The sequence below is a fragment of the Scyliorhinus canicula genome, chromosome 9 (assembly GCF_902713615.1).
Source record: "Scyliorhinus canicula chromosome 9, sScyCan1.1, whole genome shotgun sequence".
Classification (NCBI taxonomy): Eukaryota; Metazoa; Chordata; class Chondrichthyes; order Carcharhiniformes; family Scyliorhinidae; genus Scyliorhinus; species Scyliorhinus canicula.
This window is the reverse complement of record NC_052154.1, coordinates 181,223,762-181,358,714: the sequence shown is the minus strand read 5'-3', so window position 1 is coordinate 181,358,714 and position 134,953 is coordinate 181,223,762. Positions and strand designations below refer to the sequence as shown.

The following is a 134,953-nucleotide window of genomic DNA, read 5'->3' as shown; positions in this document are numbered from 1 at the left end:
CTCTTTATGTATACCTGACCAATCGTTTTTTATATTGACACAAGACCAGGCACAGACACAAGACCAGTCCCCCATTACAAATTTACATTTTGGGTGTAGTAGAGATATGGCAAACTCCATCTTATGTCTTAAACCTGGTGCAATTTGCAAACAATGTAGAATTTTTAGTTGAATCTCCTTGGCTCTATTACAGACAGAGATTTTATTTGCATCCTCCCAGCTATTGCAAAGAACAACAGGGATGGAGGGCATCTTGACTGGTTCACCACTGATGACTAAAATCGTTAGGTTTATAACGGATAGTGAGAACTGCTATAAGTGGGTCCTCATAAAGCACCTGTGTCCATTTAATAAAAGCCCCCCCCCGACCAAATTTATCTAACGTGTAAAATAAACAGTTCCACCCCACCCAATCAAATGCTTTCTCTGCGACTATTGAAAGTGCCAAGCTGTCTATCGCCTGCATTTGAGAAACCTGAATGATATTTAATAATCTTCTGACATTGTCACATGAATGACAGCCTTTCATGATCCCAGTCTGATCCACCTTGAAAATTAAAGAGAAATTTTGACTCTATGCAACGTCAGGTTTTTTAAGAAGGTAATTTAGGGGCAGCACGGTGGCACAGTGGTTAGCATTGTCGCCTACGGCGCTGAGGACCCGGGTTCGAATCCCAGCCCTGGGTCACTGTCCGTGTGGAGTTTGCACATTCTCCCCGTGTCTGCATGGGTTTCGCCCCCACAACCCGAAAGATGTGCAGGATAGGTGGATTGGCCACACTAAATTGCCCCTTAATTGGAAAAAATAATTGGGTACACTAAATTTATAAAAAAGGTAATTTAAGGTGATAATAAAGATCAATCAATCAATCAATTTCAGATCTACATTTAAATCCACATTGAATGGGCAACACAGTAACATAAGGGTTAGCACTATGGCTTCACAGCGCCAGAGTCCCAGATTCGATGCCTGGTTTGGGTCACTGTCTGTGCGGAGTCTGCATGTTCTCCCCGGGGATTCTTCCGGGTGCTCCAGTTTCCTCCCACAAGTCCCGAAAGAATTCTCCCTCTGTCTACCCGAATAGGTGCCGTAATGTGGCGACTAGGGGCTTTTCACAGTAACTTCATTGCAGTGTTAATGTAAGGCTACTTGTGACAATAAAGATTATTATAAAGTGAGACTGGCCTATAGAAGGCACAGTCTTCTGGATTTTTGCCTGTCTTCGAAATTAAAGAAATATGTGTTTCCCAAAGGACTGAGGTAACTCAAAGGTTCTCTTCGCACATCTTTGAATTCCTTATAAAATTCACTTTCAAAACCATCAAGTCGCAGAGCTTTACCAGATTGAAGACCTTTCAATGCAACTAATACTTCCTCTTTCAAAATGGAGGCATTTAAGGTCGGCCTTTAGTCCTCAGAAATTGTTGGGAGTTCCGAAAATTGCTTCACATGCATCTTCAGACTAATTTGTTTTATGTAAATTGCCTTAAAATACATTTAAATACCTTATTAATGTCCTCAGTTTTATCGAAAAAATACTCCGAGAGTCTACATTCATATTTGCAAGAAGAGGGATCTACTAAGTTTCCAACCAAATTCATATAGTTTTTTGTTTTGCAAATTTTATACTCCTTTTTAGCGCAGAATTAACAAGGAATCCAATGCTGTTTGGACTGCATTAATTTCTTTCAACACTAAATGTCTAGGATTTCTGCTTCAGCCAGTTTTATTTCTAGCTGCTGATGTCGCTCAATCATTTTACGTTTTCAGTCGATCGTTTACGAGATGACCAATCCTCTTGCAAAAGCCTTACAGGTCCCCTTCAGGATTGAGGGGTTGACTTCAGAAACAGAATTGATTGAATAAAAAAGGTAAAATTCGGATTTAAAATAATAAAATAATCCGGACAAATGTGAGGTAATGCATTTTGGAAGGTCTAATGCAGGTAGGGAATATACAGTGAATGGTAGAACCCTCAAGAGTATTGACAGTCAGGGAGATCTAGGTGTACAGGTCCACAGGTCACTGAAAGGGGCGACACAGGTGGAGAAGATAGTCAAGAAGGCATACGGCATGCTTGCCTTCATTGGCCGGGGCATTGAGTATAAAAATTGGCAACTCATGTTGCAGTTGTATTGAACCTTGGTTAGGTCACACTTGGAGTGTAGTGTTCAATTCTGGTCGGCACACTCCCAGAAGGATGTGGAGGCTTCAGAGAGGGTGCAGAAGAGATTTACCAGGATGTTGCCTGGTATGGAGGGCATTTGCTATGAGGAGCTGTTGAATAAACTCGGTTTGTTCTCACTGGAATGACAGAGGTTGAGGGGCGATCTGATAGAGGTCTACAAAATTATGAGGGCCATAGACAGAGTCGATAGTCAGAGGCTTTTTCCCAGGGTAGAGAGATCAGTTACTAGGGGGCATAGGTTTAAGGTGCGAGGGGCAAGGTTTAGAGGAGATGTACAAGGCAAGTTTTTTTACACAGAGGGTAGTGGGTGCCTGGAACTCGCTGCCGGAGGAGGTGTTAGAAGCAGGGACGATCGTGACGTTTAAGGGACATCTTGAGAAATACATGAATAGAGGGATACAGACTCCGGAAGAGAAGATTTGTTTAGATGGGCAGCATGGTCGGCACAGGCTTGGAGGATCGAAGGGCCTCTTCCTGTGCTGTACTCTTCTTTGTTCTTGTTCTTTTGTAAAATTACGGTCTCTAAGCATTATATTTACAATCTAGATAATGGGAAAGTATCATCCCCATCCCCCAACCCTGAGTGAAAATTCCACAAAGACAGGTGTATGATAAGGCGGCACGGTGGCACAGTGGTTAACATTGCTGGCTCACAGCAACAGGGTCCCTGGTTCAATTCCGGCCTCAGGAGTTTGCACTTTCTTCCCGTGTCTACGTGGGTTCCCTCCGGGTGCTTTGGTTTTCTCCCACAGCCCAAAGATGTGCAGGTTAGGTGGATTGGCCGTGCTAAATTGCCCTCAAGTGTCCAAAAAGGGTAGGTGGGTCTCCGGGGTTACAGGGATAAGGTGGAGAGGTGGGCTTAAGTAGAGTGTTCTTTCCGAGGGCCGGTGTAGATTCGATGGGCTGAATTGTCTCCTCCTGCACTGTAAATTCTATGATAAGAGGTCACAATACTACTTGTGGAGCAAGAAACCACAGAATGTAATTTTATTTTTGGCATAAAGAAAATCAATTCTGGTATTACAGTGGTCTGTGTGTGTGTGTGTGTGTGTGTGTGTGTTTGGGGGTGGGGGTGGGGGGATAAGAGAAGAATGGGAACTCTTTGTCCTTCGGATGTAATATTCTCCAAACAGCCAAATATTGCAATTCATCGCACACAAACGTTAGTTCCTTCGCCTGTTGAGTCGGTGGATTCTGAGTTATCAGAAACCCGTCAATCAAACGTTTAGGTGGCAGTTGAAGTACTCTCTCATTAAAAAAAACCTTGTTGACACTAATTCAACAAAATCCATAAAGACTAGGGGCAGCACAGTGGCGCAGCGGGTTAGCCCTGTTGCCTCACGGCGCCGAGGTCCCAGGTTCAATCCCGGCTCTGGGTCACTGTCCATGTGGAGTTTTCACATTCTCCCCGTGTTTGCGTGTGTTTCGCCCTCACAACCCAATGATGGGTAGGTGGATTGGCCACGCTAAATTGCCCCTTAATTGGAAAAAAATGTAAAAATGTAAAAAATTTTAAAAAAAAATCCATCAAGACTTTAGCTATAAAAATCAGGAGAGCAATTTGGAGAGCCTAAACATTCGTTATCGAAATACTTTCCCATGCAGTATTCCTTTGATAATCACATATCTCTTCCCCTAACCCCACCTTTATCCTTCACACAGTTCTCACATCTAAATATAATCAAAATCGTGACTCCTCGACTACCAGTTGAAAATAAGGCACAATCCACTTGCCCGACCCATTTTCACTTCAATTTCAGATGTTATTTGCTGCCTAAATAAGTCTCTTGTATCAAGACTATACCCACTTTATCCTTCCTGAGAAAAGGCAGAACCTTTTTTTTTAATAGGATTTTGCATTCCCTGGACATTCCACGAGCAGATTTACCATGTAGCAAATGCCATTACCGATTCAGTAGAAAATAATACAGGATTTCGATAAAAAGATGGCCAGACATTGCTTTTCCCCTCCTATTTGGGTATGCAGCATAACACATCTTCCATATCCCTAGTTACACAGGAACACCAGTGACATATTACATAAATAATCATTTTCTCTTTTTTTCCAATTAAGGGGCAATTTAGCGCGGCCAATCCACCTACCCTGCACATCTTTTGGGTTGTGGGGTGAGACCCACGCAGACACGGGGAGAATGTGCAAACTCTACACGGACAGTGACCGGGGGCCGGGATCAAACCCGTGTCCTCGGCGGCGTGCCCTCATAATTTTCTAACAAGCTAAACTTGTCCGCACCTTTATAAGAGCACCAGTTACCAATTAACGATCTTTTAATCCTGAAATAAAAAGAACCCACAAGGATTATTTTAAACAACAGAACAATCTTAAACAATTAACTAAGATTGTTTTCCTCTCCGAATGTTTGACTAAACAAACATACATTCCATATTTATTTTTATTTTTTAATAATAAATGTAGAGCACCAAATTCATTTTTTCCAATTAAGGGGCAACTTAGCGTGGCCAATCCACCTACCCTGCACATCTTTGGGTTGTGGGAGCGAAACCCACGCAAACACGGGGAGAAAGTGAAAACTCCACACGGACAGTGACCCAGAGCCGGGATCGACCCGGGGACCTCGGCGCTGTGAGGCATCAGTGCTATCCACTGTGCCACCGTGCTGCCCCCATTCCGTATTTATAACAAGCCTCTCTCTTCAAGGAACAAAAATCAAAACGTAATATAAAAAAAAAGAACCAAACATCGTCTCTGTAATCTGACCACACTTATTAAGACTTAAATCACTTGTCAATCTCCCAGCCATGGCACCATCCATTTTTAACATGCGAGTAGGCAACAAAACATAGAAAATAGGAGCAGGAGGCCATTTAGTTCATCTGTACAAAGTTATAAGTAAGTATATTTTTAAAAGCAACTTTTCGAAAACAGCCTTAATATCGCACCACCAGTAAAGCGTATTGCTGGACTAAAAAAAACATGAAGAATATTGTTCACCAAAATTATGTACGGGTCCCAGCATTTCTTAAGAACAATACGCCCTGCAGTGCTCAGTTACTAGACCATCCTTGTCGGAATGGTAAGTACAAGTATAAAATAAGAGAGTATAATAAAAAGGGATAACGTCCAAACTTAACAGTCAACTGCAATCTGTCAATAATGTCATTCAGCTGAAGAACCTGAATTATTGTCTTCCACTGAGTTCACTAAAGCCATGGCTTTAGACGGGGTATCAAATGTTTTTGTCGAGTTGTTGAATGTCACCTTCAGTGTGGCCAGATACAGTGGAGCATACATTGCTCTGATGGCCATCCTACATCTTCTAACTTTGTCAAAGCCCTTGCATCTTTGTTCTTTCGCCACTGAAAAATCTTGATATAAAGAGAACTTGATCCATCACAGAATAAGGTCCCACTTTGAGCTGCTGCCATCACTTTTTGGAGATCTTTGAAGTTGTGGAAACTCATAATTTTTGATTGGGTTCGTTGGCTGTCCCTGGGCCTCAAAGTAAATAAGCGATATGCCCTTTCCAGTTTAATTCCATAAGACATAGGAGCAGAATTAGGCCACTTGGCCCATTGAAACTGCTCCGCCGTTCAATTATGGCTGATATTTTCTCATCCCCATTTTCCTGCCTTCTCCCATAAGCCCTGATCCCCTTATTCACCCCATAACCCCTGATCCCCTTATTAATCAAGAACCTATCTATCTCTGTCTCAAAGACACTCAGTGATGTGGCCGCCACAGCCTTCTGCGGCAAAGAGTCCCACAGATTCACCACCCTCTGGCTGAAGAAATTCCTCATCTGTTTTAAAGGATCGTCCCTTTAGACTGAGGTGGTGTCCTCTGGTTCTAATTTTTCTTACAAGTGGAAACATCCTCTCCACGTCCACTCTATCCAGGCCTTGCAGTATCTTGTAAGTTTCAATAAGGCCCCTTCTCATCCTTCTAAACTCCAATGAGTACAGAACCAAAGTCCTCAAACATTCCTCATGCAACAAGTTCTTCATTCCAGGGATCATTTTTGTGAACCTCCTCTGGAGCCTTTCCAAGGCCAGCATATCCTTCCTTAGATACGGGAGCCAAAACTGCTCACAATACTCCAAATGGGGTCTGACCAGAGCCTTAAAAAGCCTCAGAATTGCATCCCTGGTCTTGTATTCTAACCCTCAACATGAAAGCTAACATTGCATTTGCCTTCTTAACTGCTGACTGAACCTGCACATTAACCTTAAGAGAATCGTGAACAGGACTCCCAAGTCCCTTTGTGCTTCTGATTTCCTAAGTATTTCCCCATTTAGAAAATAGTCTATGCCTAAATTCCTCCTTCCAAAGTGCATAACTTCACACTTTTTTCCACGTTGTATTTCATTTGCCACTTCATTGGCCACTCTCCTAGCTTGTCCACGTCCTTCTGCAGCCCCCTTGCTTCCTCAATATTACCTGTCCCTCTACAAATCTTTGCATCATGTGCAAACGTAGCAACAGTGCCTTCAGTTCCTTCTTCCAGATCATTAAGGTATATTATAAAAAGTTCTGGTCCCAAAACAGACTGCTGAGGCACACCACTAGTCACCGGTTGCCATCCTGAAAAAGACCCATTTATCCCCACTCTGTGCCTTCTGCCAGTCAGCCAATCCTCTATCCATGCCAGGATCTTACCCTTAACACCATGGGCTCTTAACTTATTTAACAGTCTCCTATGCAGCACCTTGTCAAAGGCCTTCTTGAAATCTAAATAAATCATGTCCACTGGTTCTCCTTTGTCTAACTTCCTTGTTACCTTCTCAAAGAACTCCAACAGATTTGTCAGACACGACCTCCCTTTGACAAAGCCGTGCTGACTCAGTCCTATTTTACCATGTGCTTCCAAGTACTTTGCGATCTCATCTTTAATAACAGACTCTAAAATCTTACCAATGACCGAAGTCAGGCTAACCGGCTTATAATTTCCCATCTTCTGCCTCCCTCCCTTCTTAAACAGTGGTGTTATATTAGCCACTTTCCAGTCCTCTGGAACCCTTCCTGCCTCCAGTGATTCCTGAAAGATCATCACTGATGCCTCCACAATTTCCTCAGCTATCTCTTTTAGGACCCTGGGGTGTCGTCCATCCGGTCCAGGTGACTTATCCACCTTCAGACTTTTCAGTTCCCCCAGAACCTTCTCCTTAGTAATGGTCACTGCACTCACCTCTGCCCCCTGGAGCTCTGGCATCCCACTGGTGTCTTCCACCATGAAGACTTATGCAAAGTAACTATTCAGTTTGTCTGCCATTTCTTTGTTTCCTATTATTACTTCTCCAGCCACATTTTTCAGTGGTCCAATGTCTATTTTTGCCTCTCTCTTACCTTTTACATATTGAAAAAAATTTGTCGTATCTTCCTTTATATTATTAGCTAGCTTGCACTCATACTTCATCTTCTCCCCCCGCCCCCTTAGTGCTTTTTTAGTTGTCCTCTGCTCACTTTTAAAGGCTTCCCAATCCTCTGGTTTCCCACTAATCCGTGCCACTTTGTATGCTTTTTCTTTAGCCTTTATGCTGTCCTTGACATCTTGTCAGCCATGGATGCCTTGTCCTCCCTTTAGCATGTTTCCTCCTCCTTGGGATGAATTGCTGTTGTGCCTCCCTAATAATCCCCCAAAACTCTTCCCATTGTTGTTCCACTGTCTTCCCTGCTAGGCTCCTTTTCCAATCAACTCTGGCCAGCTCCTCCCTCATGTCTTTGGAGTTACCCTTATTTAATTGTGATATTTTATCATCTGATTGCAGCTTCTCGCTCTCAAACTGCAGGGTAAATTCTATCATATTGTGGTCACTGCTCCCCAAGGGTTCCTTGCACCTTAAGTTCCTTTATCAAGTCTGCCTCATTACACAGTTCTACGTTGAGCAAGCATGGCACCCAGGTCTCAATTAACTGGATACTTCACCTCAGATCCCTCTGGTAAGCAGACAACCCGAACATTTTTCCTCTGGCCTTGGTTCGCTAAATCATCGACGTTCCCGACATTGTGAGTAGCTGCTTTTTGATAAGACTGTAAAAGGGTCTCGAACGCGGAAGTTGCATTTTCCACAATAAGAATTCCCTCCTCAGCTTCATCAAGCTTTTTACCAGTATTCTGCAGTTCTCTAGCATGAGCACTGATGTTTTGCACTAATAGATTGAGTTTCTCATCCGTGAATTTGATGATATTAGTAGCAATCAGTTGTAATTCCTTTCAAAGTGCCAGCACAAGAGTTGACTCAGTCACCGAGTTGCCATATTGATGAACCAATTCCTCTCCAGCTGCCTCTGGCTAATCTTTCCTGTCATTGATTTTCTTGTATTTCTCGCATTATCAGTAGAGTTCGACTAAAAATCCTCCAGGGGTTCACTGGTATCAGGAGTTTCCCCTCCAGATTTAACGGAGTCTGAAGTGCATGAAAGGAATTCCAACAGAGTAACTTCAGAGCGCACAGGAAATGAAGCTATTCCTGCACCGCACCATGGCACCCCCAGGGTTGAAACTTTAACAACGTTCGGCTTTTATGGAAATTGAAACTCAAGAACAAAGAGCAGTGAAGTTCAGGAATCCAAGGGAGGGTGAAAGCTAAGCCTCTGGTATCAGTGTAAATGAGGGAAGTGCTCTGAATAACATTTGTAGAGAGATGAGCAGCATGGTGGATTGAGAGTTGCAGCAGTTTGAGGAGCTGATCCAACCCAACCCAGTGATGGAGCAGTTTTGAAGTTTGAGTAGAGAAGAGATAACTCTGCAACCACTGACAGATTGCAATGCAGAAGGAACTTTCACAGTCCGCAGTATATTGCTGCATCAGAGGGACAGAGACCCTAAAGGCAAGGGAACTTTATTGACTGCTCTCTTTCAAAAGAGGAGGTCAAACACATGGCTTTGTCAGGTTAGCGGGATATCCAATAGTTGAGGACATTATCGATGCATATATGTGGCTCTGCAGGCTCCACATATCAACAGAGATGTACCTCAACCACCAGGGAGCTGCCATTCCATGAATGAATGGACGGTATACGACTTTATTTTAAAAAAAAATGTTGATGGGATGTAGGCGTCGCTGGCTGGGCCAGCATTTACTGCACATTCCTGAGGGTATTTAAGAGTTAACCACATCACTGTGGGTCTGGAGTCACAGGTAGGCCAGACCAGGTAAGGATAACAGATTTCCTTCCCTGAAGGACATTAGTGCCTACGGCGCTGAGGACCTGGGTTCAATCCTGGCCCCAGGTCACTGTCTGTGTGGAGTTTGCACATTCCCCCCGTGGCTGCATGGGTTTCACACCCACAACCCAAAGATGTGCAGCGTAGGTGGATTGGCCACGCCAACTTGCCCCTTAATTGGAAAGAAAGAGAATTGTGTTCTCTAAAAACTTTTAAAAAAAACGATATTAGTGAACCAGATGGGTTTTTACGACAATTGACAATGGTTTTTCAATGTCACCTTTAGACTTAAAAAATGTTTTTTCCAATAGAGGGGCAATTCAGTGTGGCCAATCTACCTACTCTGCACATCTTTGGATTGTGGGGGTTGAGACCCACGCAAACATGGGGAGAATATGCAAACCTCACACGGACAGTGACCTGGGGCTGGGATTGAACTGGGGTCCTTGGCGCTGTGAGGCAGCAGTGCTAACTACTGCACCACCGTGCTGCCCAACTTTAGGTTTTTAATTCCAGATTTTTAAAAAAAATTGAATTCAAATTTCACCATCTGCCCTGGCGGAATTCGAAACTGGGTCCCCAGAGCATGACTCTGGGTCCTTAGATTACTAGCCCAGCGACAATACCACTATATCACTGCCTCCCCTACATCCTGGCAGCAATCATGACGTAACTGTAAGTCATACCCGCCACCACAGTGAACCAGATTCTGGCTGCAGGATAACAAGAAATACTCAGATCAAAACATGATTCACAGCTCCTCTCCACCACCTAACCATACAGGACAGAAATACTGCAACCAAACCATCGGCATCATGAAACATGGCGATCTTCTAAGTTCTCCACAACCTTGCCCTCATGAGGTCTCAGCAATTGTCACCAGGCCTCGGCAGGGCATCGCAGGAGAAAGGGAGGAGACATCCAGGTATTTTCCACTCCAGCCGAGCTCTCCATGAGCGGACACTCGGATTCCAGTCTTCCTAAACATCTCATCCCATTACTGTTGCTCCATAATTCCCCACTTTTCAATTCAGCTGCCATGCACTTTTACAGTACCCTTTTGGTCAAAATTCTGAAATAGAAGCCACCACCACAAAAAATTACTCCACAACAAAACACATGAAACGGAACCACTCAGACCCTTCCAATTACCTGCCTTGTCTTTGTCTGGTCGAGCAGTCCTACAGTGATAGCATGACGGCTGCAAAATGATTGCTGCTTTTGTCGGTGTAGGGGAAGAGAGAGACTCTGTGGATGACCATGCAGGATGATCCCGAGCAGCATCAAGGGTTGAGTTTTGGATTTTTTCATTCATTCTTGTGGTGGGCCTTGCTAGAGAGGCGAGCATTTCTTTCCCTCAAGGTGACGGTGAGCTGCTTTCTTGAACCGTTGCAGTCCATGTGTTGCCGGCACACACACAGTGCTGTTAGGGATAAGATTCAGGATTTTGACCCAGCAACAGTAAATGAATGGAACCTCCTCAGCTGGTGCTACAGCAGTCCGGGCTGGCTGAAAGGCAGATTACTAGGGTCGCTGAAGGGTCACTCTGGTCAAGTGGCAATGCTGAGAGAGCATGAATACTATGGTCCCGAGAGGGGACCATGTGTTCATGCACCACCAAGCACTCTCATTTCCCAAGTCAGCCTGGAAGCTATTAACACCAATAATGTCCATTACGAATTCCTTTGTCCAAATCTATAATGGAAATTGCAACATTGCTATCAGAAATCTTCAATTGCAGAATTATAACTTGAGTATTTCCAGGTTCAATTCCCCGCTTGGGTCACTGTCTGTGTGGAGTCTGCACGTTCTCCCTGTGTCTGCGTGAGTTTCCTCCCACAAGTCCTGAAACTTGTTAGGTGAATTGGACATTCTGAATTCTCCCTCTGTGTACCCGACCAGGCGCCGGAGTGTGGCAACTAGGGGATTTTCATAGTAACTTAATTGCATGTACATGTTGGAAAAATTGCATAGGGTGGCAGGCAGCCAGCAGAGAAAATCCCAAGGTCTGGCAGACGTGGGTTACTGTCCAGGTGTGGAGCATTCTCAGAGGGCTGTATTGATTGTACATCCTAATCTGGAACCATGGTTGCATGATTTGGGGAGTAGTAGTGGAAGATATCATTGTCTACAAATAGTAAGGAGAGGTTTCCAGGTGTGAAAGTGCTTGGGAGGGAAAGGGTCCCTGGATCTAGAATAAAGGTGGGCACAATAGTATGTTAACATTTGGACTGGAGCAGATTTAGGAGAACGCAACTCAGCCTGAAACCAATTAACTGAAAAATATGCAGTTCCTGTACTATAACTGCACACTGCATATTCTTGCTGTGCTTAAACCCAGTTTCACATTGGTCTAAATGGATTGGCCAAGACTTACTGTTTACACCAGATGGCCAGAAAGTGTGGTTGAAGCAGAAGGCTGTTGGCCAACAGCTTGAGGCAGTTTGGGGAGGGTCGAAGCTGGAAATGGATCACGGTAATAGTTGCGGGGAACCTATCTGGGGCTTGAAAAGAGGAATAAATGTCAGATTTTCCCCGTTAGATTGTCAATTTTTCAAGTTCACTCAGAACTTTTATTTCTCCTTCGGTTTGTTTTTTGAAAAAAAAACAAATTTCCTCTGCTGCTGTTGTCCGCTTTTCTCTTCCTTCCTCCGTGGCTTTCAGCAAGGTACTGGCCAATGCTGCAGCACAGTGCAGAGGAACTCCCTGTTGGTTATTTTTGGTATCGTTATCAAAATAAACACTTCAAAAAAACAAACTGGACTGAGATATCGCTAGAAAGTGTAAGGAGAGCAGGCTGACTTCACCAAGTTGAGCAGCCCTGGAGAGTGAAGTGCTCCCTTCATTGGACATGCAAAGTGTAAATGTTCAGAAGTGTTATGGAAGTATACATGTGACAAAATAAAGTTAAATTCTTGATATTAACATGCTGCACACTTAGCAACGTTTGAGTGGCCCCCAATCTTGGGAAAATGCAACAGTACAAAAGGAATTCTGCTTCTGATATCAAGTCCCCAGCAGTTGTTTTGATTTTTATTCCGGAGTGTGATGCGAATTATCCAGAGTAGAAATACATCTGCAGAATCCTTGAAGAGTTGGTTATTTGGACAAGAAATTACATTTCAAGTTGATCACAAAACAGGATATCACGAAATGCACAGTAATCATTAGCTACTCTGAAAGTTTTGTGAAACTTAGAATAATTTCCAAGCTATACACCAACTTGATCAGAGCAATTATATTTAAATGATCACTAGTCCATCACCTGTGCTGTTACAGCAAGTTTAGTCTTCAGGTGAAGTAGGGTAAAATGGGACTCCATATAATTCAGTCCCCATTTTTAAAATCAGACATTTAGTTCTTACTTTATATATTTTGATTTCATACTTGGTGAAATAAAGTGGGCAGCAATTTGGAACAATTTGCTTTACACTGCAGAAGAAACTGTGATGCAAAGTATGGTATTATGTCGCCACAACTATCAAGGTGGCATATTTACAGAAGGACATATTTCCACCGGCAGTTTCTATTCTCAATGTGGATCAGGAAATTATAATGGCAAAAATGGACAAATGTGACCAGTAGCATTTTGCAGACAGAAGTGCGTGCAGACACATGGCTAATATATTAAAGATATATGGATAGTTTATTTTTGTACATCGAAAATTCAATTGCACATTGCATAGAAGATTAAACTCCACACAATATGAAACCCTGTGGAACCATGGACAACAGCGTTTTATGTTCTCCTTTTAATTCTGACAATTTCCTTTTACTACAGGCTTTAAAACTGCAAAGATCAAAAACTATTTTTTTATCCAAGACATAGCAAACTATAAATAATTTACATTTGTTTGATATTCTGTTCCCATTTGGCTCAGTGGAATGAACTTCTAAAGTCTTAAAACTAATATCAACTCTAAAAATTAATTAAAAAAATAAACATACCTTCATTGATTTTCTGAGTCCACTTCATGCTATTATTTTGCAACTACTAACCCTTCCTGAGTAACTGCTTATTTTGGGGAACACATACTTTGGGTTGGCTAATTGGAATAGGCATTGACTTTATTGGTGTAAAACAGATGACATTGAGCTGACAGCCTTTACATTTCTCACCTAATTATTATCCTGAGAATGTTTTTTAGATTCTACGACTAGCAGAAACAATCTCTCAGCACCCACCCTATCAAGCCTCTACAGAATTTTCTATGTTTTAATGTGATATAGAATAGATGCCTAGAACCAACAAGCACAAACCAGACAAACATAACATTAAATGGACAAATTAAGAGAAAACCAAAGAGGAAAAATTACCACAAATAACTGCAGGAAAAAAAATGAAAGGTGTTTACTGGGAATACATGAACATGCAGCAATACATGAAAAAAAATGATCAGAAAGCTAAGGGAGCGCTGGGAGAGAAATATAGCTGCAGAGGACAAATGTGACCATAACATATTTTAGGATGGGAGCAGAAAGCCTGTAAAGCAGGCAAAATATGAGAACCATAAGGAATGCCAACAGGCTGGAAAAGAATAAGCACAGGGTGATTAACATTCTGAATGATCATTCCGTTAATTAACCACAAGGGAATATGTTACCAATATTCCATACTGAAAATCTCCCAGCAAAACTAACGATTGTGATATATAGGAAATCAAAGTACAGGACAAACTGAAGTGCTTCAACAGCAGCAAATCTCCAGGGACCGCTCTCTCGGGCAAATGCAATCCAAAAGACAAAGATTTTTTAAAACAATTATAAATTTAGAGTACCCAATTCTTTTTTTTCCAATTAAGTGGCAGCTTAGCGTGGCCAATCCCCCTACCAGGCACATCTTTAGGTTGTGGGGGTGAGACCCACAGACACGGGGAGGATGTGCAAACTCCACACAGACAGTGACCCAGGGCCGGGATTGAACCTGGCTTCTCAGCACTGTGAGGCAGCAGTGCGAACCACTGTGCCACCATGCTGCCCCTAAACAGGGAGATTTTTGGGGTATTGATAATTACCCTGGGCTCACTGGATGTTGAAGAGATGCCTGCAGATTGGAAACAGGCCAAATTCAAAAACGGTGACAACTAGACGTGCGCAGCTGCAGTTCCCTTAGTTTTAGTTCAGTTTTGTAAAATTGAAGATTAGCAGTAATAGAGTAGAACAGCAGTTAACATGGAATCGGTACGAGAACATTTTTGTCTGCTTAGGCTTCATGATATCTTCGAAGAAGTTGCATTCCAGGAAAGACTAGAAATTACCAAAAGGCCTTGCGTGAAAGGCTATTTTGTCCAGCTCAAAACTGTGGGGATTCAGGAAAAATTGCCTAAGTGTAGAAAACAATGGGTATTTGAATAATGTGAGAGGCAGGGTTGTGGTAGGTTAAGTAGAGTGCTTTTTGGCATCAGAGTTGGGCTGGAACGATGAGCTTTTCTCATTTACACAATACATTTTGATTCAGGAACGGAAAGTAAATTGGCAAAATTTTCAAATGAAACCAAGTTCGTGGGACTTTGAAATCAAAAGAGGCAGCTTCGGAGTTACGGAATTTAGTTAAATGAATGGGGCAGAAAAGTTGGGTGTTTGAAATTTAATGCAGTCAAGATATTGTATACAGGAAAGAGGGGCAATAATTCATGAATAGTGCTGAAACAAGTTAAGGATGATGTTATTGAGCTACTGGCAGTCTTAATAGTGAACATGTCCAACAAGTACAGAGCAATCAATGAATCCAATAGGACACTGAACTAAGTAGCCACAACGTTAGAACACGCCATCATGGAAAATCAAACTATAGTTCCCTGGACTCATCACACCTTGAATACTGTCTTCAGTGTGTTACTGAGACTCAAGGTGACATTCAAATATTTTCATAAATCCAGAGTCACTGCCCTCTACTCCTCCAGAAACAAGTCTGTTTTTCTTTGCAGGTGCCAGGACTACATTTAGAGAAATCACAGACATGAACATGTCCTAATCTTGTTTACTATATCAATATGTGACAATGCTTTCAATAACTGGCATTAAGTAGTCTGATGACAGTGGCAACTTACCCAAGTGACAAAGAACATACATCTTTTCAGAAACCATGAAGATTCATGTCTATGCAAGAGAAAAATGTGTTTCTGCTCCACAGTAAAGGCATAGCCAGTAGGCACTACTTTGTTCTGCTCATCCATGTCCCTCTTCATTGCTATCCCTTTTAATAATATGCCATCCAAGAGAAGACAGGGAGATTTTATTAAAAAATTATAAATTTAGAGTACCCAATTCTTTTTTTCCAATTAAGGGGCAATTTGGCATGGCCAATCCACCTACGAGGCACATCTTTGGGTTGTGGGGGTGAAACCCACAGACATGGGGAGGATGTGCAAACTCCACACGGACAGTGACCCAGCATGGTAGCACAGTGGTTAGTACTGTTGCTTCACAGCTCCAGTGTCCCAGGTCCGATTCCGGCTTGGGTCACTGTCTATGCAGAGTCTGCACATTCTCCCCGTGACTGCGTGGGTTTAATCCAAGTGCCCAGGTTTCCTGATTTTGCAGTTTAGGTGGATTGGCTATGCTAAATTGGCCCCTTAGTGTCCAAAAAGGTTAGGTGGGGTTACGGGGATAGGGTGGAGTAGGGTGCTCTTTCCAAGGGCTGGTGCAGACTCAATGGGCCGAATGGCCTCCTTCTGCACTGTAGATTCTATGATTCAGGTACTGTGAGTACTGATCAAGGTTTAATCGAAGGCAGTGTGGGAGGGTAGCTTTATGTACCGGAATGAAGCTTTTAAAATAAATACCTCCTGCAAGGAACTCTACTTCCATTAAAATTGCCATTTTATGACTTAAGATTTTAACTCAAATAATTTTGTGAATGACCAGATTTGAGGTCAAGTTGCAGATAGGAAAGATGTACGCAGTACTTATCTAAATGAACATGATAATTTTGAATTTTCAGGAAGATGCTGAAGCCACACTGAAGTACTCAGCCAGGCACTGGAGATTCATGGAGATTTAATGCTAAGAAAAAAATTGAATAGTTTTTCAGATAAATGTGTTCAATTTCCTTTATAATTAAAAATTACTGGTTTTTTTTGGTTGCATAATATGACATTCAAAATAACTTATTGGCTAAGGGGTGAGCTAATTGTCTTATATGATCAAAATGACAATAATATTGGATTTAACTTTGCAATTATATAAATGAGATTCAGACTTCATGAACTGACTTGTACCACGGAGTTGGATATTTCACTCATGTAAATATCAGAATGACTGTAAGCAAGTTTAAGAGACGCTGCACGTTATATGGGGATAGATGCCAGTTCGTAAGAAAAATGAGAGCAATTTTTGACTTGTATTTGTCTTAAAGGCGGTTTACAGTATATTCCTGGTCTACCTTGACATTTCCTCACGATTTCTTATTCCATAATTTGCCAGCCGACGATATTTCCAAATGAGCGGAAGTAATGAAAGTAGAAGGGGGAAAACAAAAACATTTAATGCAAGGCAACAAAATAAGTAGGAATGAGACACATACTAATTCCTGATGAGATGTACAGTCAATATATTTTGGGAAACAACAAAGGGAACCATTTGTTCTTCAATGTTTTTGATACAGGTCCAAATATGCACTCCCACCTTTTGATAACACATCTTGACACACCTATCCTTATGATTGGAAAAGAATTGCCCTCCCCACGTACAATGTGCACAATTTGAAACCCGACAGCTGGTACGCAGATGAACATCTGATTTTGTCACTCATCTAGTGTCAGTGTCTAAATTTTGATTGAATATTTCACTATTGAGCAACAATTTGTTAGGAACCTACACTAAATATTACATTTCCTGGATATGCCAGATTACAAATTCCTGTCACTCACCATCCAAGGTGATCTCAATACTCTTGCATATTTTTAAAAAACGGTTTATCAATGCAACCAGATCAAAAATAATAAGCCTATAAAAATACTTAAATCTTTTCAATAGTTGTTTCAGTTAAATTCTTGAAGACCTGATAAGGTTGACAAGGTAGTTTATATCTTTCATCAGTTTACTAATTGATTATAGGTGCACAATACAAAAATACTCAGCATGCACCATTACTGTACAAAACATTTTATTCCAAAAGGATGGTGCAACGCTTACATTTCCTTCCACTGAAAGAAAATGAGGCGGTGGACAATTAACCTTGTTGCATTTCTAAACAGAAGCTGCAATGACATTGATAAAGTAGCCAATTACTACAAAAAGCCTTCTCTCGATATACAAGGAGAGCCCTATAAAAAGGCCACATGCAGTTACAGCTTTTCTAAATAAAATTTGAACAGCATGTTTCACCTACAGCCTAGAAATAGCATGTATTACAACTTCCAACTTCTGAGTTTGCATTTATTTAATCCAAGTGTTGAAATGAAACCTTTCTGTGCAATAAGACAACTTGAACCTTTCACATGTTGCTGAAAATGGTCTGGCACTGTTATATTGCAAGCCAAAGGCTAAATAAAGAAAGAAAAAGGTTCCACTGCATAATTTACAAAAGGAAAATCATCTTTCCCCTCAAATACCTTCTTTATAGGTACTCCATTAAGTAGCTTCCACACAAAAAAAAGTTGTACACTGACTGGATTTTAGAAAATGAATACGAAAATATTATTCATGCAGATATCCAGATAAAGTATTCATTCACCTCCCAACAGCAAGCTTCCAAAATACAGCTTATATTCCACAAGTCTGCACTATGGTAAATTTAAAATCCCGGTAATTAAGCAACAATAGTTAAAGGGCTGTGCATTACTCATATTCACTGGCAACTGGTACTGAAGAATCAACATACATATATTTGGACGTTACTTCAGGATCATTTGTTTTACTACTTCGATTTTCGTTCATTGTCAAATTCCGACATTAACATTTTAACGTTTCCACTGTGGCCTTCCACATCACAATGCGCACAGAAAAAGGAACTTTGCCAAATTTCTACGTTGCTGTTTCACCAATCCACGATAGCAATTGCCTCAAATTGACAGTTTTTGCCCCAGTTTAGATATGGCGCATTTAATGCTGGACTCACCATAACACAAATGGAAGTTTCACAGCAGGTTTTCTGCAAGATCATGATACAGTGACACATGACAACTTGCAGTTTATTTGCTATCATACTGGTGTTTGTGGTATCCCTGTTTCGATAACTGGAACCATTAAAAATGTATAGCAATTCCCACAAGCTAAAACTAATCCAGAACTGAAGTGGGATATTGTTACTTCATGCATTTGAAGGCTACAGTGGAAATACATTAGTAAGGCAGAATCAGCCTACTGCTGGATGGAGGTTTCTTTGCAAGACTGCAATTAAACAGCATATAATTTGTTTTAGATAGATTTAGTATTCAGCCCAACAGCGCATACGATCTTCATGCTCAATTTAAAATGTAGATAATGATCAGCGAAAACATTAACACATGAACGTTGCTAATTATTGGGGCAGAGGGATAAAAGAACTGAGGAATTAGCAGGGCATAGCTCAGAAAACTTACCTCATGACTGTCGACTTCCGACATCAAAATGAAGCCCATTGTCCAATGCAGTGGCACAATGAGGTAATATTTGATATCACAAGATTATTGGCCATGCAGATAGGCAATGAAGTGGGGGTCAAAGCACAAATGCAGACAAAGCTTTGGAATCAAGCAAATCATTTTTTTTTAACTACAAGTACTCTTTTGAATACAGTACTTCAGTACTATAGCACAGTTAATCGACACAGATCATAAAAATGCAACAGGTTACATAAATACTGCACAGCACTAAGAAATTTTATCACAGCTTTATGTCCAACAATAGGGATAGTGCCATTAATTTGCTGAAGGACACATGTTGAACTGAGGTTGGGTTTCATCTGCCTAACTTCAGAAAGGAGGGAAGCCTGACCCCCCCCAACCCCCTCCGAGTCTCAGACTGCACATTCATACACCACTACCTAAGTGTATTTCTAGCCACAATTTCCACACAATTAAATCCACCAATCTCAATTGGGTAGCTGTGCACCACTGGGAAATGGCAAAATATCATCCAGTGAGTGAAATGGAGAGAAAAAGATTGTTAGTAATAAGTTGCCATTTCTTGAAGGACATTGCTACTATCCAGTCTAGGCACCTATTGAAGGGAATTAAAATGTCACGCATTTTAATAAGGGAAGTATGAAACCCAAAACGTGGGCAAGTGCCAGTGCTGCAAGAATCTCCTCATGAACAGTGATGATACTTCTTCTAGTGGCACGTTTTTGTTTGAAATAATGCAACTGGCATTAGGGGAACCCAGAGTGCCTCGAAACTTGACATACTGGCCGTAGATCACAAAAGGACGAGTTTTAAATGTTGTCCCGAATGCAAGTTTTACGTCACATTTGTGGGAAACAGTCAGTTGGTTAATGTGTATCAAATGGGAGCTGCTCACAAACCTGACAGTATTCTAATTTTACCATGGTGCTTTGCGAAGATGGATTTTGGAATGTCAATTGCTGCGCGCTTCGTTTTGAAAATTTCTCCCAGCCTACAATTATTATAAAATGTCGGAACAGCAGTATAAAACAAAGAAAAGGAAATAAAAAGCACATTTTGGAACAAGAGTGTGGGTTTGGAAAACAGCTTCACATTCCCACATATAAACATAGGTTGAAATGTACAAAGGTATCTTCTAGAAATTAGGTTTGCTTAAATACAGAATTCTCCGTTGAAGGCTCCTAGCAGTTCCTGCAGGTGCTCTGTAACGATCCCAAGATTATAATACACAGCAACTACTGCACAATGGACAATGGTGAAGGAGCCTTTAGGTTTAATAGAGGCGCCCCCTGCTACGATTTCCTCGTCCGCCCCAACCTCGACCTCTGCCTCCACGGAAACCTCCTCGTTGTTCTATAAAGAAAAAAATATATGCTGAATGTGTTTTCTTGCATAGCATAATCGTAATTTTAAGGACGTTGTTAAGGTATGGAAATTGCTGATAATACTGAATTATGCAGGCATCTACTTGCAATACAAGTTTAAAATTCCACACTATAAAACTTGGCTGTGCAATCAAAGATTTCACTATCCAGTCTATGAAGCACTTTCTTTTCCAAATGAAACAGCTGTGGTAATCAAAACACAAAACATCAACAGTGTGTTACTCCCTGCTCCTTCCTCTCTTCCCAAGTTATTTTTGCCCTTTAGTTGGGACATGAATCAAGTGAGGATATACAACTCAAACCCAAACACTTTGACCCAGTTACCAAGTGGTGGGTGAGCATGAGGCAGTGATGTCTTCCCCTGCCACAATGATGGAACAGTTAATAGTCTTGTGGAGGGAATTTTCTTCACAGCACCACTGCTAAATTGAGAAACTTGGCTTACAAACAAACCTGTATTCCGCCATCGGTGCTATTCACCCTATTACATCACCATAGCAAAACTAAACTGCCAGGATTTCCAATTTGTTTTACATAGCTTACCATATGCGAAGTTACCAAGATTACTGCTGTATTTGCCACTGGGTGGATTGTAAATCTGCCTGGTATCCCGTTTTTGTGCTGGAGATTGTTTCTTGGGAGGGGATGAAGTGTTTTCCTCAGCCATGCGCTTTTGCCTATTGACATCAAATAGATTAATTAACCTTGAAGTATCTATTAACTAAAGTTACTCAACTACATAAATATATGAGGTTAAGGCAGAAATTACGAAGTGCTTTATTATCACAGTCACAGGTCTTAACTTTTGGGTTACCTGCAGCTGTAGGGAAATTCATGCTCTTATCAACTCATATTGTGCAATTCAAAACACATTAATAAAGCTACACAAAAGAATATTGTTGACCTTATTCTAATAACACTAACTTAAACTAATACAATTCTATTATAAAGATTTCATGCATAAGCTCGTGTCAATGGAGTGTCACATTTCAAAGTGAATGCAGGGTACAGAGTAGTGGTTGGTTGATGGAACTACTTTTAACATGCTGCCTCCTTCACATCAGAAATTAGGGCGCAATCCAACAGCCATTCTGCGCTTGAAAAGCAGCTCGCCACGGCGCAGTGTGGCTAATAGAAGTCAGGAGGTGCAGCTCCCGGGATAGATCCTGCTCGCAATACCTCGCTAGATCCAAAGCAATCTCGCAAGACGCTGCAATGTGAATCTCGTCTGTTGTGGGCGGGATTACCTTTTGGCAAATCTGCATACTAGAATGAGACAGCTGGTCTCACTCTAATGTGCAGATTCCCGATGCACCAGAGGCTTTGGGATTCATCCACTTCACCTCGGGAACCTCAGGCGAGTGCCATTCATCATTGGTCCCCACAAATGGGGACCAGATGGAACAGCACTCGTGGGGGTCTCCCAGGGGTTCGGAGGCCCCCCCAGCTGCATACCCTTTGGGCATGGCATCCTGGCATTGCTGGGGCCACCTTGGCTGTGCCACCTAGGTTCCAGCCTGGCACTGCCAAGGTGCAAAGCTGCATTTTCTGCACATGTTATTGGGCCAGGGACACTACCATAGTGCATTTGGGGAGGGGGGAGGGGGGAGGGGGGAGGGGGGGGGGGGGGGTCATGGGCCGCTTCAGGGGCTCCCCAGTATACTAAACGGGGCTACGTGTGGCATCAGCTGTGCACCCTTCGCTGCGGCCCCTTATACAAGTGAGTGCTGGGAAAAATGTGGCTAAACATGTTCTCTATGGGACTTTATTCCCAGTTAGTTGATTTGCGCCCTAAATGTAGAGCAAATGAAAATCACTTCCATTTAGTAGGCAATGAATGTCGGAAAAGCTGCCACCAAAGCACAGTGTTACTCTTCCACCAACATTGTAATCTGGTACTAATATGTACTACACATTCTCATTTGAAGAAAAATGATAAAAGTAACATTCCTCAAACAAATTACACAATGCTGAAACAGAATGATTGCAAACCTGTTCAAAACTAATTGCAAAGTTACAAAAGTCTGCAACTGGTTGGGTCCTAAAGGACATTGCTGCTAGATTGGGACTGCGGCAGGTGGTGAGGGAACCAACAGGAGGTAAAAATGTGAACTCATCCTCACCAATCTGCCTGCCGCAGATGCACCTGTCCATGATAATATCGGTAAGAGTGACTGCCACACAGTCCTTGTGGAGGTAATGCCTGGTATTCATATTGAGGATACCATCCATTGTGCTGAGTGTCACTACCGCCGTAATAAATGGGATAGACTTCAAACAGATCCAGCAATTCAAGGCTGGACACCAGCTGTGGGCCATCAGCAGCAGCAAAATTGTATTCGATCACAATCCGGAACCTCATGGCTCAGCATATCCCCCACTCTTCCATTACCGCCAAGCCAGAGGATGAACCCTCATTCAATGAAGAGTGCAGGAGGGCATGCCGGGAGCAACACCAGGTATACCGAAAGATGAGGTGTCAACCTGGTAAAGCTGCAACACAGGACTACTTGTACGCCAAACAACACAAGCAGCAAATAATAGACAGAGCGAAGCAATTCCTCAACTATCGGATCAGATCCAAGCTCTGCAGTCCTGACACAGCCAGTTGCGAATGGTGGTGGACAATTAAACAACTCACTGTAGGAGGAGCCTGAATGATGGGGGAGCCCAGCACATACGTGTAAAAGACATAGCTGAGGCATTTGCAACAATCTTCAGCTAGAAGTGTCAAGTGGGGTGATCCATCTTGGCCTTCTGTGGAGTCCCCAGTATCACAGATGTCAGTCTTCAGCCAATTCGATTCACTCCATGTGATATCAAGAAAACCTAAAAGCATTGGATACTGGAGAGGCTTTGGGCCCTGGCAATATTCTGCCAACAGTACTGAAGACTCATGCGCTAGAAGTTGCAGCGCTACTAACAAAGGTTTTCCAGTCCAGCTACGACATGGCATCTGTCCAGCAATGTGGAAAATTGCCCAGGTATGTCCTGTGCACAACAAGAAACAAGAAAATCCAACAGAGCCAATTACCGCCCCACCAGTCTATACTCGTTATTCAGCAAAGTGATGGAAGGGGTCATCAACAGTGCTATCAAGCTGCACTTCCTCAGCAATAACCTGCTCACTGACACTCAGTTTAGGTACGGCCAAGGTCACTCAGCTTCTGATCTCACTGCAGTCTCGGTTCAAACATAGACAAAAGAGCTTTACTCCAGAGGTGAGAGGAGTGATTGCCCTTGACATCATGACCACATTTAACAAAGTACATCAAGGAGCCCAAGCAAAACTGGAGTCAATGGGAATCAGGGAGAAAACTCTCTGCTGGCAGTCATAGCTGGCACAAAGGCAGGTGGTTGTGGTGATCGGAGATCAATGGTCTCAGCTCGAGGACATCACTGCAAGAGTTCCTCAGGGTAGTGTCCAAGGCCCAACCATCTCCAGCTGCTTCATCAATGACATTCCTTCCATCATAAGGTCAGAAGGGAAAACGTTCGCTGATGTCTGTACAAGGTTCAGCACTATCCAGATACTGAAGCATGCCATGTCCAAATGCAGCAAGACCTGGACAAATTCAGGTTTGGGCTGACAAGTAATATTCGTACCACATAAGCCAAGCAATGACCATTTCCAACAAGAGAGGGTCTAACCATCACAACTGACATTCAATGGTATTTCCATCACTGATTCCCCCGCTTTCTATCCTGGGGGGGGGGGTTATCTTTGATCAGAAACTGAACTGAACTAGCCATATAAATACTGTGGCTACAAGAGCAGGTCAAAGGTTGGGAATTCTCCAGCAAGTAACTCACCTCCTAACTCCCCAAAGCCTGGCCACTAGTCAGGAATATGATAGAATACTCCCCACTTGCTTGGAAGACTGCAGCTCCAACAACACTCAAGAAGCTCGACACCATCAAGGATAAAGCAGCGTGCTTGGTTCCTTCCACAATCACTCCCTCCACCACTGATTAACAGATGCAGCAATGTGCACCATCCACAAGATGCACTGGAACCACAAAGGTTCATTAGACAGCTTCTTCCAAACGACATAGCTAACATTTGGAAGGACAAGGGCAGCAGATACATGAGACCACCACCTGGAAGCGCCCCTCCAAGTCACTTACAATCTTGACTTGGAAATATATTGCCATTCCTTTACTGTCGCCGAGTCAAAATCCTGGAATTCTTTCCCTAACAGCACTTGTTGGTGCAACCTCAGGAGCTGTAGTGGTTCAAGAAGGCAGCTCATCACCATCCTCTCAATGGCAGTCAGGGATGGGTAATAAATGTTGGCCTTGTCAGTGACGCTCACATGCCGTAAATGAATAGAAAAACACAAATTTGCCAGCACAAGGTCTCCTTTTTTGGAGGCTGGGCCTTGAATCCATTGCTGTTGCCATAGTTCATGCATAAGAATCGCAATAACTGAGGCAGGGGCTTTTTGGGGAGAAGGGAGAACACAAAGCTTAGGAGGAGTAGGCCATTCCTCCAAACCTGCACATCTGTAGACTGTGGGAGGAAACCGGAGCACACGGAGGAAACACGCACACCTGGGGAGAAAATGCAAACTCCACACAGAGAAAGTCGGAATTGAACCCGGGTCCCTGGCACTGTGAGGCAGCCGTGCTAACCACTGCGCCACCGTGCCGCACTCTTGTCTCCGAGTCAGAAAGTTGTGGGTTCAAGTTCCACTCCATGACTTGTGCACAAAATTCAAGGCTGACACTGGTGCACTGGTGATGTATGTTGCGCTGTTGGAAGTGCCGTCTTTCAAATGAGATATTAAACCAAGGCTGCAACCGCTTTCTCGGAAGGACATAAATTATCCCATGTTTAAAGAGGGAGGGAAGTTGTCCCAGGTGTTCCGGCCCAGATATCTCACCCAGTTGACATCACAATGACAGATTAATTGGTCACTTTTTCATTGATGTTTGTGGAAGCTTGCTGTGTGTTTCATTGTTTTCTGCAACGGTGACTACACTTCAAAAGTACTTCAAAGGTTGGGACATCTTGAGGGCATGAAAGACGTTATATAAATGCAAATTTTTATTTCCATTTTGCAGTGAAGATGAAAACAGTGGTCATATTTAGGATGCACCAGGCATGGTCAGCATCTAGGAATTTCACATCAGTTCCTAACTTCCCATGAGCCTGCTCAAAGGGGATAAAATTAAACACAGATTTGGGTTATCCAGTACTTTTCTTCCCATAAGCTCTCCGCACTCAGATCTTTAGTTTTCTTGCTAATTAACTATTAAGACTTTCCAGTTCTAAGGTAAACGATATAAAACCACATAAAAACGGAAATTCTGAAGCCTGTGTCTGTGCTGAAAATCGGTCAAATGACAAATTAAAAAGGTTTGAAAACAAGTTTAAAATTCCCACCAGCTGGCCATAACAGGAAATCCACAAAATCACATGAGCTCCAATTTCCATAGTTGACTTATCCCACTTTTAACACATTGACTTTTTATTCAAAACAATAGATACTAAAAACTCATTGCTGTGAGCAACAAAAGCATAAATTTACTTCATATTGCACCATAAAAACTTTATTCCCTATCCTTTGATTGATCTTTCAAAAACAACTCCGTGTCTTCAACCAAGTGTGAAAACGAGAATCAGAAAATTTTGACAATCAGTGGCTGCAGTTGACTCATTGCACCTGGGTTGGCTGACTCCATTTGTTCTGCTCCTTTCCTCAAATTCTTTGAAACTGTAGTTTTCCCACAAGTTCTAACATCTCCCTTTGTACCTTTGGTAATAATGTATGCCTTTAGTTGCCAATGAGTCAACCAGCGGAAAGAACCTGCCCCTATTAAATTCTAACACCTGCGTTACCTGCTCATACCCTCTGTCCTCCAAAACAAATCTCTTCTCCCCACAGCAAAACTCTGCTGTGCTCTCCCCATGGTGCCCTAGAGACTACTTAACCATTGATTTATCATTTATCACTTAGATCCCATTTATATAATATAGAATCCCACATGTTAATATCAATAACTACGGTAACTCATTCCAGTTATTGGGATCAGGCCTCAGCAGCAATGTGATTTTTTTTCTCAATCTTGAGCTATTGTCGCAATTTTTTCGCTTTAGCTCATCAGTGAAAAATGAAAACGGCCTACAATATTAGAAGATATAATGATAACCTTACCCTCCTTCAACCTTCTGTACGGGCTTCCAAGAAAGGGTGACTGTGCTTTTATAAGAGGGAGGATTGTGGAACAGATCCTAACCAACAAAAATAAATTTGCAGGTTATAAAATGCCGTTTTCGGTCCAGGTTACAGCACCCAAGTCTCTGTCATAACTTATCTGGCTAACTGTACAAAGGTATATGTTTTAAGGTATTAAGTAACAGTGCTTAAAGATCTCCATCTATACTAGACAGGCATTCGTACATGCCAGTCCAATACTGTAGCTTCGCTGCTTAATTTTGATACTTATTGGAATTGCACAATACAACATTTTAAACAGTTCCAAGTTTTGTAGCTAACTACGATAGCATATAGCTTTAGCTGCACAGAATTCCAAAATAACAAATAGTTGCCCTTTGTGCAATAAATACTGAAAATGATTACCTTGATGAGAACATTAATGTTATTGGTTATCTTCAATGCAACAACTTTAATTTTGTTCTGTGGGAAAAGAAACAGCACCAAGTGTAAAATAAAAATTTTCATTGGATATATATTACAAAATATTTGGCTGAAAACGTCACAATTCTGCCAAGAAACACTTTTCTAGTGACTCTACTGTTAAATTATCCAAGCCAGGGTTTCCCAAACTGGACAGGGGTCCAGTTAAAAGGAAAACTCCTTCCAGGTTGACCAATCGGCGGTGATTATTTCATTTTGTTGGCTACTGTAAGGCGCACTAGTCAGCCTATCAGCAGTCAATGAACTGAGAAGCAGGTCTCAGATTAGACGAGCTGGTGATACTTTAATATAAACTCAGGTAAGTGGGAGGCTGGGGCTGAGGGGCGTAAGCTACGGGGTCCAGAATGAGAGCGAGAGATGGGGCGAGCGGACGAGAGGCAAGTGGGCAATGAGTGGGTGCGAGGGTGGTGAGTGGGTGTGTCTGTCAGAAATGTATATCTAGCTCTCTAGCAGTAGCCTGGGTGACACGGTAGCACAGTGGTTAGCACTGCTACTTCACAGCGACAGGGTCTCAGGTTCGATTCCCGGCTTGGGTCACTGCCTGTGTGGAGTCTGCACATTCTCCCCGTGTCTGCGTGGGTTTGCCCCGGGTGTTCCGCTTTCCTCTCACAATTCACAAAAGACGTGCTTTTAGGTAATTTGGACATTCTGAATTCTCCCTCAGTGTACCTGAACAGCCGCCGGAATGTGGCGACTCGGGGCTTTTCATGATAACTTAATTGCAGTGTTAATGTAAGCCTACAATAAAGATTATTAGTCCCAGTTTTAAATAAATTTGTGCACAATTGATCAGCATCACTCCTCCCGTCAAAAATGACAAAAAGGTAAGACTTGGAAGTATTTGTTCTGCAACAGATCATTTTAATTATAATAAACATATAACTATAAAACACAGAAACATCTTTTAAGTTTGGTTTTGTATGTTTGTACCTGTTGTGCAATAATGGTCATTTTTTGTGTTTTAATTCTTCAATATAATAACAAAGTTTCAATCTGTACTCTTGGGATGTCAAAAGGGCCCCGTCGATGGAAAAGCTTGGGAAACCCTACTCTAAGCTGATCCCAGCTCTCTCATTATTTAAGTCTGAAAGAGCAATATACTGGAATACATACCTCATCTGTTTTCAAAGCTTCACCTGTTTTTCCTTGTAGAGCAAGGCGTAGTTGTCTGATGTAAACTTGCAAACCTCTTGCAAAATACTGCAATCTGAACATAAAAATCACACACTTTAAATCTGAGGTTTGTGGGAGATGATTCTTTCTGATCTGATGATCCAGATAATTCTTTTAGCTATCAGATCAAAATTTAAACCGAGCTTTTCTGCCTTAACGAAGTGGACTGCAAATGACTTACATTGCAGAATGGGCATGTGACCATCAACAGAGACTACATTTTGGTGTGGAAAGTTGGGAAGTCATATATTATTTCTAAATGGGAATACAACTCATTACCATTTACAACACAGCTCGAAAGGCTACAACAAAAGCAAACTGAGTACCAGGGTTTATTGAGAGGGATACAACTGAGAAGTAGAGAAGTTATGCTAAACCTGCATTAAACCTTGGTTAGGCTCCACTTGGACCAAGTACACTGGTCACCGTATTAAAAAGTGCATAGAGCTGGTGGAGATGTTGTAAAAGAGATTGACAAGGATGATATTAAAGACGTAAGGCTGTACCTATCAGGAGAGAATGAAGAGACTGAGACTCTTTCCCCTTAACAAACGATGGCTGAGGATTGACCTCAGTGGCTTTAAAATTATGAAACGCTTTGATAGAATAGCAAAACAAAGAGTTTGCTTTCACTTATGCGGGAGAACTTAAATGTAGTCCATCAATACCAAAAGCAACACAAAAAAATCAAATAGGAAATTCAGCAAATCTTTTACCCTCAGTGTGATGAGGATGGGCAGCTCTCTCCCTCATGGAGAGGTCGAGGTGAACAACAGAGATACATTTGAGGGGAGGCTAGATAAACATATGCAGGAGATGGGAATAGAGGCAAGTTACATAAGGAAAGTCAAGAGAAGGCTCAAGTGGAACATAAACACTGGTACAGACTGGTTGCTCTGAACGGTCTGTTTCCTGCCTGTATATTCTATGATGTGGAGATGCCGGCGTTGGACTGGGGTGAGCACAGTAAGAAGTCTTACAACACCAGGTTAAAGTCCAACAGGTTTGTTTCAAACACGAGCTTTCGGAGCACGGCTCCTTCTTCAGGTGAATGGAAAGGCTTGTTCCAGAAATGTTTATATAGACACAGTCAGAGATGCCCCGGAATGCGAGCACCTGCAGGCAATCAAATCATCAAAGATGCAGAGAGAGAGGTAACTCCAGGTTAAAGAGGTGTGAATTGTCCCAAGCCAGTTCAGTCGGTAGGCCTCTGCAAGTCCAGGCTTGTTCGTCCAGGCTACATTCGGCCCCCACCAACAAGCCTGGACTTGCAGAGGCCTACCGACTGAACTGGCTTGGGACAATTCACACCTCTTTAACCTGGAGTTACCTCTCTCTCTGCATCTTTGATGATTTGATTGCCTGCAGGTGCTCGCATTCCGGGGCATCTCTGACTGTGTCTATATAAACATTTCTGGAACAAGCCTTTCCATTCACCTGAAGAAGGAGCCGTGCTCCGAAAGCTCGTGTTTGAAACAAACCTGTTGGACTTTAACCTGGTGTTGTAAGACTTCTTACTGTATATTCTATGTAATTAGCTGCACCTTGCTGAACAGTTGCATGCCAAATAAATTCAGGTAATAAGCCGATTTTGAGACAGCATGGCCCTGAACTACCTCAATCTATAAATGGTTCAATTGATACTAAACTGAAAATTTCCGACATGTTGCAAGGATGGCGGGTGTGGGATTACGGCAAAAATAGAAGACGCACAACTCTGTACAGTGAATTCTAAAACTGTTTTGACTAGAAATTGAATGATAGGCTGCCGGGCATGAAACATAATTTGCATTTATTAGCGTCTTTCATGTAGCGTTAGGATCCGGGATGAGAATCTGATTATTTGCAATTTGTAAAACTGTAAGGGTACTGCACCAGAGGAGTGATAACTCTGACCAATGGGTACCTTTTATAGTAAAACAAACTTTAAATTTAAACACAGAATTAACCATATTAATAACAGAGAAATGGTTTACAGTTATAACAGTTCTTAAGTGAAAGAACTGTAACTTACTTCCTAAACCTGCCACTATATTCCAATTAAGCAAACCAACATATACCACTCATGAATAAAGTTAACAGCCAGGTTTCTACTTGCTTTTCTCTGGGCAGAATTTTTAGAAAGACTACCTTTCAGCGCCAAAACTGAAACTCTTCTCGGATTAAAATGCTAGACAGAACTAACTTTTTCAAATAGAACTGGCTCCTCCCCAGAATTACATTACCTGCACTGAAAGCATATGGTATTCTGCCGTCTCCTCCCACAAGATGTCCCATGACTTAGCCAGGACCAAACACAATATCCCTCAAATCATCTACACACAACTTCCTTTAAATGTAACCAATGTTCCATTAACTAGCTAGCTGTAAACAAGTAAATGGTTCTCAAATCTATAAGCAGAAAACGTCATTTGCAAAATCTTCTGCACTGTAAATTCTATGAAATTAATGATTACCTCACTTTTATGACCACTTAATCATAGCTTTAGCAGTCATACTTTCTGTGGGCATCTTAACCCAGGTTTTAATAATATTACTGCAAAAAATATAAAATATGACAATTTCTTACATTCATCACAGTAGCAATCATCTCAAGGGGCTTCATGGACAGATGCAAGAAATATGGAAGCAAGGAACATGAAAGGAAGGGTGGATAAAAACATAATCAAACAGTTGGGTCTTGAAGTTTTTTTAAAAAACAAGTAGAGATTTAGAAAGGGAATTCCAAAAATGTATGACCAAAGCAACCAATGGTGGTGCAGATGGAGAGAATGGGCCAGAAGAAACTTCAGAGATCGTGTATCAAAGGCCACAAACTCAAGTTGAAGCATCAATTCCGGTGGGTGATGTGCCACTGCTACTTTGAATTCTACCAATCCGAATTCGTGGGGCTGGTCTGTTTTTGGATTGGAGATACCAAGCTTGCTGGTAGTTGTTATCGGTAGCCTGTCCTCTCTCTGGTTTGAAATTCCTACTGCTCTGCAGCACCATCGTCCCATGGCCCTGCTCACTTAATTTGCACGCTCCTGTCCCTCTCGCTAGACCTCAACACCCACATGATCACTCTGGAGCGTTCTCATTTTTGGAAAATGCAGAACCGACCTCACACCTCAGTCAACTGCCATTTAATTAACCGACCATCCCTGGAGCAGATCTTTCTGATTATAATCGTAGAATGATACAGCATATGAGAGCATCCAGCCTAATGTACATTCGCCAACTCTTTGGTAGAACTATCTAACAATTCCCACTCACCCCCCTTTCTCGATAGCCTGAAACTGTCCTCTTCAAGTATTTATACAATTTCATTTTGCAAGTTACTGTTGAAGCTGCCTCGAACATCCTGCAGAAGAAATACCTCCATATGCCATCTCTGGTCCTTTTGGTAACTGACTTAAGTCTGTGTCTTGTGGCTACTGGTCTTTGTGTCAGGTTTTCCTTATTTACTCCATCAAACCATTCATAATTTTGAAGTATCAAATTGCTTATTCTTATCTGCTCGAAGGAGAACAACCGCAGCTTCTCCAGTTTCTCTACATAGATAAATACAGTTATAATCACCAGCAATTATATCTATGCTTACCATCAGCTATCTGGAACTTGAACTACCTTCCTCATTAGATTTAAGAAAATGACTTTCAGTCAAATAAAAAAATGTCAAATGACTAGAGAAGAGGAACACTTTCAAGTTTGTTTACTAATACAGATTAGAAGAGAAACAGTTTTTAATAGAAGATTGTGAATGAGCAACATTCGTCCCACCTGATTTTGAAGTCCTTCAGTCGATCTGCATTGAGTTTTGCTGTGAGGAAATCAGGAAGCTTCTTTCCAAGTTGATGAAAGCCGAATAACAGACATTCAACATAACTAAACTGTAGTTTGGGCTCCTCATTGCTTGTGTTTTCACCATTTTCTGCTTCTTCCAGAGGCAATGGCATATACTCCTAAGTTGTTCAGAAATTCAAGATTAATTTTAAGACACAGCTTTTCATGTTATTGTTGATCAGCATTTGTAAGATTTGCACATAATTTGTAATTATTTGAAACAATGCAAAGTAAAAATTATGAAAAGAACAAATAATGTGATCTGCAAAATATGTTCGCATACTGCTGAAAAAAGGAACCAGGCTATTAAAGCTTCTTGTGTACTCATCAGGATTGCTTGCAAGAAATTACTAACGGTAGTGGGGGAACAACAATGTATACTGCATGAGATGAGTGCTAATTGCTTGGCAAGTAGACTTTGATTGTGGAGGCACTGCCATGGAGAATGTAGCATGGAACAGTTAGCTGCCTAACTTTGTTAAAATTTAAACTGGGCAGTTGGACCTCGATTGGTCAAGACGTTGCCCTGGGGAATGAAACAGGCAATGACTGTTCCATAAGTGTGTGTTTAGTTTAAAAAAGGCGCAATGTGTGGACATGTTTCCTCTGTCTGCAAAGGACAGGACCCTGTGTGTAGGAATATGTGCAGCTTCTGGCATGCATTAGTGAGGCATATTGCGATTATGTATTCCAGAGGAAGTTGCATGCTTACCAGCAATTTTTCAAATAACTGTTTCAAGTTACTTTCTAACTTTTCCATATCACCACAGAAAGGTGTCATTTCTCCCAGCAACTTTAAAACCTGCAAAGTTAAAATACAGAGCTTTCAAACACTATTAAAAACATTTCAACGTGCTAACACTGAAGCACAGTTAAATAATCATAGCTGCAAGGGGTTTTGTAGTAGACTAGCTTTGAAACTAATCTGTGAATTTAGGTCAACATTTTGAGGAACTATATCCAAAGATCTTCTTGGATGCACTCTAAAAGAAAGCGGTGATAAATCGTACATGTTCACCATTGCCCAGTAGTTCTCAAATCAGGAATTTTCAGCGAGGCTGACACTTAGCTCACAAGAGACAGAATCCTAAAAAAGCTTGATATTTTCACTGTGCACCACTGGTACCAATGAAATTTCCAAATGTTGCTTCATTAAAAAAATTGCATTTTTATCTCAACTACTACTCAAATTAAGGCACCCAGGGTTTAAGGGGTCAATTTGGAATCCGTACCTTAATCAAACAATGATGCAACTGGAAAATCACATTGATTTAAAAGCAATTAAACGAATACAGGAATTCCCCATTTTAAGTGGTAGCTATGTGCCTGACACCATAACTTCAATTGAAACTTCTTATACTGAAGCACGTTTTCCCAATGATGGGTATTCAATATCAGGAGATGCATTGTCAGTCCAAGATATCCAGACCTAATATGATATTTAAAGATGACATGACCAAAGCACAAGGTAAATAAAACTTTGACATTCCCAGTGATGTGGTTAAAAAGAAACCTAAGGAGAACGCATTACAAAGTTCTAGGGGTGCACATCTTCAAAAATCTGTCCTGATCCACCCACGTCGACTCTACCACCAAGAAAGCACAATAGCGCCTATACTTCCTCAGGAAACTAAGGAAATTCGGCATGTCCACATTAACCCTTACCAACTTTTACAGATGCACCATAGAAAGCACCCTACCTGGCTGCATCACAGCCTGGTATGGCAACTGCTCAGCCCAGGACCGCAAGAAACATAAGAGAGTCATGAACACCACCCAGTCCATCACACGAACCTGCCTCCCATCCATTGACTCCATCTACGCTTCCCACTGCCTGGGGAAAGTGGGCAGCATAGTCAAAGACCCCTCCCACCCGGCTTACACACTCTTCTAACTTCTTCCATCGGGCCGGAGATACAGAAGTTTGGGAACACGCACGAACAGATTCAAGAACAGCTTCTTCCCCGCTGTTACCAGACTCCTAAATGACGCTCTTATGGACTGACCTCATTAACACAACACCCTGTATGCTTCATCCGATGCCCGTGCTTATGTAGTTACATTGTATACCTTGTGTTGCCCTATTATGTGTTTTCTTTTCTTCCCATGTACTTAATGATCGGTTGAGCGGCTCGCAGAAAAATACTTTTCACAGTACCTCGGTACACGTGACAATAAACAAATCCAATCCATTTGGTTCTTCCTGATTACTCTGAACTTAAGCTACAAATTACATTCCCAAAATATTTTCAGAGATTGATTTTCCCTGTACTTTCACGTTAATTTGCACCACCCCTTAAAATGACCAATTTGTGTATTAATTCCACCTCCCCCTTTGCATGTCCCGTTATTGGACATTTTCTCAGCTACGGCCCTCTTCTTCTTCCCAGCTGGTACCGGTGCAGACAGTAATTACAAACATTTCACACAGTTCCCAACTACTTCATAACAGGATAGGTACAACTTAAAACAAATACAAAGTAGGGTGGCACGGTGGTGCAGTGGTTAGCACTGCTGCCTCAGGGCACTGAGGATCCTGGTTCAATCCCAATTCCGGGACATTGGAAGTTGCATGTTCTCCCAGTGTCTGCATGGATCTTACCCCCACAACCAAACAAGACGTGCAGAATAGATGAATTGGCCATGCTAAATTGCCCCTTAATTGGAACAGTAAAGAATTGGATACTCTAAATTTATAAAGAGAATAAATACACGGTAGTATTTTTTTAACGACTTAGTAACAAAACTATTCTTTTGGGACTACTTAAAATAGGGAACGGCTGTACCTAACTGATTTTTACGTTGAATACGGAGGTAGCATATATAAAGACAATTTAGTCCTTAACAAATGTAACAAAAATTTGACAGGGAACCTTGTATTTTGATTGAACAAGTCAAATGATCAAAGCTACTTATTTTGCAAAAACAATAAATCAAGCTGCTCTACCCTTTACCTCCAATTGTATGTCAAGTCCTTCCACTGGACTAGTGAGGGAGCTTAGGTTAGGTAGCACTTGCTCGCAAAAGTAGGTGACAAACCTGGTTGAATGCACATTTTTCTGAAAAGTAAGCACAAGTAAAACTGAATGTACACAGCACAGGTAAAAATGATCACTTCTCGACAAATTTTTTCATCAGTCAAAAGTCCAACACCTGTAACTTCCTCAGAGTGGCAATCTGGTGGATTGATTCAGAAAGGCAGTTCCCACTGTTGTCCTTATTGCTTTCGTTTCACTCAAACTCTCTTCTCAGCATTCTGGCAAAACATCTGCCAGCCATAAATATTTGATCATCTTCTACATGTGTATGGGCAATACTCAGATTTGCCTCTCAAACACCAATCTTTAACTCCATAAGTGCCACTGTCTGGGTTTTTAGTCAACATTAGGTTGTGGATTAGCAAGAACCTTCTCCAATTAAGACCTGACCACATGTGTTCCTTTCAGTTTGAAAGAGATTTGGCATTATGGTCTGAAATCCATTGGCCCGACCTGGCTACTGCTCAGGCTAAAAATTCTTCAAGAATGTAACTAGTAGTTAATATGGGGGGACCACTGGCTGTGGTTTACTTGGACTTTCAGAAGGCTGTATTCTAAGTCCCCCATAGGTAAAGCGCATGGATTGGGGGTAGTGTATTGCAATGGATAGAACATTGGTTGGCAGACAAGAAACAAAGTGTATAAGGCAAAGTGTCTTTTTTCGAACGTCAGGCAGTGAACAGTGAGGTACTGCAAGGATCAGAACTCGGACCCCAGCTATTCACAATATATATTAATGATTTAGATTTTCAGATGACAAAAAGCTGGGTGGGAGTACTCAGAGATGCTTTAGTGTGATTTGGACATGCTGAGTGAGTGGGCAAATGCATGGCAGATGCAGTATAATGCTGTTAAATGTGAGGTTATCCACTTTGGTAGCAAAAACAAGGCGGCAGATTATTATCTGAATGGCTATAAATTGAGAGAGGAGAAAGTGCAACGAGACTTGGGTGTCCTTGTACTCCATTCACTGACGGTAAGCATGCAGGTGCAGCAGGCAATAAAAGTGGCTAATAATATGTTGCCCTTCAGAACGATTGGATTAGAGTACAGGAGCAAGGATTGGATTGGATTGGCTTTATTGTCACGTGAACAGAGGTACAGTGAAAAGTATTGTTCCCGTACAGTCCAGACAGATCATTCCATACATGAAAATTAAATAGGACATACATAAATACATAACGCAAATACATAGGCACAGGCATTGGGTGAAGTATGTGGAGTGCTGTACTACTCAGTAGAGAAGATGTGTGAAGAGATCAGATCAGTCCATAAGGGAGTCATTCAGGAGTCTGGTAACAGCGGGGAAGAAGCTGTTTTTGAACTTGTTTGTGCGTGTTCTCATACTTTTGTATCTCCTGCCCGATGGAAGAAGTTGGAAGAGTGAATAAACCGGGTGTGATGGGTCTTTGATTATGCTGCACGCTTTCCCAAGGAAGCGGGACGAGTAGACAAGAGTCCATGGATGGGAGGTGGGTTTGCGTGATGGACTGGGCTGGGCTCATGACTCTGAAGTTTCTTACGGTCTTCGGCCGAGCAGTTGCCTTACCCAGCTGTGATGCAGTCAGATAGGCTTATTTCTATGGTGCATCTGTTAAAATTGGTAAGAGTCAATGTGGACATGTCGAATTTCCTTAGTTTCCTGAGGACGTATAGGCGCTGTTGTGCTTTCTTGGCCGTAGCGTCAATGTGGGTGGACCAGGACAGATTGTTGGTGATGTGCACACCTAGGAATTTGAAGCTGTCAACTATCTCCACCTCAGCACCATTGATTCAGACAGGGGCGTGTACGATACTTTGCTTCCTAAAGTCAATGACCAGCTCTTTAGTTTTGCTGATATTGAGGGAGAGACTTTTGTCGTTACACCACTCCACTCGGTTCTCTATCTGAAATATGGCGTGCCGTTTTGGTCTCCTTATCTGAGGAAGGACGTTCTTGCTATAGAGGGAGTGCAGCGTTAGTTTACTACACTAATTCCTGGGATTACATGACTGACAAATGAGGAGAGGTTGAATCGGTTAGGATTATTTTCACTGGATTTCAGAAGAATGAAGGGGAATCTCATAGACACGTATAAAATTCTAGTAGGACGAGATAGGGTAGATGCAGGAAGGATGTTCCCGATGGTAGGGGAATCCAGAACCAGGGGGTCACAGTCTCGGGATACGGGGTAGACCATTTTGGAATGAGATGAGGAGAAATCTCTTCACTCAGAGTGGCGAGCCTGTGGAATTCGCTACCACAGATAGTAGTTGAGACCAAAACATTATATATTTTCACGAAGAAATTAGATATAGCTCTTGGGTCGAAAAGGATAAAAGGATATGGGAGAGGGAAGAAAGAGTGGGACCATGCTATTGAGTTGGATGATGAGCCATTACCATAAGACCATACCGTAAGACATAGGAGCAGAATTAAGCCATTCGTCCCATCACGTCTGCTCTGCCATTCAATCATGGCTGATATTTTTCTCATCCCCATTCTTCTGCCTTTTCTCCATATCCCCTGATCCCCTTATCAATCAAGAACCTATCTATCTCTGTTGAAAGAAACTCAGTGATAACGAATGGCAGAGCAGGCTCGAATGGCCAACACCTGCTCCTATTTTCTATGTAAACCTAGCATTTCCCATTGTTGAACTTCAAACCCCCCCAAATACCAAGTCCATCACCCCCCCACTTGGCTCCCCCCAATTCCATAGTAGGTTCCAAACTCATTCCTATTACAGTTCATCCCTATCCTGTTCAATGCTCCTTTCGACAACCTGGCCTCTCCCTACTTGAATGTCTGGCTTATCAAATAAGCCCTAAAGGTATGTATACTCTAAAGTAAATCCGACATTTCACAATCATCCTCAATATCCTGAGCACTTCAAGAGCAGTATGAAATATTCTAATTGACATTTTAAAGCAGCTGATGAACACGATTAAACTTTAACTACTGAAGCATCAGGTCACATGGACCATGAATCAAATTATAAGATTATTAAAATCTACATTAGCTATACAAGGCCCATTTCTTTAAAAAAGAGAACGAAGGATCTGTCCACCTTCAAACAGCCATTCATTATCACGGAGTGACTTGAAGACAGAGACAGATAGGTAAAAATCCAACTGTGAATTTGCAGGCTTCTTCCAATTGCACGGCTAAGGGAGTGGTCACACTTCTGAGGGCAAGACAGTAATTAACTCGGGTTAGAAATAATGAAATACGTTGAAATAAAATTTAGCCATACCGAGAAAAGTGGAACTGCCTGTCTTGTGCACTGTAGTAGTCTGTCGACAGAATCGGGATCCGCAGGATTGAATACCTGCTCCAAATCTGCTTGTTCAGCAACCAACTCGACCAGTTGTTGCCGACCACTGACTGTCTGAAGGTTCTTCAGGCCAGACAGAATCTTCATGAACAATACAAACTCCTCTCCTGTCACATCATCCAGTACCTGAAATAAAAATAAATGCATATATATATATATATATGGAATAAATGCTGCTCATTACAAACTACATTTCTGTAGTAAAAACTTTGGGGGAGGGGCCAGACTGGTTCAAAATTGCAGATTTGAATTTTGATTTCCTAGGTTTGATCCGAGCCCTTTTTTGAGTTTTAAAAAAAATTTAGAGTAGCCAATTCATTTTTTCCAATTAAGGGGCAATTTAGCATGGCCAATCCACCTAGCGTTCACATCTTTGGGGTTGTGGGCGCGAAACCCACGCAAACACGGGGAGAATGTGCAAACTCCACACGGACAGTGACCCAGAGCTGGGATCGAACCTGGGACCTCAACGCCGTGAGGCAACAGGGCTAACCCACTGCGCCCTTTTTTGAGTTTTATATGGTCCAAATTAAAACTGAAAACCCAACAACTTGAATAAAGTTATTTTGCTTTTGTTTCTAAAGTAGTGAATCAACAAGCATACTTTGGTCTGATTTTCTTTCTGAGTGTTGGGTTTCAAAATCAAAGCTGCAGTAATTTGTAAAACATATAAGGTCAATACTAAACGTTTTCAGTATTCAACCACTTGGGCATTTTTGGTTTGAGCTAGCTGAACACCTTCGCACTGCAAGCTCACACAGTGCATATCAGGCTTGATGGAAGAAATGATCTTTCACTGCTCCATTTATACTAACAAAAAACAGAATGCTGCGATCCCGCTCCAAGTTGAGTTCTGCAAATGGGTACCGAAGTACACTCACTGCGTGGCAGTGGAATTTGCTGGTAGCATTTCTATTGTTGGAAAATAAAATGCTACCATTGATTCCTCCTAATATTAGAAACTTAAATATGCTCCGCATCACACCAATTGAGATTATACTGCATCTCAAGCTAAACTGAAGCAGCGGAATATAATTTATTTTGGGTCATCTCATGCCTTCTACAAAGTGCCAAGCTTGTTCAGTTAAGAGCTGGAAATTTTAAGACAAGAAATAGGAGCAGGATGCAGGCCATTCGGCCCATCATGCCGGCTCTATCATTCCATTAAATTATCATAAGACATAGGAGCAGAGTTAGGCCACTCGGCCCATCGAGTCTGCTCCGCCATTCAATCATGGCTGATCTGATTGTGGCTGTAACGCCACTTTCCTCCTTGTCGTCTATAACCCTCTCCACCCAGGTCAGTATATTATCCATGAAATTCAATAACTAGAATAAGCTACGAGTCAAGGTTACCGACCTGAAACATTAATTCAGTTTCTCCCTCGCCAGGTGCTGCCTGACCTGCTGAGTATTTCCAGTTCCAAGTTTATGTTTTACTTTCAGATTTCCAGCATTTTCCTTATTTTGCATTTGTATTTGCACAACTAGAATTCTGGGCTAGGAAATTTGCAGAATAGTTCCTGCTGCACTGTCATAGCTTTGCCAGAAGTGTGACAGAAAATCTGTTTACATGCACAAATAGGGGCTGGTTTAGCACAGGGCTAAATTGCTGGCTTTTAAAGCAGACCAAGGCAGGCCAGCAGCACAGTTCAATTCCCGTACCAGCCTCCCCAAACAGGCGCCAGAATGTGGCAACTAAAGGCTTTTCACAGTAAGTTCATTTGAAGCCTACTTGTAACAATAAGCGATTTTCATTTCATCTGGAGTTAAGGCTACAGTTAGGCAACAAAGTGGGATCAGATGAAAGGAATTTCCCAATCTTTGTGATCAGATCTCAGTGCAAATCTGACTCAACCATTACAATAGCTAATTTTTAGACAGCATTTTCCCCAAATACATCAGTTGGAAGAGCAAGAGGCAGTTGGACTCAAATGCACAAAATAGTGCTACCATTGTCAAATGTCTAAAGGAAAAACAAGCTATTTTTAAAATGGAAATTGGGAAAAAAAGATGATTGGCTGGGTGGGTGGAACTAGGGCTTTGATATGCTGATTAGCCGAGCAACACTGTCAACAAATGTCTAACCAGGGCAGCACGGTGGCACAGTGGTTAGCACAGCTGCCTCACAGCACCGAGGTCCCAGGTTCGATCCCAGCTCTGGGTCACTGTCCGTGTGGAGTTTGCACATTCTCCCCGTGTTTGCGTGGGTTTCGTTCCCACTACCCAAAAGATGCGCAGGGTAGGTGGATCGGCCATGCTAAATTGCCCCTTAATTGGAAAAAATTAATTGGGTTCTCTAAATTTATTTTGAAAAAACAAATGTCTACCAAGACAAGTTGGTAACAATGGGACATGGAGTGTTGTCAAAAGTTAAAATAGAAGTTGTAAACGTTGTAAAAGAGAAGATGGGGTGAATTTCACATTTACATTCTAAATTAAATGAAATGAAAATCGCTTATTGTCACGAGTAGGCTTCAATTAAGTTACTGTGAAAAGCCCCTAGTCACCACATTCCGGCGCCTGTACGGGGAGGCTGGTACAGGAATTGAACTGTGCTGCTGGCCTGCCTTGGTCTGCTTTAAAAGTCAGCGATTTAGCCCAGTGTGCTAAAGGTGAGCTCATGCAATAAAGGTCATTTAGGGAGACTTCTGAGATAGTTAGTTCAGATCAGGGAAAGTCAAAAGGAAAAACAATATATTGAGCTTTGACAAAGGGTCATCTGGACTCGAAACGTTAGCTCTTTTCATTGCTTACAGATACTGCCAGACCGGCTGAGATTTTCCAGCATTTTGTCTTTTGGGAACAAATATCAGGGCCAAGTTCGTGCTATGCAAGGGAGCTGTTTGAGACAGCAGCCCAAACAGCAGGAAGTTGCGTCCACTCCCAACAAAACAGGAGAAAGCCTGTTTTGAGAGGCCAATTGACTCTATCCCAAATCGGAAGCAACACTATAAGTAACTATTGATGGATTTTGCTTATGGTTTTAAAACCAGTGGGATATTGGTGGGGGAGGTTTAGCTCCAAGGCTAGGAAAATAGAGGGACTTGGAACTGGGTAATTTTAATCATATTGTGGACAGCCATTAATGTAGTTCAGTGCATTTTTAGTCTGTGTGTTCACATCTTTCCTCACATTATATCAAATTGCAAAATACAGTTAAAAGCAGTCATTCCAAAATTCCCTTCTGGGTTTTGGAATACCCTAATGTTTAACATCAGCTGTGCTCTTAACAGCTACAAGAGCAGGTCAGAGGCTAGGGATTCTGTAGTGAGCAAAACATATCATTAACAAGGCACAAAGCACATTAACAACACTCCCCACTGTGCTGGATGAGTGCAGCTCCAACAAGACTCAAGAGGCTCAACACCTATCCGGGACGAGACAGCCTGCTTCGTGGTGCCAACACGGGCAACCTCAAATATTCAACCCCCCCCTGCCCCCCCCAATCACTGATGCAAGAAGGCCAAGTCTGTCCCAGCTCCTAGATGACTCCAAGACTCCTTGAACAGCATCTTCTGCAGCAACTAACAAACTTTACCAGCTAAAAGCATAAGGACAGTGGATGCATGGGAATTGCCATAGTTCCCTAACATGGAAATACATTGCTACTCTTTCGTTGTGCTGGATCAAAATTCTGGAACTCCCGACTTAACAGCGGTGTGGGGGCACCTGCACCCAAACAGACTGCAGTAGTTGAAGAACATAACTCACTACCATTACCTTCTCGAGGGCAACAACATCCCGTGAAAGTAATTAGGTAGCACAAAATTTAAACAAATGTTGACTAGAACTCAAGCCAGTGGTTGCAGGTTGCAAACTAAATCAATTTGTTCATATTTTTTCATATTCAGCTCTCAATGTTCTGTACTATCTCCTCCCTTCATAACAATGCCTGTGCCTGGATCCATTAAATTCTAATTACACTATGCCTTCTATTGGAGCACGCAAGTGACTGACTTCAAAGTGTTGACTCTCTAAAGATGGAAGCTTGTAATTTTTAACACCAGATAATACAGCTCACAATTTAGCTCAATAATGTTGTTGAACAGCGATGCAAAAACAACAAGGGTATTTTCTTCAATCCAGGAGCACAAGCACAGTGGCTTCAACACACATTATTTTCTGGTATCTATTCTGTTGTAAAGTCAACAGCTGCATTATCCAAGTAACTTAACTTCAACCAGAACCTTAAAACCATTCAGAAATATTATACCCGTCTCGCTTTGGTCTTCTTTGAAGAGTGCTGTGGGATCTTTTCCATCCACCAGGGACGAATTACATACAGTACTTAAGCCAGTCTTTTAAATATAAAAAAGGTTAGAATTTTCCCAACGGCAATTTATAAATGCTACTTGATTTACCTTCTTAGACTCCACAAAGATGTATTCTTCTACCTCTTTGGTCATTACTTCCTCTGGTAGTACTTTCAGTTTTGTGGAAAGGAACTTAATGGCGCGTTCTCGCACAATGTCCTCCCCTTGTATTATTTGTGTGAAAAGACCGCCTAACGTTCCTTTTGGTAAAGAGGAAAATTAAGAATGAAACTATTTTAAACTTAGCATGCATATACAGAATCAAGATTTGCAGAAGAGGAAGAATGTTGGTCCATGATGACTACATGATTTAAAAGCACACTCACACACCTGGCATTTCAAAATGCACCTTCTCTACTTATCGGGCTTTTGCTAGGAGTACAATATTACACTTACAAGTCAACTTATGCCAACAGTCACAACTTGTTTCTGCCTAACTAAAGTGACTTATATTCTTTTTATTTTTTTAAATAAACAATTTTATTGAGGTAGTTTTTGGCTTTGGAAACAGTTACAGACATCAACAGAAAGAAAGCAAAAAAGGCAAAAATGTGCAAACATCCACATACATTCAATACTTCAATCGTAATATACTGCACAAGCCCGCTCCTCTCCCACCGGTACTACCCGCCATATTTTCCCTCCTACTCTACTCTAACCCCCCCACCCCCTGCTGACGCTCACTCTCCCGCAAAGAAGTCAATAAATGGTTGCCACCTCTGGGCGAACCCCTGTACAGATCCCCTCAAGGCAAACTTAATTTTTTCCATACCCAGGAAACTCGACATGTCTGCAAGCCACAACTCAGTCTTTGGGGGCTTTGAGTCCCTCCACGCCGATAGTATTCATCGCCGGGCTATCAGGGAAGCAAAGGCCAAAACATCGGCCTCTTTCTCCCCCGGGTCTTCCGAAACCCCAAAAATTGCCACCCCTGGACTCATCACCACCCTTGTTTTTAGCACCCGGGACATGATCCCCGCAAATCCCTCCCAGTACCCCCTCAGTTTAGGGTATGCCCAAAACATGTGAACGTGGTTCGCTGGTCCCAAAGAATTTGCTCATCCAAGCCACCGTCATATGGGCCCGGTGAACGACCTTAAATTGAATCAGCCCGAGCCTAGCACATGTCGCGGTCGAATTTACCCTACTCAGGGCCTCTGCCCACAGCCCGTCCTCCATTTCCCCGCCTAGCTCCTCCTCCCATTTAAGTTTCAGTTCCCCTGTCTGGGACCCTTCCTCCCTCATGAGCACCTTATAAATAACCGAGACTCTACCCTCCCCTTCTTCTCCCCTAGAGACTATTCTGTCTAGGATCCCCATTGGCGGGAGGCATGGGAAAGATGGGACCTGTCTACGAACAAAGTCCCGCAACTGTAGGTACCTAAAATAATTTCCCCTTACCAACCCAAATTTCTCCTCCAAGCTCCTCAAACTCGCAAAGCTCCCTTCCAGGAACATATCACCCACCCTTCCCACCCCCGCCCGCCGCCATACTCGGAACCCCCCATCCATACTCCCGGGGGCAAACCGATGGTTGTCGCAGATTGGCGCCCAGACAGACGCCCCCATCTCCCCTACATGCCTCCTCCACTGGCCCCATATCCGCAGGGTCGCCACCACTACCGGGCTGGTGGTGTACTTGGCCGGCGGCAGCGGTAGAGGAGCCGTGACCAGGGCTGCCAAGCTGGAGCCCCTGCACTAAGCCGCCTCCACCTGCTCCCAAATAGACCCCGTACCCACCATCCACTTCCTTATCATAGCGATGTTGGCCGCCCAGTAATAATTAATCAGACTCGGCAAAGCCAGCCCTCCCTCGCTGCGGTTCCTCTCCAACATCGCCTTCTTCACCCGCGGGGATTTTCCCGCCCAGACAAAGCTCATGATCATCCTGTTAACTCTTTTGAAGAAGGACTGTGGGATAAAGATCGGGAGGCACTGAAAAATAAACAGAAATCTAGGGAGGATTGTCATCTTTACAGTCTGCACCCTCCCTGCCAGCGACAGCGGGATTGCATCCCATCTCCGAAACTCTCCCTTCATTTGCTCCACCACCCTGGCCAAATTTAACTTGTGCAGCCTGCCCCAGTCTCGTGCCACCTGGATTCCCAAATACCGGAAATTTTCCTCAACCAGCCTAAGCGGTACCCCTCTCAATCTGTTCTCCTGGCCCCTTGCCTGTACCACAAACATTTCACTCTTGGCCGTATTTAATTTGTATCCTGAGAACTGGCCGAACTTCCTCAGCATTCCCAGTATACTTCCCATCCCGGCCTCTGGGTCCGACACGTACAGGAGCAGGTCGTCTGCGTAAAGAGAGACCCTATGTTCTACCCCGCCCCTCACCATCCCCTTCCATCCCTCTGCGGCTTTCAGCGCAATCGCCAGCGGCTCTATGGCCAGCGCAAACAGCAGCGGGGAGAGCGGGCAGCCCTGTCTGGTCCCTCGGTACAACCTAAAGTACTCCGACACTTCTCTGTTAGTCCTGACGCTGGCCCTCGGGGCCTGATATAATAATTTGATCCAATCCACCAATCCCTCCCCGAACCCAAACCGTCCGAGCACCTCCCATAGATAGTCCCACTCCATCCGGTCAAAGGCCTTCTCGGCGTCCATTGTCACCAATACCTCCACCTCCCTACCCGCCGGGGGCATCATTATCATATTAAGTAATCTTCTCAGGTTGGCCGCCAGCTGCCTACCTTTCACAAACCCAGTTTGGTCCTCCCCAATCACCTCCGGTACGCAGTCCTCCACTCTAACCGCCAGTACCTTTGCCAGGAGCTTGGTGTCAACATTAATCAGGGAGATTGGCCTGTAGGACCCGCATGCCTCCGGGTCTTTACCCCGCTTCAATATCAGTGCTATAGTGGCTTGCGACATTGTTGGCGGCAGGGTCCCTCTGTCCCTTGCCTCATTGAAAACCCTCACCAAGACCGGGCCCACCAGCTCAGAAAACGTCCTATAGAACTCTACTGGGTATCCATCCGGCCCCGGGGCTTTCCCCGACTGCATGGCCTATAGGCCCCCCAATACCTCCTCCACTCTAATCGGGGCCCCCAGCTCATCCACTCACCCCCCACCTACTGTTGGGAAGGTTAACCCGTCCAGAAACCTTTTCATCTCCTCCGGTTCTTCCGGCGGCTCCGAAGTATACAGCTTGCGATAGAAGTCCCGGAATACCTTGTTCAATCCTGCCGGGTCCTCCACTTTGCGCCCCTCCCCATCCCTCACTCTACCTATTTCCCTGGCCACTTCCCTCCTCCTGAGTTGCTGCGCTAACAGTCTGTTAGCCCTTTCCCCATGCTCGTACACCACTCCCCTCGCCTTCCTAAGCTGTTCCACGGCCCTATTCGTGGATAGTGCCCCCAGTTCCACCTGTAGTCTCTGCCTCTCTGAGTAAAACCTCCCCCGGGGACTCCGCGTGCTCTTCATCTATCCGACCCATTTCCCTGACCAATCTATCCATCTCTGCCCTGTCTGCCATGGCTCTGTGGGCTCCAATTGAAATCAGCTCCCCCCGCACTACTGCCTTTAGCGCCTCCCACAGGGTCGCCGCTGAGACCACCCCCGTGTCATTCACCTGCAAGTAATTTTGCTTACACCTCCGAAGCCTCTCGCAGATCCCCTCCTCCGACAGCAGTCCCACATCTAGCCTCCATTGCGGGCGTTGGTAGCTCGCTTCCCCGATCTGCAGGTCTACCCAATGTGGGGCATGGTCTGAGATAGTAATTGCCGAGTATTCTGTGTTCTTTACCTCCCCTATACAATCCCTGCTTAGTACAAAGAAATCTATCCTAGAATATACTTTATGGACGTGTGAGTAAAACGAGTAGCCCCTTCCTGTCGGCTGTCTATCTCTCCAGGGGTCCACTGCCCCCATTTGCTTCATAAACCCTTTCAGCTCCCTTGCCATTGCTGGGAGTCTACCCGTTCTGGGACACGACCGATCCAAAGCCGGGTCAAGGACCATGTTAAAGTCTCCCCCATTATTAGCCTGCGAGAATCCAGGTCCGGGATCTTCCCCAGCACTCTTTTAATGAAGTTCACGTCATCCCAGTTCGGGGCATATATATTCACCAGCACCAGTCTTCTCCCCTCCAGTCTGCCCCGTACCATCAGGTATCTGCCCCCCCTGTCTGCGGATATGCCCTCCGCCTCAAATTGCATGCGCTTGTTGATCATGATTGCCACCCCCCTGGACTTCGAGTCCAAGTCCGAGTGGAAGACCTGGCTAATCCAGCCCTTCCTTAGCCTGGTCTGGTCAGACACTTTCAGATGTGTCTCCTGCAACATAATTACGTCCGCCCTCAGATCCCGCGAACACCCGCGCCCTCTTAACCGGCCCATTCAGTCCCTTGACGTTCCAGGTGATCAGCCTGGTCGGGGGGGGGGGGGCACAACCCACCCCCCCACCACGCCTGTCAGCCATAGCCTTTCTTGGGCTGGCCCCCGGCACGTGCGCCGCGCCATTCTTGGTCCGCCCTTTGGCTGCCTCCACCATCGACCTCCTTTCCAGTGCCTATTTCAAGTCCCTCCCACGTCAGCAGAACACCCCCCCCCCTTCCCCGATACCCCCACCCCTGCCATCCACTGGCTGTGATCTCCCCCCCACCTGACTCCCTTGACTAGCCAATCTGCTAGCCCGGTGACTCAACACTCCGGCGCCTTCCTGTCTCATTCCCATTGTTTCCCCGTCCTCCTCCCCACTCCCCGACGCCCCATCCCCCTCTCCAACCCACTGGTGCAAGCCGGCTCCAGTGTCCTCCGCGAGCTGCACAAAAAGTACAAATCCGCCCAAAAAGGAAGGGAAAAAAAAAAACCATGAGAAAAAAAAGTAAACCCCCCAAACCAATGTCCGTGAACAAAGGAAAGAGTCCCAAATTTTCCGCTTGGCACCTTTAGCCCAGCAAACTGTTGAACAGCAGTCCAGGCCCATCCAGCGTACCTTCCCACGGTAATCCTCGGGCCCTAATTCGCGTCCGTGGGGCCTCTTTTCGGGACCAGCCCCTGATCCCTCGCAAAATCCATCGCTTCTTCGGGCTCGGAAAAGTAGTGGTGTTGACCCTGGTGCGTGACCCATAGGCGAGCCGGGAACAGCAGACCAAACTTCATGTGCTTCTTGAACAGCACCTCCTTGACATTCTTAAAGGCTGCTCGCTGCCAAGCCACCTCCTGGCTTAGGTCCTGGTAAATGCGGAGAACACTGTTGTTCCACGTGCTGCTCCTGGCGCTCTTTGCCCACCGCAGCACCCGCTCCTTGTCCACGAACCTGTGGAACCTAATCACCATCGGGCGGGGGGGGGTCCGCCCGGCCGCCCCTGCACTCTGTGTGCCCCCTCCAGCTCCGGCGGTCACGGAAAGGCTTCGGCCCCCATCAGCTGCTTCAACAGGTCTGCTACAAACGCTGCGGCATCAGCTCCCTCCGGGAGGACGACCATCCTCAGGTTGTTCCTGCGGACTCTATTCTCCAGCTCCTCCACTCTGTCCAGCAGTCTTCTCTGCCGCTCTTTCAGCCCGTCAACTTCTAGCACCGCAACCGTCTGCGCATCCGCCTGCTCCTCCACCGCCTCTCCCAGCTCCTTAACTTTAACATCTTGCGCATCCAGCCTCTGGTTCAGCCGATCCACCGCTTTCTGGATTGGGTCTAAGCTGTCCCGCTTCAGCGCTTCAAAACTGGATTTCATTACCTGGAGCATGTTATCCAGCGCCTGCTGGATTGCTGAGTCTGGGGTCCGTGTGTCCGCCATCTTCGGTCCCAGGTAATTTTCTTCAGGTCCTTGCCTCTGTCCCTTTTTCTCCTGCCTTCTGGACTCCCGCTGTTCCATGTGCCGCAGCCCGCTCCTCAGCACTTTCGCTGCCGCCTTCCTTCTCCCAGCTCCTTAACTTTTACCTCTTGAGCATCTGAAGTGGGTCCAAGTTGTCCTGCTTCAGCGACTCCAAAACTGTTTTTCTTCTCCTGGAGCAAGAAAGGTCCGTGTGTCCGCCATCTTAAGTTTCAGGTCAGTTTCCTCTGCTCCTTGCCTCTGTCTCTTTCTCTCTCTCTACCTCCTGGCCTCCCACGGTTCCATCGATTGCAGCCCGCTCTCCGGCACTTTCGCGGCCGCCTTTTTGCCGCTCCGTGGTCTCGCTATCGCGGGGAATCAGCCCTAAAGCCCCGCCGGAGTGAGAGCCCGCCGAATGTGCAGCTCACTCAGGTATCGCCGCCACCGGAAGTCGTGACTTATATTCTTAATCTATCTCTTCCCCACACCGTTCAAACTTTAAGCTTCTCAAGTGTTATTAGCCATGTCATTTTTTAAAAAACTACAGTTGGATTTTGCTTGTTTTCCTCCATCATGCCAATTTCCCCAGAGACTTTCCATTTTTCCCATGCTCCATATTTCTCTTTTGTTTCCCACTCTACATCTTATTGAGAGTTGATAATTTGCTGATCTTTAACATCCAGAAGAAATAAAATATGCATAGATATTCCTGTAAATGTACTCATTATGACTAACTTAAATAAAACACTAACACACAAGAGTTTTTCTATTTTGTTTGCCTTCGGAAAACATACCGCATCTGCAGCAGTTAGTGTTTCAAATGAATAGTAACACAAAATTAATATTTATTTTTTACAACTGATCTGGACAAGTTTGCTTCAGAATAGCCATCTCTTTTTCACACTTATATCATAGTAAGTTTATCCAAATAACATGCCTACTCGTGACAAAATATTCACAATAATAATAATAATAATAATAATAAGTTACCTTTTGCATCAATCTTGAATATACATACTAATGCATTATTAACCAAGTTGAACTCTGCACTATCATCTGGAAAAAAGTGGGAATTTTAAAATTAAATTTCTTTCGGAATACAAGATTTATCAAGAAACATTTAGCTTTAATATGTTCTGATAAAATTACGTTGCAGGGTAAACTTAATCCAACAATCTTAATTGTTGCAGATTTTTAAATCCTAGATTAGAATTGAGTCTATGCAACACAATAAGTAACCATGTTCTTCAGAATACTAAGTGGTCAGGTCATGAGCGTCCATGAAAAGCTGCGTGTATGAAATTATCAGGACACTGCACTGACGAGGGAAAAGGCTGAGGCTGAGAGCAAAGCAGTTGAAATTAACTATCTGTAAGGACTTGGCAGGAAAAACACAAAATGGAGTCACAGCACAAGGAGAGGTGGTGGGAGCGTGTTCGCAGATAAACAGATTGGTATGCATTCTATGTGGTGTAAGGGTCCTTCCTGCTGATTCTCTTATTTCCCCTTTCTTTTATTATTGGGGTTGGATTAGCACAGTGATGCAGAACAATGCCAGCAGCGCGGGTTGAATTCCTGTACCGGCTTCCCCGAACAGGTGCCGAATGTGGCGACGAGGGGCTTTTCACAGTAACTTCATTTGAAGCCTACTTGTGACAATAAGCGATTATTATTATTATCCCGTTATCATTGTTGTTCCATGGGTGATTAATAGACATGTAAATTTAAGGTAAGCAGCTGAGAGAATGAGGAATTCAGAAGCGACAAGGGAGAACATTGCTAGTTTGAACAGGAGCTTCAAACTTTTCGGCACAAGAGATTGGATGGGACTCGGTTTGATTGGCTGGTGGCCAATGAATTAGCCAGAAGGCCGTATTCTGCCTGATAACAGGTGGTGATTGGATCTTATCCATTACAGGCTGCAAACAAAGACAAGAACCTGCTGTCTCTCTCATGCTGAGTGCTGCATTTCTGAAACTAGAGACCTGAATGAATCTACAGTAAAACCGCAAACTGAAAGCAAAGTTTGAAGTGGAGTAAGGTGCTAAAAATCATCTGAAACAAATACTTTTTTTCCCTTTTACTTATGATTTCCCCCCCTCTCTTCCCCCTGTGTTTGTAATAGTTAACAAGTTGTATTTGCTGCAAAGGACAATGTTAAATAAATAATGGCACTAATTTAAATTAATTAATTGTAACTCACAATTAATATATATTCCCTTAAGTAATTAAAATATCCCAGGGGAAATGTGATCTACTGGTGGTCATCAGGTTAAAGATAGCACTGCATTAATGGAAGTGCAGTAAGTCCCAAGAAACAGGAGGATTTTAGAATTTAGGAAAGGGGGATATTGATAAAGGAAGAGAAAACAAAACAAGTGATATATAAACAATTGTAAAAAGCGTCCATCGGTATGTGAAAAGGAAGGGATCAGAAAAAGTATTGATAAATGTGAATTCCTGAGGCAGGAGAAATTATAATGGGAAACAAGGTAGAAGACACAGAGTTAGGAATAAAGGGTCTAATAAGAATGAGGAATTCAAACAAATTAAAGGAATAGTATTAGAGAAATTAAGATGAATAAAAGCTGACAAATTCTCTGGATCTAGCGTGTCAAAAGAAATTGCTGCAGGGATAGAGGATGCATTGGTTTTGATCTTCCAAAATTTCCTAGATTTCAGAATGTTCCCAACAAACTGGAAGTTAGTAAATGTAATGTAAAAACAAGGAGAAAGAAAACAGAACTATAGACCAGAAATGCCATAGCATACAAGGTTATGTACCAGGTGCTTAATGGTCAGCACAGACACGATTGGATGAAAGGCCTCTTTCTGTGCTTTACACTGACATTGGTAGTCGAGAAAATGTTGTAATCAAATATTAAGGACAGGATATCATGGCAAACAGAAAATCATATTATGATTAGTCAGAGTCAACACGATTTATGTAAAGGAAATTGTGTGAGACTAAGCGAAAGAGAAAATGCTGGAAAACCTCAGCAGGTCTGGCAGCATCTGTAGGGAGAGAAAAGAGGTAACATTTCGAGTCCGATGATTCTTTGTCAAAGCTAAGTGTGTGTGACAAATGTATTTGAAGTTTTTTTAAAAAAAGGTTGTAACTGGCAATAGTGGATGTAATATATGTGGATTTTCAAAATGCATTCAATAAGATGCCAGACAAGAGGTTAACTACAGAAAATTAGGAATCTTGGAATTGGGGCAATATATGAGCACGAGTTGAAGATTGGTTAGCGAATAGAGAATAAGAATAATGAATCATTTTCCTGTTGGGGGATTGTAACCACCAGAATTAAAGATCATCGTTTGAGGTCTCAGTGATTTAGAATCTAGGTTAACGATTTAAACGTGCAATATGTCTAAGCTTGGTGCTGATACAAATTCAGGTGGAAACGTATGCTGCAAAGAGGACACAAAGAGGTAGTGTAGGGATAGACAGCTTAAACAAGTGGAGAAGAATGTGGCAGATGAACTATAAAGCAGAGAAATGTGAAATTTACCATTCTTATAATTTACCACGCCTGCTCCTCAATTAATGTTCTAAAGCTAGCATAAGTTCACAGAAATCAATGCCACCAGGTACAGGGATAAAATAGTTGAAATTGACTCACTGAATGCTGAACTAACAATAGGTGGCTGAGTATATTCAGGCAAGAAGCTATCCCCAAACACAAAGGCATCTTTTGCAATTAAATAAAGCTTTCAGCCTCCCAGAGGACTTAAAACTGGGATTGTCCATTAAAACAGAACAACAGCACCTGGCATGTCAACAACTACAACTGATTAATTCTCTTTCCCATGAAATTTTTTTACTTTAGACCAAAACCTGCACTGACTGGTAGCCTTTTTGATCTACCAGGCAATTAAAGTTTCACTTTACTGGCTGGCCGTTAATTTTGCACATCCTCAATGGAAGTATGGGCACCAGAAAATAAAATAACCCAGAGTTGGGTATTATTGTTCAGTGTTTGTAGTATTGGACCATTGTGAATTCAAAGCAAATTAATAAATCAAGTTAATTGTGAACTAGCTGTACAAAATGTAAACGATTAAATTTCTGGCTGTGATAAAAGCCTAATTTATTCACTGATATTTTCCTGAAGGTGACTTACCGCCCCGCCTCACTCTGGCTCATGTTGCCCCTATCCAGCAATATTTGGTCCAATTTCAAAGCCCTCTAATGTGTCCTCGTAAACTACTCATTTGTAAGATGACTTAAAAGGTCCACTTGCTCAGTGCAGCAGATGCAGCCTTGCCACAATTCCCCAAAGCCCAAGATTTAATAAAAATCCACCAATCTCCAGAGTCCAATTCAACCATCCCAATTAGCCAAGCTATACCAAGCTGAAGAGGTAGAATTCCGAACGGACTACAGAAGATACAAAATGGATGCTGCCTGATATAAAATGGATTCTGCCAATGTTCTTGACCCTATGTTATTATCAGTGTCTGCTGCTGAAGTAGTAAAGCTTTGTGCAAAACAAGTGATCCACAACCAGATGCATCCGGAGAGACAATGAGCCGTTGGCAACCTTTGCCCGATGTCTGTATTCTTAGCTACTTGTAACTGACAAAGGGGTCTCAAATTAAGGAACTAGCAAGGAATGAGGAATGCCATGTTCAACGTGGCTGGACTATTGACCCCATGACTTTATGTAACCGTTATCTATGTAATGAATTGATCGGGTAAGGCAAACTGCCAATTAGAGGCTATAGGAGCTAACTTGTAGCCATTTATGGCACTGAACATGCATGTTATAAATTGTGACGCGAACAGAATTGATCGGGTATATGTAAATGCGAATGCAAACTAATTCCGCTTTCCTTCTATATATTAACCCAGTGCGACCTCAACTCAGGCGAGAAAAGGTGCTGCACAGACCGTGGGGGTCAAAGGCCTTTTCTCCCAGAGCTCTGAAAATTAATAAATTGCTTCTTTACTCACTCAAAGGTCTATTTGTGAATATTTTCACCTACAAAACCAACAGCAATCAAACTAATTACTGGTGTCTCAAATAGATGTTAAAACCAACTCGATATTGAACCAAGATTATATAATTTTAAATATACAAATCTCCCTCCCTGTCACCTATGGACTATCAATTATTGTTGCTTTTTTAAAAAATGAAACTGCATGCCATATTGCATTAATCAGTGTTAGGGGAGCCTCACTTTTACTACTGCTTATTGATCTGCTGTGAGTTCTAAAATCAACTCACCATATAAACAGAAATCACAGGTGGAAATAATCCGATGTCGCATTTATTCAACTAGTGATTTGATTTGATTTATTATTGTCACATGTATTAGTATACAGTGGAAAGTATTGTTTCTTGCATGTTGTCCAAACAATGCATACCGTACATAGGGAAGGAAGGAGACTGCAGATTATAACGTTACAGTTGTAGTAAGGTGTAGAGAAAAGATCAACTTAATACAAGGTAGGTCCATGCAAAAGTCTGATGGCAGTAGGGAAGAAGCTGTTCTTGAGTCGGTTGGTACGTGACCTCAAACTTTGGTATCTTTTTCCTGACGGAAGGTGGAAGAGAGTATGTCCGGGGTGCGTGGGGTCCTTAATTATGCTGGCTGCCTTTCTGAGGCAGCAGGAATTATAGATAGAGTCAATGGATGGGAGGCTGGTTTGCGTCATGGACTGGGCTACATTCACGGCCTTTTGTAGTTTCCTGTAGACTTGGGCAGAGCAGAATCCATACCAGGCTGTGATACAACCAGAAAGAATGCTTTCTATGATGCATCTGTAGAAATTGGTGAGGGTCGTAGCTGACATGCCAAATTTCCTTAGTCTCCTAAGAAAGTAGAGTCATTGGTGGGCTTTCTTAACTATAGTGTCGGCATGGGGGGGACCAGGACAGGCTGTTGGTGATCTGTACACCTAAAAACTTGAAGCTCTCGACCCTTTCTACTTAGTTCCCATTGACGTAGTCAGGGGCATGTTCTCCACTACGCTTCCTGAAGTCGACGACAATCTCATCGTTTTGTTGACATTAAGGGAGAGAGTGAAAGAGTGCAGAATACATATGCATAATGCATGTGTAGCAACAGGTGCTGACACCCTTCCTACTTGTTCACTCTACCTTATTACAGTTCTCAATTCATTAAACACAGAAACAAAACATTTAGTACTTTACTGCAAGCTCTTTTTATCAACCATTTGCTCGTTTCCTATATTTCAATGAATGATTGTTGTTCTTTATCTTTTTCTTCTTCTTCTCCATATCATGTCTACATTATTCAGATTCATGCTGACATGATTTGGTCAAAAATGTGCTTCCCAAAGAAATGTCACTCGTTACCCATTTCCACCCACTTTGCTCAGCTTAGCAGGTTGCAAATGTAATCCGGTGGGTGCAGAAAAGTAATTTCATACAATACAAGGAATATTTTAATGTTATTGCTCTTCTGGGTAATATTGCAGTCAACAAAATTTACTTTAAGCTTCATTTCAACAAAAGGAGCCTTTCACTAAAACGATAAATTTGAACAATCAAATAGGACAAAACAAAATTCTGCATTGCAAAAGAAACATACCGGTTTGCAAAAGTTGTGTTAATATATCTGCAACTCTTGGTAGGTTTTCACCTGTTGCAAACTGGGGAAGTTCTTTAATAGCTTGACGGCGAATCTATAAAAAAAGTTTCAACATTTTAAGTTTTACATGTTCTGTTTGCAATGATGTCAAAAAGGTTTATTTAATCCAGACTAAACACATTCTTACATCTGCTTCTGAAAATCCGAAAAGGTTTCAGCATTGGCTGCTCTGAGCATATAACTTGCAATGCACAGTTTAATTTAGGTTATTAAAACAATTTGAATAAAACTAAACTTCTGCCAACCAGGACTACTGAAGATTGGTAAGAAAAAAATATAGCCACCTCCTCCCTTTCTCCCTGCGCCCCTCTGAACACTGCCGCTGCCCCCCCCCCCCCCCGCCAACTTCAGATTACAACAGATATTGAAGGTAGCCCTTACGGAAAGATCTTCATCCTCGCAGAGATCCAACTGAGCATTGATAGCACTATCTGCCAACTCTGGAAAATGTTTGAAGAACTTTGGAATAAACTGTGCTGCTAATCTTTTCTCCTTGGCTCCGCTCTTCACACCATCCAGGATGGCCTGATACGCTTCTTTGTACTGCAAAAAGAAAAACATGTTGCCAGAATTTGATCTAAAATCCTTATAAATTATTCAGATCAGTTAACTTTGTAAAGACCACTTTTGTTTCAAAGCTTAGGATGCTCCCCATGTGGAACCTTCAATTTCCGAGGCCTTTGAAATTGGGAAGAGGAGGAGCAAATGGAAAGTCTAAGTATAATTAGCATTAACATAAAGATATGTGACTGATACGGTACTGGAAAAATAGCTGTCCAAGCTGCATGGTCCAAAATTCCGGACACTAAGCTACAACATATTTCTGCAAAGTTGAAAACGGATAAACACAAGCTGTTTTCCAAATAAATATGCTGGATTTTAATGAACGTTGGCCCGGGTTCAAATAAAAATCACCTAAACAAAGCCATTTGACAAAACCTCTGGATTGAAAATCATTTAATAATTCTGAAAAATCAATCTGTCAACAGTTTGAGTGATAACGTGAAGCTGTAGATGATATTTAGTGTTACGAATGCTCCCAAAATGTAAGCTAACTTTAAATGACTACTATGCCGTACACATTAATGTATGTAAGGAACTGATGTTCAAACCGGTCCCAAATTATTTTCTCAAAACTAGCATGTTAATACTATGTTTTTAGCCACTCATAAAAAAGTATTCAATTTCAGATGCTGCATGACAAATGCCCACTCACGATGGGCTAAATGGCCTCCTTCTGCACGTAGTGATTCTATATTTAAACATCTGAAGAATACTCCTGTGACATTATACACCTACCACCATACACTGACCATACTACCGGAAGTGAGAGAGCAGAATGGTCTAACTGCAGCCACCTGTTATGTAACTCGCTGATTAATTGGTCAGTATGGAAAATAATCCTCTCTCCAATCAAACTGGCTCAGTTAAGACCATTTGAAACTTTGATTCCTGCAGCAAGTTGAAAGTAAATGCTATTCATGATGACAATTGGAATTCCCATGTCTGACCGTCTGAATTCTAGTAACTATAGAACCTAGCAATTCTGTTATTTAACTGGAAAGATCAGAAACTCTAAAAAATTGAATTGATAATTCAATATAACATCTAGCCCAAAGAGGAAGAGGCCGGAACATTCCTTGTACAATAGTATTTACCCAATTCCTAATTAACATCTCAAAATTGGCCAACTGAATTGCAAAGAACTTCTGTGACTAAATCCAAAAGTCTCTTCATGCCTATATAATTTGCTGCATCAAATCACAAGTCAAATAAACTGTCAGCACTTCAACTCATCCACATGTATGCACTGATCAGGCTTTCGCTTATAATTGGTGTAGTCAAATTTTATTAAATAAAAGTCACTGTTGAAGTTAGTTGAAGGTTTGTAACAATGTCCTGGTTGAGGAATTCCTTTTTCCATTGGATTGCTTTTATAATTACTTATTAGCAATCTATCAAAAATAAACAGTGCCAATATTTTTCTTCCCCCATCCATTTTAGACATTTAAAGGACTGTGCAGCGTAGTGGTTAGACTGCTGCCTCACAGCTCCAGGGACAGGGTTCAATTCCAGCCTTGGGTGACTGTCTGTGTGGAGTTTGCACTTTCTCCCTGTGTCTGTGTGGGTTTCTTCTGGGTGCTCCGATTTCCTCCCTCAGTCCAAAGATGTGCAGATTAGGTGGGGTTACGGGAATCGGGAGGGGGCCGAGGTAGGGTGCTCTTTCGGAGGGCCAGTGCAGACCTGATAGGCCAAATAGCCTCCTTCTGCAATGTAGGCATTCTATGAAAGCCCAAGCATGTTGGCATGGAAAATGAAAGTGGTTTGTTTCAGCACTGTTTCGTACTTACATCCCTCGCAACACTGAAATCAGTAGCAATTTCACACCTTGATGTTCTTGAGGTGTGGAGAAAACAGCAGAATAGTTTGTGGTTAAATAAATTAAAATCAAATACACCATCATATACGATGATTACATAAATAATCTTTTTGATGCAATATTTAATTAAACAGGAACACGGTTTTAAACTTAATAAATATTCTGCGCTACCAAAATGTCAGGTTTTGGAGTTCATGATTCAGACTTTATGATTGGCATAGCTGGGAAGTGTAAAGATTAGGACAATCTTGAAACTAGTTTATGTAAAATAAACGACCTATCACCCTTAACACATTCACATTGCATTGTGAAAACGTGTCTAGTTTTTATCTCAATTACCTTTTGTTTGAAGGTTTCCCATTGCTTGTCAAGTATCTTATCTGTCGTTTATTTATTCGGTTTTTAAAAAATTTTGGGTTGGCTTCTTATCTATATCTTTCATCTTTTTCTTTTGCGAGTATGAAAGAAGTGAAGATGCAAGGGTAGGGGCAGGGCACTGGAGATGGAGAACAGGTTGGACAGTTGATATTTTGAGGACAGGAAACTTGGCAGAGCCTGACGGGAGTCAAAGTCAATTTTTTGTCCCCTAAAACGTTTCCGTTCCCACTCGTTAGTATTGATAGAGTAACACAATTTTGATGAACTTTAAAGTTTATATTTTACCAATGAACTTAAAGCATGCATTCACAATAGCTGTGAGAATTACATGACTAATAGGTGCACTGCACTGGGACAAACTCACTCTGAACCACTGCCTCTCTCAGGATAGCTGCCTCTGAACCATGAAAAATCCTTGGTTGTTATCAAACTTTTGCTGAAAATATCATTCAGCAATTTGTTTTTAAATCATTTACAAAAATACTTCATAATATAATAATCGCTTATTGTCACAAGTAAGATTCAATGAAATTACTGTGAAAGGCCCATGACGTGAGGAGATAGGTCCTTTCACTTGTAGGCCAGGATGTTAGTTTCAGAGGTAATCCTATTATACCAGGAGGCAATACTCAGACTGCACCATCACAGTGACTTTCTCTGGGTCAAAGTTTCAGTTCAAACCCAAAGGCTTGAGAGAAGCTGCGCCCCTCACAGAAGAATGTTAGATGAAGCTACAGAAATACACAAGAGGGATCTATATCATGAAGTATCTGCCTTCATGTTTTTGCTTCCAAAGTGAGAAACCTCACATTTATCCAAATTATACTGCATCTGCCATTGATTTGTCCACTCACTCAACCTGTCGAAATCATGCTGAAGGATCTCCGCATCCTTGTCACAGTTCACCCTCTCACCCAACTTGGTATCATCTGCAAACTTATATTTTGTTCACTCGTCCAAATCATTTATATAGTGAATAGCTAGGGTCCCAGTACCGATCCCTGTGGCACCCCACTAGTTACTGCCTGCCAATTTGAAAAGAACCCGTTAATTCCTACTCTTTGTTTCCTTTCTGCCAACCAGTTTTCGATCCATTTCAATACACTTCCCCAATCTCATGCGCTTTAACTTTACATAATAATCTCTTCTGCGGGACTTTGTCAAACGCTTTCTGAAAGTCCAAATATACCATATTGACTAGCTCCCACTTGTCAACACTACTAGTTACATCTTCAAAGAATTCCAATAGATTTGTCAAGCATGATTTCCCCTTCATAAATTCATGCTGACTCTGTCTGATCCCTGTTACTGTTTTCTAAATGCTCCACTATAATTGGATTTGAGTATTTCCCCCACTACTGACGTTAGGCTTACTGGTCTATAATTCCACTTTCTCTCTACCTCCTGTTTTGAATATTGGAGTGACATTAGCTAAACTCCAATCTGCAGGGACTGCCCCAGAATCTAGAGAATCCTGGAAGATGACCACCAATGCATCCACTATTTCTAGAGTCACTTCCTCAAGTACACTGGGATGCAAATCAAATGATTTCAATATTATAGCGCAAACTACAGAATCTATTAATCTGTCAGAGCTGTGCTTAAGCTAACCTGCTTCCGTAAGGTCAGAACATATAACTGTTGGAAGGTCACTCTGAACTGGTTGTTTAGGAAGAGAACTTTGTAGATGGATAATGTCAAGTTGCAACTCAGAAGCAGCAATGATTTTTGAAAATTGTTTTGTAACTACAAATGTGATGCCCGAAATGTGTGGACGTACAATTTTTCATATATTGCTATTTTAAAAGGACAACATAATTAAATGTAGAATATACTATTCTATTAAGATGGTGGGGTGACATTTTAAGGCACTGAGGGTCAGAGCAGGGAATGTGTGTAAAGTAGGTGAAATGAAGCATCAGATCAGAGCACCTGGCATAAAAATACGGTCTCTTCTCCATCCTCTCTCACGAGAAGGCTTTGTTTCTCTAAACAAAGTGAAATGTCTGGCCATGGCCCACCTTCAGTTTCTTGTTCACTAAGGAAAGGAGCACTATACCTAAAAAGCACAATATATTATTCTGCTGCCAAACTATAGTAATATGGGTGTCGCTAAATTGACCAAGGTGCAGACTTTGCTCTTGAAATTAATGACCGCATCACACATAAGATTCAAAGTTTAAAAGATAAAAACCCAACAAAAGACCACAAAGTCTATATGTTAAATAAAAATGCCGAACTAATACTGGAACACTGAGGAAGTTCGGCCAGTTTTCAGGGTACAAATTAAATATGGCCAAGAGTGAGACGTTTGTGGTACAGGTAAGGGGCCAGGAGAACAGGCTGAAGGGGCTGCCATTCAGGTTGGTTGAGGAAAGTTTCCGGTACTTGGGGATACAGGTGGCGCGAGACTGGGGCAGGCTGCGCAAGTTAAATTTGACCAGGGTGGTGGAACAAATGAAGAGGGAGTTTCGGAGATGGGATGCACTCCCACTGTCGCTGGCGGGGAGGGTGTAGACTGTAAAGGTGACAATCCTCCCTAGATTCCTGTTCATTTTTCAATGCCTCCCGATCTTTATCCCACAGTCCTTCTTCAGAAGGATTGGCAAGATTATCATGAGTTATGTCTGGGCGGGAAAATCCCCGCGGGTGAAGAAGGCGATGCTGGAGAGGAGCCACAGCGAGGGAGGGCTGGCATTGCCGAGTCTGATCAACTATTACTGGGCGGCTAACATTGCCATGATAAGGAAGTGGATGGTGGGTACGGGGTCTATCTGGGAGCGGGTGGAGGTAGCTTCGTGCAGGGGCACCAGTTTGGCAGCCCTGGTCACGGCTCCCCTACCGTTGCCCAGGTACTCCACCAGCCCGGTAGTGGGGGCGACCCTGTGGATATGGGGCCAGTGGAGGAGGCATGTAGGGGAGGTGGGTGCGTCTGTCTGGGCGCCAATATGTGACAACCATTGGTTTGCACCCGGGAGCATGGATTGGGGGGGGGGGGTTTCGAGCATGGCGGCAGTCCTACAGTTGCGGGACTTTGCCCGTAGACAGGTCCCATCCTTCCCATGCCTCCCGCCAATGGGGATCCAAGACAGAATAGTCTCTAGAGGGGAAGGAGGAGAGGGTAGAGTCTCAGATATTTATAAGGTGCTCATGAAAGGGGAAGAGCCCCAGACGGAGGAACTGAAACGCAAATGGGAGGAGGAGCTAGGCGGGGAAATGGAGGACGGGCTGTGGGCAGAAGCCGAGTAGGGTAAACTCGACCGCAACATGTGCCAGGCTCGGCCTGATTCAATTTAAGGTCGTTCACCGGGCCACATGACGGTGGCGCGGATGAGCAAATTCTTTGGGGTAGAGAACAAGTGCGCTAGGTGCGCAGGAGGACCAGCAAACCACGTACACATGTTTTGGGCATGTCCGATGCTTAGGGGGTACTGGGAGGGATTTGCGGGGATCATGTCCCGGGTGCTAAAAACAAGGGTGGTGATGGGTCCAGGGGTGGCAATTTTTGGGGTTTCGGAGGACCCTGGAGTCCAGGGTGAGAAAGAGGCCGATGTTTTGGCCTTTGCTTCCCTGATAGCCCGGCGACGAATACTATAGGCATGGAGGGACTCAAAGCCACCGAAGACTGGGCTATGGCTTTCGGACATGTCGAGTTTTCTGGGTATGGAAAAAATTAAGTTCACCTTGAGGGGATCTGTACAGGGGTTCGCCCGAAGGTGGCAGCCATTCATCGACTTCTTCGCGGGAGAGTGAGCGTCAGCAGGGGGGGGGAGAGATTAGAGTAGAGTAGGAGGGATAAATAGGCGGGTAGTGTTGATGGGAGAGGAGCGGGCTTGTGCAGTATGGTACGATTGAAGTATTGATTCTACGTTGATGTTTGCACATTTTTGCCTTTTTTGCTTTCTTTTTTGTTGTCTGTAACTGTTTACAATGCCGAAAAAACCTCAATAAAATTGTTTGTTAAAATAAAAAATCCTGAACTAAAACATAGAATTTACAGTGCAGGAAGCCATTCGGCCCATCGGGTCTGCACCGGCCCTTGGAAAGAGGAGCCTACTTAAGATCACGCTTCCACCCTACCCCCGTAGCCCAGGAACCCCACCTAACCGATACACTAAGAGGCAATTTACCATGGCCAATCCACCTAACCCGCACATCTTTGTGGACTGTGGGAGGAAACCATAGCGTCTGGCGGAAACCCACACAGACATGGGGAGAATGTCACTCGAGGTCGGAATTGAACCCGGGGCCCTGGAGCTGAGGCAGCAGTGCTAACCACCGTGCATCAGTCTGGATATTTTGACTACTGGAAAGCAGATCAGAAATCCCCAGCATTATTTCACGAGCTTTCTCTCTCTCCATTTTTAGAAATATTGAGGTGCACAATATGACACCCAGTTAACATACAGGGGCAGCATGATAGCACAGTGGTTAGCACTGCAGCTTCACAGACCAGTGACCTGGGTTTGATTCCCGGCTTGGGTCACTGTAGGTGCGGAGCCTGCATGTTCTCCCCGTGTCTGTGTGGGTTTCCTCCGTGCGCTCCGGTTTCCTCCCACAAGTCCACAAAGACGTGCTTGTTAGGTGAATTGGACGTTTAGAAATTTCCCTCAGTGCACCCGAGCAGTGCCGGAGGTGGCGATTAGGGAATTTTCACAGTAACTTCATTGCAGTGTTAATGTAAGCGTACTTGTGAAATTAAAGATTCTTATTATATATATATATTATATAGTGTGGATTTCACAACCAGTGGCGAAGCCACAGCTGTTGACCTTAAAGAAAGCTACCCACAAAGATTGAATGATTTATGGTGTGGATTTTCCATTTCCCCTGGATTTAGTTTGGAACTGACATAAAGACAAGGGTATCGGCAGGCACTCAGTAACAGTGATGCAATCAAAGAGTGTTAAGAGGCCAACAACACCAAAGCATTCTCACAGGCAGCAAGCTATGAAGTAAAATGGACTGAATATCCTTCACTTTTTAATTAAAATTTGGACAGTGAAGTTAATTATTGGACACTGGATTGAGGTAGAAAGTGAAATATCACAAACAAATTTTAAAAACGCAGACTTTACTATAAAGGATAAAATTGACATGCCACAAATATAATTTACTTTTCAGGAGAGGTTTTTCAGCAGTAATCATGAACCTGGTACCCGGCTAAACCCCAGTCACACCTCATTCAACAAGATGTAACTTTTTCAAGGGTTTTTACTGTGAGGCCAAAGAATAAAAGTTCTCATCAGTTCAGTGACTTATCAGAGTGCCTTCCTATGCAGACTACAATGATGCATCCTATGAAGTTCAGAATCACTGATGTCATCTTCTATATTTGTACATCGGTGGACTCCATAAAATACTGTCAGTTTTAGACTAACAACGGTGAATGTTGACAATTTTGCCGTCATTACGGCTACAAAATCCAAGGCAATATATAAAATCTTAAATTGAACGTGACTTCTGTCCACAAAAGCGTACTTTGTTGTGATATTTTGTCATCATTGTGTCAATCTTTTCCAATCACAAAGTAGGATATCCACCTTTAAAGCAACCTATTAAAGTACCGTGCCCATTTATTGGGATCCACACAATAGGGTAGATATTGAGGCTTTAAAAAAGATACAACATATTTCCTAACATGTTGCTTGGCATGGGGATACAAACAGAAAGCAAAAAACCAAAATCCCTTTTTGCTTAACTTAGTGGGCAACATGGTGGCACACTGGTTTGCACTGCTGCCTTACAGCACCAGGGACCGAGGTTCGATTCTGACCTTGGGTCACTGTCTGTGTGGTGTTTTTACTCTCTGCCCGTGTCTGCGTGGGTTTCCTCCCACAGTCCAAAGATCTGCAGGTTAGGCGGATTGGCCATGTTAAATTGCCCCATAGTGTCCAAAGGTTAAGTGGGGTTGCGGAGCAATGGGCCCAGATGGGGTGTCCCTTTGGAGGGTTGGTGCAGACTCAATGGGCCGAATGGCCTCCTTCTGCACTGTAGGATTCTATTATTCTAGAAAAACTATAAAATAAAAGACCAAATATTGTAATGCTTTTTGCTAGAACATCACAACTTATAGGCGATATGATCGCAAAATTTTTAATTATTAAAGGGACAGGACAAGGTAGATGGAAGCAGATTACTTCTAGTAATTGAAATGTTCAAGAACAAGGATCTATGGAGACAAAATAATTGCGAGACTAAGACAACAAAGCGCTATTAATAATTGCGATACTGGAATTTACCCATATTGCTGTAAACTGAGGCAAAAACCATGAAACTCAGATTAGATTGAAAAATGGATAAACAAAACAGGTTGGCGAGATATGCAAATCGGATGGGTAGCTGTAACTAGAATGATTTGCTCAAGTGGACGGTAACTCAACCATTTCTGCACCAGCCTTGCAGGGAACCCCAAACACCCACATCATTGAAGACTGCTCCCTAACAAATTTAGTGGAGGACTAAGAGAGCTCCATTTAGCTACTGCGGAAACAATTGCCTCGCAAAATAAAAAGTGGAGTGTAAAATATCAATTCGGGCTGGTTAGCCTGTATTTATGTTGTGACTTCCATATATTTACAATGGAAATTATCTATCATAGATGTCAGCATGTAAGTCAACATTTGAAGCGATCAAAATCCCTCCAAAAACAGGGGTCGACTTAACACACTGAATATAAAGATGAACCACTGCTGTGGGTTCGGGGAGTCACTCACCAGCTTTGTTGTTCGCAATGTTGGATCTGTGCTGGGGGGGCGTCTTGAGAACCTCAATTTTGGGGTCAACAATTGAGGTCATCTTATACACCGGGTTGATTTATACACTACGATCTACGGGTAAGTAAAAACCCTGGTTGCTAAGATAGCCAAGTTCGAAGGGTGCATCAAAATATATATACGCACCCATTATTGTTGGTCCTGTGTGATCATAATCAGGTCAAAATTCCTCCTTAATCCCAGCCAACAAATATAATCAGTTCTTTATGGCAAAATGAAATGAAGTTTGTAAATATATTAAAATTGTTTATGGAGAGGGAATTTTCCTGAAACTTTTTGTTGCAGTAAAATGACGGTGGACTTTTAGGATGAATTTTATTTGTCCTGTGTTTCGTCGGTCCTTGTTCCGCGGGTTGGCCGCATTAGAGACCAGCCCACAACCTAATAATAATAAACTTTATTGTCACAATAGGCTTACATTAACACTGCAATTAAGTTACTGTGAAAATCCCCTCGTCGCCACATTCTGCACTTGTGTTCGGGTACATAGAGGGAGATTTGTGCAAGCACCCGGAGGAAACCCACGCAGGCACGGGGAAAACGTGCAGACTCCGGCACAGGCAGTGACCCAAGCAGGAATCGAACCTGGGACCCTGGAGCTGTGAAGCAACTGTGCCACCCACAATATTACCCCTCCACACAAACATGCAAATCAGGAGCAGTGGGCCGTTTGGCCCCTCGAGCCATTTAATCAGACCACGGACGATTGGTTTGTGTTTCGAGTTCCAACCCACCCGCGACCTCCAATTCTCTTGCCTAACAAGAATCTAGCTACCTCCGCCTTAAAAATATCCAGTTACCATCCCACCCCCACAAACTGAGGGATGATCCCAGAGTCACAGAAGCCCTCTGGAGGGAAAATAAATTCCCTCACCTCCATTCCCTCCCCTGTGCACCGTTCCCAGGTGCTTTGCTGTGCATCGCCTCTTTTCATCCATTTTACTCTATTGCATTTTGATGAGCAGGCCAAAAGCGTTTGGGGAAACCGCTAGATCTCACTTTCCTGCAATGGTCACACAAAGAATCGTGCAGCATTCAAACTTTATCATCTGCAACAGGGAGTTTTATCTGGAAGTGACTACTGGAAGGTCAGCGCAGTGTGATGCAGGCCCCCAGCTCTGGTGGAGGGGGACCGGGCCTGGAGGGAAGCTGCAGCCTGAGCCTCAGGGGTTAGCACTGAGGCCGCGCTCAGGCCGAGGCCGAGCCCGAGCACCCCCCCACCCCGGCGCCCCGCACACCCACCTGGCCCACATTGTCCGTGGCGTCCGCCAGGATGCCGTAGTTACGGTACAGCTCCTCCACCGTGCTCATTGTTCACCAGTGCCCGCCCCTCCTGCTGCTCTGATCCCGAATCTGAGGCCGGCCTCTCTCTGCCGCTCGCGCGATCCTTCCCCCGACAATCGAGCGGCAAAACCTCGCCACGACCGCCCGCTCCGCCACCGACTGCGCCACTTGCCGCTCGGAGGCCTGGGGAACCAACCTCCCGCCCCCGACTGCGCCACCTGCCGCTCGGAGGCCGGGGGAACCAACCTGCCGCTCGGAGGCCGGGGGAACCAACCTCCCGCCCCCGACTGCGCCTCCTGCCGCTCGGAGGCCGGGGGAACCAACCTGCCGCTCGGAGGCCGGGGGAACCAACCTCCCGCCCCCGACTGCGCCACCTGCCGCTCGGTGGTCAGAAAACCATCCTCTCCTCCGCTCAGCCGCCGACTGCGTCTCCGCCCACCGGGCGGTCAGGAGCCCCCGTACGCACCCCCCCCCCCGCACCCGCCGCCGGTTGCGCCACCTGCTGCCCGGAGACCAGAAAACCATCCCACCTGCCATCCATTCGCTCATCCACCGACAGCGCCCGGTCCCCGCACCCGCCTCAGACAGCGCCACCTTCCGCCCGGAGTCCGGGAAATCACAGTGTGGCAGAATTGTTACTGTGCAGCAGGAGGCCATTCTGCCCATCTTGTCTGCACCACCTCCCCAAACGATAGTCAGGGTTTAGTGCCATTCCCCCTACCTCTGCAAATTGCTTCTACTCAAGTAATCATCTTGAAAGCCTTGCTTGAACCTGCCTCTACCATGAATCCAGGCGGTGCATTCCAGACCCTAACCACTCGTCCTGAGGAAAAGATTTTTTCTCACATCACATTTGCTTCTTTTACAAATCACCTTACCTCTGAACCCTCTTCATCCTTTACGAGTGGGAGTAGTTTCTCCCTGTTTGCTCTGTCTAGCCCCTTCATCTCTCTAAGGAGAATAGTCCCAATTTCTCCAATCTATCCTCATAACTGAAGTTTCTCAGCCCTGGAACCATTCTTGCACATCTCTTCCGCACTCTCACCAGTGCATTCAGCTCCTTCCAATAGTGTGACTCCCAGAACTGTACACAATACTCCCAGTTAGCGTGGCCAATTCACCTAACCTGCACATCTTTGGACTGTGGGAGGAAACCGGAGCACCCGGAGGAAACCCACACAGACACAGGGAGAACGTGCAGACTCCACACAGACAGTAACCCAAGCCGGGAATCGAACCTGGGACCCTGGAGCTGTGAAGCAACTGTGCTAACCTTGCATTACCACATTTCTTCGAAGCCCCTATTAACAAAGCGGAGGATCCTGCAGGTTTTTCTTAACTGCTTGCTCTACCTGTTCTGCTACCATTAATGATCGATGCACACACACACCCAAGTCCCTCTGCTCCTGCACCTTGAAGAATTTTACCCCTTATTTTAATTGTATCTCCATGTTCTTCCAATCAAAATGCATCACCTCACAATTCTCTCCATTGAAATTCATCTGCCACCTATCTGCTCACTCCATCAACATGCCTATGTCGACACCTTCCAGGACAAAGCTGCCTGCTAGATTGGCACCCCATCCACAAACATTAATTTCCACCACCACAGATGCACAATAGCAGCAGTGCCTACCATCTACAAGATGCATTACAGAATGCTCCCGGAAAACCTTGACCCACTTCAATTCGCATACCGTCGCAACCGGTCCACATCAGACGCCATTTCCCTGGCCCTACACTCATCCCTAGAGCATCTCGAAAACAAGGATTCCTACATCAGACTCTTATTTATTGACTACAGCTCCGCCTTCAACACCATAATCCCAGCCAAGCTCATCAAAGCTCCAAAACCTAGGACTTGGCTCTCCACTCTGCAACTGGATCCTTGACTTTCTGACCGACAGACCACAGTCAGTAAGAATGAACACCAACACCTCCTCCACAATAGTCCTCAACACCGGTGCCCCGAAAGGCTGCGTACTTAGCCCCCTACTCTACTCCCTGTACACACACGACTGCATGGCAAAACTTGGTTCCAACTCCATCTACAAGTTTGCTGACGATACGACCATAGTGGGCCGGATCTCGAACAACGACGAGTCTGAATACAGGAGGGAGATAGAGAACTTAGTGGAGTGGTGCAACGACAACAATCTCTCCCTTAATGCCAACAAAACTAAAGAGCTGGTCATCGACTTCAGGAAGCATAGTACTGTACACACCCCTGTCAGCATCAACGGAGCCGAGGTAGAGATGGTGAGCAGTTTCAAATTCCTAGGGGTGCACATCACCAAAAATCTATCCTGGTCCACTCATGTCGACGCTATCACCAAGAAAGCACAACAGCGCCTTTACTTCCTCAGGAAACTAAGGAAATTTGGCATGTCCACATTAACCCTTACCAACTTTTACAGATGCACTATAGAGAGCATCCTCTCGGGCTGCATCACAGCCTGGTATGGCAACTGCTCGGCCCAGGACCGCAAGGAACTTCAGAGAGTCGTGAATACCGCTCAGTCCATCACACGAACCTGCCTCCCATCCATTGATTCCATCTACACCTCCCGCTGCCGGGGGAAAGCAGGCAGCATAATCAAGGATCCTTCCCACCCGGCTTACTCACTTTTCCAACTTCTTCCATCGGGCAGGAGATTCAGAAGTCTGAGAACACGGACGAACAGACTCAAAAACAGCTTCTTCCCCACTGTCACCAGACTCCTAAATGACCCTTTTATGGACTGTCCTCATTAACACTACACCCTGTCTGCTTCATCCGATGCCAATGCTTATGTAGTTACATTGTATATCTTGTGTTGCCCTATTATGTATTCTCATGTATTTTCTTGAATTCTGTTCAATTCCCTTTTCTTCCATGTACTGAATGATCTGTTGAGCTGCTTGCAGAAAAATACTTTTCACTGTACCTCGGTACACGTGACAATAAACAAATCCAATCCAATCCAATCCAGAAACTCACCAAAGCTCCTGAGGCAGCACCTTCCAAACCCACGATCACTACCATCTAGAAAGACAAGGGCAGCAAATACCTGGGAACACCGCCACCTGCAAGTTCCCCTCCAAGTCATTCACCATCCTGACTTGGAAATATATCGCCGTTCCTACACTGTCGCTGGGGCAAAATCCTGGAACTCTTTCGATTCAAGAAGGCAGCACACCACCGCCTTCTCAAGAGCAATTAGGGATGGACAATAAATGCTGGTCTAGCCAACGACACCCACAGCCCATGAAAGAATAATAAAAAGGAATAGAAGTCCTTGTGACAATCCTCCTATCGTACATTTGCATGAACTAAATGTAGAAACCAAAGTAACTGAAGCACCAAGTACGACAACTCCAACTCCTGGCCAGCAAAGTCAGCCCACAGCAGTTGAGACGATCACTCCTCCAAACTTGAAATGAATGAATTGCTCCAAGCCATCCAAATCTTTGAAATTAGACATCAGAGATTGAGGATGGGGTGGGGGGGGGGGAGGGATAGCATTAATGCTCCGGGGAGGGTTAATGCGGAACTGGGGAAACAGTACTGCCCATATTATGATATAGAAAGTTACATGGGTTCAGTAGAGGGCAATGGTGAGTCTGGTAGAAGTCAGCATGATGATAACACCTAGTCAGGATTGTATCCTATATGTTATTGTTCAACCCCTGTACCCCTTCATGACACAACATACAACCTCACAACAGAAATCATCAACCATGTGCTTAAAAATTGCAAATCTCTGCTATACTTTACACCACTGGTGGCGTGTCTAAGACGCTAAGCTCTGGAACTCCCTCCAGATAGGTTTGGACAGACTAGGGAGAAACTGTTACCAATTGGTGGATGGACCAAGAGCTAGAGGGCACAGATTTAGGACATTTGGCAAAAGAAGCGATGGCTACATGAGGAAAACGTTTTCACACAGCGAGTGGTTCGGATCTGGGATGCGTGGCCTAAGAATCTGGTGGAGACAGGTTCAATTGAAGCATTCAAGACGGAATTGAATTACTAGCTGTAAAGAAAGAATGTGCAGAGCTACGGGGAGAAGGATGGGGGAGTACGGCTCGGTAAAGTCCTCCCTCAGAGAGCCAGGATGGACACGACAGGATGAATGGCCTCCTTTTGCATTGAAACCAGTCAGTGAAAAACTCTGGCAGCATCTGTGGAGAGAATAACACAGCTAACATTTTGGGTCGATGACCTTTCTTCATCACACCCGAGACCTTCAACTCTCTGTCTCTCTCCCTCTCTCTCTGTCTCTGTCCTCAGATGTCAGGCCTGCTGTGCATTTCCAGCATTTTTCTGATTTTATTGCAGCTAATTCTGGCAATCACAATAACCTGCCTTATATAGTGCCTTTACAGCAGCAAAAGAACCCAAGGCGCTTCATGGGGTGGGCTCGTCAAATAGAAGTTGGCATCGAACATCGTAAGGATTAGAAATGAAGCAGGTTTTAAGGACCGTCATAAAGGAGGAGAAACAGACAGAGAAATTTAGGGAGGGAGTTCCAGAGCTTAGCGCCTTAGACATGCCACCAGTGATGTGATGAAGTATAGCAGCGATTTACAATTTTTAAGGACATGGTTGATGGTAAACACTAGGGGCGCGATTCTCCGCACTCACGGTTCGGAGAATAGCGGGCCGCGCAAATCTTCACGGCGACGCAGGTCCGACGCCCTCCCGCTGTGGTGATATGATCTGCATACCTGTCTACCATTGGGCCAGAACGTCGGCTTACCATTGGCCCTGGTCGGTCATGTGCCTCTCGACCGATTGGCCGAGAGGCTGAGTTAACCATGCCTCTATTAACGAGGTATAAATGGTCAGATGCCTGACGATCGTCCTTTCCATTGTAGACGGTCGCAGAGCTGTGTTCTAGTCAATTAAAGCCAGACTTTGGTAAATCACTCGCCTCGCGTACAATTGATGGTACATCAATTTAATTGACTACGACTTTGAAGATGGAGTTCCGCATCAAGCCCGAATGCCTCCGCATCAGCCCGCAAACTCCGAACTCTGCAGAACTTTCCCAACTCTGGCTGACTTGCCTTCGAAGGGTTCCTAGCATCTACAACCACCCTCCCCCCCCCCCCCATGGGGGCACAGAAGCTGCACGTCCTCCACTCCAGCGTGGGTATCGAATAATTACACAATAATCAAAGAGGAAACGGATTATGATGACGCTATACAAAAGCTAAAAGGACAATTCATCAAACCGGTCAACAGGGTATTCGCTCGACATCTGCTGGCCACCAGAAAGCAGGTCCCCCGTGAGTCTCTAAGCCAATATGCCCGGGCCCTCCATGCCCTGGGGAGAAGTTGCTCCTGTGTAGCGGTCTCGGCTACAGAGCACATGGAGCTACTGATCAGAGACGCTTACGTGGCTGGGATGCTGTCTCCCGTGATCCGCCAGCGGATGCTGGAAAGAGACAATCTCAGTTTAACTGAGACGCTGACTCTCTCCGCCTCTCTGGAGGTCGCAGATCAAAGCGCTCGCACCTATGACCCTGGCCAGGCCTCCTGGCACGATTCCCACCCGCCACCCACCGCTCCTGACCTCCCTCAGGCTTGTGCCGCGGGACGCCCCGATAAATCCGCGGGGCCCTGCTGCTACTTTTGCGGGTACGCAAAACACCCTCGCTCGCGCTGCCCAGCCCGCTCCGCCCTCTGTAAGAGCTGCGGGAAGAAGGGCCACTACTCCACGGTCTGCCAGGCCAAAACGCTGTCTGCAGCGCTTCTGGAAGCTGCACAGCACTCCCCCCCCCCCCCCGCCCCCAGGCCTCTGCGAACGGCCTGTGTGCCTCTCTCTCTCTCCGCCAGGGCCACCCCAGCCGCTCCCGATTCGCGCCCCGCCGGCCGACAAGCGCACCTCCCCGGGCCCTCCCGGTCCCTGCCTGCCCGCCGCGCCAATCTGCTCCCCCCACCCCCGGGCCCCGGCGCCCGACCGGCTCGCCTCTCCGGGCCCCCCCGGTCCCTACCTGCCCGCCGCGCGTACCACTCTCACCCCGCCCCCGGACCCCGGCGCCCGACCGGCTCGCCTCTCCGGGCCCTCCCGGTCCCTACCTGCCCGCCGTGCGTACCTCTCCCCCCCCCGCCCCCGGGCCCCGGCGCCCGACCGCTCGCCTCTCCGGTCCCTCCCGGTCCCTACCTGCCCGCCCCGCGAATCTGCTCCCCCCCGCCCTCGGCCTCCTGCACCCGCCTGCGCCCCTCACCTCCTCCCGCAGCTGCTCCACCCGGCACGCCGGCAACGCTAGCTCCGCCCCCAGCGGCCACGAGGCCTTCCTGGGCGCCGCCATCTTGGGGCGCCGACCCCACGTGCGGGTCCTGGGCACCGCCATCGTGGGGCGCAGACTTCACATATGGATCCTGGCCACCGACTTCCGGAACTGCCACGCAAGGTCCCTCCAACATCTCGGACGGCGACGACGGATTTTCTCCACGGCTCGCGGCCGTTCAACTCGACCAGTCATGTCCACGCACGCTCGCCAAAACGACAACGCTGATCCACCTCAACGGCCACGAGACGGACTGCCTGCTGGACTCCGAGAGCACGGAAAGCTTCGTTCACCCTGACACGGTAAGACGCTGCGCGCTCCCTGTCCACCCCGTAACACACAAAATCGGGTTAGCCTCAGGTTCGCACTCCGTCCACATCACCGGCTGCTGCATCGCGGACCTCACGGTCCAAGGGAAGGTTTTTAAAAATTACAAATTCCTTGTCCTCCCTGACCTTTGCGCACCGGCATTCCTAGGACTGGACTTCCAGTGCAACCTGCAGAGCTTGACCTTTCAATTCGGCGGCCCTATACCCCCCCTCACTGTCTGCAGCCTCGCGTCCCTCAAAGTGGATCCTCCCTCCCTGTTTGCTAATCTCACCCCCAATTGCAAACCCGTCGCGACACGGAGCAGACGGTACAGCACCCAGGACCGGTCCTTCATCAGGTTCGAGTCCAGAGGTTGCTGACGGAAGGGGTCATCGAGGCCAGCAACAGTCCCTGGCGAGCCCAAGTGCTGGTGGTCCGGACTGGGGAGAAAAACCGGATGGTCATCGATTATAGCCAAACCATCAATCGGTTTACGCAACTGGACGCGTATCCTCTCCCCCGTATTTCCACCATGGTAAACGAGATCGCGACATACAAGGTCTTCTCCGCTGTGGACCTTGAGTCCGCTTACCACCAGCTCCCCATCCGCACGAGTGACCGCCTGTACACCGCGTTCGAGGCAGATGGGCGCCTCTACCACTTCCTCAGGGTTCCGTTTGGTGTCACAAATGGGGTCTCGGTCTTCCAACGGGAGGTGGACCGAATGGTCGACAAGTACGGATTACGGGCTACCTTCCCGTATCTTGATAATGTCACCATCTGCGGCCACGACCAGCAGGACCATGACGCCAACCTCCAGAAATTCCTCCAAACCGCAAAACTCCTTAACCTCACGTACAATAAGGATAAATGCGTGTTTAGCACCGACCGCCTAGCCATCCTCGGCTACGTAGTGCGTAAAGGAGTGATAGGCCCTGACCCCGAACGCATGCGCGCCCTGATGGAACTCCCTCTCCCCAATACCCCCAAATCCCTCAACCGCTGCCTGGGGTTCTTCGCATACTACGCCCAATGGGTTCCCAATTACGCTGACAGGGCCTGTCCCCTCATGCAAACCACGACCTTCCCGCCGTTGACGGAGGCCTGCCAGGCCTTTAGCCGCATCAAAGCGGACATCGCAAAGGCCACGATGCGCGCCATCGACGAGGCCCTCCCCTTCCAGGTCGAGAGCGACGCATCAGAAGTAGCTCTGGTGGCCACCCTGAACCAAGCGGGCAGACCCGTGGCCTTCTTCTCCAGAACTCTCCAGGCTTCCGAACTCCGCCACCCCTCTGTGGAAAAGGAAGCCCAGGCCATAGTCGAAGCCGTGCGACATTGGAGGCACTATTTGGCCGGCAGGAGGTTTACCCTCCTCACAGACCAACGGTCAGTAGCCTTCACGTTTGATAATGCACAAAGGGGCAAGATCAAAAATGACAAGATTTTACGGTGGCGGATCGAGTTGTCCACGTACAACTATGATATCTTGTATCGTCCTGGGAAGCTCAATGAGCCTCCTGATGCCCTGTCCCGCGGTACCTGCGCCAGCGCGCAGACAGACCGCCTCCGCTCCCTCCACGCAGACCTCTGCCATCCAGGGGTGATCTGCCTACACCATTTCATTAAGGCCCGCAACCTGCCCTTCTCCATCGAGGAAGTCAGGTCAGTAACCCGTGACTGCCACATCTGCGCCGAGTGCAAACCGCACTTCTACCGCCCTGAGCGCACGCATCTGATCAAAGCATCCCGCCCCTTCGAACGTCTTAGCATTGACTTCAAGGGGCCCCTTCCCTCTAACAACCACAACATTTACTTCCTGGCGGTTATCGATGAATACTCCCGCTTCCCCTTCGCCATTCCCTGTCCCGACATGACCACATCGACCGTCATTAAGGCCCTACTCTGCATCTTCTCACTGTTCGGCTACCCCGTGTACATACACAGCGATCGGGTGTCCTCATTTATAAGCGACGAGCTGCGTCAATTCCTGCTCGACAGGGGCATCACCTCTAGCAGGACGACCAGCTATAACCCTCGGGGTAACGGACAGGTTGAGCGGGAGAATGGTACCATCTGGAAGACCATACTACTGGGCCTCCGGTCCAGAAATCTCCCTATTTCCCGATGGCAAGAGGTGATCCCCGATGCCCTACACTCTATCCGCTCACTCCTCTGTACCGCAACTAATCAGACACCTCATGAACGTCTTCTTGTTTTCCCCAGGAAGTCATCCTCCGGATCCCCTCTCCCGACTTGGCTGGTCGCCCCCGGGCCCATCTTGCTCCGGAAGCATGTGCGGGTGCACAAGTCCGACCCGTTGGTGGAGCATGTCCAGTTACTCCACGCTAACCCGCAGTACACGTATGTGGAGTACCCCGACGGTCGGCAGGACACGGTCTCCCTCCGGGACCTGGCACCCGCCGGCGTGCGCCCCCCCCCCCCCCCCACCACAGACCCCTCCTCCCTTTTTTCACCCCAGCACCCCACTCAGCTTCCCCATCCCTCATCCGTGGCGTCTCCGCGGCCAGCTCAGGTGACGGAGACTACTCGAAGTCCATCGCTCCCGGACTCCAGGACATCAGCAGGACCATCGGCCGATCCAACGTCAACTCCTCCACTGCGGCGCTCGGCCAGGACGTCAAGGGCCACCAAAAGACTGATCGAATCCTTCTTGAGCTCTACAGCCCCATGGACTTTTTGTTTTGTAAATATCTTTATGTCTGGGCCAGTGGGAAGCCCCCAAATTCGATAAGGGTAAGGAGAGAAAATTTATTCTCCCGACGGCTACTCATATCACCAGTTCTCCCCCCCCCCCCCCCCCCGCACCCCACCCTGGGTCTCGTTCACAACCCCCCCCCCCCCGCCTTCCTTCTCCGCAAGGGGTGAATGTGGTGATATGATCTGCATACCTGTCTGCCATTGGGCCAGAACGTCGGCTTACCATTGGCCCTAGTCGGTCATGTGCCTCTCGACCGATTGGCCGAGAGGCTGAGTTAACCATGCCTCTATTAACGAGGTATAAATGGTCAGACGCCTGACGATCGTCCTTTCCATTGTAGACGATCGCAGAGCTGTGTTCTAGTCAATTAAAGCCAGACTTTGGTAAATCACTTGCCTCGCGTACAATTGATGGTACATCACCCGCTATTCTCCGAACCCCGCACAAACTACACGTCGGGATTCCCGGCAAAGGCCTCGAACGCGCCCCCGACACGACCAGAATGGCTACTTATTGGCCCCCCGCTATTCTCCGGCCCGGATGGGCCGAAGTCCCGACGTCATCACGCACTGTTTTCACGCCGGCCAACACACCTGCTTTTCAAGTTCGTCAACCAGTCGTGCTGGCTGACGAGAGCTTCAAGGAGGTGAGCGCACCGCTCAGCGCACCGCTCAGCGCACTGCTGGAGTCTGGCCACAACGGGGAAGGCATCCCCGAGAACGGGAGGGGGGTCCAGGGCGGGGGGGGGAGTGGGGGAGACTGAGGGGGAGTGGGGGAGATGGAGGGGGGAGTGGGGGAGACTGAAGGGGGGTGGGGGAGATGGAGGGGGGAGTGGGGGAGACTGAGGGGGGAGTGTGGGAGACGGAGGGGGGGAGTGGGGGAGATGGAGGGGGAAGTGGGGGAGACTGAGGGGGGAGTGGGGGAGAAGGAGGGGGGAGTGGGGGAGATGGAGGGGGGAGTGGGGGAGATGGAGGGGGAGTGTGGGAGACGGAGGGGGGAGTGGGGGAGATGGAGGGGGAGTGGGGGAGACTGAGGGGGGGAGTGGGGGAGACTGAGGGGGAGTGGGGGAGATGGAGGGGGGAGTGTGGGAGACGGAGGGGGGAGTGGGGGAGATGGAGGGGGGAGTGTGGGAGACAGAGAGGGGAGTGTGGGAGACGGAGGAGGGAGACTAAGGGGGGAGTGGGGAGATGGAGCGGGGAGTGGGGGGAGACTGAGGGGGGGGGAGTGGGGAGACTGAGGGGGGAATGGGGGAGATGGAGGGGGAGTGGGGGAGACGGAGAGGGGAGTGGGGGAGATGGAGGGGGGAGTGTAGGAGACGGAGGGGGGAGTGTGGGAGACGGAGGGGGGAGACTGAGGGGGGAGTGGGGGAGATGGAGGGGGGAGTGGGGGAGATGGAGGGGGGAGTGTGGGAGACGGAGGGGGGAGTGGGGGAGATGGAGGGGGGAGTGTGGGAGACGGAGGGGGGAGTGTGGGAGACGGAGGGGGGAGTGGGGGAGATGGAGGGGGGAGTGTGGGAGACGGAGGGGGAAGTGGGGGAGATGGAGGGGGGCAGTGGGGGAGACGGAGGGGGGAGTGGGGGAGACGGAGGGGGGCAGTGGGGGAGACGGAGGGGGGAGTGGGGGAGACGGAGGGGGGAGTGGGGGAGACGGAGGGGGGAGTGGGGGAGACGGAGGGGGGAGTGGGGGAGGCTGACGGGGAGAGTGGGGGAGACGGAGGGGGGAGTGGGGGAGACTGAGGGGGGGAGTGGGGGAGACTGAGGGGGGGAGTGGGGGAGACTGAGGGGGGAGTGGGGGAGATGGAGGGGGAGTGGGGGAGACTGAGGGGGGTGAGGGAGACGGAGGGGGGGAGTGGGAGTGGGGGGGTAGGTAGAGAGTGAGCGAGTGACCCGTCCAACCCCGGTAACAAAATGTCTGCCAGCGTGCCATGGTGTGCCGGTCACGAGGACACGGCCGCTGGTTGCCCTGTGGCTTACGGACACAGGCCACTGACGCAGCGGTGAAGAGGACGTAGTTAACTGCCCGTTGGATGCAGAAAGTGACCAGGGGTTAGGCTGCCCGCGTGTCAGCAGCGTGACCAGGCCTCCGGGACACACAGGTATCCCGTGGCAGGCGGCTGCCGAGGTGTCGACTAACCTCCGTCTAACATGTCCCGTTTCTCTGCCCCCCACCACCCTTCTGTAGGTTAGCACAATGTCTGCGAACAGAACGGCTATGTTCTGCGCAGTGGTTGGGGCCGCTGCACTGCATTTGGCGATGCAGCAGCATCCACACCCACAACCCGCAGTGGATGCAGGGCCAGCTGCAGCAGCAGAGGGAAGGGCCGAGGAGTTGCCAGTCGTCGAGCAGCATGGGGGGGGGGGGAGGGGGGGAGGAGAGAGTGAGGGTGCAGCCACGGCACCAGAGGTGACGACCAAGGCCGAGGGTGCACTGTGTCCGGGTCTCTTTCCTAACAATGACGGACATCACCTGCAGGAGGAGACTCCGGCTGTGTAGGCGGACGGTGATACATATCTGTCACCTCGTGGCGCACCTTGCCCCACGTGGAACGGGGGGAGGATACGCGATCCCGGTTGCCATCAAGGTGACGATCGCTCTTAACTTCTATGCTATCGGCTCCTTCCAGTGTCCGAGTGGGGACCTCTCCGGGATCTCCCAGTCATCGGTGCACAGGTGCATCCGGGATGTGACCGACGCCCTCTATGCCATCGCCGATCGCTACATCACCTTTCCCGAGGACCGAGCAACACAAAACTCACGAGCTTATGGATTTGCCAGCGTGGCCGGGATACCGATGGTGCAGGGGGCAATCGATTGTGTTCACTTCCCTATGCGCCCGCCTGCAGGGGACAGGGAGGTGTTCACAAACAGGAGGGGGCTCCATGAATATCCAAGTGGTATGCGACCCCCACATGAGGATCATGAACGTCTGTGCAAGGTTCCCAGGGAGTGTGCATGGCCCCTACATACTGGCGCAGTCGTACATCCCTGCGATGTTTGAGGGGCATCCCCCCCGGCTGAGGGGCTGGTTGTTAGGCGACAGGGGTTATCCGCTGAGGTCTTGGCTGATGACGCCAATACGGGGGCCTCAGACCAATGCGGAAACACGATACAACGAGGCCCATGCAGCAACCAGGGGTGTGGTGGAGCGCTGCCTTGGCCTCCTGAAGATGTGATTCAGGTGCCTGGACCGCTCCGGAGGGGCCCTGCAGTACCAGCCCGACAGGGTCGCTCGCATTGTTGTGGTCTGCTGTGCGCTTCGCAACATCGCGATGCAGAGGGGAGATGACCTGCTGCAGGAGGCGGAGGGAGCAGCCAGTGGCAGTGGTTCCAGCACAGAGGAGGAGGAGGAGGAGGAGGAGGAGAGGGAGGAGGAGGAGGAGGCTGGCGGAGTGGCGGGCGCAGCACGCAGACACGACCCAGGTGCTGGTGATGTCCAGGAGGCGGCACGACGGACCCGGCGAGGACGGCGGGCACGCGACGCCTTGGTGGCAGCACGGTTTACGCGTCGTATGCGACGTCCCTGCTGAACACCAAACCACCACCTGCATCGCTAGTCGTGCAGAGGGTCAACACACAACTGCCACCACCACAGCCTCCCCCCCCCAACCCCCCCCCCCCCCCCCCGCCCCCCCACCCCCTCTCAGTGTACTCTGCTCCACTTCGACATCACCCTTACCACTGGGTCCAGACGGTATGGTACAACATCGATGGCTGTGTCAGCGGGTGTGATCAGTGCCATGTGGAATGATGACAGCCCGCTCTGCGAAGAGCTGTGAGCTCAGAATCGTTAGAGAGAGTCTGACCCATGGCAATAGCTGAACCATCCACCTTGGTGGCCGCTGAGATCGTCATGGACACTCTATCACATGCCCGCGTGGGCTAGCTGTGGAAGGAGTGGGGGGAAGGGACTGCACACCCGGCACCGAAGTTTCACCGCTCGTCAGCCCCCAGCGACACTCGGTCACCATCACGAATCCTGTGGCTGTGGAACAATCACACGGTATTACAAGTAAGGTGGAACAGTGCGTTTAATGTGAACAAACATTCACAGGTGCCCTAGCCCCTACAACTAAACTGTGCCCTTCACCCGTGCCAACTTACTAAGTGTCTCTCTTTGTTGCCTTACGGGCCCTACCACTACGTCTAAGTGATTCCCCAGATGATACAGCAGGAGTGGAGGAGGATTGCTGCGAACCGCCCCCTTCGACTAGTTTCTCCTTCGGCAAGCGTTTCCTGGGGTGACCCGGCCTTGATGGGCCAGGCTGCTCTGCGGGCGTCTCGGGTGACGTTGTGCCACCCTGCTCTGCCTGCTGCCCACCCGATGCACCAGGGATGGGACGGGGGGAGGCCGAGAATTCCGGGACGTCCCATGATGGAGTTGATGGGACGGGCCCCGAAACCTCCTCCTCCCTCGGGGAGCCCGGTGGCCCCCGGGCCTCACTTTGGGACAGAGGTGCGAGTGGGGAGGTGCCCCGTCGCACCACCGACACCTGGCGCTGCCAGTCCTGGAGGCCTGCAACGGTATCCACCAGGATCCGAAGGTTTGCAGACACGGAGTCCAGGGAGTTAGACATTCCCACCAGGGACTGTGCGATCTCAACCTGTGAGTACACAACGCCATACAGCACATGTGTCAGGCGGTTGATGTTCTCCGCGACTGACTGCTGGGACTGTGCCATGGCGTGCTGCGACTGGGCCATGACTTGCTGAGACTCGGCCAAGGCCCGCAGCGCACCGGCAATGTCGTTTTGGCTCTGGCGCATTGCTGCCTGTGAGAGGGCAACCCTGTCCAGGGCCGAGGATGACGCGTGCACATTAAGCCCAACTCCTTGCATAACCTGACCCATTGCCTCCACCGCGGATGCCACTCGTGCGGTGTTGGCCTGGGTTGCTGCCATGAGCGGCACCACTCCCTGTTCGTGGACGCGGTTCGACTCCTCTAACAGCGTCTGCAGAGTCTGGAAGACAGCCCTCATCACGTCATTGTGTCCCTGGGTTTCTTGATGCATCGGCTGTGCGGGTGGGTTGAGAAAGTCCAGGAACTCGGAAAATGTCTGGGAGCCAGCTGCATGCTGGGCCTGGTCTGGCCTCTGCCAGTCCGGGCCCTCGGCTGCTCCGACCTCCACCTGCTGTACCTGCTCAGCTGTGATGTGTGACCCAGACTGTGACCCAGGAGCCTCATCACTAAATAGGCCAACCGGGGTGAGTGTCTCTGGGATGGTGGATGGTGTGGGAGATAGCTGTGCCGCAAGCTCGAGGTCGCCTTGGTTTGACACCTCCTCTATGTCATCGGCCTGCTGAGAGGCCGCAGGGCGTTCGCAGGCCATTTCTCTCTCTTGCTCTGTCGCCGCCCTCTGGGCGTCCTGCTCCACAGATTCAGTTGGAGAGGATGGGACTCCCCGCTGATTGGGCACCCTCTGTCGTGCGGCCCCGAGTGAGGTGGGGGCAGATGCCTGTGTCCGCCTGGAGGCAGATGGCCCTGGTCATTCGGCATCACGTCCTAGGGAAGAGAATGAAACGGGTTATTTAGATTCGCTCGGCCGGGCGCTGGACGGTCCTAGTGGGAAGGGTGTGTGAAGGGACAGAGGATGGGGGAGGTGTCCCAGTGGGCAGGGTGTGTGAAGGGACAGAGGATGGGGGAGGTGTCCCAGTGGGCAGGGTGTGTGAAGGGACAGAGGATGGGGGAGGTGTCCCAGTGGGCAGGGTGCGTGAAGGGACAAAGGATGGGGAGGTGTCCAAGTTGGCAGGGTGTGTGAAGGGACAGAGGATGGGGGAGGTGTTCCAGTGGGCAGGGTGTATGATGGGACAGAGGATGGGGGAGGTATCCCAGTGGGCAGGGTTGTAAAGGGACAGAGGATGGGGGAGGTGTCCAAGTGGGCAGGGTGTGTGAAGGGACAGTGGATGGGGGAGGGGGGGTGTTTGTCATGCAGGGTTGTCTCACTTGTTGCAGCTCCGCCAACCTCGCATTGCGCGATCTCCCGGGTGGCAGATCCCCCAACAAGGTCCAGTGCCCTCTGCTCAAACGTGGTGAGGGGCCTCCACGAATCGAGGGGCTGCTGTCCTCAGCTCCGACATCCTGGCCTAGTTTCTGTGCTCGCCCGCGCCTTTTTACGGCGTCGGGCGGCGTCACGTGGGCGTGTTCATCTCGTCGCCGTGTTCCGGCATCATCGTGCACGTGATTGACGCGGCCCCGTTCCTAGCCCATTTCCCGGACGTGAATACCTCAGGAAATGAGCCGTGTCGGGCCGTCGCAAAATTCGGCCATTTTCACGGCGAACTTCGTGATTTTCCGCGGGTGCGGAGAATCGCGCCCTAGGTTATTCGAATCCTAGAAGGGAAACTTGAAACACCTGCCTTCAACCGTATTTTTGCAATTTGATAGAAGTGAAAGGTTTGAAATTGCGAGAATGTTGTCCCGGATGTTTTATGATGATTTAAAATAATTTATTTGATTATGATGTTATGATCTAATACAATGATTTTATTCATTCATGGGATGTGGGCGTCGTTAGCCGAGCCATTTATTGCCCTTCTCAAGGGCAGCATGATGGCACAGTTGTCAGCACTGCTGCCTCACAGTGTCAGGGACCCGGGTTCGTTTTCTACCACGGGTAACTGTGTGGAGTTTGCACGTTTTCCACGTGTCTGCATGGCTTTCCTCCGCTTGTTCCGGTTTCCTCCGACAGTCGAAAGGTGTGCAGGTTAGGTGGATTGGCCATGCTAAAATAATTGCCCTTTAGTGTCTAGAGAACTGCAGGTTAGGTGGGGTTACGGGGAGTAGGGCTAAGTAGGTTCCTCTTTCAGAGGGTCAGTGCAGACCGGTGGGCCGAATGGTCTCCTTCTGTGCCGTAGCGATTCTACGGATTCTATGAATTCAACTGAACGGCTTGCTCGGCCTTTTAAGGGTCAACCACATCGCTGTGTACCTGGAGTCGCATGTAAGTTAGACCAGATAAGGATGGCCGATTCCCTTCCCTAAAGGACATTAGTTCACGACTATCGACAATGGTTTTGTGGTCATTGTTAGAATTTAATTCCAGGTTTATATTGAATTCAAATATCACCATCTGTGTGGTGGGATTCGAACCTAAATTCCCTATGGGTTGCCCTACATCTGTGCATTACTAGTCCAGCGACTATACCACTAAACCACCTTCTCCCCATGTTTCTGAAGAAACAAAATAAACAACAATAAAGTCAACACTTAACTAAAACAATGACTATAAGCATAACACTAACTTTACCCAGTTTCAAATATCTTTATTTCACTGCCTCCCAAGGTAACTCCCCCCCAATGGTTCCACAACACCTGATGGGTTTTACAAACAATAGAAATCCAGTAACAGTTACCACATCAGGCAGTTACATCTCTTTAAGGTTGCTTCTGAGGTAGAAGAAACCACTTGCTTTTCAAGACAGGCTTTCTTCAGACAGTTCTTGCTGTGATTTAAACAGCTTGTGTTGCTGTTGACTGAGGTCTAATAAACAGCTTCTCTGCATACCTTCAATCATCTCCTTATATACAGTTTTCCCCTTTGATCTTTCTTTTTCTGAGCTAACTTCTTCAGAGGTCAAACTTAATTCCCGTAGCTTTCAGAGTGTAAATACCAAGTGCACTTTATAACTCTTTCTTCACACCTTTCCCCTTCCTTGGAACCTTTAACATATTACTCAAATTCCTTCATGTTCCGTTCCCCTTTATTATCAAATTGCCTTAGGTAAACATCTGATTGCCGTATTGCTAGGCTGGTTTAGCTCACTGGGCTAAATCGCTGGCTTTTAAAGCAGACCAAGCAGGCCAGAAGCACGGTTCGATTCCCATACCAGCCTCCCCGGACAGGCGCCGGAATGTGGCGACTAGGGGCTTTTCACAGTAACTTCATTGAAGCCTACTCGTGACAATAAGCAATTTTCATTTCATTTCATCAACATCCCAAAGGCACTAGTTCCACTAACATAGCCAAGCTGTCCTTACTTTAAGCAACATACATTTTGCCACAGTTTAAAAAAAATATAGCCAGCAGAAAATATTCCGATTTACCCTAAGACCAGCAGACGTAGGAACAGAAGTGGGTCATTTGGCCCATGAAGTCTGTCCTGTCATTCAATGAGATCGTGACTGATCTGATATGATAATCCTCAACTATACTGACCCACCTTATCCCCATAACACTTGATTTCCTCAATTCTTAAAAGCCTGTCAATCTCAACTTTGAACATGCTTAATGACCCAGCCTCTACAGCTCTCTGTGGTAAAGAATTCACTACCCTCTGAGAGAAGACAATCTCCCTCATTTCTCTTAAATGGACAACCCCTTATTCTGAGATTATGCTCCCTGAAGGGGAAACAATCTCTCAGCAACGACCCTGTTAAGCCCCCTGAGAATCCTAAATGTCTCAATAAGGTCACCTCTCATTCTTCTAAACTGCAATGAATGCAGGTCCAATCTACTGAACCTCTCCCCATAAGAAAATGCCTCCACACCGGGATCAGCCTCCTGAGCCTTCTCTGGACTGCCTCCAATGCCGGTATATCTTTCCTTCGATAAGGGGACCTAAACTGTTCACAGTATTCCAGGTGTGGCCGAACAAGTGCCTTGTATAGATTTAGCAAGATTTCCATATTTTTATACTCCATTTCCTTTGAAATAAAAACAACATTCCAATTACCTTCCCTACAACCTGCTGTGATGTGGAGATGCCGGCGTTGGACTGGGGTGAGCACAGTAAGAAGTCTTACAACACCAGGTTAAAGTCCAACAGGTTTGTTTCAAACACGATATACCTCTCCATTCACCTGAGGAAGGAGCTGCGCTCCGAAAGCTCGTGTTTGAAACAAACCTGTTGGACTTTAACCTGGTGTTGTAAGACTTCTTACTATTACCTGCTGAACTTGCATGCTAGCTTTTTTCTGCGCAAGGACCCCAAAACCCTTCTGTGCTGCAGCTTTCTGCAGTGTTTCTCAATTTAAATGATATTCAGCTCCTTTATTTTTTCTACCAAAGTGCATAACGTCACATTTTCCTACATTATATTCCATCTGCCAGATTTTCTGCCCATCCACTTAACCTGTTGATTTCCCTCTGTACAATCTTTGTGTCACCCTCACCACTTGCCTACCCACCAATTTTTGCGTCACCTGCAAACCTGGCAATAGTGCATTCACTCTCTTGTCCACGTCATTAATATATATTGTGAATAATTCTGGCCACAGGATTGATCCCTGTGACAGTGCTCTCGTCATGTGCCATCCTGAAAATGTCCCTCTTATCCCAACTCCCTGTGTTCTATTAGTTAGCAAATCCTCTGTTAATACTAATATACTACCCCAACACCATGTTCTCTTATCTTGCTAAGTAACCTTTTGTACAGCACCTTAACAAACATGCTTTGGAAATCCAAGTATATTACATCTATTAGCTCCCCTTTACCTATCCTGCTCATTACCACCTCAAATCATTCTCAAGTGGAAAGTCGGCATGGCTTTCCACTTCATGAAGCCATGCCGACTCTGCTTGATTATGCTCTGTATTTTTATTTTTATTTTTTTAAAATTTAGAGTACCCAATAATTTTTTCCAGTTAAGGGGCAATTTAGAGTGGCCAATCCACCTACCCTGCACATCTTTTGGGTTGTGGGGGTGAAACCCATGCAGACACGGGGAGAATGGGCAAACTCCACACGGACAGTGACCCAGGGCCGGGATTCGAACCCGGGTCCGCAGCGCCGTAGGCAGCAATGCTAACCATTGTGCCACCGTGCTGCCCTGATCTGTATTTCTAAATGCTCTGCTATTACATCCTTTTCAATGCACTCTAACATTTTCCGAATTACAGTTCTTAAGCTAACTGCCCTATCATCGAATCCCCATGGTGCAGAAGGAGGCCATTCGGCCCATCGGGTATGCACTGACCCGGCGAAACAGCACCTAACCTGGGCCCAATCCCCATCCTATCCCTGTAACTCCACCGAGAGACAAATGATTTTATTTAAAAAATTTTTTTACAGTACACAATTAATTTTTTCCAATTAAGGGGCAATTTAGCGTGGCCAATCCACCAAGCTTGCACGTCTTTGGGTTGTGGGGGCGAAACCCACACAAACACGGGGAGAATGTTCAAACTCCACACGAACAGTGACTCAGAATCGAACCTGGGACCTCAGTGCTGTGAGGCAGCAGGGCTAACCCACTGCGCCACCGTGCTGCCCTCCCAGAGACAATTTAGCATATCCAATCCACCTAACTTGCACATGTTTAGACTGTGAGAGGAAACTGGAGCACCAGGAGAAAACCCACGCAGACACGGGAAGAACGTGCAAACTCCACACAGACAGTCGCCCGAGGTCGGAATCGAACCCAGGTCCCTGACACTGTGAGGCAGCAGTGCTAACCCACTGTGCCGCCCCCCAAAAAAAATCAAAGGGCTCGTCCGGGATTTGAACCTGGGATCTCCCACAAATTTCAAGACTGAAACATTCCAACTCCTGCAACAAACCTTCATTCTCTGATTGGAAATTGAATCTGGGCCACAGCTGTAAGAGCACTGAGGCCTAACCACTACACCACCAGCGAAGTTACTTGTTTTTTTGTCTCCCTTTTTGAATAATGGTGTTACATTGGTAGTTTTTCAACCCTCAGGGACTTTTCCAGAATTTAAGTATTCTTGGAAGATTACTACTAGTGCATCCATTATCTCTGTAGTTACTTCCTATAATATCCTAAGAGGCAACCCATCAGGTCACAGTGTCCTATTGGCCTTTAGCTTTGTTAGCTTCCCAGTTCTTTCTCTCCAACGTTAATTATTGTATTTATTTCCTTCCCCTCCCCTTTTGCCCCCTGATTATTTATTTTTGGAATGTTATTGAAGTATTTTACCGTGAAGACTAAGTCTTTAAACTTTTCTACAACCTGCCTTTCAACGTTCCTTTGAATCAGCTGTGAACGCACTTTTGCACCTTCGGCTAACACTTGAGCTTTTTCACTTGAACAAATCCTACTGGCCACACAAACTCAACACATTGACTTTGTATGGCCAATATGATTACAACTAAAACATTTAAAGCATTCTTCCATCCCTTCCACCCTTAATCTTTTCTCCTAGTCTGAGGTGAAATCACATTCTAATCTTAACTGTCCTTTCTCTTCCCTGATGACCTACCTTTGTCTCACCTTCCCATTTTCTATCCTTCTCGGACTTAAAAGAGTGTAGAAAAAATGGTTTTGATCTATGCAGCAGACAATAATCATCTGCGAAGCCCGCTGACTGCCCAGCGGTTTTAACTCTTTCTTTCACCTCATGGGTTCTTGTTACTGAAGGAAGTGAATCTTGAAATTCTTCCAAAATAATTACTTCGCTAAGAGTTTCATGCTTTCCTTTTATTTTAATGCCCCGATCCATTTGTCAAAATTATTTGTTTTGCCTCTTTCAAACACAATCGAAGTCCGCCAAGGCTGTTTGCTCACATTTTGAAATTTCTGCCTTTACATTTCTGGAACTAACCCATATGCACTCAGAATAGTCTTCTATATATATATACACACATGTATAGAAGAGAAGGGCACAACCCCAACATACCAAAGGGAAGAAAATAATACATAGTAAAAAAAAATACAATAAAAAATGAAATAGAATAACTGGTAGGGTATTGTGCACCAGCTCGACAGCGGCAGCTCTGTACACCTGGCAAAATTTATTTACACCACGTAAGTAGGCGACTTGTTGTTGTCGTGTTGTTGTCGCCTGTTTCTCCCGGACGGATCTCGCTGCCGTCTCGCGCTCGCCTCCGCTTCTGCTGCTCCTCCCGTCCTCTGTCTTTATTTTTCTCGTTCCCCGCTCCTGGAGATGTCATGCACGTTTTGGTATCCCGTGCCTTCCTTCCGGCTCCCATTTCCCTGCCCTCCCCCACCCCGCTGGTTCTCCTCTCTTGTTCCCCCCCCCCCCCCTCCACGGTTCACCTTTCTTTCCTCAGGTTTAGCTGTCTCCCCCGCCCCCCCCCCCCCCCCGGGCCTCCCTCCCTCCCTCCCGGTCTATCTCTCCCTTTCATGCCTTGGCTACTTTCTCCTGATTCTTGACTACTTTCCCCTGATTTTTGGCTACCTGGCTATTCTTCCTCTTGCTCGTTGGCCACAAACAGGTCCCGGAACAGTCGCGTGAATGGCTCCCACGTTCTGTGGAAGCCGTCGTCTGACCCTCGGATGCCGAATTTGATTTTCTCTATTTGGAGAGATTCCGAGAGGTGGGACAGCCAGTCTGCAGCTCTGGGTGGTGCTGCTGACCGCCAGCCAAACAGGAGTCTACACGGGCGATCAGGGAGGCAAAGGCAAGGGCGTCGGCCCTCCTCCCCAGGAATAGATCTGGCTGGTCTGAAACCCCGAAGGCCGTCACTTTCGGGCATGGCTCCACCCTCACCCCCACCACTTTGGACATAGCCTCGAAGAAGGCTGTCCAGTACTCCACAAGTCTGGGGCAAGACCAGAACATGTGGGGGTGGTTGGCTGCGCCTCCTTGGCACCGTTCACATCTATCCTCCACCTCCGGGAAGAACCTACTCATACGGGTTCTTGTTATGTGGGCTCTATGTACCACTTTTAGCTGCGTCAGGCTGAGCCTTGCGCACGTGGAGGTGGAGTTGACCCTATGCAGTCCTTCGCTCCAGAGTCCCCACCCTATCTCAATCCCCAGGTCACCTTGTCGCGTCCAGTACGGTGTCGGCCCTTTCTATCAGTCGGTCATACATGTCACTACAGTTTCCTTTGTCTAGTATGCTTGCGTCCAGTAGTTCTTCCAGTAGTGTCTGTCGCGGCGGTTGTGGGTACGTCCTTGTCTCCTTTCGTAGGAAGTTTTTAAGCTGCAGATACCTTAGCTCGTTGCCCCTGGCTAGCTGAAATTTCGTGTCAGTTCGTCCAGTGTTGTGATCCTGCCGTCCGTGTATAGGTCCCTGACTGTCAGTGTCCCTCCGTCCTGCCCCCACCTTTTGAAGGTGGCGTCAGTCAGTGCTGGTTTGAACCTATGGTTGTTGCAGATGGGAGCCTTGTCCGACATTTTGGTCAGGCCAAATTGCTGCTGTAGTTGGTTCCAGGATTGGAGGGTGGCTATCACCACCGGGCTGCTGGAGTGTTTTTTGGGTGGGGATGGGAGTGCTGCCATGGCGAGGGCCCGGAGGGAGGTCCTCACGCAGGAGGCCTCCTCCGCGCGCACCCACTCGGCTTCTGGCTCCTGGATCCATCCCCTTATTCACTCGGCCGTCGCCGCCCAGTGGTAGAATTGTAGGTTTGGGAGGGTTAGCTCCCCCCTGGATTTTGTTTTTTGTAGGACTTTCTTTGGGATTCTAGCATTCCCCCCCCCCCCCCCCCCCCCCCCCCCCCCCCCATTATGAACGCCATGATTAGTTTGTCCAGTGCTTTGAAAAGGCCTTGGGGATGTAGATCGGAATGGATCTAAACAGGAAGAGGAACCTGGGCAGTATGTTCATTTTGATCGTCTGGACTCTCCCCGCGAGGGAGAGTGGGAGTGTGTTCCATCCTTTTTTACTTCCTCCGTCAGACTGGTGAGGTTCCATTTGTGGATCCCTTTCCAGTCATGGGCTATTTGGATCCCCAGGTAGCGGAATTTGTGTCGGGCTTGTTTAAATGGCAACCCCTTTAGTGCTGTCCCCCCCCCCCACTTGCGGGTGTACTGGGAAGATCTCGCTTTTGCTCATGTTGAGTTTGTAGCCCGAGAAGGCTCCAAACTCTTTCAGGAGCGCGATGATTCCGTCCATGCTGCTTTGTGGGTCCGAAATATAGAGGAGCAGGTCATCTGCATAGAGTGAGACTCTGTGCTCTCTACCTCCCCTTCGGATCCCCCTCCTCCTTTTTGCTGCTCTGAGCGTGATTGCTAGCGGTTCGATTGCTAGTGCAAACAGCAGCGGGGACAGTGGGCATCCTTGTCCGGTGCCCCTGTGCAGTTGGAAGTATTGGGAGTTGGTATTGTTGGTCCGTATGCTCGCCATGGGAGCATTGTATAGGAGCTTTACCCAGGAGGTGAACCCTGTTCCAAGCCCGAACCGCTCCAGTACCTCTATGAGGTATTTCCATTCGACTCTGTCGAAGGCCTTTTCTGCGTCTAGGGAGACGATCACCTCTTGTGTTCTCTCCCCGGAGGGGGTCATTATCACGTTCAGCCTGATGTTCGAGGTAAGCTGTCTACCTTTGACGAAGCCTGTCTGGTCCTCTGTGACCACCTCAGGTACACAGTCTTCTAGCCTTTTGGCTAGGATTTTGGCCAGTATTTTGGCGTCTGCGTTCAGCAGTGAGATGGGTCTGTATGACCCACATTCCGTTGGGTCTTTGTCTTTCTTAGGTATCAGCGAGATTGAGGCCTGTGCTAGCGTGGGTGGCAGTGTGCCCCGAGCTAGCGAGTCTGCGAACATCTCCCGCAGGTGCGGGGCCAGGTCTGTCGCGAATTATTTGTAGAAGTCTGCCGGGAATAGAATAGTGTTCTTGACTGCATCATCTGCATCAGATATTTCTTCTGACAGGGATGCATATACTACATTAACTTTACCTGCAAACTCACTCTGTTCCAGTAATGCCCACATTTCTTTTAGCCACTTCATCTGTTTAGCTATATTCTCAAATGAGATAAAGAATGCTTCAGCATCTCTTTCTTCAAAATTTGGAAGAGCTTGTACACATTTAAACATCGCCCCACTGGATTCTGATCCTGAAATAAATCCTTCCTCACCTGGTGTTTCTCCTTTAATTGTCAGCCTTTTAAGCTGGAAGCCTCAGTCTGATGTTTCCCCCATCTTACTTTTCTAACCCCACCATTTGCCATCCCTTTCTTGTCTTCTTTCTTCTCATTCCCTTACCTTCTCTCTCACTCTCCAGCCTTTGTGACTGTTTCCTTTGACATGCTCATTTTCTTTCTCTTTCTTTTTCTTCAGCGGCACGGTTGCACCTGGGTTAGCACTGCTGCCTCACAGCAGTCAGTGACCAAGGTTCGAAACTCGCCTTCGAACCTGTATAGAGCTTGTACATTCTACCCATGTCAATGTGGGTTTCCTCTGGGAATTCCAATTTCCTTCCACAAATATGTGCAGGATTGGCCATGCTAAACTTCCTCGGCATGTCTTTCGGGACTTGTGGGAGGAAACCGGAGCACCCGGAGGAAACCCATGCAGACATGGGGAGAACGTGCAGACTCAGCACAGACAGTGACCCAAGCTGGGAATGTAACCTGGGACCCTGGAGCTGCGAAGCAACAGTGCTGACCACTGTGCTACCGTGCCGCCCATTTTCAGTCACTTCCTTTTGTGCTTTCTGTGAGCCAGGATCTCTTTCAGTGATTGGTTATAACTGTTTCAATTCCTGTTTAACAATGATAATTTCATTTTACTGCCAAAGAAGTACTGGACTCCCAGCATCCACTGATGCTACAATTTTTGGATGAGATGTTTCCTGAGGCTCTGTCTCCTCTCTCGGGTGGATGTAAAAGATCCCGGGGCTGCATTTTGAAGGGGAGCTGGGGAAATATCCCTGGTGCTCTGGCCAATGTTTATCCCTAGATCCAAACTTACAAAAAAGCAGGCTAACTGGCCATTATCACATTGCTGTTTGTGGCAGCTTGCTTTGCGTGGATCGGTCATTGCAGTTTCCTATATTGCTACAGTGACTTTGCTCCAAAAGCAGTTAATTAGCTGCAAAACGCTGTGGGATAACCAGGGATTGTGTAAGATGTGGTATAATTTGGAGTCCTTTGTTTTCAGTCCGAATCTGCACAAAAATCTGATGCAAGGATTATTTTAGACACCAGGTGGCAGTAGAAAACAATGTAACTAAATGGCCACTTACAAATTGGGAAGAAAATGACAAATTGAAAACCCCTGTGACAACTAAAATTAATACAATCCTCAAAAATAGTATTAAAAAAACATAGAATGCTTCAATTTACCACAATGCATGTTATGGTGGATAGATAGGTAGATAGATAGATAATTGGTTTATTGAAAGGTATGGGGCGGAATTCTCCGCTCCTCACGCCGGGTGGGTGAATCGCGGAAGGGCCCCCCTCGATTCTCCCCCTCCCACTCAAAGAAACGGCGCTTGCCGTTTTTCAACCTAATGGCGATTCTCCGAGCCCGATGGGCCGAGCGGCCGACCCTTCACACCCGATTCACCACGACAGCAACCACACCTGGTCGCTGCATTCGTGAAACGGGCGGCAGATGCCCGTTTGGGGCATCTAGAGGCCCGATTGGGACGGGAGCACCACGACTGTGCTCGGGAGGGGACAGGCCCGCGATCGGTGCCCACCGATTGTCGGGCCAGCGTCCAAAACGGACGCACTCTTTCCCCTCCGCCGCCCGGCAAGATCAAGCCGCCACGTCCTGCCGGACGGCTGAGGGGAAAGACGGCCACCGCGCATGCGTGGTTCACGCCGTCTGCGCGATGAAGTCATCCGCTAATGCGCCGGTTGGAACCGGCAACCCGCGCATGCGCGGATGACTTCGCAAATGCGCCGGACGCGCGTCATTCTCGGCGCGACGAGGTCGCTGCCGAGAAAGACGGAGGCCCGCTCCTAGCCCCCTGGATGGGGGTGAATTAGGTGCGGGGAGCGGGCTCCGAGGCCGTCGTGAACCTCGCCCGAGTTCACGACGGCCTTCACGAATTCGGCCCCCTGCGGAGAATTCTGCACATGGTAACCAACAAAGACACCGGTGTACAGCATCTCCGAGGGCAATGGGAGATAGCGGCAGACTAGGAAGGTCGCTGGACTAGTAACATAGAGGACCAGGCTAAAGCTCTTCAAATCCCCACCATGGCAGCTGGTGGAATTTAAGTTCAGTTAGCGAAAACAAATTTGGAACAGATGAAATTAAATGATAGCCAGTCTCAGTAATGGTGGGCATGAAATTATCATCGATTGTCGTCAAAACCCACCTGGTTCACTAATGGTAACGGATAGTAAGTTGCAATGAGGAAATAAGAAATTTACAAATGGATACAGATAGGTTAGGTGAATGGGCCAAAATCTGGCAGATGGAGTTTTTAATGCGGATAAGTGATGCACTATCAATTATTACGCAGAGATGTGTTGCCTCCTACAGCTGCTGCCGAAATGGCTCAGAATGTCTAATTCACCGAACGGCATGTCATTCGGGACTTGTGGGAGGAAACCGGAGCACCCGGAGGAAACCCACGCAGACACAGGGAGAACGTGCAGACTCCGCACAGACAGTGACCCAAGCCGGGAATCAAACCTGGGACCCTGGAGCCTTACCGTATTACAGAGATCATAGAATTTACAGTGCAGAAGGAGGCCATTCAGCCCATCGAGTCTGCACCAACCCACATTAAGCCCTCGCTTCCACCCTATCCCTACAACTCAATAACCCCTTCTAAACCTTTTGAACACTAAGGGGCAATTTAGAATGGCCAATCCACCTAACTTGCACGTCTTTGGACTGTGGGAGGAAACCGGAGCACCCGGAGGAAACCCACACAGACATGGGGAGAACGTGCAGACTCCGCACAGACAGTGACCCAGGCCGGGAATCGCACCTGGGACCCTGGAGCTGTGACGCAATTGTGCTATCCACAATGCTACCATGCTGCCCATTACATCTCATATGTGCAATATATACAAACAGCTGTGACAACCACATTCACCCTCTGTTAAAACAAGAGTCCAGTGGGGGTGGTGGAAAACTATTTACATGTAAGTGAGCATTTGTAAGGTGTGCAGTTCAGGAAAAGTTCACAAATTTAGCCGGTCGGGTGCCTTGATCCTCCGTTGTGGGCGCCGCAGTCCCGGTGGCGATGCAGGCGCCGGCTTGGTCGCCGGTGACTCCGGGAGCATGTAGTCCTCATCTTCATCCCCAGGTGGAACCAATGGGAGGACGGATCGTCCTGGAGTGTGGGCTGTGGGGAGGTACATTGGGGGGGAGGATGGGTGGCACCGGGGCAGTTGGGAGGGAGGGTGGGGTGGGGACCCAGCTGGTGCTAGATCCCTGAGGGAGACTGTGTCTTGGCGGCCGTCGGGGTACACCACGTAGACGTACTGCGGGTTTGCATGTAGTAGCTGTACCCTCTCGACCAACGGGTCCGCCTTGTGGAGGCGCACGTGTTTGTGAAGGAGAACGGGTCCTGGAGCTGCCAGCCACGTTGGGAGCAAAACCCCGGAGGTGGACTTCCTAGGGAAGGCGGGGTTGCATTAGTCGCAGTGCAAAGTAGCGAACAGATGGAGTGGATGGCGTCGGGAAGGACCTCCTGCCAGCGGGAGACCGGGAGATCTCTGGACCGTAGGGCCAGCAGGACAGCCTTCCAGACCGTCCCGTTCTCCCTCTTGACCTGCCCGTTTCCCCGGGGGTTGTAGCTGGTCGTCCTGCTCGAGGCGATGCCCTTGCTGAGCAGGAATTGACGCAGCTCATCGCTCATACAGGAGGATCCCCGGTCGCTGTGGATGTAAACGGGGAAACTGAACAGAGTGAAGATGCTATTGAGGGCCTTGATGACTGTGACAGACGTCATATCGGGGCATGGGATGGCGAAGGGAAATCTGGAGTATTCGTTGACCACGTTGAGGAAGTACACGTTACGGTCAGTGGAGGGGAGAGGCCCTTTGAAATCCACGCTGAGGCGTTCAAAGGAGCGGGAGGCCTTCACCAGGTCCGCTCGGTCTGGCCGGTAGAACATAGAACATAGAACATAGAACACTACAGCGCAGTACGGGCCCTTCGGCCCTCGATGTTGCGCCGACCTGTGAAACCATCTGAAGCCTATCTGACCTACACTATTCCATTTTCATCCATATGTCTATCCAGTGACCACTTAAATGCCCTTAAAGTTGGCGAGTCTACTACTGTTGCTGGCAGGGCGTTCCACACCCCTACTACTCTCTGAGTAAAGAAACTGCCTCTGACATCTGTCCTATATCTACCACCCCTCAATTTAAAGCTATGTCCCCTCGTGTTGGTCATCACCATCCGAGGAAAAAGACTCTCACTGTCCACCCTATCTAACCCTCTGACTATCTTGTATGTCTCTATTAAGTCACCTCTCAGCCTTCTCCTCTCTAACGAAAACAACCTCAATTCCCTGAGCCTTTCCTCATAAGACCTTCCCTCCATACCAGGCAACATCCTAGTAAATCTCCTCTGAACCCTTTCCAAAGCTTCCACATCCTTCCTATAATGTGGTGGCCAGAACTGCACGCAGTACTCCAGGTGCGGCCGCACCAGAGTTATGTACAGCTGCAGCATGACCTTGTGGTTCCGAAACTCAATCCCCCTGCTTATAAAGGCTAGCATACCATATGCCTTCTTAACAGCCCTATTAACCTGGGTGGCAACTTTCAGGGATTTATGTACCGGGATGCCAAGATCTCTCTGTTCATCTACACTACCAAGAATCTTGCCATTAGCCCAGTACTCTGCATTCCTGTTACTCCTTCCAAAGTGAACCACCTCACACTTTTCCGCATTAAATTCCATCTGCCACCTCTCATCCCAGCTCTGCAGCTTATCTATGTCCCTCTGTATCCTATAACATCCTTCAGCACTATCCACAACTCCACCGACCTTTGTGTCATCTGCAAATTTACTAACCCATCCTTCGACACCCTCTTCCAGGTCATTTATAAAAATGACAAACAGCAGTGGCCCCAAAACAGATCCTTGCGGTACACCACTAGTAACTGAACTCCAGGATGAACATTTGCCATCAACCACCACCCTCTGTCTTCTTTCAGCTAGCCAATTACTGATCCAAACCGCTAAATCACCTTCAATTCCATACTTCCGTATTTTCTGCAATAGCCTACCGTGGGGAACCTTATCAAACGCCTTACTGAAATCCATATACACCACATCAACCGCTTTACCCTGATCCACCTGTTTGGTCACCTTCTCAAAAAACTCAATAAGGTTTGTGAGGCATGACCTACCCTTCACAAAACCGTGTTGACTATCGCTAATCAACTTGTTCTTTTCAAGATGATTATAAACCCTATCTCTTATAACCTTTTCCAACATTTTACCCACAACCGAAGTAAGGCTCACAGGTCTATAATTACCAGGGTTGTCTCTACTCCCCTTCTTGAACAAGGGGACAACATTTGCTATCCTCCAGTCTTCCGGCACTATTCCAGTCGACAAAGACGACATAAAGATCAAGGACAAAGGCTCTGCAATCTCCTCCCTGGCTTCCCAGAGAATCCTAGGATAAATCCCATCTGGCCCAGGGGACTTATCTATTTTGACATTTTCCAAAATTGCTAACACCTCCTCCTTTTAAACCTCAATTCCATCTAGCCTGGTCGACTGAACCTGAGTGTTCTCCTCGACAACATTGTCTTTCTCCAGTGTAAACACTGACGAAAAATATCCATTTAACGCTTCCCCTACCTCCTCTGATTCCACACACAACTTTCCACTACTATCCTTGATTGGCCCTAATGTTACTCTAGTAATTCGTTTTTTCCTGATATACCTATAGAAAGCCTTAGGGTTTTCCTTGATCCTATCTGCCAACGACTTTTCGTGTCCTCTCCTCGCTCTTCTTAACTCTCCCTTTAGGTCCTTCCTGGCTAACTTGTAACTCTCAAGTGCCCTAACTGAGCCTTCATGTCTCATCCTAACATAAGCCTTCTTCTTCCTCTTGACAAGTGCTTCAACTTCCTTAGTAAACCACGGTTCCCTTGCTCGACAACTTCCTCCCTGCCTGACAGGTACATACTTATCAAGGACACGCAGTAGCTGTTCCTTGAAAAAGCTCCACATTTCGATTGTACCCATCCCCTGCAGTTTCCTTCCCCATCCTATACATCCTAAATCTTGCCGAACAGCATCATAATTGCCTTTCCCCCAGCTATAATTCTTGCCTTGCGGTATATACCTATCCCTGCCCATTGCTAAAGTAAACATAACCGAGTTGTGATCACTATCACCAAAGTGCTCACCTACATCTAAATCTAACACCTGGCCGGGTTCATTACCCAGTACCAAATCCAATGCGGCCTCGCCCCTTGTTGGCCTGTCTACATACTGTGTCAGAAAACCCTCCTGCACACACTGCACAAAAACTGACCCATCTATAGTACTCGAACTATAGTATTTCCAGTCAATATTTGGAAAGTTAAAGTCCCCCATAACAACTACCCTGTTACTCTCGCTCCTGTCGAGAATCATCTTTGCAATCCTTTCCTCTACATCTCTGGAACTATTCGGAGGTCTATAGACAACTCCCAACAGGGTGACCTCTCCTCTACTGTTCCTAACCTCGGCCCATACTACCTCAGTAGACGAATCCTCAAGCGTCCTTTCTACCGCCGTAATACTTTCCTTGATTAACAATGCCACACCCCCCCCCTCTTTTACCATCTTCTCTGTTCTTACAGAAACATCTAAATCCTGGAACCTGCAACAACCATCCCTGTCCCTGCTCTACCCATGTCTCCGAAATCGCCACAACATCGAGATCCCAGGTACCAACCCATGCTGCAAGCTCACCCACCTTATTCCGGATGCTCCTGGCGTTGAAGTAGACACACTTCAAACCAGCGTCCTGCTTGCCGGTGCCCTCTTTCGAACTTTTAACCCTATCCCTGACCTCACTACTCTCAACATCCTGTACACTGGGACTACAATTTAGGTTCCCATCCCCCTGCTGAATTAGTTTAGACTCCCCTGAAGAGCACTAGCAAATCTCCCCCCCAGGATATTGGTGCCCCTCTGGTTCAGGTGAAGACCATCCTGTTTGTAGAGGTCCCACCTACCCCAGAATGAGCCCCAATTATCCAGGCCACCAAAACCCTCCCTCCTGCACCATCCCTGTAGCCACGTGTTCAACTCCTCTCTCTCCTTATTTCTCACTTCACTAGCACGTGGCACGGGTAACAACCCAGAGATAACAACTCTGTTTGTTCTAGCTCTCAGCTTCCACCCTAGCTCCCTGAATTTCTGTCTCAAATCCCCATCTCTCTTCCTACCTATGTCGTTGGTACCTATGTGGACCACGACTTGGGGCTGCTCCCCCTCCCCCTTAAGGATCCCAAAAACACGATCAGAGACATCACGAACCCTGGCACCTGGGAGGCAACACACCAACCGTGAGTCTCTTTCGTTCCCACAGAACCTCCTGTCTGTTCCTCTAACTATGGAGTCCCCAATGACAAGTGTTCTGTTCCTCTTCTCCCTTCCCTTCTGAGCAACAGGGACAGACTCTGTGCCAGAGACCTGTGCCCTATTGCTTACCCCTGGTAAGTCATCCCCCGCAACAGTATCCAAAACGGTATACTTGTTATAGAGGGGAACGACCACAGGGGATCCCTGCACTGCCTGCCGGTTCCCTCTCCCTCCCCTGATGGTAACCCATCTACCTTCTTCTTTTACCTGAGGTGTGACTACCTCCCTATAACTCCTCTCAATAACCTCCTCCGCCTCCCGAATGATCCGAACTTCATCCAGCTCCAGGTCCCTAACGCGGCTCTCGAGGAGCTGGAGTTGGGTGCACTTCCCGCAGATGTAGTCAGAAGGGACACTAGAGTTGACCCTTTCCTCCCACATTCTGCAGGAGGAACATTCAACTGCCCTAGCCTCCATTCCCACTGAACTAACTTCCCAACTACTGAAAAATAAAAATAAAAACTTGTTAGTTTAGCAATCCAACGGACAGAACTTTTTTTTTGGTTAGAGGAGGAGGATGGGTGGGAGACACTACGTAAGTAGTGTTTCGGGTAAAGCTGTCACTCGAGAACAGCCCCTTCACAAACCACCTTCAACTTACGCTGACCGCACTTATGCAAATCTCCCCGGAAGAGCCAATCAGAAGCTCTGCTCTGCTGCCCCCTGCTGGATGCTTGACTTCCGTCGAACTCCTCGGGTCACTGATGCAGGTGCACCTTCAACTTACGCTGACCGCACTGCACATATGCAAATCTCCCCGGAAGAGCCAATCAGAAGCTCTGCTCTGCTGCCCCCTGCTGGATGCTTGACTTCCGTCGAACTCCTCGCACTCGCACTCCGCGCAGACCTGGAAGTCTTTGGTGACTGCCCTGACATCCGCAATGGAGTAGGGTAGGTTGCGGGCCTTTATGACGTGAAAGATCCAGGTGACCCCTGGGTGACAGAGACCATCGTGTAGAGCCCGGAGTCGGTCCACTTGTGCGCTGGCACATGTACCTCGGGATAGGGCATCGGGGGGGGGGGGGGGGGGGGGGGGGGGGGGCTCGTTGAGCTTACAGGGGCGATACAAAATCTCATAATTTTAGGAGAGCTGGATCCTCGACATCAAGATTTTATCATTTTTGATCTTGCCCCGCTGTGTCTTATTGAACATGAAGGCAACCGACCGTTGGTCATTGAGGAGAGTGAATCTCCTGTCGGCCAGGTAATGCCTCCAATGCCGCACAGCTTCAACGATGGCTTGGGCCTTTTTGACCGAGGAGTGCCGAATTTCGGAGGTGTGGAGGGTGTGGGAAAAGAGTGCCACGTGCCTGCCTGCCTGGTTGAGGGTGGCAGCCAGAGCAACGTCTGATGCATCGCTCTCGAATTGGAAGGGGAGGGTCTCGTCTACCATGTGCATCGCGGCCTTGGCGATGTCGGCCTTGATACAGTTGAAGGCCTGGTGAGCCTCGGCCATCAGTGGGAAAACTGTGGACTGAATGAGTGGGCGGGCCTTGTCCGCATAGTTAGTGACCCACTGGGCATAGTATGAGAAGAACGCCAGGCATCGTTTGAGGGCCTTGGGGCAGTGGGGGAGGAGGAGTTCCATGAGGGGGCGTTCCATGAGGGGACGCATGCAGTCGGGGTTGGGCCCTAGAACTCCATTTTGCACCACATAGCGAAGGATTGCTAAGCGGTTGGTGCTGAATACGCATTTCTCCGTGTTATACGTTCGGTTCAGAAGTTTGGCGGTGTGGAGATATTTGGAGAGGTTAGCGTCGTGGTCCTGCTGGTCGTGGTCGCAGATGGTGACATTATCCAGGTACAGGAAGGTGGCCCGCAGTCCGTACCAGTCAACCATTCGGTCCATCTCCCGTTGGAAGACGGAGACCCCATTAGTGACGCCGAAGGGAAACCTAAGGAAGTGGTAAAGGTGGCCGTCTGCTTTGAACGCAATGTATTGGTGGTCCACCTTGCGAATGGGGAGCTGGTGGTCGGCAGATTTCAGGTCCACTGTAGAGAAGACCCGGTACTGCGCAATCTGATTGACCATATCAGATATGCCTGGGAGGGGGTACGCGTCGAGCTGCATGCACCGATTGATGGTCTGACTGTAGTCAATGACCATCCTGTATTTCTCCCCAGTCTTTACAACTACCACTTGGGCTCTCCAGGGGCTGTTGCTGGCCTCAATAGTACCTTCCCGCAGCAGCTGCTGGACCTCAGACCTGATGAAGGTCCTGTCCTGGGCACTGTACCGTCTGCTCCCGGTGGCAATGGGTTTGCAATCCGGGGTGAGGTTTGCAAACAGAGAAGGCGGATCGACCTTAAGGGTCGTGAGGTCGCATATGGTGAGGGGTGGTAGGGGCACGCCGAATTTCAGAGTTAGGCTTTGGAGGTTGCACTGGAAGTCCAGGCCGAGTAGCAAGGCAGCGCAGAGGTTGGGGAGGACGTAGAGCCGGAAGTTGCTGAACTCTACGATCCGGAGGCCAGGGAGATTCGTTGGGTAATGGGGTGGACCACGAGGGAGCAGCGCATTACCGTATCGGGGTGGATGAAGCTCTCCGTGCTCCCAGAGTCGAGAAGGCAAGGTGTCTCATGGCCATTTACTTTCACCGTTGTTGTTGCGGTTGCAAGGTTGTGTGGCCGGGACTGGTCGAGCGTGATTGAGGTGAGCTGTGGCTGGTGTTGGTAGGCCCCGGGCTGGTCGGTGGTGGTTGCGGGCGATGAGCGGCTCGATGAGGCGCCCGACGAGCAGGGGTCGTGAGGCGCTGTCCAAAATGGCGCCGAAGATGGTGGCGTTAAAGATGGCAGCGCCCACAGGCCGCACGAGGTCTGATGAGGGGAAGATAGCGGCGCCACAGGCCGCACGTGGGTTGCATGGGAGAAAATGGCGGCGCCCACGGGCCACACGTGGGGGGGTGCAGGAACAATGGGGCTGGTTACAGCGGCGAATGACCGGGCCTGGCACACTGCAGCGAAATAACCTTTCTTCCCGCAGGCCTTGCAGAGTGCGGTCTGCGCCGGGCAGCGCTGCCGGGGGTTCTTTGTCTGCCCGCAGAAGTAGCACTTGGGTCCCCCGGGGTTGGTTGGCTGCTGCACGACGCAGGCTTGGTGTTGGCTGGGGGCGGTAGCTGGTGGGGTCCATGATGTCCAGGAGGGGATCGGCATGCGGTCGGGGGCGTACACTTGTACGTTACGGGAGGCTACCGTTAGCGAGGTTGCGAGTTTCTTGATCACTGCGTGGTTGAGCGTACCCAGAGGCACTGGTGGATGTACGCCCACCCTATGCCTGTAACAAAAGCGTACCTGATTAGGAGCTTGGAATGTTCAATGGCCGAAACTGCCTGGCAATTGCAGTTCCTTGCCAGGGCGTGCAGGGCACGCCAGAAATCTTCCAATGACTCACCGGGGAGTTGTTGCCGCCTGGACAGGAGGTGCCTGGCGTAGAGTTTGTTGATGGGCCGTGTGTAGTTCTTTTTCAGAAGCACCATGGCCTCAGTGTAGTTGGGCGCATCCCGGATAAGAGGAAAAATATCGGAGCTCAACCCTGTGTACAGGATCTTTACCTTCTGTGCTCCTGAGGGTGGTTCTGTCGCTGATCCGATGTTGGCTTCAAAGCAAGCTAGCCAGTGGTCAAAGGCCGATGTGGCGTTGTCTGTTTGAGGATGCAGCTGCAGGTGATCTGGCTTGATGCGAAGGTCCATCGCTGTAAAATCTCTACGTAATAAATTGATGCACTATCAATTACGACGAGACGAGAGTGCAGAGTAATCGAGGCTTTATTGATCAGTGATGTGTAGCCTCCTGCAGCTGCTGCTGAAATGGCTGCAGCTCGGTGAGCACACACATTTATACTCCGCCTACTGGGTGGAGCCAGCAGGCAGGGATCTACCCCTGTACCTGTAGTACAGGAGCCTTACCGTAATACATCTCATATGTGCAATATATACAAACAGTGGTGACTACCGCAGTAAGTGTGAGGTTATCCATTTTTGGTCAGAAAAAGGAAAGGCAAAGTATTATCAAAATGGAGAGAAGCTTCAGAGTGCTTTGGTGCAGAGGGATCTGGGCGTTCTGGTGCATGAATGGCAGAAATAAAGTATGCAGGTACAGCGGGTAATAAGGAAGGCAAATGTAATTTTGACCAAGAGAGCTAAAGGGATAGAGTATAAAAGTAGGGAAGTGTAGCTGTTACTAGGGGGCGTAACTATAAGGTTCAGGGTGGGAGATATAGGAGGGATGTCCGAGGTAGGTTCTTTACTCAGAGAGTGGTTAGAGTGTGAAATGGACTGCCTGCTGTGATAGTGGAGTCGGACACTTTAGGAACTTTCAAGCGGTTATTGGATAGGCACATGGAGCACACCAGAATGACAGGGAGTGGGATAGCTTGATCTTGGTTTCAGACAAAACTCGGCACAACATCGAGGGCCGAAGGGCCTGTTCTGTGCTGTACTGTTCTATGTTGTTGCAATAATACAAGGAATTGGTGAGACTGTAGCTGAAGAACTGCGTACAGTTTTGGTCCCGTTATTTGAAGATGGATGTAGTTGCATTAGAGGCAGTTCAGAGGAGGTTCACTCGATTGATTCCAGAGATGGAGGAGAGAGATTGAGCAGATTAGGCCTACACCCTCTCAAGTTTAGAAGAATGAGAGGAGATTTAATTGAGGTATATCAGATGACAAAAGGCATTTACAAGGTAGAAGTGGAGCAAATGCTTCCTTTCGGGGGAAAATTTAGAACCAGTGGTCACAGATTTAGGATAAGGAGTAGCAGATTTAAAACCAAGAGGAGGAGAAGTTACTTCTCTCAAAGAGTCGTGAATCTGGGGAATTCACTACCCCAGAAATCTGCCATCTTTACCCGGTCTGGCCGACATGTAACTCCAGAGCGACAGCAAAATGTGGTCAACTCTTAACCTGCTCTCTGAAATGACCTGACAGGTTGCTCAGTTCAAGGGCAGTTCGGGAACGTCAAAACATTGTAGCCTTGCTGGTGACGATCACGCCACATGAGTAATCGGCAGACATTTGAGTCCTAAAAGAAAATACCCAGACTTCTGAAAGCTGGATGCCAGAAACATTATGAGTAAGATGCTTAAAACTGAGGTAGGGAAGCTTGGATCTCACAAAGGCATTAGAACATCCTTCAGATTGTAATGACAACAAGGTACAAAAACATACAAAGTGCCGAGGAAAGTTCAGGTAGGAAAAGAACTAACAGAGATGTACAAGTGGGAGGTTAAAAACGAAGATCATATGGGAGGCGGAAAACTACATGAGCGATTCTGGTAAGATATTTTTAACGTGGAATAAAAAAACAAAGCAGACATCAGGGCTCTGAAAGCAGGCTGTCAGAGTAAGGAAGATAATAGCTTGCTGTGTAAAGCGAGATGAAAGTTGTGTGACTAAAGGGAAGGTTATTTAAATCAAAACTTCAATCAACTGAACATAAGCAGGGAATAGCTGAGTGCTTTAGAGTTGGGGTTAGTAAACAGAATGTTGGAAAATCACTGCTTCATCGCCCAATACAGCAGGGAAGTCACATCAGCAAGTGTGACTGAGTCTCCAACAGACTAAGCGGACTGTCTCAATCCACTGTCAACACCAAGCACAACATTAAAATCCCCAATCAAATCTCATGTATACTTCCCTTCTTTGGTGTAAACATAACAATAAATAATAACCTGTCGGCTATCAGACAGAAATAGATAGGAAATCAAGTTGTGATGAATGTGCAAAGAGATATAGATAGGTTAAGTGTTTGGGAAAAAATGTGTCCGATGGAGCAGAATGTGGGATGATGTGAGCTTGTCCACATTGGCATAAAGAATTGGATTGGATTTGTTTATTGTCACGTGTACCGAGGTACAGTGAAAAGTATTTTTCTGCAAGCAGCTCAACAGATCATTCAGTACATGAGAAGAAAAGGGAATTAAACAAAATTCAAGAAAATACATAATCGGGCAACACATGATATACAATGTAACTACATAAGCATTGGCATCGGATGAAGCATACAGGGTGTAGTGCTAATGAGGTCAGTCCATAAGAGGGTCATTTAGGAGTCTGGTGACAGTGGGGAAGAAGATGTTTTTGAGTCTATTCGTGGTTGTTCTCAGACTTCTGTATCTCCTGCCCGATGGAAGAAGTTGGAAAAGTGAGTAAGCCGGGTGGGAGGGATCCTTGATTATGCTGCCCGCTTTCCCCAGGCAGCGGGAGGTGTATATGGAGTCCATGGATGTGAGGCAGGTTCGTGTGATGGACTGGGCGGTATTCACAACTCTCTGAAGTCTCTTGCGGTCCTGGGCCGAGCAGTTGCCATACCAGGCTGTGATACAGCCCGATAGGATGCTTTCTATGGTGCATCTGTAAAAGTTGGTAAGGGTTAATGTGGACGTGCCAAATTTCCGAACAGAAAACCAATGATGATTTGAGGGCAGCACAGTAGCACAGTGGTTAGCACAGTTGCTTCACAGCTCCAGGGTCCCAGGTTCGATTCCCGGCTTGGGTCACTGTCTGTGCGGAGTCTGCATGTTCTCCCCGTGTTTGCGTGGGTTTCCTCCGGGTGCTCCGGTTTCCTCCCCAAGTCCAAAGATGTGCAGGTTAGGTGGATTGGCTATGCTAAATTGCCCTTAGTGTCCAAAAACGTTTAGGTGGGGTTACGGGGATAGGGTAGAGGTGTGGGGATAGGGTGGAGGTATGGGCTTAGGTAGGGTGCTCTTTCCAAGGGCCGATGCAGACTCGATGGGCTGAATGGCCTCCTTCTGCACTGTAAATTATATGATGATTCTATGATTTAAGTGGAGAGAGACTGTGGTACCGTGGGATTCGGTGTCCTTGATTGTGAATCACAAAATGTTAGCACGCAGACACAGCAGGTAATGAGGGAGGTAAATGTATTGTCCGCTTTTATTAAAAGAGGGATGGCATATTACAAAAAGGACAATCTTGCTACAACTGTACTGGACATTGATGAGACCACACCTGGAGTACCGTGTGCAGTTTTGGTCTCCTTATTTAAGGCGGGGTGTCCTTACATTGGAAGCAGTTCAGAGGGGTTTCACTAATCTAATTCCTCGGATGGAAGTGTCACCATATCAAGAAACATTGAGCAGATTGGGACTACACGCATTGGAATTTAGATGAGTGAGAGGCGACCTTATTGAAATGTATAAGATTCTGATGGTGCTTGACAGAGTAGATGCTGAGAGGATGTGGGGGAGTCCAGAACCAGAGGGACACAGTTCAAGGCCATTTAAGGTAGAGATGCGGAGGAATTCCGTCTCTCAAAGACAGTAGTCTTTGGAATTCTCTTCCGCAAGGAGCAGTGGGGGCTGGGTTACTGAATACATTCAAGACTCAGTTACTCAGACAGATTTTTGATTGACAAGGGAGTCAGGGGTTATGGTGGGGTGGGGGGAGGGGGGGGGGGGGAGGCAGATGGGAAAGTGGAGTTAAGGCCACAATGAGATCAGCCATGATCTGACTGAATGGTGGAACAGACTCAATGGGCTGAATGGTCTACTCCTGTTCCTATTCCTTATGATCTTTGCCCGAAACTGGAACATTTAATCAACTTTGCTTCAATTTTTCACTCTTCCCTCAACTTCACTTGATCCATCTCTGACTCTTCCCTCTCTAGACTTTTGTATCTTCCTTTCTGGGGTGAGCCTCATGGCTGGTATCCATTGTAAGACCACTGATCCCCACAGCTGTCCTGACCACACATCCTCCCCCCCCTCTTCCTGTACGGACTCTATTCCATTTTTCCTGTTACTCCATCTTCATCACACCATTTGTGATGATGCCAGCTATTACGCTGGTTCTTCTGATATGTCTTGTTTCCTCAACCTCGGATTCCCCTCTGCTGTGGTTGACATTCACTTTAAAAAAAAAACATTTATGGGATGTGGGCATCGCTGGCTAGGCCTGCATTTATTGCCCATCCTTAGTTGCCCTTCAGAAGGTGGTGGTGAGTTGCCTTCTTGGAGACGCTGCAAACCCTGAGGTGTGGGTACACCCACTGTGCTGTTAGGGAGGGAGTTCCAGGGTTTTAAACCAGCAACAGTGACTCATTCAAGCAGGCAGGCATAAGGCCGACATCATCAATTGTTCTCGACTGCATTGCAGTTTGAACTTGACAGTGAACCTCAGTTAAAAAAAAAGAAGTTTTGTTGCTGCTGGTGGGTAGATGGGAGTGGCAGCATTGCCATGGTAACGGCTGCTTTCCTTTTCCAACTTCTCACGACAGCAACTCATTGGCCTAGATTTCTTTTCGGTTTTATTCTACTGGTGACATCAACCTGTTGAAAATCAATACTTTAGGGCTGTAAAATATCTAGGCTATTTTCTTTGAAACATACTTCAGCATTTTTTGTTTTGTAATGATAGTCCTCAGTTTGGGCGCGATTCTCCGATGCCGCGCGGCATTGGGAAAGCCGTTGTGAACTCGGCCGAGTTTCACGATGGCGTTGGTGGCCGCTTCTCGCTCCCTATTCTCCCCCCCCCCCACCCCCACCCGGGGGGCTAGGAGCGGCGTTTCGAGAAACTCGGCCGCCGGGCCTTGACGCTTACGTCAAAGCGGCGCGCCGAGAATGACGCGATGGCGGAGCCTAAGTGATGTCAGCCGCGCGTGCGCAGGTTGGCCGGCTCCAACCCGCGCATGTGCGGTTGCCGTCTTCCCCTCCGCTGCCCCGCAAGACGTGGCGGCTTGATCTTGCGGGGCGGCGGAGGGGAAAGAGTGCGTCTCTTGGAGACGCCGGCCCTACAATCGGTGGGCACCGATCGCGGGCCAGTCCTCTCCCGAGCACGGCCGTGGTGCTCAATCCCCTCTCCGCCCCCCACAGGCCCCAAACTTACCTTTCGCGCTATGTTCACGCCGGCAGCGACCAGGTGTGGTTGCCGCCGGCGTGAACAGGTTGGGAACGTCAGGCCGCTCGGCTCATCCGGGCCGGAGAATCGCCGGTCGCCGTGAAAAACGGCGAGTGGTGATTCCCCGACACGCTATTTTGGGGGGAGGGGTCGGAGAATCGCGGGGGGTGCCAGGGCGGCGTGTCGTGATTCTCCCGGCCCTCCCGCGATTCTCCCACCTGGGGCTGGATTCTCCCCTACCCGGCGTGACGGAGGGTGCCGGCGTAGGGAGTGGCGCCAACCACTCAGGGGTCGCGCCTCCCCAAAGGTGGGGAATTCTCCGGTAGACTGGCGCAAACACCCGGCGCCGTCGGAAGCGGGGCTGGCCCAAAGGCTTTCGGCGGTCGGCGCATGCGCCGGCAGTGACGTCAGCGGCAGCTGGCCGCTGACGTCACTGCCGGCGCATGCGCGATGCGGGGTTCTCCTCCGCGTCCGCCATGGCGGAGGCCGTGGCGGAGCGGAAGGAGAAAGAGTGCCCCCACGGCACTGCCCCGCGGAGTGAGCGGGGGGGCCCGATCGCGGGCCAGGCCTCCGTGGGGGCACCCCCCCGGGTCCGATCACCCCCCGCCCCCCCAGGACCCCGGGGGCCCGCTCGCGCCGCTGAGCCCGCCGTTCCAGAGGTGGTTTAAACCTCGGCGGCGGGAGAAGGCCTCCCAGCGGCGGGACTTCGGCCCATCCGGGCCGGAGATTTAAGGTAAGTTTTTAAAAAAATGAAATCCCGCCGGCGCCAGCTGTTTTCACAGGCTGCCGGCGGGATTTGCACAACGCCGGTTTATGACCGGCGGGAGAATTCAAAAACCTGCGGGAGCGGAAATAACGCCGCTTCCCGCCTATTCTCCGACCCTGCGTGGGGTCGGAGAATTTCGCCCCTGGAGTGGGGAGCGGAGAATCGCGCCCTTTGTGTTTACCCTACAAGTACAGTAACAATAAGATAAATATTGAAATTTACCGCACGCGATATTTAGCCTCTTGGACTCAGAGCAGGCATATTAATTGGTTCATGCAGGGGGCCTGGTTAGAATTGTGGTTAGCAATCCAGAGACCTTGGATCCCAATTGAGAAAAATAAGTTAAAATCACAACATGGCAGCCGCGGTATTTGAATTTAGTTAATAATAATTATCTTTATTATTGTCACAAATACGCTTACATTAACACTGCAATGAAGTTACTGTGAAAATCCCCTTGGCACCACACTCAGGCACCTGTTCGGGTACCACAGAGGGAGAATTCAGAATGTCCAATTCAGCTAACAAGCACGACTTTTGGGATTTGTTGGAGGAAACCGGAGCACCCGGAGGAAACCCACGCAGACACGGGGAGAACGTGCAGACTCCGCACAGACAGTGACCCAAGCCAGGAATTGAACCCGGGTCCCTGGAGCGGTGAAGCAACAGTGATAACCAATGTGCTACCGTGCCACCCAATGAAATACTGACGACTCCAGTGGCTCATTATCTGTCTGGGGCTTAGTACTTTCCTGATCTCCCACACTCCCTCAGAGTGTCAGATTCCTGGGCAGTCTCTGACAGCTGCTTTGGCGACCGGGCACTGCTTTGCCCACTTAGTGCTACTGTTTGAATGGACATATGCAACCTGACCGATGTTCCAGTATCTAAGGTGGTGTGAAGTGCAGGATGTGATGATGTTTCCTCTGAGGTACACTGCTCATCCATAGAGGTCAACGGAGGGTCATCTGGAGCTGGTCTGGAAGATAAAGTCACCCGATTGTGGTGATATGCCTGTGCACAGTTCTGTATATAGTTAGTAATGCAGCCTCCAACCTGCTGGTGGCGATAGAGATCTGTCAAGGGACTCGAAATACCCGCCATTGGCAGTAAGTCATACAAGAGGATGGTCGCACTTAGAGTACCTCACGGAGAATTTACTGAATTCATTTAGTAGCCATCGTCTGTATTATAGTTCATTAGCTGTCTTTCCACGTGTTTGTCAATAAATCTTTATAGTTAAACAACTAGATGTTCTGTGTACCTCATTACAAGGGTTATATCACAGGACACAACACTGATGTGGTGAAAAGCCGCAGTGAGTATACTAGAGTATTGAAGAGACAGACTAAGTAGCCATTGTAGCATCCTATATATGGGCATGCTGCACATCCAGAGTACACCGAGGAGATCAAAAGGACGGTTATGTGTCCAACACTGTCCTGTGCCCTGTCTTGTTATGCTCTTGGCGTAGCATAAGGTGCTTCCTTGATGTTCATTCTGAAAAAGGAAGGTTCAGACGTGGAGATAACTTCAACATGTTTAGTAATCTATTTACAATTCTCCTACTCGGGTTCGCCTCTACTGTTAATCCTTTTATAGCTACTCAGACTGACAAACCAGTCTGCTACAATCCACGTGGTGGGTGTGATGTTGAATCAACCCTGTGTCTGTACTCACTGAGTGTCTCCACTGGAAAGAGGAAGATCATGTGTACTGTGTCCTTTATATATGGGTTGGTGTAATGCCCCACTGTGGTAGTGTCACCTCTGTGTGTATCGTGAATGCCCATTGGTCGTGTCCTATCTTACTGACCTATTGGTTGAGGGTCTGTGTGTCATGTCTCTGGTGCTCCCTCTAGTGTCTAGCTAGTCTACGTGTACTTACATTAACCCCTTGTGTGTCTACAGTGATGCATATCACCACATGCCCTTCATATTTCCTGGCAACCCCTCTGCTGAAAGTGGATTCCCTTCACTCTCACACTCCTCATCAGAAATCACCATCCCCCCTCAATCAACGCACCTCCCTCTCTGCTTGAATGCCATGCCCAGTATGCCCTCCTCCAGTGGAATGAGCACAGTGAGCACCTGGCAGCATACTTCAGGTTCTGATCCCAGGCATCGCGCATTCTCCTCCGTGAAGACAAGAAAACATGGGGCTGGATTTTCTGCTGTCGGGATTCTCTGTTGTGCCGGCAGCCCGGGCGTTTCCGGAGTACAATCGAGGAAAGGACTGTCCCTGCCGTGAATGAAGTATTTGTGGCTCCCTTCTTAACATCATTGGGGGCAGCAGGGTAGCATGGTGGTTAGCATAAATGCTTCACAGCTCCAGGGTCCCAGGTTCGATTCCCGGCTGGGTCACTATCTGTGTGGAGTCTGCACGTCCTCCCCCTGTGTGCGTGGGTTTCCTCCGGGTGCTCCGGTTTCCTCCCACAGTCCAAAGATGTGCGGGTTAGGTGGATTGGCCATGCTAAATTGCCCGTAGTGTCCTAATAAAAAAGTAAGGTTAAGGGGGGGGGTTGTTGGGTTACGGGTATAGGGTGGATACGTGGGTTTGAGTAGGGTGATCATGGCTCGGCACAACATTGAGGGCCGAAGGGCCTGTTCTGTGCTGTACTGTTCTATGTTCTATGTTCTATCACTGGGCACTGCTGGTGGCATCTTCGAGGCTGCCACCTCCTGACCCACTCCGGGACTGTCCTTGAGCCCATAATTGGCCAGCAAGCAATTAATTTTGGGTGGTCACCAGCGGTGTGTGGGAGCAGATGCTACGCCATCTTCTGTTTCTGCCCACAGGACCTGATCACCAACCATGAAATCCTGCCCCATGCCTTGGTTTAATACCGTAGGATACACGGTGCGATTCAGCCAAAATAAATCTAAATGCCAGTTTGGTGGGGTGTTTCGCATTGGCCGCATTGGTGATGTCACGGCTTTTATTCACCCGCACTTACTTCCAAACATGAGCCAGCACGTGAATCTCAACATGCCTGGCTCCCTCGCCGTGTGATCCACCCAACTCGCGCCTCAGCTGCTCCCCACCAGCAGGGGGGAGCTATTTTTAAATGCTCCCTCATCACTCACTCGCAGGCAAGATGAGGAATCTCTAGGCCACAGACCTCTGCCAGCAACAGTAGGGAGATTGTGCTCAGCTGCTGATAGAAATCTACTTCTCTTGTAGGTAATAAAGTTTAAAGGAAGAAATGATTTAGTGACATCATACTATTAAAAGTCATATATTAACCATGACAGCAGAACATGCTGAGCACGTGAAAGGACAGGATAAGAAAATTGCATGCGTTTGCAAGGTCAAACTGACTCAAAGACTCTTTGTGTTTGAGAGATGGGCTAAGATCCAGTTCCTTGTCCATGGTAACCACAAAATCCATGGAAAGAATTTTTGCTGAGAAAGTGTTTCTTAAATTTGACAGACAGACATTTGCTTGAACTGAATGAAATTATAAATTATTTAAACCCAATCACAGCCGTGAAGAGGACAGAACTTTAAAGATGGTAATTTCCTTAAGAGTTCAGTTCTCGGGATCAGTCTTCACTTCTAGAATCAATTCAACCTATCCTCTAAAACCTGTTCTATCCTCTTGCTTTGCAAAATCGCTGTTTTATTCTATTTTAAACTGCGCAGTCCTTTTTGTATTGTGTATTTTGATTTGAAGAAATGACTACGAGCTGTCATTGTATTTTGAATTCAACTTATCTGTATTTGCTGAGGACAAACAATCGATACATCTGACTAGCTTACTGCAGGGCTCGTTAAACCTTCCTAAATTTGTACTAAATGTGAAAATTGAAGCTTACCAGTGGACACTACTAGCTGATAATGTAAAAGTATCAAATTGCTTTTAACCCTATAAGCAGGTCTTGAATCTCTGTTATTTGGTATATGGTATGGTGTTCCCGACCCTTTGGGAGAAGCAGTTTCTCCTCATCTCTGTTTTAAACTTGTTAACCTTTGAGACTATGACCTCTCGTTCTAGAATGTCTCACAAGAGGAAGTTGTAATGGTATGTATATAGGCATTACACTAATAGGTTAATTATTACATCTCAGTGTAATTCAAACACTAGAGGGCACCACCAGTTCCCAGTATAAATATCAAAGCTCAGGGAATCTTGGGTAGTGATAGCAGAGGAGAGAGATAGATGTCAACTCAAGGATTAGTTTAGGTTGGAGAGAATTAGCACGTGGCATTCAATTGTCATTACTTAATCATAGATTATAGTTTAATACACTCTGTCTTACTTTATTGACAGTTATAGCTCCGTAGAGTGTGTGCACTATATTTCATTTAATCGTTATTCAACAAATCAGTTTTTCTTCAAGTTAAAGATTGGTGGTTTCTTGATCATCACACCATCAGACCATTCTGGATCACGAGGCAAAGAGTAACAACATATTACCACAAAGACTAATATAACAGAAGTATCCGCGTTTTATCCATATCTACTTTATCCATACCTTTTAGCATCGATCATAGAATTTACAGTGCAGAAGGAGGCCATGGCCCATCGAGTCTGCACCGGCCCTTGGAAAGAGCACCCCACCCAAGCCCACACCTCCACTCTATCCCCGTAACCCCACCTAACCTTTTTGGACACTAAGGGAAATTTAGCATGGCCAATCCACCTAACCTGCACCTCTTTTGACTGTGGGAGGAAACCGGAGCACCAGGAGGAAACGCACACAGACAAAGGGCGAACGTGCAGACTCCGCACAGACAGTGACCCAAGCTGGGAGTCGAACCTGGGAGTCTGGAGCTGTGAAGGAACTGTGCTAGCCACTGTGCTACCGTGCCGCCCTGCTTGTTGTATTCCTCAATTTGATCTCCCTTCATTCTTCTAAATTCAAGACAGTATAGGCCTAAACTGCTCAATTTCTCTCTCCATAAGACATCCCCTCATCTCTGGAATCAATTTGTGAACCTCCTCTGAACTTCCTCCAATGCCACAATATGTTCCCTCAGATCAGGGGACCAAAACTGTGCTTTCACAACTAACAAGGCTGATCCAGCGTGTGAAATAGCTTGCAGCCATGAAGCTAGAGGCTGCTCACAGTCAAAGGGGGTGAACGTGACTTTCATGCGAGAAGCTGCAGTAGGGCTCTGTCCTGGGTGGGGTGGGACAGACATGCAGCAGCTGTGGTTGCCCCTGTTATGGGTCTCCACAATATTTAAAGATGGCTTGAATGTCTCACAGACACAGACCTCCCCTACCTGTGCCCCTCAAGCCCCCCGAACAACTCTAACCTGCCTGAACACCGCCCAACTCCCCCAGCCCGCCCGTGCACTGGGGCAGCAGATCCGGTACCCTTGAGCTGCATGTTGATTAATGGAAAGGGTGTAGCCGAAGTTGGCCATTCCCTAAATACAAAACGGAGGAACGCAAAGCATGCAGGATAAAATGGACAATGTTTGCAGCACCAGCAGGCTGCACTAAGCAGGTGTGGATTCTGTCTGCTAAGAAAGCAGACAGCACCGAAACGAACATTCCGCATATTAATGAGGCAATCTCCGGGATAGTTAGCATGTTAATGGAACGATTCCAGAGACAATGGACACAAATGGGGAAGTAACTGCAACATTGTAAAGGATACCAGACACCCAGGCACCAGCAGGGTTCGAAAACAAAGAGCCTGAGAGCCCGCCCAGTAGCTAAGGAACAGCCTCAGTATTTGGGGGGATTCAAACATATCGATTGGGGAGAGACCCAATCGATTCCGAGCAGGTAAGGGAGTCCGCCCAAAGGGGCGCGGATCCCTGGGACCTATAAAAGACAGGTCCCACACATGGTTCATTCTTCTTGTCCAGCCCTCCTCTCTCCTTGACCAGCACCCCTCCGTGGACCAGCACCTCGACCAGCTTTTGCCAAGAAGACCCTGAAGGAGAGAGAGGTTTTGGGACAGCAGCCGCCAGCAAGTAAGTGTCTCACAACGATCGCTACCAGAGATAGACACTCCTGACCCCTTTTAACTTTTACCAACCTGAAGTCTGCAGACCAGAGCAGAGCAAGAGGCCTTGTTCCCTGACCCAGCAGTTCCTTCGAGATAAGTATTAGTTTATTTAGCGGTAGGAATAGTTTAATCCTTTTAGCGTGTGCATGGGTAGTTATTATAATTGTATTATAATAAACTCAGTTGTTTGAACTTACTAATTGGTGTATGGTTTTATTGCTTTGAACTTCACCTTGAACTTGTGGCGGTATCTTAACGATACCTGGCGACTCCAGAGCTAAGTAAAGAAACAGAGCCAAATTGAGTGTTAAGCACACTCACCCAGAATGAGCAACAAGGGTTACTCACCTCCTCACTTATCCTAAGTAGCAATTGTGCCAGCTGCTTGATTTTATAAAGGAGCACTAAACAACTCCTGCGTGACTTCTCACTGGGGAGTTGGGTGACTCCCGGGAGGCCGTTGCATTCGACTTCAATCCCGCTAATGAGATTGAAATGAATGCAAATCAGGCTTAATTACCTTCTCATTATTTTCCCTGTACCCGCAAACGGAAGCGGGCTGCGTGAATATCAAAATTGTTCACACTCCACACGAGTCTCGATTCTGGCCTTTCCTGCTATTCACCCGGAGTGCCCTGATCCGTGCCAGGCGCGACACGGTGGCTGAAGCGGGCCCACAGCATAATGAACTTTTACGTTCTAACCTCAGGGAGCTAATTTTGCAACGTGAAAAACTGCAGATTAATGAATGTGAATGGCGGTCCCTTAAATTAAACATTGAATTCCTGCCTTGGAAAATACTGGTACCTATCTGTGATATCTTAACCAATGCAATTCAGTTTATTATTGTACCTAATAAGAGATATTGACTTGAATGTAAAGAAGCTGAATTAACCACCCAAGTTAAAATGAAAGGCTGTTGGAGTACCCTGGATTAATGGCTACTCAACTCGTAATATTAACTCAGTTTAATCATGTTGCCATACTCCATCTTAATGTCTGAAATGGTACTTCTGTTGTTATATTTTTCAAGCGTCTATATTCAAGTGTGTGATATGCTGTGTGTTAACTACACGTTGCTATGTGAAGAGCATGTTTATACACAAAGATTGCAAGTCACGTTATGGTTGGGTTGAGAGCCATGAGAGTTTAAGGATTGAAGCCATTTTGGGCGTGATTTCCATAAATTTTAATAAATTATGATGTAATTACTGGGTTTGACGCTGTAATGTCAATGTCAGGGGTGGATTTCATGGGGTGATTTGCTTTGTGCACCAGGTGATGTGGCATCTTCTGCGCGAGGAAACATCCTACCATTACATCCTTTTTAAAAATATAAATTTAGAGTAACCAATTCTTTTTTCCAATTAAGGGACAATTTAGCGTGGCCACTCCACCTACCCTGCACATCTTTTTGGGTTGTGGGGGTGAGACCCATACAGACATGGGGGGAATGTGCAAACTCCACATGGACAGTTCCTTGGCGCCGTGAGGCAGTAGTGCTAACCACTGCATCGCCGTGCCACCCCCTACATCTAATATTTGATGGCTACACATCTCAAATGCGAATCAGAGTTCTGCACCCTTTATCACCTTCATAAAAATAAGATGATTGTGGAGAATTGAAGGGTTAAAAGTGTCATTAAAACCCACCACGGGGGAATAAAGATCTCCATATGTTAATTAACTATTAAGATTTCTGATGTAAATCTCTATTTAAAAATAAATGACTAATTTTCTTTATTATGCATTTCCTTCTGTTTATAACCACGATCCAAACACACGTAATTCAAGCTTTCATTTTCTAAACATTTAGGCATTTGACTAATTCCTATGTGAGGATGACAATGTGACAGTGATCTTTGTATTTCCTGTTTACCTGTACAAAGAATGGAGTGGTGATTATTATGCATTTGCACAATTAATGGGAAAAAGACAAGTTAATTGTTTCACTACTTGAGTTTCATAGAATTTTATTTATTTGAACTTGTGCACTAATTCAAGGAAAAGCTATTTTTAAAAACACTGGGGTGTTTAATTTGCTCTGTAAGTAGGAGATAGTGCGTGCACTAATTGTATTTCAAGGGATTGTAATTTTGTGGCATGATATGATTAGGCAGCAACGTCTGCCTGTGCTTCTGCACATCCCCTTGGGAGTAAACACTTTTAAAACTCGTCAATACACATACTGATGTGTATATGCTTTTATTCTGGGTTATTAGCAGCTGTTGTTCATTCTTCAAGGCCGAGATGCCCGTATACATTGACTGGATTCTTCGGTAGGGTTCCAATGGGTACGTCAGTGGCCCCTAGGGTGGATCTGCGCCCGGAAAGCTCTATTGCACACAGAACAGGGTTCTGCAGACACTGGGCTTGAGTTTCCCTCTCCCTGCCTTTGATATGCACTTGTTTTTGAACAAGGCCGCACTGTTTTGCAATGTGGTTGTACCAGGTGCAGTGTTCCTGGGTGACCTTCTCCCAGGAGTCAGTGTTGAAATCAAAGTTTTGAAGCAAAGCCTTCAAGGTGTTCTATTAAGCAGTAACCCATGTAGATAGGGGAAATTAACTTGAATTTGCTTCATGTCTTTTCACTTTTTCATCGGTTCCATTTAGAGGTGGCAATGGAGAGAGTGGGAACGTTGCAACATTGAGCAAGGCAATATATATTAGAATAAAAGAATAGAATAGAATCCCTACAGGGCAGAAGGAGGCCATTTGACCCATCGAGTCTGCACCGACCCTCTGAAAGAACACCCCACCCAGGCCCACGCCACCACCCCATCCCCATAACCCAATAACCCCACCTAACCTTTGGACACTGAGGGGCAATTTAACGTGGCTCATCCACGTGGCTAACCTGCACATCTTTGGACTGTGGGAGGAAACCGGGGCACCCAGAGAAAACCCACGCAGACACGGGGTGAACGTACAAATTCCACACAGACAGTGACCCAAGGCTGGAATTGAACCAGGGTCCCTGGCGCTGTGAGGCAGCAGTGCTGCAGTATTTCCTAAAGTAGTCTTCTTTTTCTGTATTCCTTCATGGGATGTGGGCCTCACTGACAAGGCCAGCATTTGTTGCCCATCCCTAATCGCCCTTGAACTGCGTGGGTTGCTCGGCCATTTCAGAGGAGCAGATAAGAGTCAACCACAATGTACTCCAGACTGGGTAAAGATGGCAGATTTCCTTCCCGATGGAATTTAGTGAACCAGATGGGTTTTCATCTAAAAAAATTGCAGTTGTCGCGGTCGCTATCACGGAGAGTACCTTTCAATTCAAACTTAATGGAATGTTAAACTCCACAACCTACAGAGGTGGGATTTGAACTCACATCCGAGAGAATTAACCATGGTTTATGGATTAGTAGTCCAGTCACATTGCCACTATGTCACCTGCGTTAGGCACTTCAAAGAAAGAAGGAATGAAAAAGGAACAACAGAACCATGGTCTGGGAAGGCTCAGAGAGGTATAAATGGAAGTGTGATGTCAAACCTCTGCTGTGGCACATGGTGACGTCTGGAAGGCAGACAGTGAAAGTTTAAGTGCGCGCCGGGTGATTCCGAGTTGCATCACTGATTCTCTCTTGCATTGCAAGTCAGATCAAGTTCAACAGCAGCACATGGCGCCAGATGGAGAGGCAGACCCGGTTTTCTTTATGTGTGTCATTTGCTGACTTTGATATCACTCACAGCACCATGCATAAAAATGCAGGCATTGCCTCTGCTTTGCTTTTAAGGTGGTATGTGACCAAGAAAATCTATGCAAGTTGGTGTGACAGCGTGAACCTTTATTCAGCCTCCTCGGTGGCCACAACAAAGGTTTAGGGCGCGATTCAACTAGTTGGGAACAAAGTGCCATAGCGAGCGCCTTTAGTTGTGTGTATCCCGGCGCGCGCAGCGCCAGGAAACACACAAAGTCGCGTTGTATAAGGGACCTGAGCGGGAAACTCATGGCCGAGGCCACATATATCCCCATTTTGCACACCGCGGAGCTCTCCAGAGTAGCGAGAGATTGTGACGCCATTTTGGGACCTTCAAGAGTGGTCATTTGTGGAGCCAGTACCGAACGGTGCTCACCCGAGGTCTCGGAGGCAAAGAGGATAAATCCCAAAGCCCAGTTTCTCGGGAAACTGTGAGACTAGCTTTAATATGCAGTTTGTCCAAAATGTGACCCCGCCCACAATGAGCAGGATTCACATCGCAACGTCTCGCGAGATCTCGCTGGATCTCACGAGGCATTACGAGCCTGGTAGATCCCAGAAGCGGGCTCTTCCGGCTTCTGTCAGCTATGGTAGCGCTGCGGTGAGCTCCTTTCCGGGTGCAGCGCGGTCATTGGATCGCGCCCTTAAATTCCTTTTTGAAATGGGAATGTGTTTAACTATTCAAGCTATGAGCAGTAAAGTAAAGTAGCCATAGTCCCAGGTGGAGAGCTGAGTGGTGGTGATTTAACCTGAGCATCACCACACATCAGGCAAGGGGCATGGTTGAGAACGCCATGAATAACCTCAGCCAGTGCGGGAATTGAACCCTCCCTGCTGGCCTCGCTCTGCATCACGAATCAGCTGTCCAGTCAACTGAGCTAAAGCGGCCCCCCTACTGTAAGCAGTGAGGAACCAATGAAAAAATGTTTTCTGAGTCAACGGAAGTAAATTTATTAACCGCAAGAAAAATAGTAATAAAAATGCAACATCGCTTGCACACAGGTGTCAGAAACAAGGGTATCATAGACATGAACATATTCATTTCGGTTATGTGACATGAACATATTCATTTTGTTGGCAGAGAATGGGTCCCTGCAAATGAATATGTGTAATTTCTCGCAAATATAAATGAGCGATGTTACATGCTGAAGTGATCATGTTAAACTGGTCGTTAGTGTAGCTATTAGTACGCTCAGGACTGTTCAGCAAGTGCTTTCTAATCACAGAATCACATCTAACTGTAGGGGCTGGATTCTCTGCCCTGCGCCACCCGAAGCGCGTTTCTCGATGGGAAAGAGAATCGGGTGTCGGGGGAAAATCGTGAAACGCGATGCTCCGACACTCTGCTGGTGCTGGGATGGAGGTTCATGACCGTGCGCCAGCGGGAGAATGCAAATGAATGAAACCCATTTGCATCCATTTAGCAGGCTCGGCACCAGTCTTTGGTCCTCCGTGATTCTCCAGTCCCCCCTCAGGGGACCCCCCCCCTGTACTGACCACCCCCCACCCCCAACCGACCCCCCCTCCAGAAAAGGGACAACTGTCTGGAAACTAAAGAGCAGCCCAGGCAGGGGCAGTGAAGAAAATTACAGTTATAACACTTACCTGGAGGCTCCACGTGCCCATTCTTCAGTGACCTGTGTTTCAACCCTGCAGATCCATTAGCCGCAAGCCATTCATGCTTGACAAATCTTCTAGAATTCTTTGAAGATTTAACGAGGAGCGTTGACTAGGGAGAACGGGTGAATGTGACTTATTTAGACTTTCAGAATGCTTTCGGCAAGGTCTCACATATCAGATTACGATGTAAAGTTGAAGCACATGAAGCACTTGAGATGGACAGAAAGCTGGTTAGCGAACAGGAAACAAAAAGTTGGAATCAATGTTTTTTTCCCCGATTGGCAGGCAGAGTAGTAGGCTACCGCCGAGATCTGTGCTAGGACCCCACCTGTTCACAATATATATTAATGATTTGGAGGGAACTAAATATATTGGGCGGGATTCTCCGATTGGAGACGCTGAAATCGTGTTCGGCGATTGGCCGGGGAATCCGTTTTTATGCTGAAATCGGGGTCGGTGCTGTTTTTGGATGCTCCGCCCCCTCAAAAATGGCGTCATTGCTGAGTACACCGCATGCCCTTGGGACGGCCTCAGGCCGTCACCTGAGGTCCTCCCCCGATGCACTGCCCCTGATGGGCCGACTTCCAGATGGCATCGGTCGCGTGTGCTCTCAGTTTTCAGGGACCTCGCATGGCACCTGCAGACTGTGTCCAGCACCACCACAGTCGGGGGAGGAGGAGCTGTCCCGCTGGCCAGGGGGGCTTCAGCGGGGGGACTGGTGGGGTTGGTCCAGGGGTGGCGAGGGGGATTACAGGGGGGGCACTGTCTGAGCGTGTTGCTGTACGGCGCGGCCGCCGCAGATCGCCGTCTTGCGCATGCGCGGCCATGGACCCGGCCATTCTCCGTCCGTATCTGCAGGTAAGGTGGGCATCGGTGTGGGGGTGCCGCTGACTTTTTCATTATAAAACTAGGCACTTCCTCCGGATGTAGCCTCAAAAGTGGAGAATCCAGCCCATTATCTCCAAATTTGCAAATGATACAATGTTGGGTGGGCGAGTGAACTCTGAGCAAGATGCAGAGATGCTTGAGTGGGATTTGGACAGTGTGAGTGAGTGAGCATATGCATGGCAGTTTAATGTGGATACATGTGATGTTATCTGCTTCGGCAGCAAAAAAGGAAGGCAGATTATTATTGGAATGGGTGTAAATGGAGCGAGGTGAATTCTCAGTGAGACCTTGGTGTCCTTGTGCATCAGTCACTGAAAGTAAGTGCGCAGATAAGCCAGGCAGTAAAGAAGGCAGGTGGTACGTTGACCTTCACAGTGAGAGGATTTGAGTATCGGAATAGAGATGTTTAACTGCAATTGTATGGGGATCTGGTGAGGCCACACCTGGAGTATTGTGTGCAGTTTTGGTGTCCTTATCTGAGGAAGGATGTTCCTGCTATGGAGGGAATGCATAGCAGGTTTAACAGACTGATTCCTGGGATTATATTCATTGGGGTTCAGGAAAGTGAGAGGGGATCTCATGGAAACTTAGAAAATTCTAACAGGATAAGACAGGGTAGATTCATAAAGAATGTTCCCAATGGTGGGAGAGGCCAGAACTATGAGTCATAATTTAAGGATAAGGGCTGCTGAGGTAAGGACTGTTGTGAGGAGAGATTTCTTCACCCAGAGAGTGCTGAATCTGTGGCACTCACTACCAAAGAAAGTAATTGAGGCCAAAACATTGTGCAATATCAAGAAGGAATTAGATATAGTTCTTGGGGCTAAAGGGATCAAGGGATATGGGGGAAGGCGCGATCAGGGGATCGAACTTGATGATCAGCCATGATAATAATGAATGGCGGAGTCGGCTCGAGGGGCCTCCTGCTTGTATTTTTTTGTGTATCTCCCTTCATGGATGAGTGTCTCCAAGTGCTGAAACCACAATGTTTACAAACATTAACCACATCAAAGAATGGTAAGTGTATTGCAATCACGTGCTTGAGTGATTAGAACACACTTAGTAATTGGAATGCACTTACCTCTCTTTGATGTAGTTGATCCCACATTAATCATTATTTTTACACCCCTTCTTTCCCCTCTTGTGTTTGTTTGTCTATCTTGAGTGTGTGTGTAGAGGGTGGGGGCGAGTTAAGGGGGAGGAGGGTTTAGGTATTTGATAATAGTTAAAAAGTATATTTTCTACATACTGAATTGCAGTTATTGTTATTAATAAAAATTAATTGTGTTTAAATTTACAAGCCTAGTGACTGTAGTTATTGGGCAGATCAAAGACTAAAGACCGCGGGTATTTTCTCAGAATTAATTTGTTAATTTCAAGTGTGTTGCGACTCTGGGTCAAGATGGGCTGGAACTGACCGTACACTAGCCCAAGGGTTCGTAACATTACTGATACAGCCAGTCACCAATGTTCCAGAAAAACAGGTGAGAACCAGAATTCCACAAATCCCACAAAAAAAAGGCAGAGCTAGGACTCAAATGTTTCCCCAGAACAGCACAATTATTTGCAGCAAGTGAATGGGGAGGTTGTTCAATTTTCAGCCAGGCGGGGGCGCATGGCATTTGATGGGTACAGGATTGGATTCGTCCCATCTACGTCCATGACATGCCAAAGACCTCAGTATAAGGTTTAGGGTTTTGAGGCTGAAAACCCTTCTAATTAAAAAGAAACTCAAAGTTCTGACATCTTAATTTCTAACACTTGGGCCCTCAGTTGTGTTTGACCTACAAGATATGAATAACAATTAGTTATGAACCAAGTAGAGTTTTTTAAGCATGATTTATTTCCTGACCCTAACAATCTCCTTTTCACTTTGGATGTAGCGTCCGTCTTCACATTAATCCCTCAACAAGGCAGCCTGCGCATGGGTTAGTGTCGAGGTGGGATAAAATGGTGGGTCTACCAGAGCAGACCTGCTTGTGGATCTTGGAAAGCAGGTAGAAGCGAGCTGTTCAGTATTGCGGGGTGTGGAGGAAAGTTCACCAGAGGAAGAGGTCGGTGACTTTTAGGAAATGGTGGTTTAATGTTTGGTGGTGGGGTCATGGTCAAAGCGAGGTAGGAGGAGGTGAGAGATTTGGCATTTGGCTTCCACAAAATAGTGGTTGGTTCATCGATCAACAGCACTGCCAGTTCAGCAGATCTAATGACAATATTAGGGGTCAGGCCTGAGAGAACTGTGTGTTGCAAGTTCAGAGGGAGACAGGTTCATGTATGTGAATGAAGAAAAATTGAGTTGACGTGACATGTTGTTCTCAACAAGAAGTTAAGTGACTAAGAAGCTAGAGGGAAGGATCCAGGTGGGATGTGAGGGAGGAAGGCTCCTTGTTAAAAAAAAGGTGGGAGTGGAGGCAAAGATGATGGCAAATCATGGCAAAACTTGAAGTGGGGCCTCAGGGGCTGCGGCCTTGGTTCAGGACGGACTGTTTTTTTTTATGGCCAGAGAGGGGAGGTCAAAGGGAATTGTGAAGACACGGCAAAGGATGGGGTTGGAAGGAGGGATGGGCATCAAGGAAAAGTAAAGACGAAGAAGGGTCTGAATCCGTTGTGGTCTGCTTTCCTAAATAGAGGAAATGCGTGTGGTGGTGCATAGGAGAAGACAGTATGCAGAACCCACAGCACATCTTATTGTTATAGCCTCCCAGTCTTGTCACTATTTAAGTAGATACATGACAGTTAAAAAATTTTCTAGTTCATAAGGAAAACAATTTTTGCTTTCCACAGTGACCTATGATGTTGAAGCTGAAAGAATAATTACTGTAGAATTTATAACAGCGAGAGAAACCAGGAAAAGACAAGTATCTTGCACTGTCCCCCAGTGATTTTATGGCAATATAAAAGATTTGTTATTCACCTCATGCATGCTACATTATCAGAACACTTTGCATATAAGGTCACATTTTGTTCAAAGCCTTAAAGATTTAGCATAAGAGCTGTTTTCTTTGTAGGATAGAAGCAAAAATAGCTGTTGAAGGCTGGAATCATAGTATATATAGTATATGTATTTTAGCTGTTTATTGTCGGAAAGTGTGGTTGACTCTCCGTTGATATTGTCTTGGACTGTTCGTACCTGATGTGGTCTTAAATTGTCATTATTTCCCCAGAGAATGTGCTGGGGATTGTATAATAAAGCCATCATGTACATCCATGTCACTGTTCCCTTATGAGCGTCAGTGTTGACTGGTATTAATATAGTCTCAATTTGAGAAGAATAGCCTTTCCTGCAGAGTTGAGATAGCGCCATAAAGTAAAAATCATTTGCAGCGTTGCTGATATGGTTTGCAAACTGTACTATGATAACCCCCAAGTCCTTTCTTTCATTTGACTATATATTTAAACAGTTTTCGAAAATAAATCAGTCAAATGAAGTAAGGTTTGGAACTAGGATTACATTACGAGCTACTGAATGGAGACATTCATCAACTAAACTGAAATTTATTGGTCGAGACAAATAAGTTGCATTTATGTGGCACCCATGTTTCCCAAACATACACTAAAGCTGTTTCTTGGGACATGATTGGGAGATGCCGGCGTTGAACTGGGGTGAGCACAGTAAGAAGTCTTAGAACATCAGGTTAAAGTCCAACAGGTTTGCTACAAACACTAGCTTTCGGAGCGCTGAGGATTCACCTGAGGAAGGAGCAGTGCTCTGAAAGCCAGTGTTTGAAACAAACCTGTTGGACTTTAACCTGGTGTTGTAAGACTTCTTCTTGGGAAAGATTACATTGCACAGCCGTAATTGCTATGAAGGAAAATATGGTGGCTTAGTGGTAAGATCACTGGGCTAGTAATCCAAAGGCCAGGCCAATGCTCTGGGGATGTGGGTTCAAATCCCACCATGGCAGCTGGTGGAATTGAAATTCAATTAATTAAGTGAAGTAATTAATCAAAAATGAAACAAAACCAGAAAATTCTGGACAATCTCAGCAGGTCTGACAGGCTCTGTGGAGTTTGGGTGACTCTTTGTCAAAGCTTGTCAAAATTGAAAGCTTGGGCGGGATTCTCCGATCCTGGGGCTAAGAGTTGACGCCGTCGTTAACGCTGAAGCGTTTTATGACGGCATCATCTGGCCCCGAGGAGCAGCGATCCTGTGCCGCACAAGGGGCCAGCACAGCACTGGAGCACCTCACGCAGCTCCAGCTGACGATATGGGCGTCACCGCGGCCGGCGCATGAGTTTCCTTCTACGCTCCGGCCCCTGGGCAACATGGCGGAGCCCCTACAGGGGCCCGGCACAGAGGAACATAGCCCCCCCCCCCCGGAAAAAGACCGCACGCCAATCGGCCCCGATCCATTTCAGTAACACTAAATTCCTAAGAAAAAGCAAATTTGTTTTTTTTTAAACAAATTTAGAGCACCCAATTCATTTTTTCCAATTAAGGGTCAATTTAGCCTGGCCAATCCACCTACCCTTCACATCTTTGGGTTGTGGGGGCAAAACCCACGCAGACACGGGGAGAATGTGTAAACTCCACACGGACAGCGACCCAGAGCCGGGATCGAACCTGGGACCTAGGGCGCCATGAGGCATCAGGGCTAACCCATTGCGCCACCATTGTGCCCTTAGAATAATCAAAACTGCTGGCAAACCAATTATTTTTCCCCAATGAAACACAAGATCATGAGGAATAGGAGCAGGAGTAGGCCATTTGGCCCCTCGAGCCTGCTCCACCATTAATTAAGATCATAGCTGGTTTTCTTACCTCTGCCTTCCCGATCTGTTTCCATATTCCTCAATTCCCATATTGTTAAAACATCTGTTGATGTCAGCCTGGAATACACTCTCTGTGGTAGGGAATACCAACGATGAATGTTCTTCTGAGAGCAGAAACCTTTTCTTACCTCAGTCCAAAATGGGGGACTTCTAACCTGAGGCTATGCCCCATCTAAGCTGATTTATGGGGAACAACTTATTGAACTATTCACTATATCCCTAATTGTGAATTAAGTTATCTGGTTCTAGAAGACTTAACCATCTTGCAAAAACTGAACACTTTAAATGGTAAATTCAGAAGATTTATTGACCATTAAAATGTAGAAAGGTAACATGGGCAGCATGGTGGCACTGCTGCCTCACAGCGCTAGGGAGCAGGGTTCATTTCCAACCTTGGCTGATTGCCTGTGTGGAGTTTGGATGTTCTCCCCGTGTCTGCATGGGTTTCCTCTGGGTGCTCTGATTTCCTCTCACAGTCCAAATATGTGCAGGTTAGGTGGATTGGCCATACTAAATTGCTCCTTAGTGCCCAGGGATGTGCAGATTCGGTTACAGGGACATGGCGGGATGGATGGGGGAAGTTAACCTGGGTAGGGTGCTCTTTCGGAGGGCCAGTGCAGACTTGATTATCTCGAATGGCTTCCTCATGCACTGTAGGGATTCCTGTTGGAACGATAAAAAGCAAAGTATCAATTAACAGTCAGTCATTGTCAGTAATTAACAGTAAGAGACGGAAGCTTAACTTTGACAAATCAACAGACTTCTCACAACTTTCCTAGACTTCTCACAACTTTCCTAGACTTCTCACAACTTTCCTAGACTTCTCACAACTTTCCTAGATTGCTCAAACTGAAGATCTGTTCATTCTAACGCAGATAACATGTTACCAAAAATGACTTCTCAAAACCTTTATTTTATACTTAAAAGATATAAGCCCACCTCAACAAAGTTGTTGGAAATAGCTAATTTGTCTACAATTTGTCAATAATGAGATAAGAGTTAACTCCATTGGTTCTTGCCAATTTACACACATTGTCTTAACCTTAGGACCATGTCTTCCTTTAAGCCACATCTCTTAACTTGAGATAGCCTAAGCGTCGAATAGTAATCAGCTAATTTGACTTTCTGCTGATTTATAATTGGGTCCTGATACCTGTAGGCATCTCCTGATGTCTTAATACAAAGACCTACAGTTCTAGATCCAGCTGGTGAAACAGCATCTGCCCTTAATGATTTTCAATGAGATCTCCTTTAATTTTTCCAAACTCAGTATCATAGAATCCTACAGCGCAGAAGGAGGCCATTTGGCCCATCGAGTCTTCACTGACCCTCTGAAAGAGCACCCGACCGAGGGTCAGGTGCCCCTGTTCCCATAACCCAGGAACTCCACCTTACCTTTTGGACACTAAGGGGCAATTTAGCATGGCCAATCCACCTAACCTGCACATCTTTGGACTGTGGGAGGAAACCGGAGCACCCCGAGGAAACCCAAGCAGACACGAGGAGGAAGTGCAAACTCCACACAGACAGTCACCCGAGACCGGAATTGAACCCGGGTCCCTGGTGCTGTGGGATAGCAGTGCTAACCATTGTGCCACCTTGGCCTACTCTGTTCAACCCATACTCATAGAATGGCCCTCTCACCCCAGGAATCAATTTAGTGATTCCCTTCAAGGCAAATACATCCTTCCTTCAGTAAAATGACTAAATTTGTGCACAGTACTCCAGTTACGGATTTACCAAAGCCCTTTGTAATTCCAGCAAGACTTCCTTACTCTTATGCTGACTGCAACCACTTTGCAATAAAGGGCAATATAACCTTTCCTAAATGTTTGCTGCATCTACATGTTACATTGCTGTGATTTATATGCAAAGACACCAAAATAATAAATTAAGAAGTAGATCGATACAGTTTGGGATTATGGATTACAGTACGGCAAACTGAATTTTTGTTACTCACTTGACAGGTGAGTAATAATAATAATAATCTTTTATTGTCACAAGTCTGAGGTTACTGTGAAAAGCCGCTAGTCGCCACATTCCAGCGAATGTTCGGGTAAGCCAGCACAGGAATTGAACCCCCGTTGCTGGCCTTGCTCCGCAGTACAAACTAGCTGTCCATCCCACTGAGCTAAACCAGCCCATTAAATATCCTGGTTTTAATAAAGTCTGAACAAAAATACGTAAAAGAGAGAAGTAGGGAAAAAGATTCGGTGATGTTCTCCTGCACTGCTATCACCATTTGACTGGCTGTAAAATAATCCTATCCAAAAATAACATGCATAAGTCTCCACCTTTTTCTTAACTCTAACTTTCTTTTCAATTATGTTTAATGGCAAAGGAAATGATAAACATTTCTTGGTGAAATTTCCAGATGAATGCCAGCAGTGTTTACCAGGGATAGAGTGGGATTCTCCCAACTCTGTTCCGATCTAATATTGTTGAACATGACCTTGAACTTCCTTCACTGTAGTCAGGAAATGAAAGAAACTGCCCAGAGCTGGACGTATACCACCCTGGCCTGCACGTTCATAAAATTCCCCCTCATTAGGAAATTGACTACGGAGCCCCAAATTCAGAAGTCTCACCCCCGCCTCTTGCTGACCATGGGCGCAATTTTCCCAACGGGAGACTAAGTGCCGACGCCGGAGTGAAAACCGGAGTGTTTCACTCCGGCGTCGGAGGCCGCTCCTCGCCCCCTATTCTCCCACCCCCGGGGGGCTAGGAGCGGCGCCACGTCAATTTCACGTGCCAGGCCTTGGCGCCCGCGTCAAAGCGGCGCCGCGTAAATGACGCGGCCGGTGGCGCTTAAATGACGTCACCCGTGCATGCGCAGGTTGGCCGGCGCCAACCCGCATGCGCGGTTGCCGTCCTCCCCGTGGGCGCCCCGCAAGACATGGAGGATTGATCTTGCAGGGCGGCGGAGGAAAATACCGTCCATGCCAAATTGTACCCTCCACCCAAACCCCATGACCCCTTGTACTCTCCAGGTCAACCTATTTGACCCACGTAGCCATTTATATCTCCTGTCCAAATTTAGTACCAACCTACCTCCCCCACCCATCACCCTTTGCCTTTCACCTTCCATGCCAGTTTAGCCAGTGTCCATTATGGACAGACCTCGTGACCCATGCTGAGATTAAATAAAATTAAGTTCTTAAGTATCCACTAAAGAATTCACTATTTAAAAAAACACACACTCATTGAAAACGTATTAATTACATTTAATTTCCTCCAAACCCTTATAAAAACAAACATCGTAAATCATAGTCCCCTAATCAAAGAGTTTACAACCACGTGCAGCTGTCAATCAACTATGAAATGACAGGCACATCGCTGTGATAATGAAAGGTTGTGAAATCAGTCAGGTATTATTCTTGTAATGATAGCTTTTGTCAAAAGACAGAGTGAAAAGGCAAGTACTGATTATTTTTAACACTTCAGTGCTTTTTTCTCAAATCTTTAAAGGGCAGAGGCTTTAAACCTTGAGTGTTGACAGTTCCAATGAGCTTGATTTCTCCTAAAGGGCACTTGACATCCACCAAAAGTGACTCGGGCCAGATCCAAATGGGTGTCTTACCTCTTCAAGAGGGTACCCCACCTCGCCGTCAGCTTCAGACCTTCTCCTAAATTGCACAAGTCACATTTTGGACACCCCACCTGCAAAACTTAGATCATCCTGCGGCAACTGGACTTGAATATGTGTAACTGTCTCGATAAACCAAGGATATGGACGTTATAACCCATTGTCATGACCCAGCTCCACCCCCCACCTCCCCTGCCCCCCGCCTACCTCCCAACCTGCAAACATATTAGATATATGGGGTGCGATTCTCCGACCCCCACGCCGGGTGGGAGAATCGCGGGAGTGCTGGGCGATTCTCGCCACGCCGCCCTGGCACCCACACACGATTCTCCCACCCCCCCCCAAAATGGCGTGCCGAGTTTTACGACAGGCCGCTCGGAGAATCGCCGCTCGCCGTTTCTAACGGTTGAGCAGCGATTCTCCGGCCCGGATGGGCCGAGCGGCCTGACCAATCCGACCGGTTCACGCCGGTGTCAACCACAGCTGGTCGCTGCCAGCGTGAACAGCACGTGAACGCTGCATGTGCGGCCTGTTTGGGGTGGGGGGAGGGAGGATCAAGCTCGCTGGATGGAGCTCTGGAGAGAAAGATGGGGAATTGGAGGGGGGGGGGGGGGGGGGGGGGGGGGCTTGTGGGATTTGACGATCCCGGGATGGAAGGCCTAATAATTGTCGGTCCCTCTCCTTCTGTCATTCCTTACAGATATCAAAATGGAGGGTGGTGTCGGTCCCGCAGCGGCTGCCCTCGTATTGCTGACCTTGCTCTGCATTCACTCCTAACCACATCAGGAGCCCGGACCCCAGAACTCTGCCGGGAACATTCGGGAGACCGTGCCCCGGTGCCATCCCCTGATCCACGCCCTTACCCTTTGGTCACGAGAGGATTCCCAGTGCTGAAGCCCTGCTCTTTAACGTTTGATTCTTGGTAGGCGCCGCTACAGTGCTGACGCTCCTAGAGTTCAGGCAAACTGTTCGGACTTCAAAGTTTCCTTGAAATGCTGTGCATGAATCATCCTCTGAGGTATGGCACGTGTATCTGGAGTAGGCACTTGAGAGTTGAGAATATTTTGTTTATTAAATGGTCAACAGTGAAAATAAACTACTTAACATTCCACATATCACACTAACCATTTAACAACAAGGAAACATCATCATTCCATATTGGTACCAATGCAAAGCTATATCAGCTCATTTTCACAAATAAAAGCAAACACTCGGTATCACCCTTCTCAGGTTCGTCAACAGAATTGGAGGATAAGCCTGAGAATGTGTTATCGTGACCAGACCTTTACATAGACATAGAACATAGAACAGTACAGCACAGAACAGGCCCTTCGGCCCTCAATGTTGTGCCGAGCAATGATCACCCCACTTAAACCCACGTAACCTGTATACCAGTAACCCAACAATCCCCCCATTAACCTTACACTACGGGCAATTTAGCGTGGCCAATCCACCTAACCTGCACATCTTTGGACTGTGGGAGGAAACCGGAGCACCCGGAGGAAACCCACGCACACACAGGGAGGATGTGCAGACTCCACACAGACAGTGACCCAGCCGGGAATCGAACCTGGGACCCTGGAGCTGTGAAGCATTGATGCTAACCACCATGCTACCGTGAGGCCCCCCCATGCTACCGTGAGGCCCCCTTTGTTGTAGAAATTATCTGTCCATCAGTGTTCCCTGTATCAGGGCCATTCTCTGGCCAGGAGCTGCAGCTGTGCAGGCCCCTCCCACGCGGCCCAATCTTACCAGAACCCCATCCTGGCATTCACATGTTCCATCGGCATTCAAGGTGCAGGTGAGCATCCTCGACTTGCAGCGTGTTTAACCCGGGGTCTAACCCCCTCCCCGAGCACTGGCTCAGCAGCTCTGGTGCCCTGCTGCCCGCTGTAATATGAAAATCTTTACTCACCTTCTCACTTCCCCTCAGAAGCCATCGCGCCAGCTTCACATTTTAAAAAAGGAGGACTAAACGATGCCCGTGTGATTTCCCGCTGGGAATTCTTCGGAGGCTGTCACATTTGGCTTCAATCTCGCTAATGAGATGGTAATGTATGCAAATGAGTGTTAATGATATGCTCGCCAACATTGGGCGAGATTCGGAACTCGCCATCGGAGCGGGACCGGTGAATTGTGAACTGGTTCACGGCTGGTGCCAAAGAGGCGGCGTGCGGTAGCACAGCGGTTAGCACTGTTGCTTCACAGCACCAGGTTCGATTCCCGACTTGAGTCACTGTCTGTGCGGGATCTGCACGCTCTCCCCATGTCCGCATGGGTTTCCTCCGGGTACTCCGGTTTCCTCCAACCAGTCCCAAAAGAAGTGCTGTTAGGTCAGTGTACCCGAACATGCACCGGAATCTGGTGACTTTTCCCAGTAACTTCATTACAGTGTTAACGTAAGCCTACTTGTGACAATAAAGATTATTATTATCTCGATTTTGGCCGTCACCGCTATTTACCAGGCGTTCCCAGATCCCTGGTGGTTGAATCGCGCCCCTGAGCTCTGATAGTGTAATGACTGTTTTGTATCTGCCACAATACCTGTAATGCATTTGATGGCTGTTTGGCTAAGCATAAACAGTGATGTGATTGCAACTCTCGACTAAAACGATGGAATTTATTTTGGGGCAGCTAATTAATAATTGTGCTTATCTTCCGTGTGAGCCCCTTCTTTATACAAGGACGCTCTTACCCTGAGGAAGATAATTGAATGAATGCAACGCATTTGCTTTCGCCATTCACATAATGCCAATGTTTTCTGTGCCGCGATTCACACAATGTTAAAAATGTGCATTGTACCTCACGAAAACAGAGGTAAGTCAAACCACAGAAATGGAATTTGTGCAGTGAGGTGTTGGAGGTATGGATCCAAAAGACCTTTGCAAATTATGCTGAATTGGGAATGAATATTCCATCATTGCCATTACAGATAATGCAGTCAATTTATCTTTATCTCATTCACAATTAACAGGATCAGGACATGGGTTATATCATAGCAGGTTTCAATAAAACTGCATTGCAGCCCCAAGAGTAAGCTAAAGGCTGCCTGAATCTAAGCACAGCCACCAACATGAACTCTTTTAATCAGGAAGAGAAAGATCTATTATTCTGTAATCGTGCTAATTCATCTCTTACAAAATTAGCTTGCAGGATCTTAGCTGGTATATTTTCTGTTAATCTTGGAAGGTTCCTTCCCTTGCTGATCCATTGTGGGATTAGTGAGAGGAAGACCTTTGCTGAATATTGGCAGATGTTAGTTTATTTGATTATGCAGTGGAGCAAGTTAATGGTCCTGGAGGCAGTGTTGACATTGCCAAGCAACAAGGGTAGCATTGAAATGAAGTTGTGTTGGCCTTGAAGTATTTTTGCAGGGTAGGGAAGTTGTCCATGTTTAATATTGTCCAGTTAAGGTGTCCAATTAAATATTGGAAAGATCAAAGCCAGCGTGTTCAGGCTCAAACACAAACTCTTTACTTAAACCGCAGATTTAATCTCCACCCATCCCCCCCTCCGGCCACCTTAGACCGTCTAAGGCCAAACTGGACTGTTTGCAACCTTATCGACCCTGATCCGAGCCATTTTCCACGTATCCCCTTTAGCCACTCAACCATTTATCCTCACATTAACAAGACCGCTTGCTTCCACCTCTGTTGTCTCCTCTCTGCCTCAGCTCGGCTGCTCCTGACAACCAAATCTATGGGCTGGATTCTTCCGCCCTGCCCGCCGCGAGAACGCCACGGGCGAGACGCCGACAATGGAAAAATCCATTGACCTCGGACGGGATTCTCCGATTGCCAGGCGGACGCGGCCGGAGAATCCCGCCCTTTGTATTTGTTACATTCAGACTTGACTATTCCAATAAAAGCCATTTTAAAATATTACCCCAATCTCTCGACCCCCGCACTGCGACCTCCGGACCGGCCCAATCGCCTAACTTACTTGTTACGGGATCTTAAGCCTCCCTCACAAGGACAGGGCATCCCCAGGCCAGATCCCCGGCATGGGCAACCTACCACCCTGGCACTGCCAGCCTTGCACCCTGGGTGGCAATGCAAAGGTGGCAGGCTGGCAGTGCCAAGGTAGCAGTGGGAGTGCCAGGGTATCACCCTGCCCAGAATCCAGCCACCCGGGTCCTCCAATGACCTGGTAGACCCTCCCCAGGTGCCATTATGCCTGGTCCATGTTTGTGTGGACCAGTGCTAAACGGTGCCAAGACGAGGTCTCCCAGGCGCGGACGTTACTTCCTGGGCCTTGTGAGAATCAGTAAATCTGTACCCCGCCCAGCGAGGGCATCTCGAGCGTTACAAATCTTGCCAGATTTAATAACCTCGCCGCACTGGGTCGGGTGCAACGGGGAAAAGGCATAGAAGGACATGACAATAGCTTTTGATAGGCTGGTGAAGCAGCTGTGTTTCAGTGGGTTGGTTGCATTCTTACTCCTGAATCACAAAGTTCTGGGTTCAAGTCCCACTTCAGGTCTTGAGGGCTAAAAGTCACTGCTGATATTCGAGTGAGGGAGCACTGCCCTGTTTGAGGTGCTGCCTTTCCATTGAGCTGTTAGACTGAGACCCTGACTGCTTACCCGGGCAGACGTGGAAGATCCCACTGCAATATTTTGAAGAAGAGCAGGGGTGTTATTTATCCCCCATGTCCTGGCCAATATCTATCCCTCATTTAATGGGCGAAATTCTCCGCTACCCGGGAATTGGCGGGGGTGGGAAACGCGCCGCACCGAGCGGCGAGCCCCCTGCGGCGATTCTCCGGCCCGCGATGGGCTGAAGTCCCGCCGCTGGGAGGCCTCTCCCGCCGCCGAGGTTTGAACTACCTCTGGTGGCGGCAGGATCGGAGGCGCGAGCGGGCCCCCGGGGTCCTGGGGGGGCGCGGGGCGATCGGACCCCGGGGGGGTGCCCCTACGGTGGCCAGGCCTGCGTTCGGGGCCCACCGATTGGTGGGCGGGCCAGTGCCGTGGGGGCTCTCTTTCTCTTCCGCCACCGCCACGGCCTCCGCCATGGCGGAGGCAGAAGAGAATCCCCCAGCGCGCATGCACCGGTGGTGACATCAGCGGCAGCTGCCGCTGACGTCACCACCGGCGCATGCACGAACCGGCGAAGGCCTTTCGGCCAGCCCTGGCGCAGGGCCTAAAAGGCCGCTGGTGCCGGTTTTGGCGGCAGTCGGCGTGGTGCCAACCGCTCCGGCGCGGGTCTAGCCCCCAAAGGTGCGGAGAATTCCCCACCTTTGGGGAGGCCCGACGTCGGAGTGATTGGCGCCACTCCCCTACGCCGGGACCCCCCGCCCCGCCGGGTAGGGGAGAATCCCGCCCAATGTCACAAAAAACAGATGACGTGGTCATTATCACATTGTTAACCACATCCTGAATTCTGCTGGAATAAAGATGTTCGTCTGTGATTCTGCCACAACCAAAGCTGAAGAATGAGGGTTTAAGGAGACATGTGAGCGGAATATGAAGACTGGTACAGATAGGTAGGCGCCACTAGTTCAGTACATTCGATGAGATTTTGGGGGAAATCTTGCCTTGGTGATTAGCTTACAGCGAACAGTGATCTTATAGATCACTGTTATAATGATCTATTATAATGAGGAGCATCGATAAGGTAGATAGTCGACATCTTTTCCTCAAGGTAGAGGAGTCTAGAGCTAGAGGGCATATGTTTAAGCTGAGAGGGGAGAGATACAAAAGAGACCAGAGGGGAAATTTCTTCACACAAGAGCGTGGTGAGTGTCTGGAATGGGCTGCCAGAGGCAGTGGTAGAGGCGGGTACGATTTTGTCCTTTAAAAAGCAGTTAGACAGTTACAAGGGCAGGGTGGGTACAGAGGGATATCAAATGCAGGCAAGTGGGACTAGCTTAGTGATAGAAACTGGGCGGCATGGACAAGCTGGGCCGAAGGGCCTGTTTCCATGCTGTAAACATCTATGGTTTAGCACATTGAGCTAAATCACTGGCTTTTAAAGCAAACCAGGGCAGGCCAGCAGCACGGTTCAATTCCTGTACCAGCCTCCCCGAACAGGCGTCGGAATGTGGTGACTAGTTTCTTTTCACAGTAACTTCATTGAAGCCTACTCGTGACAATAAGCGATTTTCATTTCATTTCATTGTGAATTGAAATAAAATTTAGTCTTGAACTTAATATTAGCTGCCTTGACAAGCCACTGGGTGGCACTATTATATCAATAATTTTTTGGTAATGCTTTATTTAAACCCAGTCAGCATCAATCAGAGTGTTTAAGTTGAAAGGATTTGGGGATGATATTCAATAGCCCCCAAAATGGCTTTGGGCAACTTGATATGCAATTAGCTTACAGTTGTTGTCTGCAATTCTGGCATCGCCGCTCACTTTGCATTGCATGCTGTTTAAAATTATTCCAGCTTTGGGCAGATGGCTTGGGAATGGGGCCTAATATCGTGAGCGTTTAGCCGCCTTTAAAGCCAGGCCGCACTGCTTAAAGTTAGCCTGTGCCTCTAGAATGTGGAGGTGCATCCTGCCTGGATTTTGGTACTAGAAGCCACGCAGGGAGGGAATCTTACCTGGGAAGCCTTGAAGAATATGGGAGAGGGTGGAGGGGTTTCGGACATTGCACTGGAATGTTGCTGGAGGAGGTGAAGAGCAGGGGAGATGTCCTGAATCTGCGTGGAGCCCCTCCCGCCACAGATTCAGAAGGTAGCGAGGGAGCAGGTACCTGTTTAACCGTTGAGGTCAATGGCAGGAGCTAAGTCCTGAGGACCTGGATGCAGTGCTGTAAGAATTCCAATGATGGAGTCAAGGTCAGCGAATGTATCTTCAGATGCCATACCAGCTGCACCCACTAGCCTCAGACCTTTCTCAGTCCACCACAGCCCCATAACCTACCGACCAACAATCGTTGTCATAGCCCAAATTCATACGATCTACTGCACCCTCACACTTTAAGCCCTCCTTGAAGCCTCATGCCCGCATTTCACAACTTCACGCACTCAACAATGACAACCACATCACCCAATCGTTTTGCATGACCACTTTTACAGGCATGTTTCCGTCTCTCTTACAGGACTAGTTGGACCATAACTGAAGGCAACAGCAACTACCAGGAAGGGGACAGGCACGCCTGCATAGCCTAAACCCCCCACCCCCATGATAGAGGCTGTTATTAGAAAACCCATTACTGAGGCTGTGGCCAGCGCAGAGCAGATACCATCCAAGGTGACAGCATCCCCATAACTAACCTTTATTCTCATATCCCACCTCCTCTTCATCTCACACTCCCTTCGGATTTACGAGTGGCAGACGATGTAAGCAGGCGCCTCTCACTTTCACTTCCTCCCTGCACCGGGAACCTTACCAATGTGCCTTTCCCTAGCCGAGATGCGCCAAACTGACGGAGGAGTGGAGGAACGGCAGTCAAAACCGTCACTCACCTGCACATTCACAGCCAGCAGCTCAGATACTGGCACCGCGCATTAATGTAGGCGACAGCGTCAAAGGGGGAGCCGCACGCAGTGAGACACTGGGCAAGT

The 134,953-nt window shown here is 47.0% G+C and overlaps 1 protein-coding gene across 1 annotated transcript; it reads right to left on the bottom strand.

Moving 5' to 3' along the window:
• Positions 1–16,801: 16,801 nt before the first annotated feature.
• api5 (apoptosis inhibitor 5) lies at positions 16,802–65,992 on the bottom strand. The gene is made up of 14 exons (XM_038808274.1): positions 65,770–65,992; positions 55,375–55,536; positions 54,934–55,027; positions 49,357–49,422; positions 42,653–42,804; positions 38,208–38,414; positions 34,888–34,992; positions 32,646–32,735; positions 31,871–32,052; positions 28,049–28,142; positions 26,858–26,914; positions 26,432–26,508; positions 20,814–20,947; positions 16,802–20,238 (listed from the first exon to the last, which is right to left on the bottom strand). Exons 1-14 carry the CDS (start codon positions 65,836–65,838, stop codon positions 20,159–20,161), a joined length of 1,569 nt encoding a protein of 522 aa, XP_038664202.1. The 5' UTR covers positions 65,839–65,992; the 3' UTR covers positions 16,802–20,158.
• Positions 65,993–134,953: the final 68,961 nt, after the last annotated feature.

What these genes read in the sequence shown, in the direction of transcription:
- api5 (XM_038808274.1), bottom strand. Translation starts at nt 65,838, where the DNA reads ATGAGCACGGTGGAGGAGCTGTACCGTAACTACGGCATCCTGGCGGAC. An exon ending in ATTCAAGATTGATGCAAAAG is followed by an intron (nt 42,805 to 49,356) that starts GTAACTTATTAT and finishes CTTTACCAAAAG; the next exon opens with GAACGTTAGGCGGTCTTTTC. An exon ending in GTACAGAAGGTTGAAGGAGG is followed by an intron (nt 20,948 to 26,431) that starts GTAAGGTTATCA and finishes TGATGTCAATAG; the next exon opens with GCAAAAGCGCATGGCTGAGG.